General features: G+C 39.6%; 1 protein-coding gene and 1 long non-coding RNA gene across 5 annotated transcripts; one reads left to right on the top strand and one right to left on the bottom strand.

The window, feature by feature from the left end:
* Positions 1 to 23,424: 23,424 nt before the first annotated feature.
* On the bottom strand, positions 23,425 to 29,739 carry LOC143442419 (uncharacterized). 2 transcript variants are annotated; one of them, XR_013110614.1, is made up of 3 exons: positions 29,449 to 29,739; positions 29,253 to 29,349; positions 23,425 to 26,633 (listed from the first exon to the last, which is right to left on the bottom strand). It is a non-coding gene; the product is annotated as an uncharacterized LOC143442419 (long non-coding RNA). The 2 variants fall into 2 exon arrangements; XR_013110615.1 differs by having other exon boundaries at positions 29,612 to 29,739.
* Positions 29,740 to 45,087: 15,348 nt separating this feature from the next.
* On the top strand, positions 45,088 to 143,610 carry Dennd4c (DENN domain containing 4C). Of its 3 annotated transcripts, XM_034502196.2 has the most exons (34): positions 45,090 to 45,229; positions 51,023 to 51,094; positions 63,474 to 63,795; positions 66,566 to 66,818; positions 68,673 to 68,742; positions 70,595 to 70,764; positions 79,760 to 79,998; positions 82,317 to 82,383; positions 83,350 to 83,408; positions 84,790 to 84,934; positions 88,756 to 88,931; positions 91,570 to 91,670; positions 92,685 to 92,903; positions 96,424 to 96,569; positions 98,393 to 98,428; positions 98,516 to 98,646; positions 100,619 to 100,751; positions 104,115 to 104,321; positions 105,015 to 105,143; positions 106,099 to 106,243; positions 106,484 to 106,630; positions 111,866 to 111,985; positions 113,320 to 113,460; positions 118,188 to 119,350; positions 120,908 to 121,088; positions 121,859 to 121,968; positions 122,293 to 122,468; positions 130,100 to 130,282; positions 131,300 to 131,495; positions 133,406 to 133,651; positions 134,827 to 134,944; positions 138,636 to 138,777; positions 141,527 to 141,591; positions 142,261 to 143,610. In XM_034502196.2, exons 3-34 carry the CDS (start codon positions 63,491 to 63,493, stop codon positions 142,395 to 142,397), a joined length of 5,856 nt encoding a protein of 1,951 aa, XP_034358087.1. In that variant the 5' UTR covers positions 45,090 to 45,229; positions 51,023 to 51,094; positions 63,474 to 63,490; the 3' UTR covers positions 142,398 to 143,610. The 3 variants fall into 3 exon arrangements, with proteins under 3 accessions (XP_034358086.1, XP_076790809.1, XP_034358087.1); XM_034502195.2 differs by lacking the exon at positions 51,023 to 51,094 and having other exon boundaries at positions 45,088 to 45,229; XM_076934694.1 differs by lacking the exons at positions 51,023 to 51,094; positions 106,484 to 106,630 and having other exon boundaries at positions 45,088 to 45,229; positions 142,261 to 142,439.
* Positions 143,611 to 144,179: the final 569 nt, after the last annotated feature.

Raw genomic sequence — 144,179 nt, 5'->3', positions numbered from 1 at the left:
CTGCAGTTATAGCTCAATGGTGGAGAACTTGTTTAGATATGGAGGAAGGAGGATCAAGGAGTTCAAGGTTACTCTCTGCTACATAGTAAATTTGAGGATGGATCTTTGTGAGTTCCAGGCCAGCCTGGGCTACATGAGAGTACCTCAAAACTACAACAATAAAAATGACAGTACAGGCCAGGGATAGTGGTGTACACCTTTATTTCCAGCACTTGGGAAGTAGAGGTAGATGAATCCACATTAGTTTGAGGCTAGCCTGGTGTACACAGTGAGTTCCAGATCAGCCATGGCTACATAATAAGATGTTGTGTGTCCTCCCCCCCCCAAAAAAAAAACAACAAATAAAAGCAACAGCAAAATTTTACACAACTTCAAGTCACTATGGCTTTATCCTGGCGACTTTTTCATACTATCCTAGGAAAGAAGCAGCTCTAGCAAAATGTAGCCAGTTCTCAAACCAGTGAATTTTTACTTTCACCAAGAGTAAATAATAGGATTTAGAATGATGAGACTAAAGAATCCTTACATAATTATGTGCATATGTATGTATAATGTGTGTATGGACACCCATACCTTGTCTGCATGTGGGTAACAGAAGATAACTGTGGAATCTGTTTTTTTTTCCTACCCTTATGTAGGTTAAGAGAATTGAATTCAAGTCACCTGGCTCTTGTGTCAAGTGTCTGTTCCTAGGGAGCCATTTTAGTGATCCATGCTATCACTTTAAACCAAAATTTAACTGCTAATTAATTTAGTTAGGCATGGTGACACATATTCATCTTTAATTCCACTTGGGAGGCAGAGGCAGGTTGGTGGATGTCTTTGAGTTTGAGGCCAGCCTGGTCTCCACTGTGAATTTCAGGACATCCAGGACTATGTATAGAGACTGTCTCAAAACAAATAAACAAACAACAAAAATAATCCCCCCAAATAAACAAACATATATATATTGTATATATATGTTGCATATATATATATGTGTGTGTATCTCTCTCTCTCTCTATATATATATATATATATATATATATATATACATACACACACACATATATATATGCAGTTTTGTAAACTGCAAGTGGTGACAGTAAGTCTTTATCTCAGATACCTTATGTAAGAGATTTAAAAATATGGATTTATGTATTTACTGGGTAGTAATTTGTAAAACACTCATTTTCACCTCACCTCATTTCTCTAGAAACAAGATTTATATTTATTTACGTGTCATGTGTATACCTGTTTGGGTGCATGTATTGTACATGCATCTCTGGTGCCCTTGGAGGTCAGCAGAGATCCCTAGATGTGCAGATGTTTATGAGCCAGGTCCCCAACAAGAGCTGCAGTGCTCTTACCCACTGAGCCATTGCTGTAGCCCCCATCCCCACCTCACTTGCATACTTCTCAACTCCATATCGTTTCTAAGTCAGATGCATGTAAGCCAGTAGAAGACCAGCAGAGGGACAAGATAGCTCTGCATGGTGGTACACCCTGTAAGCCCAGAACTCAGAATACTAAGGCAGGAGGACCTTGCTTTTGAGGCCAGCCTGTGTTACATGACATCATGTCTAAAAAAAACAAAAACAAAATCAAATAACTCTGGAAAAACAAAAATGACTTCTCTAATAATACTTGTCACTATAAAATGCAATAAAGTTTATACTTATTAAAATATACTTAAGGGCCTGAGAAATGGCTCAGGGTTTGTGATCACTTGCTGCTCTCACAAAGAACACACCTTTGTCTCCCAGCACTTACGTGGTGTCTGATGGCAGGGAGTTGTACTTAGTACCTGTGTGTACATTCAAGCAGGCAGAACATCTATGCACAGGAATAGATATAAGCATATATAAATAAAATGTAACTAATGGAGAATAGGGTAGAATCTTTAACACATTAACACTATTAATTACACAATTCACTATAATAATTTATCAATATATAGTATAATTAATGAATGACTCATGAAGATATTGGCCAAACATCATTGGAGCTCTTTATTTATTTAAGTTTTATTTTGGTGTAAGATCACATATCATAGCCCAGGCTGGCCTAGAACTCATTATATAGTTCAGGCTAGTCTCCAATTCATGAAAATTCTCTACTTAGCTTCTTGAGTACTACGATTACCATTATATTTGGATGATGCTTTTTCCTTTTTTTTTTTTTTTTTTTTTTTTTTTTGTTGTTGTTGTTGTTTGAGACAGGGTTTCTCTGTGTATCCCTGGCTGTCCTGGAGACCAGGCTGGCCTTGAATCGAACTTAGAAATCCTTTCCTTTTTTTTTTTTAAAAAAGATGGTCTTACTACCATCTTAGCCAAGGCTACCCTGGAACTTACTGTGTAGCCAAAACTGGTTTCCAACTCATGATATTCTTGTCTCAGACTCTTGAACATGGGGGTTATCAGTATGTAGTACCACAAAAGCTAAGCTAATATTGTTTTTGAATAAAAACTCTCTTAGGACAAGCACAGACTAAGCTAAAACAAAAAGTCAGCTAATTATAAAACCCACATATCTTTATACCGTAAAGTGATTTTAGGTATCTGTGCTACATTGAGGGTTATTTTCCTGGCAACTTGGCACAAATTAGAATCACCTGAGTAGGGAGTCATGCCTCCAGAACTGTCCAGATTGCCTGGATTGACATGGAAAGCCACGCTGACGTTGGGCAGCACTTTCTGATAGCTGTCCAGATCAAAGGGGCATGGAAGGAGGAAGATCACTGGGCTTTCACTCCTTCAAGCTGACTCACCCTGTGGCTGCTGTTGATCCCTTGCTATTAAAACCATGGCTTCCAGATCTTTACCAATCCTACATCTGATAGAAGGCTAATATCCAAGGTATACAAAGAACTGAAGAAATTAGACTCTAGACTATCAAATAATCCTATTAAAAATGGGGTACAGAGCTGAACAAAGAATTCTCAACTGAGGAAGCTCGAATGGTTGAGAAGCACCTAAAGAAGTGCTCAACATCCCTAGTCATCAGGGAAATGCAAATGAAAACAACACTGAGATTCCACCTCACACCAGTCAGAATGGCTAAGATTGAAAACACAGGTGACAACAGATGCTGATGCTGGCGAGGATGTGGAGAAAGAGGAACATTCCTCCATTGTTGGTGAGATTGTAAGCTGATACAACCACTATGGAAGGCAGTCTGGCAGTTCCTCAGAAAACTGAACATAGTGTTACCTGAGGACCCAGCTATACCACTCCTGAGCATATACCCAAAAGATGTTTGAACATACAACAGGGACATGTGCTCCACTATGTTCATAGCAGCCTTATTTATAATAGCCAGAAGTTGGAAAGAACCCAGATGTCCTTCAACAGAGGAATGGATACAGAAAATGTGGTACATTTACACAATGGAGTACTACTCTGCTATTAAAAACAATGAGTTCATGTAATTCTTAGGCAAATGGATGGAGCTTGAGAATATCATCCTGAGTGAGGTAACTCAATCACAAAAGAACATACATGGTATGCACTCACAGATAAGTGGATATTAGCCCAAAAGCTCACAATACCTACAACACAGTGCATAGACCACATGAAACTCAAGAGGAGGAAGGAAGACTAAAGTGTGGGTGCTTTGGTCCTTTTTAGAAGGAGTATAAAAATACTCAACCAGAGCTCCCAGGGTCTAAACCTCCAGCCTGAGAACACAAAGGGAGGGACTCATGGCTCCACCTGTATAGGTAATTGAGGATGGCCTTGTTAGGCATCAGTGGAATATAACCCCTGTGTTAAAAAGTAAAAATTATGATTTGATAATAATAAAAAAAAAGAAAACATGGTTTCCAGGTTCCAGCGTGGCCTAGAACCAGTAGCTCTTTAGGAACCTTCCAAGATTTTGGCTCAGATTGGGACTGCTGAGGTTTCCAGCCTTGTGGACTGAGAAACTATTTGTGTCTCAGCCTGTCGGGTATTATTTTGCCATGTCCTGCATGGCGTTGGTGGGAACAGAATGACATGGCTCCTGCCCCTGAGACAGGGCCAGCAGGCATGGGCCTCCATGAGTGTCAATGGCTGCTGTGGGTGTAGGGCTTGTTTGTATAATAATGTACATATTTTACATTCCTCCTCCAAGGAAAGTCCTCTTTGTTAATGTTAATGACTTCATGATGTGAAGATAAAAGACTGGGCTTATGAGCTGCAGGAGATGAGCGATCCAGAGAATTTTTTAGACTAGCAAGAGAGAACTGCCTGGAGAACTGTCTCTAGCAGAACATAGAGAGAGAGCTGTCTGGAGAGCTCCGGGAAGAGCAGATCACAGAGAAAGCAACCTGAAAAGCTGTGTCACATACAACATATGTCGTCAGCCTGGACCCATAATTTGAGTCATTTGCTTCACCATTCCCAAACCCTTTCCTCAGAACTCCTCTACAAGCTGAGGCTGGTCCTTGGCATTATTTAGCTGTGGTTACTATTTTAACATATGCTGACCCAATAAATTCACATATATCTACGGATATATCACACACACACACACACACACACACACACACACACACACACACACCATTGGTTCTGTTCCTCTGCAGAGCTGACAGTGTTTTTTTTTAAAAAAATATTATTTTATATATTATTTTATGTGTGTGGATGTTTTGTCTGCTCATATGTCTGTACATGATGTGTATACCTGGTTCCTATGCATCCCGGAAGAAGGCACTGAATCCCCTGAGACTGGCATATCAGATATTTATGACCTGCCATGTAGGTGCTGGGAACTGAACCCAGGTCCACAGCCAGTGCTCAGAGCTGCTGAGCCACGTCTTCAGTCCCCAAACCATCTGTTCTCTGTGAAGCTGTTTGAAGAGAAGCTGTCAGACAGGACCAGGGGTATTGCTCAGGGTAGTTGACATGTTTAGCATCCTGGAGGTCCTGCATGCAGCAGCAGAGGTGGGGAGTTGAGATTTGCAACCTCAAGCCTCAGTGGAAGGTTTATTATTTTAGCAGGCTTTGAGGGTCTTTTTCCTTTCCTTTCCTTTCCTTTCCTTTCCTTTCCTTTCCTTTCCTTTCCTTTCCTTTCCTTTCTTTTTTGGTTTTTCAGGACAGGATTTCTCTGTGTAGTCCTGGTTGTCTTGGAACTCACCCTATAGACCAGACTGGCCTCAAACTCAGAGATCCACCTGCCTCTGCCTACATGTACAGGTTTGCAAACATGAGTGTGCTAGACTTGATGGCCAGCAAAGCCCAGAAATTTTCTAGTCTCTGTCTAGCCAGTATGGGGGGCAAGCAAGCATCGCTATGCCTAACATTTTTAAAGGTGTTCTTGGGGGTGAGAACTCAACTCTTCGTGTTCATGAGGCAAATACTTTACCCACGGAGCTGTTCTATATTATACTGTATATCTATCTACTGAGCCGTTCTATATTATACGGTATATCTACTGAGCCGTTCTATATTATACTGTATATCCAGGATCCCATTGCTCTTTAATATCAGCCTTGTGGGCCAGGGAGGTGGCTTAGTGGATAAAGGTGCTTGCTGCCATGCCTGACCACTCAAGCTTGACTTCCCAGGGTCCACACAGCAGAAGGAAAAACCTACTTCCCCAAAGCTGGCCTCTGACCTTCCCATGTGTTCAGGGACATACAACTGAGCTCAAGGCCCGTAATCCCATCACACAGGAGGCCTAGGCAGGCAAATCTCTGTGAGTTTGAAGTTATCCAGGCCTACATAGTGAGCTCTAGGCCAGCTAGGGCTGCATAAGACCCTGTCTCAAGAACAAAACAAAACAAAACAGATGTGGACTGAAAGATGGGTTAGCAACTAAGAACATGTACAGACAGGTCTTGCAGAGAACGAGCTATTGGTTCCCAGCATCTGCATCCAAAAGCTTGCAACCGCCTGCAACTGTGCTTCAGAGGGATTGAATCTGACCTCTGTGGACACCTACACTCACATGCACCCCACCACACACACACACACAATAAAAATAAAATATTTTGTTAAAGTGCACATATACAAGCATAATAAACAAATGCAATTAAAAAAAAATCTACCTTACTCTGTTTTTAAATCAATGCTACAAAGAGAATATTGCTGCCACACAGTTGGAGACAGGGGAGACATAAACACTGTGATCCTCTGTCCCCAGCACACTCTTTGTTTGCTTGCTTGCTTGGGAGCAGTGTTGTTTAGCATGCTCCTGTGTGTGTGCATGTGTACTTAATTGTGTATGTGTGTGGGTTTTTGGTTGTTTTGCTTTTTGGTTTTGTTGTTTTGTTTTTGAGACAGGATCTCATTCTGTAGCACAGGTTACCCTCCGTGACAATCCTTTTGACTCAGCCTCCCAAACGCTGGGATACCTGGTGGCTTAAAACTCTCTCTTTTGGATCTAGTTACTCATGCTTGCTTGTGAATGATGGCTTAGCTGAGTTTATTTTATTTTTATTATTTATTTATTTATTTATTTATTTATCTTTTTGCAGAACAGTGAGTTGAGCATGTGCAGACAGGTATCACAATGATTGCCTCTAAATCCCAGCACTCAGGAGGCAGAGGCAATCCAGATCTCTGCAAGTAGGAGGCCAGCCTGGTCTACATAGTCTACACAGCAACTAGAAACATTTCAGGACAGTTAGGACTAAACAGAGAGACCCTATCTCTAACAAACAAGAAAAACAAATTACATCAGGTATGGTGGTACATACCTGTAATCCAAGAACCTCAGAGGTTGAGGCAGGAGGATTACAAACTTAAAATCTTTCTGGGCTACAGAGTAAGACTCTTCTCACTAAAGAAAACATATTTTTTGTTTAAATCTAGAAATAAAGCAAAACCCCTCACAGTTTACTAAACCTTTTGTCTTTCCCTAGAGACATGCTATTCTATTTACATTTTTAAATGTAGGTAACCCTCATTTGGAAAACATGACCTAAATTTGGTAAAGAAAGCACAAAAACTGGGGCTATGCATAGTCTCCTTTGAAGTCTTAGAGAACAGTTAGACAACATTGACTGCACTATGAAAATAACCCACCCTCCAACCCCTTCATCCCCACCCATCAGTTGGAAGGAGTTGCTTCATTTTACAGTGTTGCCAGCTTCTCCCCCACCCCACCCCCAACTTTTTTTTTTTTTTTTTTTAATGTTTCTTCAGTGAGCCAGGCCCAGGCAGAATTTCCACAGCCCACTCTGGACATTTCTACACAGATGAAATTAGGTCAAAGAGAAAATCCAGAGCAGTCTGAGGGAGAAAAAAATTCCTGAGATGCACCATGCAGCTGGGTTGAGGAGGACAATATGTCCCTTGCTGTTTGCTCTGATGAAGGCTGGTGCATGTCACATGTACCTCAGGCCTTCCTGTTCTGGGCAGCTGACTTCTGAGTCACTGTGGCTTTGGGGAGCACCCTCAAACGTCAGGCTGCTTAACCACCATCTGACTCCTAGGTGAGGCCTTCTCACCAGGCTGGTTAGGAATGCAAGAGCAACTGGAGCGCCCCTGACTCTCGATGATTTTAAGAAAATCTTTGCTCTGTTTTTGATCATGGCTTCAAATTAACGACAGATAGGAAAACCAAGCTGGTAAGCGGGATTCCCATCTGGGAAGTGTGACCGGTGCCAGCTGTATTAGTCACCAACATCAGCTAAGGGTGGAGTGCACTAACAGGATAAAACATTAAACCAAAAGCAATACTTCCTTATAATGTCCCTTTTCCTAAGAAATCTTCAAAATGTGAACCTAGCATGCTTAATAAGCAAATCCTATATTTAGACACTTTGAAAGGCTATGTTCACTTTTCTCTCTCCTCTCTTCAGCTGTAGGAGAATGTTGCTGGCTATATACTTCTGTTTAAAAAAAAAATTCTTATTAAACAGGCTTCAATTGCAAAAAGGCCTCTAGAAACCTTAAAACTTTGAGAACTTTTAAACTAATGTAGTCATCAGTTTATTCCAATTAACAGAAAACAGCACTGAGATATAAATGTGTTGGAACTTAAGTCTGGGTTCTACCCTTGATTCCAGTGTATTAAGTACAATTCCAGTTGATTAAGTACATCTGCTTACATGATGTACTTAATGAAAAATTTTAACCGACAGAATATCGTTGGTTCAAACTGTAACTTAACGGCAGCACTGTCAGGGCCTGAGGAGACAGAGGCAGGAAAAGCATAGTAAAATTCAAGGCCAGGATGGACTACAGAGTGAGATCCTTTCTTAAAAACAATCATGTAGCCGGGCGGTGGTGGCGCACACCTTTAATCCCAGCACTTGGGAGGCAGAGGCAGGTGGATTTCTGAGTTTGAGGCCAGCCTGGTCTACAGAGTGAGTTCCAGGATAGCCAGGGCTATACAGAGAAACCCTGTCTCAAAAAAAAAAAAAGAAAAGAAAAAAAAAGAAACAAAAACAATCATGTAACTGATTGGTGTGATCAGCTTGCTATCCCCAAGCACAATTACAATGACTAATGGCTCTGAGTTTATTTTCACTTCTGCTGTGGGAAGTGTCGCTCTTCGCCCGACTTTATAGGTGCATATGAAACAACGTGCAGGAAGTGGAAGCTCACTGGTATGCTTGGTTTGGTCTTGGAATTTTTGTTTGTTTTGGTTTGGTTTGTTTGTTTGAGAGTCTTCCTGTAGAAGACCCTTGGATGGTTAGACACTTGCTATGTAGCCAGGCTGGTCTCAAACTCCAGGAAATCTTCCTGTTCCACTGCCAAATGCAAGAATTACAGGTCTGTGCTACCCCAACCAGCTAGTTTTTATTTCTTTCTTTTCTTTATTATTGTTTTGTTGTTACTATTTGCTTTTTTCCCCAAAGAGAGTGTTTTTTTAAATTTCATTCTGCTATTTAATGCATAATACTAAGGATAGGTAATACTTTTTAGAAATAAGTTAAATAGTATTTATTGACATACCTGAGTATATTCAGAAGTTTGAATAAGTAGAAATAATTAGATATAATTTTATTCTCTTTAAAAAGATTTTGTTTTTACTTTGTGTGGAGTGTTTGCTGGCATATATGAATGTATACCCCACGCATGCCTGGTGCCCAGGGATATCAGAAGAGGATGTTAGATATTCTGGAACTGGAGTTATGGCCAGTTGTGAGCTACCATGTGGTTGCTAGGAACCAAAGCCAGGTCCTCTACAAGACTAGTGTCTTAGTTAGGGTTTCTATTGCTATGAAGAGACACCATGACCATAGCAACTCTTATAAAGAAGGCTTTTAATTGGGGATGGCTTACAGTTCAGAGGTTTAGTCCATTATCATCATGGTGGGAATCAAGGTAGCATGTAGGCAGACATGGTGCTAGAGAGGTAGCTGAGAGTTCTATATGCTGATTGGCAGGCAGTAGAAGGACACTATGTGACACATGTGGCATAGCTTGAGCATGGGAGACCCCCAAAGCCCACCCTCAATGACACACTTCTTCCAATAAGGCCACACCTACTCCAACAAGGCCTCACCCTCTAATAGCACTACTCCCTATGGGCCTAAGGGGGCCAATTTTATTCAAATCACCACAATCAGCTAAGTGTTCTTAACCATTGAGGCATTTATACAGTCCCTAATATATAATTTTCATCCATCCATGCATTTGAAAAGAATCTTACCTAACCATAGGAAGCTATTTGCTGTCTAAATATGCTGTATCATCTTAAGTTTTTTTCTTGAACACCTGTCTCAAAAAGACAACAAAGAATAACAACAGCAACACAAAGAAAGACATAATAAAAAATGCTGGTGAGAATGTAGAGAAATGGGAAGACGTATCCATGGGTGGGAGTGTAAACTGGTTCAGCCACTTTGGAGATCAGTCTGGAGGCTACACGAAACAAACTACCTAATAATACAATTACCACACGAACCAGCTATATCACTACTGGCACATACCCAAAGGACTCCCAAGCCTAGTACAGACACATGCTTATCCATGTTTATTGCTACTTTATTCATAATAGTAGGAAAATGGAATCAGCCTTGACATCCATCAACAGATAAATGAATAAAGAAATGTGGAACATATACACAGTGAAAGTTTATCTACTCATAAAGAAAAAAATTCAGTAAAACGGGTGGAAATTAGAAAGCATTACACTATAGAAGACAACCTTGATTCAGAAAGGAAAATACTGAGTACCCTTTCCCATATGCAGATCCTAACCTCTAGCTGTAAGATATGTGTATTGAGGGCTGGAGAGATGGCTCAGTGGCTGTTCTTCCAGAGGTCCCAGGTTCAAGTCCTAGTATCCACAATAGTGGTTCACAATAGTTTGCAACTTTAATTCCAGGGGAATCCAGTAGTCTCTTCTGACCTACAGAGGTACTGCACATACATAGTGTACAGACATACATGCAGGCAAAACAACCATTCAAATAAAATAAAAAAGCAAATCTCAAAATTACTTTTAAAAAAAAAAATATGTGTGTCTAGGTGATAAGAGTGGGTGAAGGCCAGGAATCTTGAAATGGGGCATCCATTGGTGGAGAACATAGAGACTTTGAAGGGAAAGGGTGGTGAACACAGGGGAATAACACAGAAGGAAGAACAGAAGGGCCAAAGAGTATAGTAGAAAGAGAACTGGGGCAGGGATATAAAGGAAAGAGGCAAGAAGGCTCAACCAAAATGAAGTCATTCCCGGATGGGAGCCTATGACTTTGTAATCTACTTTTAAAGGTAACAATAAGGATTGAAGAGATATCTCAGTTTTGAAGAGCACTTGCTACTTTTGCAGAGGCCCTGGGTTAGATTCCCAGCACCCACATGGTGGCTCATGGCCATCTGTAACTCCAGTTCCAGGGAGTCCAATGTTCTCATCAGGCCAACTTGGACACAAAGTGTGCACCTGATGCATATACATACGCGCAGGCAAAATACCCATATAGAAAATAAATAATAATAAAGAGCGAGCTGGGAAGAGGACCGGTCAGAAAAGTAAACATGAGGATCTGAGTTTGAATCCACAGAAGCCATATTAAAATCCTGGTGTGGTTGAATACACTTAGTTCCAGGGGACTAAGAGGAAAGAAAAACCTAAGGGTTCGCTGGTCAGCCAGTCTAGCTAAACGGTCAGCCAAAGAGCCTGTCTCAAAGAATAAGGTGGCGAGAGATTGAAAAAGACACCGACTTTGTATCTAGCCTCTATATGCTAGGGCATGGGCACCTATACACACACATACAAACACATACATAAATACATAACACAAAACATACATCCACAAATACATACTTATACATAACACACAAAGTAAAAAAGAAAAAAGTAAAATATTCAATAAGCAAATAAGTTTGGTAAAACAGTCTGAGTAGAAGCAATGGTGAGATCTCTCCTTCACGTCCTCTTTATCAGTAAGATGGAACTCAGCGAACACGAAGCTACAGTTACCCAGGAAAGTATTGGGTAATAAATATGGTAATCACAGACAGGGTACTCACCAGCAAGCCAAAGAGACTCACTCCTTACACTCAAAAGGAGGTTTGTGGGTTAAATCAGTGATAGACATCATTCCTCTTAAGTCCTGGGTTCAGTTTGGTCCCCAGCACTAAGGGGAAGATAAAAATTAAGAAACAAAAATACAAAATTTGTTTCCCCATAAGCAGAGCACATGAATAGCCACAGCTATTACCAAATATGATTCATTTGGTCCAATTCCACGAGCCCAGGAAGATTATCCTATCTCTTCTTTAGTGTCAGGAGACCTAGAGTTATGTCCTGACTCTCTGCCTATAGTCATGATTTTATCCTGAAAACATAACAAGCCTTGGCTTTGTTTTGAAACCATAACAACAGAGACAGTGTGATCTTTGCAAAAACTCAGACTCCTGAGCTGAAAGAACCTTGAAGATAATTTTGTAACTAGTTTTGTTATTTATTTGGCACAAGTCTTTTTTTCTTTTTTGGTAAAGATTAATTTATTCTTATTTGTGTGTATGTGTGAATGTGTGCATGAGTTTATTGCAACACTATGTAAATGCCCGTGAAGGCCAGAGGGACTTGGATCCCTAAAAAGTCAGTTACAGACAGTGGTGAGCCATCTAATATGAATATTAAACCTAAGCTGGATCTTCTGAAAGAGCAAAGAGTGCTCTTGATCACTGAGCTATCTCTCCAGCCCTGTTTGGCAGAGCTATAACAGAAACCAAAAATATAAGAAAAATGAAAGCCAGGGACTAGAGAGATGATTAGAGTGTTAAGAGTACTTACGTCTCTTTCAGAAGACTTAGGCTGCATTTCCAGTATCCATAGCAGGTATCTCACAACCAAGGCTCCTGATCCAGGGTATCTGACCCATGTGGTGTGCAAAAACACATGCTGGCACACACATACATCTAATACATACATACATACATACATACATGCATACATGCATACATACAATTTTGTTTGATACAGGATTTCTCTGTGTAGCCCTGGTTGTCCTGGGATTTACTCTGTTGACTAAGACAGTCTCAAACTCAGAGACCCACTTCTCTTTGCCATCCAACTGCTGGGATTAAAGGTATGTATCACCAGGCAAAATGAATAAATCTTTAAAAAGAAGAAGAAGAAGAAGGAGGAGGAGGAGGAGGAGGAGGAGGAGGAGGAGGAGGAGGAGAGAGCAATGCAGATTCCCAGAAAGAAGGGCAGGTATTTGGCTTGTACGGTGTTCTCTCCCTTTTGCTGCAGTTCTCTGAGGAATGCTAAGGCTATATCGGTATTTCACTAACTTGTTCTGACCGTCTCAGTTCACAGAGTAGCCAAACTGAGACTTGGTGGAGCTGAGTCAGAGATCTGTAATCCAAGCTACTCAGGCAGAAGGATCTTGAGTTCCAATCTAGACTAGGTAATTTAGTAAAACTTCATCTTGTTGAGAGGTAGGCACTGGGAGGGAGGAAAGAGAAGAGAGACAGAGACGACGAAGAAAGAGAAGAAGAGAGAGGGGGTGGGCACCTGGTTGGACTTGTAGTTCTGTGATAGAGTGTTTGTTTGCACACCATGCATAGGACAGAGACCCTTAGAGATGGTTCAGCAGTTAAGAACACAGGCCGCTCTTCCAGAGTACCCAGGATTCAGACCCAGCATCTACATGGCAGCTTACAACCACTGTAACTCTATGCCTAGAGCACCCAATGCCAACTCTTCTGGCCTCCATGGGAACTAACCGTATGTGTGGTGCACTGACATACACGCAGGCAAAAACCCATATATGTAAAATAATAATAATAAAATAAAACAACAGCATAAAAGAAAGCTAATGGTTAATTCAGAAACCTTTATCAAATTTAAAGTTACAGTCTATTTGCTTGATGACTCAAGTGGCTAAGCAGGGCTCTCTGTTTCCCTTGCATTGTCTCATTTATTCTTGGCAAGACTCCTCTGAGGTATAGGTGATAATGAGATCAACTCAAGAGATTAAAAAATCGAGAAGATAAGTATATTGCTCAAGGTTGCACAATCACAATGTTGTCGTTTTGGTCTTCCGTTGCTTCATCAGTAACTGGATGAGGTCATTTTCTGAGGCAAATGCTAATGTGAATCTATAAAATTTTCTGGCCATAATTCCACGTTGTAAGACCAGTTCTTCTACCGTAACCATTTCTTTAGAGTCAGGCACATTCCTCTACAATGGTTCATTATGTGAGACATGCAAAGGAACATTTGAAAATGTAATCTTCAATTCACCAATCAAGCAAGGTTAATAGCCCATTTGAGGGTAGGCATGGTAGTGCACACCCTTAATCCCAGTACTCGGTGGAAGAGGCAGGCAGATCTTTAGGATTTCATGGTGAACCTGGTCTACTTAGTGAGTTCCAGCCCAGCCAGGGCTACCAAGTGAGACCCTGTCTCATGTCTCCAATAAACAAACAAACAAACAAACAAACAAACAAACAAACAAACTCACTTGAGAGCAAGTACTGCCAATGCCCCAGTGTTTATATAGTAAGCTGTATCACAGAGGATGGGAATTTACCTTCTAAGTTTGCTATTCTGGAATATGGTTGCTCTGAGCAGGTTGCATTGTGAGAAACTGTCCTTTGTATATCTGACTTAAATTGGAATTTAAGTTTTCATTTATAAACTGGACATTGTGGTGTTCATGTCTTTAATCTTAGCCCTTAGGAGGCAGAGACAGGCAATCTCTGTGAGTTCAAGGCCAGCACAGAGTTTCAGGACAGACAGAGCTACATAATAGAAACCCTGTCTCAAAAAAATCTTTTTTTCCATTTGCAAAAGTCAGTCTCTCTCTCTCTCTCTCTCTCTCTCTCTCTCTCTCTCTCTCTCTCTCTCTCTCTCTCTTATCCTGGAAAAGGAGAGTAAGTCTAGACTCTTAGCAACCAAAATCTTTTGTCTGTTTTTCAGGTCTAGATAGGGAACTTAGGAGGGCAGAAAGAAAAGGGCTTGGTTTTATTTTGTTTTCTCTTTTTCCACTGCATTTTGATGGTACCTCAAAGAATTGGTGTGGGTCTGTGTGATCAGAGAACAGTGAAGCAGGGGCTGGGACAGATCATTTAGGAGGAGGAACAACAAGCAAGACTCACCAAAGGACATGGAACTGAAGGACAGGCATGGCAGGACACACTGATAAAGCCAACGCTGGGCACATGGGCCCAAGGTGATCAGTTCAAGACCAGTCCTGGCTATATAAGAAGTTCAAGGCCTGTTCTACACATGTTCTGACTCAAAAACAAAAAATAAAAAAATAAACAAACACAGCAAAAAATGTAGTACCAACAGCAAGTAACTATTGTGACACCATGGCAGCCTTCTCCCTCCCTCCCTCCCCTTCTCCCTCCCTCCATCCATCCCTCCCTCACTTCTTTCTTCCTTCTTCCCTCTTCTTCCTCTTTTCCTTTTTAAAAACACAGGTCTTGCTAAGTTGTCTTGGCTGGCCTAGAACTCTCTATGTAGAGCCATCTGGGCCTCCAACTCACAGAGATCTACCTATCTCTGCCTCCTGAGTGTTGGATAAGAGGAATATGTTATCATATCTGGCTCAAAGTTTTTAAGTAAATGGACAACACATTTTCATTTTATTTATTTTGTGTGTGTGCGTGCATGTGCGCGCATTGGTGTTTTGCCTGCATGTATGTCTGTGTGACATACATGTCTGTCTGATGTTGGATCCTGGAACTGGAGTTACAGACAGTTTTAAGATGCCCTGTGGGTGCTGGGAATTGAACCCAGATCCTTTTGTAAAGTATCCAATCCTCTTAACCACTGAGTCATCCCTTCAACCCCTGAGCAACACATTTTCAATTAAAAAAGGGAAAGATTTTAGGTAGGTAACATACTGCATGTCTGTCATCTTAGCATGTAAAAGGGACATGCAGTGACAGGATAGCAATCTAGAGTTATCTTAGCAAAACAAGACCCTGATACAAATTGTTTATAATAAGCCTGGATTAAAAGGTAACATTTGGCATGAAAATTAAAACATAGGGCCCCAATGATCTTCCAGCTGCTGTGGTGGACTTTGAATAAGAACAGGGCTAGTAAGATGGTTCAGTGGGTAAAGGCTCAGCAGTTCCCAAAAAATTGGACATAGTTCAGACCAATTTGGATAAATTTTTGTTCTATATCGGGTGGTACCCATTCTCCCAAGCTTTGCTGGAGATGCTGAAACTATAAAAATGGCATGCCATCCAATAGTCTTTGGTCAAACGTTTTATATGATGGTAGTAACCTCGGATCAAAAGTATCAAAGATTCCTCCAAAACAATGACCTGATATTTGTTTGGGAATGGGGCTAACTCTGGCGTATCAGCGACTCGTCAGAGGATGCTGGAGGGTCCAGGACCTAGATGTGCCGTACCTGGCGGCGATAGGTACTCACACTCACGGAGTCTAAGGAAGTGATGTTCCTAGAGAAGGATAGGGGGAGAGAAGCAGTCCCCAAGTGGCTAGGACAGACCAGGGTCACAAGCTAGAAATTCAGCTCCTCCTGGGTTTTGGCACCATCTGATAAGTTATTTCTCCAACCCAGAAATAAGCCAAATCAAGCCAGATTAAAGGTAAAAGAAGGCACGTTTACTGGGAAACTGCTCTAGGGTGTATTCAGTGGCCAAAGACAGGGGCCAGGGAGAGGGAAAGAGAGAAAGGGTATGCAAGCAGAGAGAGAGGAGAGAAGGAAGAGGAGAGGGAGGGAGATTGGGAGGGAGGGAGGGAGGGAGGGAGGGAGAGAGAGAGAGAGAGAGAGAGAGAGAGAGAGAGAGAGAGAGAGACTAAAATGAAAATGTCTGGATTATATAGGGACAAACCTCTGGGGGAAAGGCAGCCCAGACCCTGGGATGGAAAGTTCAGGGTTGGGAGTAAGGTGTGCCAGGTAGGGACTGAGGGACGTTGAGAAAGTCTGGAGGCCAGGTCTGCCTTGGTATGTAAAATATATACCTGGGGCGGTGGGAGGTGTGTGGGGTGGGTAGTGGAGCTTGTCCTGGAGTCTGAAGGGAGTGTTTACTGCCAAGGTTGATGACCTAAGTTTGATCCCTTTATTTACATTGTAAAGAACAAAGGAGACTCTCAAAATTGTCATCTGACCTCCACACTTGCTATGGCATATGAGATTTGGGGGATGTAGCATGTGCACACACACACACACACACACACACACACACACACACACACACACACGTAATAAATGTGATAAAACTTTTAAATGCAAGCAATGTCTCTATAAAGATAATCAGTTCTTGAACTTTGGCCTCAGCAAGTATTAAACATAGAGATGATTATGCCTGACATCAAAGTAGCATGGCTCTTTAATCTTCCTCATTTTATTGTTTCAAGTAACACTTAGACTCAGAAGAGTTCTCTGGCTCTGTTGATTTGATTTCCTGAACACAAGGCTTGGTTTCTCACCTCTCTGTATACATGTCAACTTAAAAGACATTTTTCACTGAAAGAATGAAACTACAGTCACGTGGGGTGTGGTGACCTTTGCTTATGATCCCAGCATTGACTAGGTAGAGGTAGAGGGATCAGGATTTCCAGGTCATCCTCTGTTACTTGGAGTTGGAGGCCAGCCTGAGTCACTTGAGATCCTGTCTCATAAACAGTGGCAAACAAAATCCCCTGACATTAAAGGCCTGGAGTGTAGCGAGTGGCCAAGGGCATGCTGAGCATGTACAAAGACCTGGGTTCAACCCCAAGCATCACAAAACAAAGAAACCAGCCTTGCGGTTCTGATGTCCACTGACTTCTCCTACTTCCTGGGTTACCCCTTTCCCATTCCCATCTATCTTGTGCTCTAATATTATGGCTTTTTTGTTTTCTTTTTGGTAAGGTGAGTGAAGATTTATTAGGAGAAATGATGAAAACTCCCAAGACAGGAAAGGATTCCAAGGAGGAATACTTATGCAAGTTCTTTTTAAAAAGTATATGTGTGTATTTGTTTGAGACACACTCTCATGAAGCCCAGGCTGGCATTGAACTGAATGTGCAGAGGGTGATACAGAACTCCTAATCCTCCTGCCTCGGTGCTGCAATTCCTCCATGCTAGAATGCATCATCATGGCTGGTTTAATGCAGTAGACCAAACCTGGCACCTTATGCTTGCTAGACAAGCTAAATCGCCAGTCCCCTGTGGTAAGACAAATGTCTGGTTTCATTCTTTTGTGTGGACGTCTGCCTTTCCCCAACAGTTCTCCTTATCACTCACTATAAGTCTCTGATACACTGTACGCATCTTGGCAGCATGGCACCCATTTGCTTCATCCCCAGAACAATTAATATTTCTTCCTGTCCTCTTCCATACACCTGCCTAACTCACATGCTAAAACTATAATCAAGCAACACATTCATTATGTCTCTCTTGTTTTTTGTTGGTTGGCTTTTTAAAAATCTGGGTCTTTGCTCTGTAGTCCTTGGATGGTGTGGTACTCCATATGTAGCCCATGCTGGCTTCAAATTCATGGGAGTCCTCCTGCTTCATCCTCTCAGTTGCTAGTCACCAGCACAATTGGATATCTACTTAATCTTTGCTGTTCGTTTTAATTGGTTTTGGTTTTCAGAGACTTGGTTTCTATGCATTACCCTGGCTGTCCTGGACCACACTCTGGAGACCAAGCTGGCTTCAAACTCCAAGATCTGTCTGCCTCAGCTTCCCACCTGTTAGTTTTGACTTTTCTTTTTGTTTCTTGTGAGATAAAGTCTCACTGTGTAGCTCAGGCTGATCTGGAATTCACTATGTTTCTCTGAATGGTCTTGAACTCTTGGTGATGCTCCTGCCTCTGTATCTCCAATGCTGGGATTTCAGGCAAGACCTACCACAATCATTTACCTACTTGATTCTTATCATTGTTTACCTAAAACCAGTGTCACTGTGTAGTCGACATGGACCACACTCAGAAAGGAAAAGAAACTTTGACCAAGTTCCTGTTCTTGAGAACTTTGTGAGTTGATGCAGGACAACATTCAACACTACGGAGCGGTTTCTAAATGTTGTGTTATGATGTCTCCATCATAAACAACTGAACCAAAAGCCAAAAGCCAGGTCAGGAGTTCAAAATCACCCTTGGCTACATATCAAATTCAATACCCTGTCTCAAAAAATAAAAATAATAAATGGCAAAATAAATACATACATACCTAAATAAATAATAGGGGGCTGGAGAGATGGCTCAGTGGTTAAGAGCACTGTCTGCTCTTCCAGAGGTCCTGGGTTCAGGTTCCAGCATCAACATGGCAACTCATAGTTGTCTGTAAGACCAGCTCCAGGGGATCTGGTACCTTTACACAAACATACATGCAGGCAAAACACCAATGCACATAAAATAAAAATAAATAATTTTTTAAAAGTAAAAATCATGGTTTGGTTTGGTGGCTAATGCTTGTCTGTAATCTTAGCACTGAGGAAACAGAAGCGAAGCACTATAGTTTCTACACAGCAAGTTCTAGACCAGCCAGGGCTACATAAAAGAACTCTGCTTAAAGAAAAAAAAAAAAAGATAAAAAGAAAAGAAAGGAAAATGAGAAGATTGAGTATATAGATCCATGCTTGCCTAGATGCATGAAGCCCCTGGCTTGGTCCCCATAACTGAACAAATTGAGTGTAGTGTTGAGCACCTTGAGGGCAGCCTGGGCTACAGTGTGAGACTCTCTCCGGCCCACAAGTTGGTGTTCATTTCCAATGCCATGTCTGTGTAAAGTGGTACTACCTCTGGAAGAGTTTGGTGGTTCTCTCAGGTAAACGACAGATAGCCTAACACCGAGGTGCAAATCTGTTATCCTCTGGGTGGGGCCAGGAGGATTAGAAACAGCAAATTCAAGGGTAATCTTAGTGCAGTAGACCAGGACTTAAACTAAAGAAAGTGCAGAGTTAGTACCTAACTGCTGGTGGGAAGCACATTCCTAACCTCAGCACTTCACATAGGAAGCAAGAGGACTGAGAAGGGATAGCCTTGGCTATACACTGAGACCTCAATATTTTTTCTTTTTAGAGTACAGTTTAAAGGGCATGGATAACTCACCATTCCGGAATGGTCTCTTGTAATCTTTGGCAAGATTCAGAAACTCCCTGGACCAGTTTCTAATGTGTCAAATAAAGAGATTGAACTAAAACTCCTTGAACTTTAGTGCTGTCAAAAATCTACAAATCTAGGAGTCCTAATAGAACCTAAATAAAGGCTAAGCAACCAATGGCTTTGAAACTGTTTATCAGTCAGCCCAGAAGAAATTGGAACAAAGATCAAACAAGCCCTGGGCCCTAACTACTTTCCCCTGCCTACAAAACAAACAGCAAACTCTGGGAGAAAATGCAGAGTAGGCCAAGGTGTACATCAAAGTGAATGAGCTGCACAAAGGCCAGGTGACTCATGTAGCCTTCTTATCTCATAGAGAAACAACTGTAAATGGGCCATAAATACCGAGTGCCAAGTTAGAACCCAGAAGGAGAAGCAGCTCCCTGAGAAAGCTGCAGAGAAGCTTGTCACTGGGCACTCTGTGCTGAGGAGAAACGAACTGTACAGCTGGGATGGGGTGGGAGACGTGGAGCATAGCCCTCTTAGGCCAAGGTGTTTAGGTGAGGGGGAGGGCTACCCCAAATGAGGCAGGAGACATGAAGCCTTCACAGAGGAACACCCAAGGTGTTCAAAGGTGAGACACCTTCTCAGCTAAAGTCATTTTAATTTAGCAGGAGCAGTTCAGAGGACACAATCAGACTACTCAGTATAAAGGGGATTGGGAGTTTCTGAGCTCACCAGAAATGCAGACTCTCAGGTTCAACCTACATCTACTGAATAGAAATAAGCATATAGGGCCAACATGGGAAATCTGCATCTTTACAGGATCCTTGTAGTTCTCTGCAGCACAGCTTGAGTCTGGCTGGAATGCTAGCTTTACAGACTTTCAGACATCAATCCTGTGGGCTGAACCAGTGATGGACAAACCCCTAAGCTCTCAAGCCAGTACACATATAAGGTCCATCCCACAGTCTTAAAAAAGAGCCCAAAGGCAGGGTTACTGTGTAGCCTTGGCTGTCCTGGAACTCATTCTGTAGACCAAGCTGGTCTTGAACTCACAGAGATTTGCCCATTCTGCCTCCTGAATGCTGGGATTAAAATTGTGCCATCACACTCAAATCAACCCTTACAAATCATTTCATTTAAAAAAAAAAAAAAGATAACCTTATATGCAATCCCAGGAAAAGTCCATATAAGTATAAGTTGATTTTAATCAATCATGGTATGTTTTAAGCAGAGATAAATAAAGCCGGTTAAACCATGAAGATGTAAAAGCTCACATCTTCATATGCTAAGGCACATGCTAAACAAGTTCTCTACCAAATCTCCCCAATACAGAAGCTGAAGGCTTGCTGTGTGATGAATCTGTCTGTACCATTTACAAAGATTGGCTCTATCTCTATTTCATGCATACAGTTTATTACATATAATCCATACTTGATAAATACTCGGGGCCAGAGAATACTGGCTCAGTATGTTCAAGGCCCTGAGTTTCATCTTCAACACACACACACACACACACACACACACACACACACACACACACACACTGAATAAGTTGAATGAACGTTGGCACAACTGGCAGATTAAGTGTTTTCTTTCCTAGGTTTTTTTTTTTTTTTTTTTTTTTTTTTTGGTAAGTATCTAATATAGCTCAGAGTGGCCTCCAACTTGTTATATTGCAAGGCCTGGCCTTGAACTCCTGGTCTTCCTGTCTCCATCTCTTGAGTGCAAGGGATTACAGGCAAATACCATGAAGCCCAACTAGTATGTGAATGACACCATTTATTTGTTCGTTTTGAAACAGGGTCTTTTATGTAGTCTCTGGCTATCCTGTCCTGGAACTCACTATGCATTGAATTCAGAGAGCCTCCTGGCTCCGACTCCTGAGTGCTGGGATTAAAGGTGTGTGCCACCACACCAGGCTAAGAGTATCTTTCTTTAAAAACTGTCTCTTTCATTTCTACATTTACTTACTCATTTGATGTATGGGGAGGGGTGGGAACGTGCTCCTTTGTCAGAAGACAACTTTCTCTAGAGTTGGGTCCAGGGGATGGAACCCCATCAGGCTTGGCAGCAAGTACCTTTATACACTAAGCGATCCCAACAGCCCACTTTATTAGATAAAGACAGCAAAGCAGATACAATTGGTAAGGGTAACATACAACATTGGGAGCAACTTCTGAACAAAGACAACCTCAGGTTTGTTTTTCAAAATATTCCAGGTCTTAGTGTTCTACTGCTGTGAAGAGACACCATGACAATTCTTACAAAACAAAGCAGTTAATTGGGGCTTCCTAGAAGTTTCAGAGGTTTAATCCTTTATTACCATGGTGGGAAGCATGGGGACACCCAGGCAGTCCTGGTGCTGGAGAGGTAGCTGGGAGTTCTACATCCTTGAAACCTCAAAGCCCACCTGCAATGACATAGTTTTCAAATAGTGCCACTCCCTGGTGACTGACCAAGCATTCAAATCTATGAGCAACGGGGGCCATTCTTATTCAAACCACCACACCTGCCATATCCTGCATGGCTCCAGGGACTGGCCTGACTGACCAGAGGGGAAAGAAGAAAAAACAGTGGACAAAGAAAAACTGTGGTTGGCTGGACTTGGGTATCTGGTGGAGGACTGAAGCATCCTGGAAGCTCAACGTGTTTATTATATACACTTGAAAAGGAAGGGAGGCTATACATGTGAATGTATACATGTACATGTGAATCAAGGACGCTGGTTTACCTAATCTCATTAGGAATGGGGTTTGTAGGGAAGCAGTCTTCCTGCTGTAACCAGCTAGGGATGAGGGAGGAAAAGCTCTGATAGATATTTTCTGCACATGGCTTCTTACATGAAGCAGAGGAAGGCCTTGCCTTCTTCCTTCTGAACCTCTAAGAAGGTTATTCCACTCCCATGGGACCGAGGCTCTGTGGGGTACTTGCCACGTCTACAGCATACAATTCACTCAAGACTTCACACAATCCCTACAATCCCCAACGCAAATGTAGTAGACATTTAGCATATTATCTGGAGGGATGTGTAATCAAATAAATGGATGTGTAATAAGTATTTGACCACTTTTCTATGAACAAACTGAAAATGGTATAGACATTGGGTAGACTTAGAAGAGCCTGCCGTACTTTAATCCCTATGTTCTCATGGTCAGAGGATAAATTTATTAAACAGTGAAATGGAACATAGCTGGATGTGGTGGCACACACCTTAATCCCAGCATCCTCAGCACCCATGTGGCAGCTCACTATTATCTGTAACTCCAGCAGCTTCAGTGGGATCCAACACCTTTGGTCTCTTCAGGTACCTGAACACACATGCATATACACATATATCCACATAATTTTAAATCATAAAAATAGTTGGCTGTGGTGGTTTGCCATATATCCTTTAAAAAAAAACTTTATTTCATGTACATTAGTATTTTTCCTGCATCTATGCCTATGTAAGGGTATTAGGTCCCCTAGAATTGTCTTTATAGACAATTGTGAGCTGCCATGTAAGTGCTGAGAATTGAACCCAAGTCCTCTGGAAAAGTGGCCAGTGGTTTTAACTGGCTGAGCCATCTCTCTAGCCCAGTATACCATACATCTGTAATCCTAGCACTCAGAAGGCAGAAGCAGGAATATCTTTGTGAGTTCCAGGCCTGCCTGGTTTACATAGTGAGTGCTAGGCCAGCTAGGGCTATAGAGAGAAAACCTGTTTTAAATAACAGCAACCGGGCTGGGAGGATGACTCAGCAGTTAAGAGCACTTACTACTCTTGCAGAGGACCCAGTTCCAGGATATCTGACACCTTCTTCTAACCTCTGACCTCTGTGGTACCAGGCACAAATGTGGTTCATGTGAGTGTGTGTATGTTCGTTTTATATATATATATATATATATATATATATATATATATATATATATATATGGAAATCATATAAAATGAACAAACCTAAAATAATCTTAAAAATTAAAGGAAAGATATGAACCTAAACCAGCAAGAATTTCAGACATGGAGGCAGGCTTTCTTTAGGGTTAAGGCTGTCTCTATTTGCAATATAGGGAATTAAATTGATGATGCTAGATTCTCAGAAATTAAGAGGCTCAAACACCTCCACACCCACGATGAATAGTCATAACGTAACACACTCTAACAGGAACAAATTGGTATCCACAGTAACTGTTGAGCAGATTCATCCTAGCCAGCGTATTCCCACTGCTTGAACATTAACACACCCAGGGGGAAGCCTGTGTCTGGACTGACTGGAAGTGACAACATTGAGAAACCTTGGCTCCTCCCACTAAACTACTCCTGATCGGGACAGAACCGTTGAGGCAAGCGAGGAGCCTGCATATGAAGAACAAATTCGGGGATGAGTGGTAAGGAAAAGACAGGTCTCAGCTGGGGAATCCCATGAATCCTCGCTCAGCTCAGCAATGAGAACCAGTCTAGCAAGTTCTTTGTGTCTCTTTTCAGGGAAAGCCCATACAGATAACTCTTACACAATGATTAAGTTTTTTTTGTTGTTGTTGTTGTTTTTTTAATTTTTAAAAGCTTTTATTATTGCTCTGCATGTACAATGTGTCTGTTGGGGGCACACCTGTGCCCTAACACCTAACTTCTCCATCTCTCCAGTCCTGAACATTAAGTTTTGAGAGTAGGCTTATTGTTAAGTTGTTCAAGTTAGCACTTGCCTGGAGTTTAGAAGACAACTTTCAGGACTGGGTTATCTCCTACTGTGGGCTATGGGAAAATGAACCAGGCTGTCAGGCTTATGTGGCAAATGCCTTTAAGATGAAGCATCTTGCCAGCCTCACAGTGGCTTTTAGATTAAATATATTTGGGGTTTGTTGATAATGGTGGTAATTAAAAACAAATATTTGTCTTATTTTTATTTTACATGTGTGAGGACTTCACCTTCATATCTTCATACATCGTGTGTGTGTGTGTGTGTGTGTGTGTGTGTGTGTGTATACCTCCTGTGTGCCTTGTGCCTGTGTAGGCCAAAAGAGACCATCTGACCCCCTGAAATTGCAGTTATAGGAGCTAAGAGACTATGAGGTGCTAGGAACTGAACCTGCTAAATCATCTCTCCAGCTCTGAACTTTAGGTTTTTTGTTTTGTTTTGTTTTTGTGTTTGTTTTTTTCGAGACAGGGTTTCTCTGTGTAGCCCTGGCTGTCCTGGAGCTCACTCTGTAGACCAGGCTGGCCTCGAACTCAGAAATCCGCCTGCCTCTGCCTCCCAAGTGCTGGGATTAAAGGCGTGCGCCGCCACCGCCCGGCTGAACTTTAGGTTTTGAGAGCAGGGTTTTGTTAAGTTGCTCAGGTTAGCACTGAACTCTCAACTGTTACATCTGACCCTCATGAGCAACTGTGATTCCAAGAGAGCAGCACCCCATCTGCTCCAGATTCAGGACTCTATGTGAGGACATTTCATCTAGTAAAAGATCTTACCTATTTTATTTTATTTTATTTGTCAGCTTGCTTATTGTTTCAGTGGCACACAGTGAGCTTGTGGAAGTCACAGGACAAGTTGTGTGGGAGTTGCTTTTCCTCTTCCATTATGTGGGTCCCAGGACTCAAACTCAGGTCATCATGCTTGTTGGCAAATGCCATCACTTGCTTAGCCATTTAAATCTGGAGGGTCTACAGATCTTAAAAATGAGGCTTTTCTAACTGAGATGATATTTCTTCTATAGTTTTAAGCTCTAGATTTGAGCTTAGAAAGTGAGGGGTGATAGTGTTTGAACTTGGGCATTTTAGGATTTAGGATTTCAAATTCAGGATCTTATACTAGATACCAGCCCTGGAAGGAACAAAAGTAGAAAAACATGCCATAAGTAGGTCCTAAAATATGAGGAAACTAATAGATAAAACCAAAATCTAAACCTAGCTCACAAATCAGAAATACAGCAGGAAAAATAAAAAACTCAGATTCAGAATGCATAGGGAATATGGGAAGACAGATGTCAAATTGTGAAGTTTCCGTATGCTAAGAGAACGGAGAAATAAAAACAGCCACCATGTTCGTGGATCATGTGACAGGCTGGACCTGAGGTGAGGACACCTGATACCTCATTCATCTGATACCTGACTACATGGTGAGTTATGGGTTCAATCAACCTGTGTAAGTATTTAGCCAACAGTATTAAGTAAATAAATTAGCGCATCTTGTGACTATGTACACTGTTATATCCAAGAAGAATTTCTGAGAACTAATTTTTCGTTGTGAGGTTTGTAATTAGAAAACGTTATTTTGTGTAAAACTTAACAATAGGGCTGGTCACATAGCTCAGTTGGGAGAAGCACTTACTGAGAAGACATGACATCCTGAGTTTTATTCTAAAAGCCCATGGTGGGAGGAGAGAACCAACTTCCCAACATTGTTGTCCTTTGACCCCCACATAGCTCTGTGACCTACAAATGCTCCCCAACCAACACCCACCCAATAATAATAAACCTAAAAACTGGGGGTAAGACACCTAATGATAACGATTCAACTTTACAGGAGCCGCCTGGCCATTTCTTCTGAGCTTGGCAATTTTACTGATTTGACTTGGTCAAAGCTTTAGATTTTGAGTTCAGAGTTCTGATGATTCTGTATGCCTTTGAGTTTGTAAAGCGTGTTTTTTACCGTTAGCAGGGCTACATGGTTCAAACAGCTGGGCTTCAGGACTAAGCACTGATCAAGAACAAGGTTAAGACATTTGTACGTTCTTCTTTCTCTTTTGAAAATAAAGGGTGTGAGCTAGGCGACAAGGGGGGGGGGGCATGGAGGCGGATGTCCGAGTGTCTCCACCAGTCAAAGATAGGTTGGGTATTGGGTTACACTTCTGATTGTATGGGCATCTTGTTATTGAGCATCACCAAACTTATAAAGCCCTTGATTAACATTTAAAAAAATTGTATAAAAGCAAAAAGGAGGAGAGGAGATGGGATAGGGGTTTTCTAGGGAGGGGAAATGGGGAAAGGGGATTGCATCTGAAATTTAAATAAAATATCCAATAAAAAATAAATAAAATAAAAAGAAAAGAAAGGGTGATTGTTTGCCACCATGTTTATAAGTGTCTTAGTCAAGGTTCTATTACTGTGAAGAGACACTATGACCAAGGCAACTCTTATAAAGTAAAGCATTTGACTGGGGTTGGCTTACAGTGTCAGAGGTTTAGTCCATTATCATCATGGTGGGAAGCATGGCAGCACACAGGCAGACATGGTACTGGAGAAGGAGCTGGGAGCTCTACATCCTGAAAATAGGGAGAGAGACACTTGACCTCAAAGCCAACCCTCAGTGACACTTTTCCTTTAAAATGGCCACACCTCTCAATCTTTTTAAGTAGTGCCACTCCCTGATGACTAAGTATTCAAATATATGAACCTATTGGGGGCCTGTCTTAGAGCTTCTATTGCTGTGATATAACACCATGACCAAAAAGTAAGCTGGGGAGAAAAGGGTTTATACTTCCATATTGCTCTTCATCATCGAAGGAAGACAGAAAAGGAACTCAAACAGGGCAGGAACCTGAAGGCAGGAGCTGATGCTAAGGCTATGGAAGGTGCTGCACACTGGCTTGCTTCCGCAGGCTTGCTGAGCCTACTTTCTTATAGAACCTGGGGCCACCAGCTTAAGGATGGGAGGATGCACAATGGGCTGGGTCCTCCCCCATCAGTCACTAATTAAGAAAATGCTTTATAGCTGGATCCTATGTGGTAAGCTTTTTTTTCTCCTGTGGTGACATGGGTATAGGCCAGATTAGACCAGATTAAAAGTACACAGAGGCAAGTTTATTAGGAGGCAGCTCTGTGGTGGTCACAGGTGACCTCCACCTGTGAGGTCAGTGAAGTCATGAATCCAAGCTAAAGCAAGGGGGTTTTATAGAACTTAGGCGAGGAGTGATAACATGTCAGCTAGGAACTGGGATGGTGCCCATACGTGGTCAAAACCTGAGCCCCTGGGCCAGCACTCCTGGGTGGGTTGGTGGTAACTTAGATACAAGGAGTGGTGACATGCTAGCCCAGAGTTTTCTCCAAGCTGGTAAAAGGTTTTCTTTGTGTGGACAGGGTTGGGGGAAGGAAGACAGATGGTTTTCTAGTTTGTGCAGGGGATAAGCAGGGGTTCCAGCCTCACTATGGAGACATCTTCTCAGTTGAAGCTCCCTGTTTTCAGATAACTCTAGTTTGTGTACCACGTTGACATAAGCCTAGCCAGCACAACTGACCCCATGTCAGCTTGACACACAAACACACCATTAAGCCACGCCTTTTCTGTCTTATTCACCTCACATTAATAGCATAAATAACTTGAAAAGTCCCATTGTCTTTACAAACTCAAACACATTAAATTTTCCATCTCTAGTCTCTCTTAAAATCCAACATTTCGTTTAAACTTCAAAGTCTTTTTCAGCTGTGGGTTCCTATAAAATCAAAATTAACTTAAATACCTTCTTCAGAGGGAAGAACCAGGGCACAGTCACAATCTGAACCAACCCAAACCAAATTTCAATAGTATAAACAATTCAATGTCCATTTATCTTGTATGCACTCATGATCTTCTGGACTCCTTCTTCCAAAGGGTCTTTGAGGCTTTTTTCCAGCTCTGCCCTCTGCAGCACACACAGTTTGGCTTCTAGCCCATGGCTGGCTCCACTCCACTGCTGCTGCTGTTCTTGGTACTGGCATCCCATGGTACTGGCATCTCCAAAAGTGCTGAGGTCCTTTGCTGCTACTGGGTTGTACATTCACCAATAGCCTTTCATAGGCTCTCTTCCTAGTGTCAAGCCTCAACTTCTTTGCTTGATCCCTTCAGTCCTGGGCCTTCAACTGCCACTGAAATGCACCTTCACCAAAGGCCTCTCCTGGTCTCTTACAGTGCCAAGTCTCATCTGCTCTTCATCACCCCTTCATGCCTTCAAAACCAGTATCACCTGAGTGACTCTCACACATTACCAAGTCCAGCTGCCAATACAAGGTACATACGTGGCCACCTCTGGAACACAGCTTCTCTGTGCTCTCAGGAAACACTTCCTGGAAGATTTCACCTCAGTGATGTCGGTCTCTTCTTAATTACTGCTAATTTCTTATTTCCAGCTAACCAGAATCAGTTGTCCCAATAACATAAAGGTTTCTTTTAATGGTGCTGGTGGTCTCGTGTTAATCATGGCTGACTCTTCAGCTCTAGCTGACCAGAATCTCAATTCAAAATAGCAAATGGCCCTTGTCTTAGTTAGGGTTTTACTGCTATGAACAGACACCATGACCAAGGCAACTCTTATAAAGGACAACATTTAATTGGGGCTGGCTTACAGGTTCAGATGTTCAGTCCTTGATGAGGTTCAGTCATCAAGGTGGGAGCATGGCAGCATCCACGAAGTCATAGCTTGGAGGAGCTGAGAGTTCTACATCTTTATCCAAAGACAGACAGCAGAAGACTGGCTTCCAGGTAGCTAGGATGAGAGTCTTAAAGCCCATATTCACATTGACACACTTTCTTTAACAAGGTCACACCTACTCCAACAAGGCCACACCTCCTAATAGTGCCATTCCCTGGGCCAAGCATACTCAAACCACCACAGCCCTGATATGTTCTTTAAATTCCCCCTGAAAATTCATAAGCCAAGCCTCCGTTTTCTGCACTGCTCCCACAGAATATCCCACTGAGCTCTCAAAACTCAATTACTTCTCTAGCCCAGAATTCCAAATTCCTTCCATAATCCTTCTGAAAACATGGTCTGGTCTGTCATAGCAATTCCCCGCTATTCCCCACTTCATTGGTACCAACTCTTGTCTTAGGGTTTCTACTGCTGTGAAGAGACACCAAGACCATGGCAACCATTACAAATGAAAACATTTAATTGGGGCTGACTTACAGTTTGGAGGTTTAGTCCATTATTATCATGGCAGGAAGCATGGAGGCATACCACAGACATAGTGCTGGAGAAGGAGCTGAGAGTTCTACATCTGGATCTGCAAGCAGCAGGAAGAGAATGTCACACTAGGCTTGGCTTGAGCATTTAAGACTTCAAAGCCCAACCCCAGTGACACACTTCCTAATGGTGCCATTACCTATGAGACTATGGAGGCCGTTTTCATTCCAACCAAACACAGGGCCATTCTTATTCAAACAACCACATACAGTATTTATATCAGGCAGTATGTCTTAGTTAGGGTTTCTATTGCTGTGATAAAATATCATGATCAAAAACAACTTGGAGAGGAAAGGGTTTACTTCATCTCATAGTTTACAGTCCATCATCCAGGGAAGTCACGGAAGAACTTCAAGGCCTTCTTCTGGCCTCTACAGTCATCAGGCATGCATATGACGCACAAACATCTACGAAGGCAAAACAAAACAAGACAAAAAAACTTTACGCATTAAAAAATAAATCCCTTTGTTAACAGAAATACAATGAAGTTTTTCTCCATTTTAATAAGATTAGACTGTTTTCTTGTTATATACAATAACATCAAGAATTAATTTAGTTTTAATTGTTTCTTAGTTGACTCCCCAGTCAGCTACAGCCCTTATCAGTTTCTTCTGCCTGCTTTGTTCTTTTTCCATTTGGCATAAGAATAAAGAGATGGTAGGCATAAAAACACATCTCTGCTGACAGAGTACGCCCCACACACAAGACCTAGACTTTTCTTCTAGAGAAAGCAAATCTTCCTTGTCAACAAACATTGGGCCATCTCTGTCTGCTTTTTTTTTTTTTCTTTAGTCTATTTTTTATAAGCTTTTTTTTTAAAGCAGAGTCGGAACATATTGAAGGACATTTTGAATAAGGGTTTTAAGTATGAGGGTTAGGAAAGGCATTTAGGAAAAAAAAAAAAAATGACAAAACCAAAGACACCTGAGAACATGGATGTGGGCCCCAGGAGGGAGTCTCTCCATTTTTACTGACTTATTTTTGAGACAGGATCTTCATTGTAGTTCAGGTTGGCCAGGAACTAACTATGTAGCTCAAGGTGGCCTTGAACTTGTGGCAGCATTATTCAGCCTTGCAAGTGTAGGATTACAGCCCAACATACCAGGCTGATTCATTGCTCTTGTATTTTGCAGGTGGAGACTCACCTACTCAGCAGTCCAGACTGGCCTGGAAACTCACTATATCTCCCATTCTGGCTTTGAACGCAGATCCTGCGGACCCTGTTCCCCTAACTGAACCTTCCTTATCTGGTCTCAGTGGGAAAGGGTGTGCCTAGTTCTGCAGTGATTTGATGTGCCAGGGTGGTTGATACCCAGTGGGTGGGGTCTCCCCATTCGCAGAGGAGAAGGGGTGGAGAGGATGTGGAGAGAATCTGTGTGTGTGAGGGGAGAGAGGGGACCAAGAGGAGGCAGAGGGGCTACACTTGGGATATAAAGCAAATAATTTAATTAATAGAAACAAAAAACAAAACAAAACAAAAAACTCAGACCCCCCCAGGGTTAGTAGCAGGTGCTATTCAAGCTCACTCTGGTTTAAAACTACTTTTATTCACCTGATGTAATTGTTGTCTCCAGGCTTACCGACTCTGTTTGCAAACCTAGGCCTAGTCCTGGAAGCTTCTAGCCTTTTTGTACAATCTAATCCAAGCCTAGAATGTTTTCAGCCTGTGAGGCTTGCTGAATAAGCTCACCCCTTTCTAGTTCTTTCCATCTCTGGCTGGCTGATTCAACTCAGCTGGTCTGGCTCAAAACTCCTCTCCATGTTAACGTATTCATACTGGCTTCTTTTATTTCTGACTGCATTGGTCTGCTTGGCCTCAAACCAACTCTAGCAATCTCTTCTGATTTTCTGGCTCCTCAGTCTCCAGCTCATCCTGTCTTTACCTATATCTAGCCTTTTCTCTCTTTAGTCTGTCTCTGTAAAACTATTCTAGTAAGACTGCTTCTCTCCAATTCTCTTTCTGTCCCGCCCCTCAAGAAGCTTCTCTTTTTTCTCTGTTCTCATGAGAATTGGGCCTACTGTATTCTGTCAAATCTTTCTTATTCGTCACTTTGTCTACCACTCAATTAGACATCGCTTTCAAACATGGGTGCATCCTTCTACAAACTAACTTTATCTTTATTGTTTGGGAATAAAAGTGTGTACTAAGGGTGTATCTATATTCAGAAGGCTTAAGGTGTGTGCGAAGAGATGAGCCACACTACAACTAGAAACAGGTTTTTTTTTTCTTTTCTTCAATAAATAACACAATCTTGAGGGTTTGTAGTGTGATCAAATATCCCACAACACTCTAACCTTGAATTTCTGATCTTGCCTCCACCTTCCATGTGTTTGGATAATAGGCACATACTGTCATGTCTGACTTGGTGTTCAATTCTTGAGTTCATAATACATCTGGACATCAATCTTCCATCAGTTGAATGGCAGACAGATACTTTCTCCTTCTGTGGGTTTTCTCTTTACTGTGCCATGGTGGCTTGAATAGGTATGACGCCCCATAAATTCATGTCTTTGAATGCTTGGCCCACAAGGAATGACACTAATAGGAGGTGTGACCTCATTGGAGTAGGTGTGCTTTGTCGGAGGAACTGTGTCCCTATGGGGCCAGGCTTTGAGGTCTCTTATGCTCAAACTATGCCTGTTGTGGCTCACAGTCTCCTTCTGATGCCTGTGGATCAAGATATAGAACTCTCAGCTACTTCTCAGCACCATGCCTGCAGTCCACCATGCTTCCCACCATAGCAATAATGAACCAAACCTCTGAAAGCTGTAAGCCAGCTCGAATTAAAGGTTTCCTTTATCCGAGTTGCCTTGGTTATGTGATTCTTTACAGCAATGAAACCCTAAGACATGTGCTGCGGATTCTTCCTTTGCTGTATAGAAGTTCTTAATTTCATACACTGTAATTTGTGAACTCTTGCTATTAGGTCCTAAGCAATTGGAAATTGCTGTTTAGAAAAATCATATTCTATATCTTGAAGTGTTTTCCTGTAGTAGTTTCAAAATCCAAGTCTTCAAAAAAACATTACTCTACTTTATCCATCCGCATGATTTCTTTGCATCATAGTGCACTGGCGGATGTCTGAGGACAACTTTCAGGAGTTAGTTCTTCTACCTCATGGGCCCCAGGGGTTGGTTTTAAGTTGTTCTGCTCAGGAACTGATGATTTTACTCACTGAACTGTCTAGCTGGTCTTTGGGGAGCCGACGGAGTCCTGAGTGAATGTATCCCGTTGATGTGGGCACAACCACATCAAGGACCCCATGCTTCAGACCCAACAGAATGGCTCGGTCTTCCCCTGGTCTGAGTGTGGGAGTTGACCTTGTGTTTAGAAAGTATCAACCACAGCTTTCTCCTCCTGGATAATTGCAGCCTGAGATTGCACCCCTGTAGAGACCGACTACTAAGATCAGCCTCCGTATTCAGGGACATTGACTCACCTCCTTGTTCAGCTGAATACAACAAACTTGCTGAGTTTCTGGGGTGCTGGTGTGTCTCCATCAGAGTATCCCGACCCACCAGATCCCAGCTTTTTGTATATGTGTCTGTCAATTTTTCATTCCCTGCTCCCCTTCCACCTGCCCAAGTTAGACCAATCTGTAAGCCAAGCATGTCGTAGCACTGGTCCAAAAGTTTCAGGTCTTTGGTTCATTGATGTGTGTACAGGGTAAGATGTAGGGATATAGCTTCATTCTTCTACATGTAGATATCCAGTTTGTCCAGTACTACTAGCTCAAGAGGCTGCCTTTTCCCCAAATGTGAATCTGACCTGCCCCCACACCCCACTGTTGAGAATCAGATGGCTGCAGCTGTGTGTGGATTGCTTCCTGGGTCCTCTGTTCTATCAAACTGCTCTGCAAGATGGGTAGTTTATGGATAAGAAAACAGAGATTCAGCAACTTTGAGTAACTAGTCCAGTAATAACTAAAAAGTATTGAGATTCAAAAGCTTGTTCTATTTGTTCCATAAGTGCCAATTTTTGTTGTATTGGACTGTAGAAAATGTCAGTATGGATGAGCAAACCCTGGGGTATACAGATCAAGAGTTTAGGAGCATAGAGGGAATAGATTTAAAATGTCTGCAGAAACATGCCTTCTTTTAGTTTCTTAACTAATGCTACTTGTTAATACATCAAGAGAACATTTAAAATAGCAACTATACTTGGTGACTAAACTGAAATGCAATTTTCCTTTTGATGAGCTATAAAGGGAAAAAACCCTCTAATAATATCTAATAATATTTAATGTTGGTGGCAGCGAGAGTTAAAAAAAAACAATATGGAGTGGAAGATTAATACAACACTGAAGGTCGATAAGACAGCTCAGTCACGTGTTCTCTTTAGACCCTTGTTCCATCCTGATGGCTAAGCATATAAACGCTCACAGCCATGTTTAACGCTGTGGACCCAAGTCAAAGGAACTTTCTCTCTTTCTCTCTCTTGGACAGGGTTTCATTTAGAACAAGCTGGTCTTAAACTCAGTATGTGGCAAAGACTTGACTCAAGCTTATAATCCTCCTGTCTCAGCCTCCCTAGTTCTGGGGTTACAGGTATGAACCTCCATGTTGCTAAGAACTTTCTTCAATAGTGAAGAAACTGCATAGAAGAAATATGGACATAGACTCCGAGTGAACTGACAGACACTGGTACAGAGAGCCTCAGGAGGTGGCTGGTGCCACTACTCTCTGCTTGCCTCTGCTTTCTGAATGCCAGGATTCCAGACATGCACCAATCCAATTACTTATCTTTAATTAATTAATTTTGAGACAGAGTCTCAACATGTAGTCCTGGTGTAAAGTACTAGATTAGACAACAGAGGCAGTTAGACAATTGTCTCTGTAGTTCAAGAGAATTTGGAATTAGAGAAATGTATTTATTAGTGAACCAATCAAGCACAAAAATTAATACTATTGGGATAAACTCTCTCCATCAAAGGTGAAGAGGTTGATCCTAAAACAATAACAAAAGGTTAAAACGGGCCCTGAAAAAATAGCTCATTGGGTGAAACTGCTAATCACCAAGCCACATGACTGAGTTCCATCCCTGGGATCCATATGGTAGAATAAAAGAATTGACTAGGGTCATCAGGATGTGCTGCACCATTCTCCCTCTCCTCCCTCTCCCTCTCTCCCTCTCTCCCTCTCTCCTTCCCTCCCTCTCTCCCTCTCTCCCTCTCTCCCTCCCTCTCTCCCTCCCTCCTCCCTCCCTCCTCCCTCCTCCTTCCTCCCTCTCTCCCTCTCCTCTCACCCTCTCCCTGTCCCCTCTCTTTCTCCCTTCTCCCTCTCCCTCCCCTTTCCTTCTCCCCTCTCCCTCTCCCCTTCCTCTCTCCCTCTTCTCTCCCCCTCCCCTCACTCTTCCCTCCCTTTCCCCTCTTCCTTCTTCCATCTCCTCCCCCTCTCCCCTAAGGATGATCTTGAATTTCTGACCCTCCTCTGCCTTCTCCTAGAGATTCTGTGTACGGTTGACAAGCATTATACTTAACTCTATTTTTACTGTTTATCCCTATCCCCAACAGTTCTTTTTTTTTTCTATTGATTCACTATATTCTATTTAAAGTTTTTAAAAAGTTGACACAGGGGCTGGTGAGATGGCTCAGCATTTAAGAACACTGACTGGTCACAAGTTCAATTCCCAGCAACCACAAGGTGGCTCACAACCATCCATAATGAGATCTGATGCCCTCTTATGGGGTGTCTGAAGACAGCTACAGTGTACTTACATATAATAAATAAATAAAAACCTTTGGGTCAGAGGAAGCAGGGCAGAACAAATGAGAGAAGGGAAGGGGAAAATAATTGAGACAGGGTCTCACTATATAGACCAAGCTGGCCCCACAGTTACAGAGATCTGCCTACCTCTGCCTCTTGAGTGCTGGGATCAAAGCTGTGCACTACCAAGCACAGCAAGAAGCCTTTTTTAGAGAGACAATGAGATGTTTATACATGAAATGATAGGCTATTTGTTTCAAAATACCCAGGAAAGGGCAAAAAGTGAGTAAAGGCACACAGAAACTAAGATTAGCGTTAGTTAACTGATAAAGCTGGGCAAAGGATACAGAAGTTATTTTATTTATTTTTTGGCACTGGATGCAAAGCCCAGGGCCTTGAACATGCTACACAAGTCCTCGTCACTTCTAGCTCTAGAGAATTGCACTGTACTACTTGTACAATCGTAGTCCAGTCTAGACTCGTCATGAATTTTTGATCCTCTTGCCTCTGCCTCCAAAGTGCAGGGGTTTACAGCACATATGACTCTCCCTCTACTGTTTTTTAGATTTTAGTTTTACTTATGTCTGTATGTCTCTGTAGTGTATGCTGCATGTGTGCAGGTGCCCAGGGAGGACAGTAGAGGGCATGAGATCCCTGGGATCTGGAGTTACAGAAGTTTGTGAGCCACTCAATGTGGGTTCTAGAAATTGAACTCAGTCCTCTGCAATAGCCTCAAGTGCTCTTAACCATTGAGCCATCTCTCCAGCCCCTCCCTTTACTCTTTGCACACTATTCTGAGGATCATTTCCTTTCCTCCAATTCAAGCTGTATCTCATAAAACTTGCCTGAGAGGCCTCACCAAGGAGGCTGAATAGAGACTTCTAAGAAACCACCAGATTCTCACATGAGCCCATCCTGATAATGCAGGGACAGAGTGTATGCAGATAAGGTGTGAGAAGAGAGACGTGGAGCTTGCCAGCAGTCTGGGTCATAAGAGTAAATCAGACTGTTGGAGGTATAGCTCAGTGAAACATGTATGTACCTGGCATATGCACGACCTAGTTCTTCCTTCTTTTCAACACACATACAATGTCTGGCTTGGTGGTATGTCTATTATCCTAGTAATGGGAGAAAGATGCAGGAGGAGTTCAAAGCCATTTTTGACTTCATAGCAGGTCAATAGCCAGCTGTAATATATGCGTATTAGTCAGGATTCTCTAAGAGTTACAGAACTTATGGAAAAAAATATGTATGGAGAATGAATATATATATTATATATATGGAATTTATTATATATATAATATAATTATATATATATAATAAATATAATATATGGAATGTAATATAATAATATAATATGGAATTTATTATATATATATGGAATTTATTGGAATGACTTACAGACTGTAGTCCAAATAACCCAACAATAGGAATTCCAATGTGAATGGGAAATCCAAGCAATCTAGCAGTCCCATAAGACTGGGTGTTTCAGCTGATCTGTTGTATAAGTTGGAATCCTGATGAAGTAGGCTCCTACAGATGTGCTGGCCAATAAGTGCAAGCAGGTGAAGAAATCCTTCCTTCTTCCATTGTGCTTATATAGGCCTCCAGCAGAAGGTAGGACCCAGGTTAAAGGGGTGCCTCTAGATCTGGAGTAAAGGTGAGTAATGACCCAGATTAAGAGTGTGTGTTGGGCTGGAGAGATGGCTCAGCGGTTAAGAGCACCAACTGCTCTTCCAGAGGTCCTGAGCTCAATTCCCAGCAACCACATGGTGGCTCATAACCATCTGTAAAGGGATCTGATGACCTCTTCTGGTGTGTCTGAAGACAGGGATGGTGTGCTTACTTATTTATAAATAAAATATATCTTTAACTAAAAAAGAATGTGTGTCAAACCACCTCAAGGTCTAGATCAAAAGCCTGTGTTTTTCAGCTTCAAGATTTGGGTCACAGGTGTGCCCTCCATTTGTGGGTTGTAATTTACTCCAGGTATAGCAAGTTGACAACTAAGAATAGTCATCACAATATAGACCCTGTTTTAAACAGAGCAGTGAGAGAGAGCTAGACCTCCACCTTACAGGATTCCTACTTACTCCATTTTCCAAGTCAGTTTGGAGAAGTATTCTCTAAACATTCTCTTGAGCATCAAACTTAAGGTTTCATGAAATAATGAAAACACGTTTTTTTTTTTTTTTCCCATTAAAAAGAGTACGACAAGGAATTTTCGAGTACCAATGAAACCACTTCAACACTTTTTTTTTCCTGTTTTTTGTTTGTTTGTTTTTGTTTTTTGACATAGGATCTTTCTAGATCACCCTGGATGTCTTGGAACTCTGCGTAAACCAGCTGGTGTCAAAGTCACAGAGATCCACCTGCTTCTGTCTTCAACACTTTTTTAAAAATGTGTATATGTGTGCACATGTGTGTAGGTGCCCTCAGAAGCCAGAATACTATTCAATGTAAGAAGCACTACCATTAGTGAGCTCGGGCTCCCTTCCATGCACACGGAATTTGCTTAGTCAGCTACTGATGTGTGGCAGATTGCTCTCTGTCACACATTTTGTGGCTAGAAAAAAGAAAGAAAGAAAGAAAGAAAGAAAGAAAGAAAGAAAGAAAGAAAAAAGTTTGTTATCTCATGGTTTCTGTGACTAAAGACTTCTGGAGTGAAATATTTGGGGTTCATGCTCAGGAGCTATGGGGAAGATGCAGGAGGATGTGTTCACATGGTAGGTGACTTTCTTCTCAAGGCAAGCAACAATTCAAGAAGTTGAGTGTGCTGAGTTTTCTTCTTCTTTTTATTCTTTTTTTTTTTTTCCTGCCCTCAAACCTTTTGGCAATCCTCTTCCCTTTGCTTCCTGACTGCTTGGGGTTACAAGCATCAAGCATGTGTCACCATACCAAGCTTAAGTCAATTAATTAATTAGTGAATTAATTAATGCAACTGGTGATTTAAACCAGGGCCTTGTCTATGCTAGGCAAGTGTTCCTCCACTGAGCTACACCCTAATCCTTAGATTTTCAGAATAGTTTCAAATATTGCCTCTAGCCAGGGACCAAGTTTTTAACATTGACCTCTCATATTTAAGCTGTAACACAGAGAGACACACACCCAAAGAACAAGAGTTTTTCATGACTCCACATTCTTAAATCTCACTCCCATCCTTCCTGAAACAGGGCTCCATGAAGCTTGTTCCAAACTTGCTACGCAGACCAGGCTGCCATCAAATTTGCTGTAATCCTCCTGCCTCGGCTTCTGGAGGACTGCAATTATATATGCTGCACCACCTCACCTGGCACATCTCGTTGATTTTCAATGTATTATGTGTTAAAAGTCTGTCAAAGCCACATGTAGTGATCCCAGGGCTGGAAGGTAGAGACAGGAGGATTGCTGCAAGTTTGGGCTCAGCCTGATCTATATAATGAGTTCCAGAACACCCAAGACTAATTGGGAAGCAGAGGAAGAAGGATCAGTTCAAGGCCATCCCTAACTATAGAGAAAGTTGGAGGATAGATAACCTGGGCTACATAAAACCCTGTTTCAAGAAAACCCCCAAACAAACCTAATCTAGGTGGCAGGATGGCTCAGTGGACAACAGTAAGCGCCATCAAATTTGAGTTCAATCCCTAGAACCCATAAGGTGAAGAGAGAGAACTAACTGTGGAAGGTTGTTCTCTGACATCTAACCCTGATTCCCATAAAATAAATAGACAAATGTTAAAAACAACAACAAACCCCTTCAAATCCAAACAACAAAAAAAGATAACAAACAAACACACCTACAAACAAAGGTATGGCTGCAGCACTAGAAGCCCCATTGATCACTAGTATTAATTTGGTTGATGAGGTCCAAATTTCCCTCTTCCCTCACAGACGCCAAAGAATTCCTCCTGAAGCCACGCCCTAAACCTTGCTGGATTCTTGAGCTCTGTTTTTCTATCAAAAGTGTACAGAGTAATTTTGCTCTCCTGCTAAAACTTGCAAACAGGCTCTCAAGTTCCGCTTGTAGGAGACTATAGGGTCGTCAAACTAATCAAGCTTCCAAGACTCCAAACATAGCCACAGGAGATACTGCATCAACTCACAGCATTAGGCCTGCTCTGCTTTCTCTCCTCTCCTCCTAGTCTCATTCTTTTCCCCCACTTCCTCTCCCTTCCTTGAAGTGGAAACGTAAGGGTTCTTTGGAAATTAATTGTTTTGGATGGCGTTTTGCTTGGGCGAACATGTGAAGGAATGTTTAACTGGAGTGGGCACAGGAGAGAGGATGTCCTGCTAAAGCAAGCATGTGAAGGGACATGTGATGAGGGAGTCTTTGCTAACAACACACATGTATTGGTTCGCCTTACATTTTGTAGTTGAGCTGCATTTGTTGGCACTCTTAAGACTCTGGTTGATTGGCTGCACATTCTGAGGCAAGACATGTGGAGGACATGTGTGATATTTGGAGGGTATAAATAGGACCTGACAGAGTGACAGAAACAGAGCTAGGCTTGCTGGTACAGCTAGCTGTGCAACTAGTGTCTTCACTGATCTTCGTTTCCCTGAGAAAGGCACAGCTAAGCACTTTTTCTGGTGTTCCTGCTGGTCCCTCCTGCTGACTTGGGTTGAGGCTGAGGCCTGGTTGTCTCTGCTAGGTAGTGCCACCACTGCTGATTCATGTTTGCTATGTGACTCTACCAAACTGGACTGCTAGTGTACCCAGGAGATGTTTGTCAGTAGATTGAGCTGCCGCTGCCTGCTAACCTGTGAACTGAACTACTGATTTACAAACAACACAGATGGGAGAACCTTTCTAAACAGGTCCATCCCTTCAACCCCCTTGGATCCTTTCTTTCCCACAACCTCTGGTGGGTGGTGGACTAAAAAAGAAGTTAAAGTCTTTGAGAACCATCATTTAAAAATAAGGTTTGAAAAAAATTAAAGATACACCTCCTCTTCATTCTCTTTTCTGAGACAGGTTTGCATGAATCCAAGGCTGGCCTAAAACTAGACCTGTAGCCAAGGTTGACCTTGAATTTTTTTTTTTTTTTTTTTTTTTTTTGAGACAGGGTTTCTCTGTATAGCCCTGGCTGTCCTGGAACTCACTCGGTAGACCAGGCTGGCCTCAAACTCAGAAATCCGCCTACCTCTGCCTCCCAAGTGCTGAGATTAAAGGCGTGCGCTACCAACGCCCGGCTGACCTTGAATTTTTGATCCTTCTGCTTTTATCTCCAGAGCTGTAGGTGCCCCCATCCTGAGTGTGCCTTGTTTAAAAGAAAAAGAAAGCCAGTCAATATTTCTACCCTATACACAGAGGGAAGGAACTACCTAGAAGGCAGGACCTCTTGTAAAAAGGAAAGCCTGCTTATCACCTGCGTATCGTTTACCCAACAGGCCCATGGCCTCTGCATCAGCTCCTGCCTCCAGGTTCTTGCGCTGTTTGAGTTCCTGTTCTGGCTTCCCCAGTGATGAGTACAATGTAGCAATGTAAGCCAAATAAACCTTTTCCTCCCCAACTTGCTTTTTGGTCATGGCGTTTCATCACAGCAAAAGAAACCCTAAGATAATATTGCAAATTAGTAAAGTATTTTCATTGGGAAAATCATTTTACTCAGTGGATGAAGAAAAGTTAAGTGAGCAGTCCCCAGATGGAGAAAAAGGAAGTGAGTGAAGCATGGACTTATTTGTGTAAACCGTTCATCATTTTTTTTTCTTTTTCCATTTCACCCTCCATCCTTCCTTCTTCTCTGTTTTGGTTTTGTTTGTGGCACTGAGGAGTGGATCCAGTGCTAAACAATTCCTCTTTACCTCTGACTCTTCATCTTTTGTCCACCCTCATTAAATTTTGAGACCACTCTTCATGTTTTTCTATGATAGGTTTTGTGCACCTGGAAAGGAAAAGGTCCTATGAGCACACATGTGACCTTGTCCCCACAGGAGAATATCAGAAGATTTTGAAGAGAAGAGAGAGAACGAGGAAAATGACACCAGTAAGATGTAGCAGTGAAGATGGCCACCAAAACCTTCTGCCTATTTAGTTCTTTTGCCTTGCAAATCCAGAGGCCTCTACAATGATCATGATCACTCAGCCGGTGAGAGGTAGCTTCCAGTTAGAGTGTCACTTTCTTTTATTCCTGTGTACCCCACCCCTCCTCTTTTTGTGAAGCCAGGTCAACTTGGGACCTCATACATGCTAGGCAATTGAGCTATACCCTTATCCCTTATGTACATTTTTATTTATTTACTGACAGGGTCTCACTATGTAGCCTGGGCAGGCTTGGAACGCACAGGGATCTTACCTGCCTCTGCCTCCCATGTGGGATTAAGTGCATATGCCACCATGCCTGGCCTGTATGTATTCTTGTATCTGTAAATTTAAATACAACTCTGATGCTATAATGATCATAACAGTTATATGCTCACTGGAATCTCCAGTTCTCTTCCAGCTTTTTAGACAATTTTTTTTTGGTGAGGATTTATTCATTTTATGTTACATGTGTGTTTCTGATCATTTGTATGTACACTATGTTTATGCAGGTGATTACAGAGGCCAGAAGAGGGCATTGTGTCTCCCAGAACTGGAGTCTCAGGTTCTCTGTAAGAAGAGTAAGTGCTCTTAATTTTGGGCCCATGTGTTCAGCCCCTACTTAATTGAACATTAAATTTTGTCTTTATTCTTTAGAGTTTCATACATGTACACAATAAAAAATGGTCCTAGGTATCCCCACCAAAATATATGTATATTCTTTTAAGTCCAGTTAGTGCAGCCCATATTGCCATGGGCGAGAAACAATTGACTGGAACATGGGACTCTGGCAAGTGGCCTGATCCTCAAAAAAAGACTCTCCTTCTCTGAGCAACTATTAACTGCAACTAGTTCCTCAGTAAGGATAGACAAATAGTTCTATATTAAACATCAAAATGAACTCATTTATCCTGAATGTGCAAGAGTGATCAAGAATATGCAAAGTAAAGAACAACTGGCTCAGATGAAAAGTTAGATTTGTAAGTTCATTCTAAGAGATATTGGGAAGGAAATGGAGAGGAAAAAATTATGGTAAAACTTTAAGATGATGAAATCATTAAGAAAAATTGAGAAAAAAATTATAGATTTTCTCAAATCTTGTAATCTATCATATGGGAAAATTCCAATTTTCTTTCTTCCTTTCTTCTTTCTCTTTCAAGTAGGAAAAGGTTTTGGTATTTCTGTCTTTGTTAGGGTTACTATAGTGGTGATGAGACACCATGGCCAAAAGCAATTTGGGGAGGAAAGGGTTTATTTGGTTTACATTTCCACATCACTGTACATCACTGGAAGAAGTCGAAACAGGAACTCAAGAACATCTGGAACCTGGAGGCAGGAGCTGATGTAGAGGCCTTAAGGAATGGCTTGCTCCCCATGGTTTGCTCGGCCTGTGTCCTGGCTAGTTTAGTGTCAAATTTGACATAAGCTAGAGTCGTTGGAGAAGAGGGAGCCTCAGTTGAGAAAAGCTAGCATGCTGACTTTATTGCTTTTTCAGGGTCTCTTAGTTTTAACTTTTATTTACATGTATGGTTGTGTGCCTGTTGGTGAGTATGTACATGTACATATGGGTAACACTGAGGCCAGAAAAGGCTGTGTCTTAGGGTTTTACTGTTGTAATCAGACACCATGACTAAGGCAGCTCTCATAAGGACAACATTTAGCTGGGGCTGGCTTACAGGTTCAGAGGTTCAGTCCAGTGTCATCAAGGCAGGAGCATGGCAGCATCCACACAGTCATAGCTTGAAGGAGCTGAGAGTTCTACATCTTCATATGAAGGTCAATAGGAGAAGACTGGCTCCGATGTGATTAGGAGGAGGGTCTTAAAGCCACACCTACACTTCCTCCAACAAGGACACACCTCCAAATAGTGCCACTCCCTGGGCCAAGCATATTCAAAGTACCACAGGGTGTTAGATCCCCTCCTTCCCCGAAGCTGATTGTTGTGAACCTCAGGACAGGGTGCTGAGAATTTAATGCTGGTCTTCGAGAAGAGCAGCAAGTACACCGAAATACTAAGTCATCTCTCTAGCATCCACTCTTCAGATTTACAGGTACCAAAGAATGAGGTTGGGAAGAAAGGGAGGCCTTTTCAGTGCCTGAAGGCTAATAATATGCACCCATCAGAGCTAGAGAGCCAACCCAGGGTCTCACTCGAGCTAAATAAGCTCTCTCCCACTAAGTTAAACCCATAGCTCTGTTTAAATAGCTTGAAAGCATTAGTTTTTACATTGGTGAGGAAGTACAAGAAGTCCACCAGTTAGGTTTTTAAATATGAATATGTCCTGAACATTTCTGCTGACTGGACTGTTAGTGTTAGGATGCTTCCAGGGCCCCAGACCAACTCCTAACTATTGTTAATGGGACCATATTCATATCGCTAAGTGTTTCTTCTTGACTCAATTCTGACTGCTTATGTGGTTAGGAAAACAGCATCTGTTACAGAAGTCAAAAGCCCAAAAATTTCAAACCTGCAGTTACCTTCAGATATAAGTCAACAACCAGGCATGTATCAACCAGACTTAACATTGCACTTGTTAGCAAGAACAGTGAGCAAATAAAAGAATAATTCTCAGCAAAATGACCGTTATGTACACGAATGCTCACCAGTTATGCACAAATCTTTAAAATAATTTAATGAACTTTTTAACAGCGTACAAAGAAACAGGTTTCATTAAGACACACTCACACACATTAGTCATTGTTGTTCTACACGATCCCCGCCCCCATCTGATCAGTTTTAATTTCAATCAGCTGCAGGTCATTGGCCAATCTGTCTTTTGCCAGGAGAAAAACAAAAGTTGTAACTTATTTTAAGCTATTTTGTTCCTTGAAAAATTGATACCTTAAAAGAACTGTCACCAAATAGTGGCACAAGTCTTTAATTCCAGCAATGGAGACTGTTTAAGGCCAGCCTAGTCTACAAATAAGACTTGCATGAAATGCCAGGGCTAAATAGTGAGACCCTGAGCACCACCTCACCCTCTGCCAAACATACAAAACAAGAAAGAAATATTTTGCCAAAATTGTATTACAGTGAAGACTCTCCAACCCCATTCTTCCGTACCTGCAAAACTGAAAAAAAAAAAAAAAAATGGGTGCTGAAGAGATGAATCAGAATTTCAGAGTACTTACTGCTCTTCTTGAGGACCAGAGTTAAATCCTCAGCATCCTGTCCTGAGACTCATAACCATCAGCTTAAGAATATTTACCTCTAGAGTTACACGTCTGGCGTTATCAAAATTTGGACATAAGTAGAGAAAGCCAACGCAGCTAAGGCCTCTCCAGAGGTATTTGGATGGCTTAGAGAAGGGCAGCTTTCCAGTGTCACTCAGACTTCAGGGCCACACAGTTATGGGAGGGACTTCCAGCCTCTACTAAAGGGGAATTGTAAGTCTCACTTGGCTTTTTTTTTTTTTTTCTTTCATTGACCTTGAGCTATTCTACATCACTTTCTCAGTCTTTGAAAGCAGGAGCCTGGAGAGGCGGTAGTCACCTGCCACAGGCCACAGAAAACAAAACAAAACAAAACAAAACCCAACAACAAAACAAAAACGCAGAACTAACAGAAAGGCTGCAATTAGCGCCTGGAGAGCTGGAGGTTTCTCGCTTCGGGGTCTGGAAGGCCAGCGCCGGGATTCTAAGGAGCGCCCAGAGGTCGGCCAGAATTGGTCCCTCTGCCAGGAGGGCGCTCATGGGGCGGAGCACAAGCGCAGAGGCGTGGCCTGAGCGTGAGGCTTGGTTGGAGCCTGGGGGCGTGGGTCAACCTCTGGGCGGATCCCAACCACAGGGGCGTGGCTCTGGCGGGGCGGGTCAGACCTCGGACCCCACCCCCGCGTCCTTTCTACCGCCCCCGCAGAAGGAAAGGGAGAGGGACGGAGGGAGGGAAAGTGGTGTTCTGTGGAAAGGGGCGGAAGGAGGGGAAGGCAAAAAAGAAAAGGGAACAGAAACATGGCGGTCTGTGGCCGGGACAGTCTCGCCGCGGGCAGCGCCTAGACATCGGTCCTGCCGCAGCGCCCGCGGCCCGCGAGCCCTCCGTCGGCAGTTGCCCTCTTTGCAGGCTGTGCCCCTGGAAACCCGGCCGCGCGGAGGCGCAGGCGCAGAGGGGCCACCGGAGTCCCGGCCCTGCCAGCGGAGGGTGCCCAGGCCGCGTAGCCGGCGCTTTCTCGCCCCAGGAAGCTACGGTGTCGGACAGTCGCCGACTGGGCCGGCGCAGGTGAGTCCGCACCGCCGCCCTGCCTAATCCCTCCCGCGCCGCCAGGCCTCTCAGGTAGCGTGCGGTACCGCGCCCGGGGAAGGGAGCGGCCGGCTGGCCTAGTCGCCGAGCAGGCGGGAGGTCCCCAGAGCCTGCGGGCTGCGGTGCGGAGAGGCTGCGGCTGGAGGGCCTTGTGAAGATTGCCTCGGTGCAGGGACCGGGCCTGGCCTCTGCCGCCGGGGTGAGGCGGGAACCAGGCTTTCCGGCCCTGGCCCGGCCCGCGGGGTGCTGAGCGGTGGCGGCTGGAGTGGAGCGCAAGGATCCGCCGACGCTGCAGAGGTGGAGGTACTGGGGTGCAGGCAGGTGCCGCAGGTGAATCCAGGGCATTTCCTCCTCTGGCGGACCGTGGCTGATGTTTAGGGCTGCCTTGTTGGGGATAACTTATAGGAAGGCTCCATTCAGCTACGGAGTGACTAAACTCAAATAAAGCCAACTAATGAGTCCCTAGTGCTGATTCTTGTAAGAGCCGTAACTTTAAAGCATTGGAGATGCTGTCACGTCCTCCCCCTCCCCTTTTTTGTGATTCGTAGGCCATTTCCCTCCCGAAGAATGTGCTTGGAGAGAACGAATAAGGAATGACCCAGTTTTTAAAATGCTCCCCCCTCTCTCTTCCCCTCAAATTTCGTTGGTTTCACACGGGAAAATTTAGGGCAGTTATTGTAGTTACTTGAGCAAATGTGAGAGGTGTCATTCCCCGATACTGAAAGCTCAACTTTCTGTGCGATTGTGTCTAGAGAGGTCATGCTCTGTAGTCTGGGCAGTTGACGTACTGAGGCTATTTAATTGTCTGCAAACTCAAGTCCAGTTAACTCTAGAAATATGTCTTTCCGTCTATCTCCATGCTTCCAAGGAGAAGTAAGATAGGAAAGATCCTTAGGAGTAATTTCCTGTTACCAGGTTTTCAGTAAACTTTTGATTTGATTTGATAATCATATTTATATACTAAACTATTTCAGATCTAGAACTCATTATGTGACTTTTCTGTTAGAAAAGAATTGCAAAAGGAAACTTTTTTTTGGTATCAGTCATTATAACCATAAAAACCTGCTATGTTTTTTGGTCTGTTCTCAATATTAATGTTAAAAAGTTGGCAAACTGCCTTTTTGATGTAAGACTGGAAACTCAGAAATCTCAGACATAATCTTAGATTTGTGCTCATGAACATGACCTGCCTCTTACTGGATTGCTTTGAATTGTTTTTTAGTTAGTGGCAAAGGTTTTCTGCTACTCAGTCCACTCCTTTGACTATGTACTATTTATAAAGTAATGGATTGAGATTAAGGGGTCTAATCGTCTTTATTAACGGTTTTAGTGAAATGATCCCATGTCATTTGATTTTTGGCCAATAGTACCTTACTTGGAGTATAATTGTTTGTTTATTTGAATAATAGAAAAGATGTGTCAGAAATGTTGATGCTTTGTATTTTAATAATCTACTCCTGTGTAATTTGTAAATGAGTGCATTCTGTTGGGAATAGTTTTGTAGTGTAAACTTGAGCTTGTAGCTGAAGAAATTTGTGGAAAAGTTGTGGGTGGAGACTTCTTAAAAGCAAATGTTTTAAATCACAAGGAACTGCCATGTTGTGTAGGCTGTAACAATTCAGGATGGCAGATTTGGATGGTTATTTGGGCAGCAGATCTTTTTAAGGAAACACGTTAAGCATCTGTAGTAAATGGCACTTTGTAACTTATGAATGAAGGGTTTTGCATGGTAAATCATGACAAGGCACCTTTGCTCTTTTGTATATCTGCCAGTTAAGACTGAAGCATCTCGTATTTTCATTGGTGTTTCCTGCTAAGACAAATGCCAACTGCTGCTCAACTTTGAAAGTTGCGTTTGCCTTGTTCTTGAACCTTAAGTACAGGTTGTAAAGGGAAAAAGAAAGCAGCTGAGTCAGTGGCAAGTTGTCTCCCTCTTCCGACTGCTCTGATTTGAAAACAGAATGTCTGTTATAACTTGAATTTCTAGTAGAAAATGCTTGCAGAAAATTAGGACACAGGTTTTCATAATGCATGAATTAAAATGTTACCCTTTTTAGGACTGTGCAGCACAAGCCATGCCTTCTTTCAGATTGTCAGTTTTATAGGTTTATATCGATGGGATGCCTTGGTGGAATGGGAAGTTTCTTTAGCAGTTAAACTTTGGGAAGCCAGGTGTGGTGTTGGATACTTGGAATCCCCCAGCGCTTGCAAAGTGGAGGCAGGATGACTGTGTAGAAGTGAGGCCAGCCTTCCTACTCAGCATTCCAAAACAGCACCACAAGAGAGTTGAAAATCAGGGAGGAATGTTGTGTATGATGCTGAGTAAAAGAGGTCTTTCAGCATCATGTAAGGAATTCCAAATTTAGATACTTTATTATTTAAGATTTATAATAGTATTTGTGGGAAGAAGGCCTTGAATTTTCTATAATCCTGCTGCTTTTGCCTTAGTGTGGGACTAAAGGCATGCCTACTTTTTTAGGGGAGGGGGTGTCCTGCAAAGTCCTGGTATATAGTTTAGATAAGCCTGGAACTTGCTATGCTTGCTGTTGTCTTAAATGCTGGGAGAGGTAAAAGCCTAGGTAACCTTGAACTCACTAAACAGATGAGGATGACCCCTACTCCTAAGTGCAGGGCTTGCAGGGTGTGTGGTCTGCTCAGACTTTCATTTTACTTCCAATTGCTCTATATTTCTTTTTTCTTTTTCTTTTTCAAGCCCATTCATAGTGTTTGCTAAGAAAGCTGGGGAGATACTTTATCCTTTCAAATTGGATGACTTTTATCTTTCCCTGTTTTACTGCTGCTGCTTGGATTACTGTTGTGGAGGATAGGCAGTATAATTCTTATTCATAACTTCTGTATGTTACTATGATTTTTTAGGTTGATCTCAGAGCCTTATGAATAATGAACATTCTCTTGACCACTAAGTCATATCTTCAGCTTATATATGTAGTTTAGACATTTAGTGGCCCTGCACTAAAACTGGTAACAATAAATGGAATCAAATAGCTGGGCATGATGGCACATGCCTGTAATCCCAGTAGTTAGAAAGTGGCAACAGGAGGATCAAGATTAGCTTGAGCTTCAGAGTGAGGTTGAGGCCAGCCTGGCTAGTCAAGATCCTGTCTCAGAAAACAGAATAAGGGTTACTGAGACAGCTGCGCATGTAAGGCACTTGTTATACACCTAATGACCTGAATTTGATCCCTAAGCCCCACATGGTAGGAGCAAGGTGACTCCTGCAAGTTGTCTTTTGATATTCATACATGTGCTATATCATGTGCTTCACCTATATACACAAATAAATAAATGAACAATAAAAAATTAGACAAATGAAAACAAAACAAAAAAACCAAAGCCCCAGGAGCAGCAAAATATGGTTTTGGTGCATGCTTGTCATCCTAGTATTTGGGAGACTGAAGTGGGAGGATTATGAGTTCAAAGCCCATCTGGGCTATGTCTCAAAAAAAGCAGTAAGGAAAAGAAATACAACAACAAAGGGAGGGGAGTAGGTAAAAGGGGGGGGCAAAGCACAGAAAATACTTAAGAAACTATAATAGTAGATGTGTGCACTATTCATGTGTTCAAAGCCGTAGAATTAATACCACCAAGAGGGAGCCTGTATACTATAGAGACTCTAGATGATAACAGTGTGTGGACGTAGCAGATTCTCCAGTTAGTGACACAGCTAACACTCTGAAGGGGATATGTATAGTGGAGGTGGCTCTGCACTGGTGAGATTATATGGGAACTATAGTATGTATAGCTGGGCTAGTCATCACAGTCTGACCTTGGACTCCAGACCATCCTGCCTGCCACTGATTGTAGAGTGGTAGAATTACAGGTGTGTGCCACCATGCTGGCTCTTAATTGTTTTTTTTTTTTTTTTTTTTTTTTTTTTTTTTTTTTTTTTTTTTTTTTGTTGCTCTAGATTTCTCTCTGTTAGAGTTGCTTGTACATGATACCTGAAGAAGTTGAAGGAATAGATTAGATCTGAAGGATGTCATTCGGGGAACTCAACTTGGGTCTTTTGGAAAAGTGTCAAGTATTAACTGTTGAGCCATCTCTCCAGCCTCTTTCTGCCACTTGCCCTTTCTGCTTCCTAATGGTGAAGTTTGCCTTTCTTTTTGTCTTAAAAGCTTTATTTTTATTATTTTTGATTATGTATGTGTCTGTGTGTAGGTATGTTTATGTAAGTGTAGGTGCCTGCAGATGCCAAAAGAGTGTCTACCATCAAATTCATGTACCAGCTGTTCTCCTCTTTTCTGCTTCCCAAGTGATAGACTGTATGCCCAGTTGTGTTCTGAATATTCGTTGTTCTAATTCTTAACATTTTGGACAGGTCTTACCAATAAGCTTCTTTACTCATGGAGCTATCTCCTGATTCCCCTGTACTGTGCTTTAAAGTAGTGTTGCTCTAAGAAGTGGCTCAGCAGATAAGAATACTTGTTCTTTCAAAGGACCTGGGTTTGGTTCCCAACACCCACATGTAACCTCCATTTCCAGGAGATTTTCAGGTCTTCTGATTCTTCTGACCTTGACAAATACAGGGTTGCGTTTGGTACACATACATATATAGGGAGTAAGACCCAGACACATAAATAAATCTTTTTTTTTTTTAAAGTAATGAACAAAAATCGCCGTTTGGCTCCCTGTAAAACATTTTGTTCTTATTTGTTTATTGAATGAGATTTTGCTATGTGGCACGGATGAGCCTCAAACTCATGGCAGGTCTTTCTTTAGCCTCTTGAATGCCATGATTAGAAGTATGTATCACTAAACAAGCCCTACTTTCCTCTTGAATGAACAGACCTGAAAAGTTCTGTTTTGTTGAAAGAGTGAAAAGAGGGAGTTTATAAGCTCAAAACACAGATCTATCACAGTTAACTGATGTTGCTTGGGAATTGGCTAATGAAACAAAACAGAAGGTAGTTTTTTTGGGGGTGGGGGAGTGCTGTACATTGAATTTGGAGCCTTCTTTTACATGGTGATCATGTACATCAGCATTTACTTAGATTCCCAGCCCCTTCATAGATTTTAATATATAGAAAGGTGAATTATTCAGAGGGTAGTGAGATGGCTCAGAGGATAAGGTTGCCTGCTGCCAAGCCTGTCAACCTGAGTTTGATCCTGCCTGGTAGAAAGAGAAACTAGTTCCTGCAAAGTTGTCATCTGACTTCCTTGTTGATGCTCTGATGCCTGTGCTTCCCTTCCACATAAAATAGACAGATGTTACAGATGTGTTTAAAAACAGAATTATTCAGTAATTTAGCTTTTCCATGATCAAGGGATACCATGGTTGCACTGTAGACTATAACACAGTGGTAACCATAAGATATGTTGGAGGTATGTGGGGCTTTTCAGGTAAAAGACTTCGTTAACTGGCCTTAGGCTTTCTTCTTTCTTATAAAATAGTTATTGCATGCCAGTTCATTTTTTTTTTTTTCTAAAAGACTGTTCACCTATAATCTCAGCATTTTCTTTAATTTTTAAATTTTATGTGTATGGGTCTTTTGCCTGAATGTATATCCCATGGATTGGAGTTACAGATGATTGTGAGTTGCCATGTGGGTGCTGGGAATCAAACACAGGTCCTCTGGAAGAGAAGTTGGTGCTCTTAAACTGTTAAACCCAGAGTCCTCTCTCCAGCCTGTATGCTTTGCTTTTCTTCTTGAGACAGGGTCTCACTCTATGGGGTAGGCTGGCCTTAAACTTTTTTCTTAATTTATTTTAATTTAATTTAATTCTTTTTTTTTTTCCCCATGAATCACACAGGAAGAGGGAGAGACAGCGGGATTCGAACTCGGGAAGAAGGGCACGGCTGCCCTCTGGAGGCGGCCGCCCAAGGTGTGTGCCACTGCTGGCTTGCTTTAATTTAATTCTTAAATTAAAATTTTAAGAAAAACTTAATTCTTTTCTGCTTAGCCTTCATACCTGGCTTGAAGTGTGACTTTCAATTATTTGGAGAGTTCCTTTTCTCCCACAGACAGGTCTCTCACTGTGTAGCTCTGGCTAGCCTGGCCTTGAATTTACAACCTCTATCTCTGGTGTGCTGAGATTAAGGATAAGCCTGGCTCTTTTCTGTGTGTATGTTTTTCTTTTTCCATGTCACTATTTTAAAACTTTTTCATGTGCTTGTGTGTGTGTGTGATATTCATGTGTGAAGCACATGTATGTGTAGATGTGTATGCAGGCATGTGAGATGTGAGTGTGCAGATGGAGGGCTGAAGTTGATATCAGAATCTTCTTAATCTTTCTCCCACCGTTTTCTTTCAGGCAGGATCAAACTAAAAACTCACATACAGCTAGTCTCAAGCCCGCTTATTCTGGGATTCCCATCTCTGCCTTCAGAGGTGGAATTATAGGAATTTGCATGGGTGCTTGGGATTGAACACTTGCTTGTGGGGCAAGAACTGTAATCATTGGGCCATCTCTGACTTATTTAAAAATAAACATTTGTATGTATGTTTGCGTGTGTGGTTGCCATGGTACCTGTGTGATGGTTAGTCATAGGACAACTCGTAGGAATTGGTTTCTCCTACCATTTGAGGCCTGGAGACCCAGATTGTCAGATATAGTGGAAAGTGCCTTTATCTACTGAGCCATCTCACTGACCCATCTGTTTGATTTTTAAGACATGATCTTTCTATGTAGTCCAGATTAGCCTGGAACTCCATATTAGTCCAGGCCATTCTTAAGATCCTCCTGTCTTACTCGGCATTTTGAGTGCTGGAGTTCCAGGTATATCTTCTCTCACCAGACTAACGTTTTATAGCTGTATGGTTTCTAGTGGACTTTTGCTCAGCGTTCTTTAGGTGAAAAAGAAATTGTTGTGTTTTATAATAAAGACCAGGATATGTTTTAAGAGCACTGTATGGTGAGGTGGGAGGGGTGCCTTGCTGGGCCCATGCTGAGGCATCCCTTAAGTACCAGCCATAGATGGGAATAGAGTTTTTATAGTGGAAAAGAGTTTTTAGGGCATGGGAAGGGGAGTTGAAAAGGGAGTAGAGACAGAAAGCAGGGGCAGCCAGGAACACATGGAGAAGGAGGGGAGAGGAGAGAAGGAAAAGGGGTCAGGGAAAGAAGAGACTCTGAGAGAGAGAAGAGTCAGAATGAGGAGGGGTCTAAAAGCTCCTTTTATTGCAAGCCAGGCCTATCTGGCTGTTGCCAGATAACTGTTGGGCGGAGCCTAGACAGAATGCCAACATAAATAAAAAAAGGAAGGACGTGACTGCTCCTGGGTATAGAGGAGGAGAAAGTTTATTATAGATAAAAAGGAGAGTGTAGCCAGAGACAGGGACATCTGGGAGAGTACAGAGTGGGCATGACTCTGAGCCATGTGAGAAGGGGAAGGGGAAGGGAAGGAGGGAGAAGAGAGAGGAGAACCAGGTGCAGCAACCAGGAGGCTCAAAAGTGAAGGGGTAACCAAAATGGCTGGATTATATAGGAAAGGGCCACTGGAGGACCCAAGGCCCAGTCCAGTATCTGGACTGGAGTTGAAGGTAGGGGGCTAGGGTGTGCTAGCCCGGAAGATCCAGTGTTAGGAACTAAGGGATGCAGAGGGAACCTGGCAGCCAGATCCACTTTGATACGTTAAATAGGTTTGAAACCTAACACTTAGTCTCCTTAACTCTAGCTTGAATCTGAATAGGTGATTATAAAATGGTTATTTTCTGTCATTCCTTCTCCCCACCCATACCATTTGACATTCTATTGTAAAAAGTCTTCTGATCTTCATTTTGTAGGACCTGAATGGGCTCACATTTAGAAATTTTAGTGTATTATAATCTATTGCTAAATGTATTATAGTCTATTGCTTCCATTCTTTGTTTTGTTTTTGTATGCAGTTTACTCCTGAGTCGTGCCCCCAGTTTCTGCCACACATTTTGATTCAGAGATCATCCACAGTTTGAACTATGAGAGACTCATTAACTTAATACCTGTGATTACTGACAGGACCCCATTAATTTTTAAAGTGCCTTTTGTCCTTTGCATGTGGCATTCTGAGTGTACCTATCTTTTCCTTGATTCATTTCAGCCTTGTCATTTCTCTAAGGGACCCTGCCCCAGGGGTAGATTAGATACTGTAGGGGGTGGATTAGACACTGTTGGTTGTTTTTGGTGCTGCTTCTAGCATGTGGATTTTTTTGCTTGTTTGGTTGGTTGGTTTTTGATTTTTTTCAAGACAGGGTTTTTCTGTAGCTTTGTCATGGAACTCACTCTGACCAGGCTGTCTTTGACCTCAGAGATCCATCTCCCTCTGCCTCCCTAGTACTGGAATTAAAGGAATAAGCCACCACCTACTGGCTCTGGGTGTGTTTTTAAGCAACCAGAACTAGGAATGACACACATAACACAGTTTTAAAAAAATTTCTTATGTGTGTCTGCATTAGGGTATGTACATATGAATGCAGGTACCACAGAGGCCATGAAAAGGATGTTGGGTTTCCTGGAGATAGAGTTGTGAACCTCCTTGCATGGGTTCTGGGAATTGGACTCAGTTCTCTGGAAAAGCAGCAAGCACTTTTTTAATTTTAAAAGAGGAGAAGGGAAAAGAAGAAGGAGGGAGGGACAAGCACTCTTAGTCTGCTGAGCCTTCTCTAGTACAGTGGTTCTCAGTCTTCCTATTACTGCAGCCCTTTGATACAGTTCTCATGTTATGGTGACCCCAATCATAAAGTTATATTTGTTGCCCCTTCATAACTGTAATTTTACTACTATTATGAATCATAATGTAAATATCTGGTATGTGAGCCCCAAAGAGGTCGTGACCCCCAGGTTGAAAACTGCTCTAGTACCTGTTAATTGTTTTGAGACAGGATCTCATTTTCCCTAGTTGGCATCTACATCTCCAACTCTCCTCTCTTTTTCTCTCTCTCGTGCTGGGATCACAGGCATGTGCTGCCATCCCTGGCTCCTGTGGAACATCATCCTTTTGAACAGGGGCCTCCTGTCGATTAGCAATCCTTCTGCATTTCTCTAGAATCCCTGGCAGCCTGAGTCTGCTATTCATCTACTTCTGCTTCTATAGATTTGCTCTTCTGAGCATTTTACTGAAATAGAGGCATACTGCATGATTGTCTCTGGCTAGCTTATTCACTTAGTGGAGTGTTTTCAAGCATCATCTTTGTGGAAGAGTGTGCTGGTACTTTATTCCTTCTTATTGTTGAGCAGCACTTGATTGTGTAAATGAATATATGGTACCACATTTTGGACCTGTGGTACCAATCGATATTGGTACCAGTTGATGGACATGTAGACTGTTTTTATTACTGTTGTCAATACTGTCCATATGCAGATGTAATAAATTAATAAAACTTACATATATTTAAATTATTGGAGCAGGGATAGTGACTCATTTGTTAAAGTGTTTGCTGTGCAAGCAGGACTACTTGATTCCCAGCACCCACACTAAAAAGCCAGGTGTGGCATTGTGCACAGCACAATTCCAGCACTGAGAAGATAAGGAGACAGGAGGATGGATCCCTGGCATCTTGTTGGCCAGTCTACTGAATTGGTGAGCTCTAGGTTCAGTGATAAACCTTGACTCAAAAATAAGGCAGAAAAACACTTGAGAAAGACACCCAGGCTCTACCTCTGGCATCCACAGGCTTGTGTTCACATACTCATGGGCACTTCCTTTTCCCTCAATAAAAAATAAAGAAAATGAAATTATTTTAATTTTTTCTAGTGGTGCTGTAGATTGAACTCAGAACTTCTCCCAAGCTAGGAAAGTGATCTATCGCTGAGATATGTCCTCAACCTTAAAATTATAATTTTTGAATAATTTTAGATATAGAAAAGTTGAAAAGATGGTATGAATTTTTGTATTTTTCTCTTGATAACATTTTTTTTTGTCACTCTTTGGGTGTGGTAGCTCACAATTCAGCTCTCAGCACTGTTGAGGCAGAGGCAGGAGGATTGCCGTGGTTTCTATACTCACTGGGCCACATAGCGAGTGGCTAAGTGAGACCTTGTCTCAAAAACCAGATTTCTCCAAAATGAAACCTTTTGCATAATTGAAAATGAACATTTTGCAAAAATGAAACTATGTATAATTGTCCTACTAATGAGATTCATATCCATATGTACTTTGGTTTTACATGAATACATGTTTACTTATTATTCCTTAAAAATTTTAATGTTTCTATTGTCATATTATTTATATATAATAATGTGTTTAATTCCGACATCTTCATACATGTATGTAGTATAATTAATTCTATTTATCCCTTAGTCTCTCATTCTCCATCTCTTAACTAGCCCTGCATCTGCCCCATCTTCTTAGTGACCTAATGAGTTTAATATCGGAAACAGGTTATTTATAGGAACAACATTGAAGACAATGTTTCTCTTTCTCTAACAACTGTTAACTGTCTATAGTTCCCCATGGAGTGGGTGGGACCTTGTCACTCCTCATCCCTCCACACAGGATGTTGGTGGATTAGTCTTGTTCAGGAAATCACTTCTGCTGAGGCTTCACATCAGGTTTTACCTGGGTGATGGACTTTCGCATTCCATCCCAAACTTTATCTCTTACTTTCTTTTTACTCTCTCTCTCCTGCTATTCCTTGTGCCTTGGAGTGGGTGATGTCATAGCTGTTTATTAAATACCCAAACATTCAGCAGTTGCTTGATTTTAATTTGCTTGGATTTCTTGAGACAGAACTTGGCTGCTTAACCTAGGCTAGCCTGGAATTGAAAATCCTTTTGCCTCAGCTTCCTGAGTGCTGGAATTATAAGCTACCACACCTGGTTTAATATGCCTTTTAAGGGCATGAAATGGCCTTACTGTACATATGCTAAAGTTATACATTCACACTGTTGCTTTTGATTTTGTTCTAGTATACTGAATCTTGTCTTCACAGTCTCCAAATTTGTATTCCAAATTTACAGCAGGAGTTCTGACAAGTGTTCACTCATAAACATAGATACAGAATAATTTCAAGATTGTTACACCCATACCAGCATGAGAACCCTTCTAAGAAAACAAAACAAAGTAAGGGTCAAACTTTCTTTTTTTTTAGTTCTTTATGTTGAAGTACTCTGTTCAAATGCTACTGGGAGTCATTGATTTTTTAAACAATAAACTTTATTTTGTATATTAAAAAAACTTGCCAAAAATAAAACAAATACACACAGAGACACACAGACAGACACACACATACACATAAATCAAAATTAACCAGACCCAAAGTTGTTCTTTGTAAATTTCCCAAACGTGTTACACTATCAGTTTGATACGTAGGTGCATTGGCTTATGAACCTTAGTGGTAAAGCTAATGGCCTCCTTCTCTTCTCCTTTCTTCTTGCCTTCATGGGGTTTCCTGCAGGCCAGCTTGGCTCCAGAATTTCTCCATGAGGTTGGCCATGAACTCTTGATCTTTCTGCTGCAACCTCCTAAATTCTGGGATTACAAATATAGCCACTAAGCCCTGGTTGGCTTTTTGCCACCCCCACCTTTCTTTGAGATAAGGTCTCGCTAAGGGGTCCTGGCTAGTTTAGCTCACTGTGTACACCAGGCCAGCCTCAAGCCCCTGGTGAATCTTCTCTATTTGCCACCACACCTGGCCAGCTTGACTTTGCATAACATTCAAAAATGGAAGTTCTAGTTTTCCCAAGTGGATTAGGCAGATAGCAACTGGATTTACCCTATTAGCAGTGGCTGCCTGCATCCTCTACTTTCCAGGGCATGTTTATCCTGCCTGGCTTTCTCCTTTCTTTTTTCCTCCTTCCTTCTCTCCCCCCTCCCTTCCTCCTTCGCTCCCTCCCTCTCCTCAGTCTCTTGAGAAAGGACCTCAGTCAGTAGCCTTTGCTGACCTGGATGAAACTCAATATCTAGCCTAGGCCTGGAACTTGCTTTAATCCTCCTGTTTTAACGTTCTGTAGGCTGGCCTAAGTACTTTTAGGCATTTGTGTTTGCAGCCTCCTTTTACATTACTCTTGTGTGAGCCACAGACACAACAGCGGAGAATATCATGGTTCTGTTAACTGATTTTATTCAAAATGACTTCAGTTTTATAGTCTTTGACTTAAGTGGTATAGCTGATCTTGATAGAGCTGTCTAAAGGAAACCATTAACCCTCTCTTTTCCATTGTGTAAATGTAGCCAATAACTGATAAAATGGTACTTTCCTTGATTAAAATAATATCGTTCATTTTGCATGGTTTGGGAACATGCAGATAAATTTTGAAATTTTGATAACATTGAGAGGAAATGTGTGGATGATATTTTGTTGTGTAAGTTGAATAGTGTTCTGTCTACATTAATAAATTCCTTGGGCACCGGGCATTGTACCACATGCTTTTAACCCCAGCACTCGGGAGGGAGATGCTGTTAGACAATATAATGCCGTGGTAGGCGGGTGATGGTGGGCGGGGATACCTGACTTGCCTTGGGCCAAGGTGTCTTTCTGAGAAATTAGGCCATGTGACAGACCTGGCATAAGGGAAGTTTATTTAGGGGAAAGGAAAGGAGTGAGGATCTGAAGAAGGGGTAGAGCCAGATAAAATTCATCAGAGCCATGGGGGGCGGGGGAGGGCAGAGAAGGACAGAAAGAGAGGCCAGCTGGGAATACAAGGAGCGTGCCGGGTTGGGGGGGGGGGAGGAAGAGGAGGTACACTTTAAAAGAGCTTTGTTAAAGCTGAGCATGATGACTTATATCTGTAATCCCTTCAGCAGGAGGACTAATGAGAGTTTGGGCTACCCTGAGCTACAATAGCGAGTTCTAGCTATCGTGGGTTTCAGAGCAAGATCCTGTCTTTAAAAACAAACAGAAAGAAAAGCTTTTGCTAAACAGAATTGCTCAAGGTTTAGAGCAAAGAGAGTCATGGAACTCTATTTGTGGGACTGTAAATTGGCACAAACATGGAAATTAATTAGGGAGATTTCTCAAAAATTATATTAACAATAGAACCATTATGGTCTGGCAATCAAACGTCTAGTTATCTGACCAAAGTAAAATTTCTATCTTAAGGTGATACCTGTACCCCCAGGCTCATTTCAGTTTTATGAGGGCAGCAGGGTATAGAGATAACTTAGTGTCCTTAAGTAGATGCATGAATAAAAAATGTGAGGTAATTGCCGGGCAGTGGTGGCGCATGCCTTTAATCCTGCACTTGGGAGGCAGAGGCAGGTGGATTCCTGAGTTTGAGGCCAGCCTGGTCTACAGAGTGAGTTCCAGGACAGCCAGGGCTATACAGAGAAACCCTGTCTTGAAAAACCAAAAAAAAAAAAAAAAAAAAAAAAAAAAAAAAGTTAAAAAAAATGTGAGGTACACATACACAGAAAAAGAGTGGTCAGCCATAAAGTAGATGTAGTCTGAAGTGGTCATGGTAAAGAGAGTTAAATGTCTATCTAGTATGTGGGCATGTCAGAGGGGGAGGTAAAAGAATAAAAGGATTGCTGGGACTGAGTCCACTTCTCCACTACCCCCACTGGGGGAAAAGCAACATAAATAAGTACAGGACTGGAGAGATAGCTTTAGCAGTTAAGAACATTGGCTTTTCTTTCAGAGGACCTGGATTTGGTTCCCAGCACCCACATAAGTATCTCAAAACAGCCTGTAACTCCAGCTTCAGGGGAATTTAAAGAATCTAGCCTTTTAGGGTCTTTTAAGCTCATGCACACATACTCCTACACAGATACATATATTTTAAAAAATGATTTTTAGTTTTTATGTGTATGGAGGATATGCCTGCATGTATGTTTGTGTTTTACATGCATTCAGTGCCTTTAGAAGCCAGAAGAGAAACTAGGATCACTTGGGATTGGAATTAGACAGTTGTGAGCTGCCCTATATATGCTGGGAATTGAACCCAGGTCCTCTGTAAGAGCATCCAGCCCTCTTAATCCCTGAGCATCACCAAAGTCCCTAATACACATAATGTACAAATAAAAAATAAATCTTAAAAAAAGTAAGAGGGGCTGGAGAAATGGCTCAGCGGTTAAGAGCACTGACTGCTCTTCCAGAGGTCCTGAGTTCAATTCCCAGCAACCACATGGTGGCTCACAACCATCAGTAATGGGATCTGATGCCCTCTTCTGGTGTGTCTAAAGACAGCTACAGTGTACTCATATAAATAAAAATAAATAAATCTTAAAAAAAAAAAAAGTAAGAGAGACAGAGGCAAGTAGATCTCCAAGAGTTGAAGGTCAGTTTGGTCTGCTAGCAAGTTCTATGCTGGCCAGGGATACATAAGACTCTGTTTCAAAAAACAACAGCAACTAAACCCTTTTAACGTCTCATTATCCTCTCCTGTCTCTCTGCCTCCCCCCGCCCCCCCCATCCCCTTTGTTTACTGCTCTAGTTGGCCATGTACCTGGGAGCACAGGACTAAAAATGAGGCCAACTAAACACTAGTGCAATAGCCATCTTTATTCAGAGCATCAGGCAGTTTATCCTCTGAGGGTTAAGAAGAATCACAGAAGTAAGGTGTTGGATCACAAGGACAAGCCACACATGGCAAAAACATAGTTTTCCATAGAGGTATATGGATAACAGCAGCTGAAGCAAACTCTTTCTTATTTGCTGCCTGCCTGGTAGGAACATAAAACACATTCCAGGGACAATTCTCTCTTTTGAAGAAACTGAGCTCATAAGACTTTTGTGTTATTTTTTTGGAATTCTCACATGACTCCATTTTCAGACTGTGTTCCTTCTTCCAAATGAAAACCCCTTTTGTTTTTAAAAGAAATTGGTTTTAAAACCAGTATGTGTGTGTGTGTGTGTATAGCGTATATATTGCATATACATATACACACATATACGTATATATAAAAAAATAAAAACACGTGTATCAGTGCATGTATGTATATGCATCATGCGTGTGCCTGGTGCCTACAGAGGTCAGAAGAGGGTATCCGGTCCCCTGGAACTAGAATAGTTACACAGAGTTGTGAGTCACCATGTAGGTGCTAGAAACCAAACCTGGGTCTTCTAAAAGAACAGCAGGTGTTCTTAACCTCTAACTGCTTTCTTACCTTATTGCTCATTACTCTAACTGCTCTCTTACCTTATTGCTGTTGTCATCATGCTAACAGGAACACAGGGCTGCAGGTATCCTCTCAAGATAGAAATTTTATTCTGTTTAGATAACTAGAAATGGAATTTATTATTTTAATATGTTATATGATAGGTATTAAATACAAAATATGTGTGATTTAAGGAGATAAATAAGAAATAGATAGTACTTTGAAGAAATTCAATTATGCAAAATATTTGTCTTACAACCAGTTGGAAATAAAAAAAAAATGGATGACATATAGAAAGACCCACATGGTTAGAAATTAGCTAATGCATTTTTAAACAAAGTATGGGCTGGACAGTGGTGGCACATGACTTTAATCCCAGCACTCAGAGGCAGTGGTCAGTCTGGTCTACAAAATGAGTTTCAGGACAGCCAGGGTTACACAGAGAAACCCTGTCTCAAAACCAAAACAAACAAACAACAACAACAAAAAACCCAAAGTGTATGTCAGTTAGGGGTTCAAAAAGCAATTTAGAAGACATTTGGAATAGTCCAAAAATGAAAATAAAGCATAATATAATTTAAAATGCACCTAAACCAGTAGAGAAATGGAGTATTTATCATTAAACTACTCTATTAAAAAAGTTCTGTACTCTTATTCCCAGCAAGGTGTTTTAAATAAGATCAAAATATATTATGAACATTTATGAAAGTGCCATAATGAAACTCATTTTGTGTATAATATGTGCTAATAAAAAACTTGAAAATACAACAATAAAATGGATAAAGTGTACAACTCGTACTTAAAATGTACAAATCTTTGAGGGGCTAGGGGTTAAAACCCCTCATTCTTAACCGTGGGACTATTGACAGTTGATGGCTTCTGGTGGAGAGAGACTCAATTTTCTTTAAGGGTTGTGGAGACTGGTAGGGTAACCCAGGAAACCAACACACTGCAGTGCATGGCTTTACCTCCCTTAGTATATAGGCGCCACAAATTAGATTTAGTGTTTTTATTTCTTTAAAGCAAAATACCAATTGTGGAATGGAAAGGATGGTCTGGGTAGAGCTGGGAGGAGTCAACAACATCAGGGTTAAATATGACCAAAATGTATTATATGATTGTCTTAGAGTTTTATTGCTGTGAAAAGACACCAAGAACAAGGCAACTCTTACATTTAATTGGGGTTGGCTTACAGTTTCAGAGGTTTAGTTTATTATCATCATGGTGGGAAGCATGGCAGTGTGCAGGCAGACATGGTACTGGAAGAAGAGCTAAGAGTTCTACGTCTTCATCCGTAGGCATCAGAAGGGGACTATATACCACACTGGGTGTAGCTTGTGCATAGGAGACCTCAAAGCCCTCCCCCACAGTGACACATTCCTCCAACAATGATGCACACCTCCTAATAGTGCCATTTTCTATGGACCAAGCATTCAGACACATAAATCTGTGGGAGCCAGACCTATTCAAACTACCATAATGATATCCTGAATTGATTAAATCAAATATTATATTAAAAGACACAAGTCTATACACTTGGGAAAACATTGTCAAGTCAAGATAGTGAAAATATCCATCAATATTTTAAATTTCCTTCTACCTCATTATCTCTAATGTCTTCTACCAATGTAGTTACTAACGTTCATTCATTCATTCATTCATTCACTCATTCGACAGGGTTTCTCTGGGTACCCCCAGCTGGCCTCAAACTCAGATATCTGCCTGGCTCTACCCCTCCCAAAGTGTTAGAACTAAAGGCATAGACTACTATGCCTGGCTTTTTTTTTTTTTTTTTTTTTTTTTCTCCAATGTGAGTGCTCTGTTTATACACCTGTATGCTAGAAGAGGGCATCAGATCTCTTTATAGATGGTCATGAGACACCCTGTGGTTTCAAGAATTGAACTCAGGACCTCTGGAATAGCAGCCAGGGTTCTTAACTTCAGAACCACCCCATAAGTCCCCCGACCCTTCTCTTTTATGTATGTGTGTGTTTTGCCTACATGAATGTCTTTGCACTACATTTATGCAGTGCCTTTGAAGGCCAGAAGAAGGTGTCAGATCCCCTGGGACTAGAGTTACAGATGGTTTTAAGCCTCCCTGTGGGTGCTGGGAATGGAACCTGGGTCCTTTGGAAGAGCAGCTAGTGCTTTTAACTGCTAAGCCATCTCTCCAGCCCAGAGTGATTTTGTTTATTTTTATTATGTGTCTGAATGTTTTGTGTACATGTATGTATATGCCCCATGTATACATGGTACTCAAGAGGAGAAGGCATCAGATTCCCCAAAACTAGAGTTACAGACAGGTGTGAACTGACATATAGGTGCTAGGAATGGAACCCATCCTTTTTGGAAGAGCAGTGGCTGAACTATCTCTGCAACCAGTATTTAAAATTTATATGGTACTAGGCATAGCGGTGCATGCCTTTAATCCAAGCAATGGGGGAGGCAGATGCACATTGATCTCCGTGACTTTGAGGCCAGCTTGGTCTTCAGGGTCAGTTTTGTGCCAGCTGGGGCTACATAATAGACCTTGTCTCAAAATACACCCCCCCCACACACACACACAAATAAGAACAACAATACAAGTAGACTCATGCATTTTTTTGGGGGGAGGGGCACTGGTTGCTTCTATTCATAATAATTTCACATCGTTTTATTATTCATCCATAGTATCACCTAGATCAACATTGCATAAATCTTTACCAAATAGTAGTGTGTATATGTGCATATGTTCATGTATGACTGAATAGTTTTGTGTGTGTGTGTGTATGCCACATTGTGACTGTGAAGGTCAGAGGACAGATCGCAGGGGCACTAGCTCTCTCCCTTTGTGGGTTTCAGGTATCAGGCTAATGTCATTAGGCTTTTGAGGCAGATATTTTACCCTTTGAGCCACCTCAGTGGCCCCTTTTTTTCAGGTTTTGAAACAGGATCTCACTGTGTAGTGCTGGTCTCACACTCAAAATCCTCCTGCTTTATCTTTCCAAGTGCCGGGATTGCAGGTTGAGCCACTGTACTTGGCGGTTGATCTTAAAGGAAGAGCTGTAGGTACATGAAATGAGTATAGTTGTGTAGCAAGTGTTCTAGACTTTGTTGTAGCTAAAAGCTGACAAGATGATAAAATGCTTCTACAGAATAAAGTTTGATTACAAATTTGAGAAATGTGTAGCTGATTATTCCTAACTCAAGAATATCTTAATTTTGATCAGTATAAAGTATTTCCAATCAATGATACATTTTCTTCTCTTTTAGGAAATAGAATAGCCATCATGATAGAAGACAAAGGACCAAGAGTGACAGACTACTTCGTTGTGGCAGGTCTCACTGATACATCCACTCCTTTGGATCAAGAAATAAATCGTATAGATACTAATTCAATTGGCCCTAAAGCTCCAATCACAGACATTGCTGTTATTATCAAATCAGCTGGGGAAACTGTACCTGAAGGTTACACCTGTGTTGAAGCCACTCCATCAGCACTCCAAGCAAACCTGAATTATGGAAGTCTGAAAAGCCCAGAGCTTTTCCTGTGTTACAGGAGAGGGAGAGATAAACCACCCCTTACAGATATTGGGTATGATCACTCTCTTTTGCTATGGTAAAGGGAATTAAATTTATTTAAAGGTAAAAAAACATACCTAATAGAAATATGAAGTTTCTGATAGTTTTATTATTTTTTATTTCAAGATTAAGTTTAAAGATATATTGTATATCTATACATGCTCTTAATTAGATATAAAAACATGAGGAGTTATGATAATAGGCATTGTTTTTTTAAGAGATAATATGTGTTGAACGATGAATAACTAGAAATGTGAACATCTTTAAGAAAGGGCATTTCTTTTTAAAATATGTATTTAGATGCTAGTTGTGGCTCATGCCTGTATCTAAGCACTTGAGAGATTGAAGCAGGAAGATTAAAATGCTGAGGTCATCTTTGTCTGTATACCAGGTTCAAGACCAACCTAGGCTTCATGAGATCCTATCTCAAATATTGGGTTCAGGGGAAGTCTTTTCTTCTCTCTCCCTAGAGATGGGCCTACTTTGCTTAACATACAAGCTTCTGGGTTCAATTCCCAGGCTGCTTATTAAAAAAAAAAAAAAAAAAAAAAAAAAAAGCTGGATAGTAATGGTGCACTCAATATGCCCAGCACTCAGGAGGCAGAGGCAGATAGATCTCTGAGTTCCAGGCCAGCCTGGTCTACAGAGTGAGTGTCAGGACTGCCAAGGTTGTGTCGAAAAATCAAAACAACCAAGAAAACCAAAAAAACTTTTTTCAGTAGCTGTTGTGGGAGGCTAAGAGATGGCTTGGTAATTAAGAGCACTGGCTGCTGCTTTGGAAGACCTGAGTTCAATTTCCGTAACCCAAATTGCAACTCATAACTGTCTGTAAATCCATGGGATCTGACTCCCTCATGTAGACATAAATAAAAATAAATCATTTAAAAAAATAAGAGCAGTTGTAGTTTGTTAATTATTCATTAAGATTTCTTCTTTGTAACTGCTACAAATTTTAATTTCAGAAATTTATGTTGCTATTTTTCTTTGAAAATGATGTTATTTTTATAATCCCCTGATGATTTACTATGTGTGGATATTATGTTGAAAATGTCATGTTTATTGTAACTATTCCTATAAAAACTGATGATAGAGCCTGGTGGTCATGGAGGTACTCGACTGTGATCTTGGCAGGATCAGTACTGAAGGCTATCTGGCTGTATATCTAGTTTGATAGTTTGATAGATTACTTGAAAGCCTGTCTTAGAACCACCCCCATCCTAACACACACAGACACACACAGACACACACAAAGAATTGTGGTTTTGGCCACATTTGCATATCTTTTTTTTTAAATGTCTTGTTTACATTTCATTTTAAGCATTTTTTAAAAATAGTACTTACTTGGTTTCTGGAGACATGGTCTAGCTGCACAGCCTAGTCTGCTCTAGAGCTTTCAGTTCTGCCTAGCTGTCCTGAGCCCTGGCAAAAAGGAGTTTAGTTGAAAACATTATCTTGATACAGAAACTGCAAGGGTAACAGAGTTCTCATATGTCCTCCACCTAGCTTTTTTTTTTTTTTTTTTATTAATTTATATATTTTTAAATTTTTTACTTATTTTTAAAAATATTTATTTTATGTGTGAGGGCGTTTTGTGTTATGTATGTGTGTGCACCATGTGAGTCTCCTGGAAGAGCAGCTGTACTCTAACTACTGAGCCATTTCTCCAGCCCAACTTGGCTTAGGATTTTGAGACAAGGTCTCACTATGTCTGACTGACCTGGAACTCCTAGGTTTATTATGTAGAGATCTATTTGCCTCTTCCCCCTGAGTTCTGGGAGGAAAGGTGTGTACCACCACACCTGGCCCCCTTTATTTTCCTGAGGCAGTCTTAATTATACCCGAGGCAGTCTCATCATCATAAATGCAGGACATGATGTGCCACCATGTCCTGTTGTGTATACATTTAAAAATTGTATTATCTTATATGACTTGATTTTTTTTTCACATTTTGTATAGTTATTTTTAACTTACTGTTTTTGAAATTACATTTTAAAATGACTTTGTGTGCAAATATATGTGTGGGTACATGTGGAGTTCAGCCTACAGGAGTCATTTCTCTGTTTTCACCATGTGGGTCTCTGCAATCAGAGCTAAGGTTGGGCTTGGCAGTAAGTGCCTTGACCTACTGAGCCACCTCTCAAGCCAGAGAGGTTTGGGGTTTTCTTTCTTTCTTTGTTTTGATACAGGATTTCACTTTGTAGCCTAGGCTGAACTGGAGTTCCCTGTGTATCCAAGGTAGGCCTTGGACTTTGTTAGTCGAGTGCCTCAGTTGGGATACTTAGCACATTTTACTTCCTTGATAGTATTTGTTGAATGTATGGTTTTGCCGTTGATTGCTTTCTTTCCCTGTCTGGCCTGGAACTTGTGTAGACCAGGCTGACCTTGATCTTCATGCCTTTGTCTCCCTAGTAAGTGGAGCTCATTCTGTCTAAGGATTTTTAAAGATAAAAGCGTGACAAGAATTAGGAGGGATGTTTTTCTAAAACCACCTGACTACTCTGTAGAAGTTTTAGAACCTGACCTGAGGATGTCTGTAGTATTCCCATTCCTTTCTTAAGTGTTTGTCATTAAAAGTTGAATCGCTCAATCTAATTTTTGCTTCTTAAATCATATTTAAGCCTTTAGAAATTACTCCAGAGAAGTATAATTTCTAATAATTTTAGTTATGGTTTCTGGTTGAAGTTTGGAGAGCAACAGGAATGACTAAAGTTTTGTTTGCTCATTTCAAGAAGAAAACAGTATTAACTTAAAACCTTTCTCTCCCTTTCCTCCCTGCCGTACAGAGTGCTATATGAAGGGAAAGAAAGGCTTATTTCAGGATGTGAAGTGATCCAAGCCACGCCATATGGCCGCTGTGCCAATGTCAACAATAGTTCAACCACGTCTCAGAGAATCTTTATCACCTATCGAAGGGCTCCTCCTGTGCGGTCCCAGAATTCCTTGGCTGTAACTGATATCTGTGTGATTATAACCAGTAAAGGAGAGACCCCTCCTCATACCTTCTGCAAAGTTGATAAAAACTTAAACTGTGGCATGGTAAGAGCAGAGTTGCTTCCTTTTCAGAGTTTTGTTTGGAAATAAGCCAACAAGTTTAATACTGGGTCCATAGTATATTTTCATATTTTTATGATTCTTGTTTATATTTTTATGTCTCCAGTTTTTAAATTTAATAGGACTTGTGGAGCTGGGGATCAAGCCAGGGCCTGTGCATGCTAGACCAGCTCCCTTATTGTGGAGCACTATCTTTGTCTTTCTAATATGCATAAACCATGATTTTTAGTATTCTGACGACACAGAAAAAGTATAATTTCAGCTTGGGATTTTATGTATGTCTGTGTATTTTAATATTTCCTGTTATATCAATATAGAGATTTATTAACCTTTAGTTTTCAATAGTAGCTTTAATGACAGTTGCAGATAGATTGAGTGGGAACTCTCCTTACATTGTGGTTTTCCTTTTTGACAGAGCTAGTAAAAATCAGACATGACTATAATCCCATCACTGAGGTATGGGCAGAAGAGTCAGGAATTCAAAGCCAACCTTGGTGGAATAGAGCAATCCTTAGACGATCTGGGCTACAAAAGTCAGACCTGCCTTAAATAAGCACATGGAATTATAATTTTATAAGACTAATGCTTAGCATTGGGTTAGATTTATTGTGAAGATAGATGGTGATGCATACGTCCATAACTGTTAGTGGAGGTGATAACCTCATAGTCTCCTAGGGAATTCAGGCATTCCTGTGTTCATTTCTCTCTGTGTGGCTTTCTTTCAAGCACTCATAGACTCTGAATGATTACAAAACTATACACTTTTTAAAAAGTTACTCCCATCACCCCCTCCCCCAGGCGTGTGCATGTTGTCTTGCATGTGTGCACACATGGAGGGCAGAAGATCACTTTTGGGACTTGAGTATCTGTTTCCAGCATGTGGCTCCCGGAAGATTGAACTCAGGTGTCAGGCTTAACAGTGAGCACCTTTGGCCACTGAGCCATCATCCCACTGGCCTCATCAACTCTAAACTTTTTGAAACTGTTTGAAACTTTTCTAAACTTTAAAAAAAAAACCCAACAAAACCAAAAAAAAAAAAAAAAAAAAAAAAAAACCCAACTTGTTCTTTCCAGTGAGTGTTGTTAAACATATTTGTACGTTATTCCATATAGTCTGTAAATTGTGTTTTTATTTATTTATTTATTTTTGGGTGCTGGAATTGAACTCTACCACTGAGCTACATTTCTACCCTTATAAATGTAGGTTTTAGTTTAAGAATATTTATTATTGTTGTTGTTGAGTCAGAGTCTCATGTCTGCTATCCCAGGCTGGTCTGGAAATGGCTATAAAGGTAAAGAAAACCTTGAACTTCCAGTCTCCTGTCTCTACCTCCCTAGTGCCAAGATAACATGTATGCACCACCAAGCCCAATTTTATGTGGCACTGGGGAATCAGACTCAGGGCTTCACACATATTAGACAGGCATTTATTATTAACTAAGACACCCAGCTCTCCCCCGAACCCAGGGTTTCTCTGTGTGGTCCTCTCGCTAACATGGAACTTGCTCTGTAGACCAGACTGGCCTCAAAACTCACAGGCATCCTCTTGCCTCTGCCTCCAGAGTGCTGGGATTAAAGGCATGCACCACCATTGCTCTTTTTGTTTGTTTTTAAAGACAGGATCTTTGTATTTTGTAACCCAGGGTAGCCTCATTTACTACCCTCTGCCTCCTCATCCTGAATGTTGGGGTTACTGGCAGGTATTAACTCTCCTGACTCACTACGAGTTATAAATGATTTGTGTGGCTAAATATCAAAATCTCTAAAGGACATTAAAGATCATCAGTTCTGCCCTTTCACTTTTGGTTAGTTTTTTGAAAACTTATTTATCTTTTACAGTGGGGTTCCAATGTGTTTCTATGTTACAAGAAGTCTGTGCCTGCTTCAAATGCAATAGCATATAAGGCTGGTAAGTGAACTGAAGATCTGTCTCAATTGAACAAACTAGTGAATGCTTATTACATTGGGCTAGCTAGAAGAGACAAAATGTGTTTTGTTATATACTTTGTCGAATTGATTTATTTATTAATTATGTATAATTTTAGCATGTAAATATTGAAGTTTTCTTATTATATGCTGTAACATTTACTAATACCACCCTCTATATGTTGTTAAATTTAAACTTTTGTCCAAGAAAGCATTTGAGGCATAAACCTCCAAGCTTTTGGTCTATACTAATAGATTTAATAACTCAGTGAAAATTGCTTACTCTTTGGTCTTTGTATGGGCAATCATAAAGATGTCAAACTGCGTCTTTACTTGTTACATTTCCTTCTCTTATCTTTGTGTGTCTGATTTGAAAGCACATGTTACTTGCCATGAAAGGTGGACTTGCTTCCTTTCTCTCTTGTTGCAAAGAATCAGCTATGTGGAGGAGAGGAGGGCCTGAGAAACTTTTCTGCCATGAAGTTTTTGGGAAATCTATCGCCACATTCTAACAGAACACTAAAGTGTCAAGGGCTGTAAAGATTTAAGTGTGACTTCTTCATCCCACTGGTATGGTGGGATAAAATCTGAAAATACAGGTATGCTCCAGTTGTAAATAGCAGATACTGGAATGCTTCTTTATGAAAAGAAGCAATGTCAATTACTTTTTGCTTATGCAGTTTTTTGGGATGAAATTTATTTTAGGAAAGTTAGGCAAACCCATATCTGAAAACTCTTGTCCTCATAACATCATTTAAACTAATGAATTAAACCATTTACTTTACACAAAACAAAAGCAACAATTACTAGGAAATTCAGAATTATTTTAGAATATGATATTATTGTAATGTGTCTATAATACATGATTACCTTGAAGTCTTTTCTTTGAAAGGGAGATAGTACCAATAGACAATGCTCAAATTTAAAATATTTACAGAAAGTTTGCAAAGTGTTGAGAATCTGTATTTTACACAGAGAATAGAGTTTTAGAGACTGAACTTTGAAGTTTTTAGCTTGGAAGTAGGCTGTATATTGGTGACATTGGAGGCTAATTAATTGATGGTGTGCAGCTCCTGTGTCTGAGGGCTCTGTTGGAGCTCTGGGGCTGCTTGCTCCCTGCCCTCTTTCCTAGGAGTCACAGACTTTCCTCATGTTGAATGCCTTTTACACCATAGGTCTCAGCACTGTCTTACATTTAAGAAATACCATTTATCTCTTCTCTGAATTTTCCCCAAAGGCTAATTGAAGTAATTAGTAAATTTGCCTTTATCTTTCTTATCATTCTTTACAAGGTATTGACATATTTAGGTAAAAAAAAAATCTGTTGATTGTGGATCAGATTGGCTGAATTCGTTATTAGTATCTTTTTTTTTTTTTTTTTTTTTTTTTTTTTTTTGAGATAGGGTTTCTCCATCTAATAGAGCCCAGGCTGTCCTGGAATATTCTTAATACATTTTATGTTGTTATTATAAGTTCAAGGATAACATATAAAGGATAGATTGGCTTATCTTAATTTTTGTTATAGAAAAAATTAATTTAAAAATTTTATACAAGCCGGGCGGTGGTAACGCACGCCTTTAATCCCAGCACTTGGGAGGCAGAGGCAGGTGGATTTCTGAGTTCGAGGCCAGCCTGGTCTACAGAGTGAGTTTTAGGACAGCCAGGGCTACACAGAGAAACCCTGTCTCGAAAAACAAAACAAAACAACAAAAAAAATTTATACAAATATTTCTAAGAAATTTGATATTACAATGTATTATTAAGTATGTATCATGAATAATTTATATAAAAGTGATTTTTTTTAAAAAAAAAGAAATGTTATCCTTTTTTGAAAGGTTTGATTTTTCGATATCCAGAAGAAGACTATGAGTCTTTTCCGCTCTCAGAATCCGTGCCTCTCTTCTGCCTTCCTATGGGAGCCACTATCGAATGCTGGGATCCTCAAACCAAATACCCACTTCCTGTTTTCTCAACATTTGTCCTAACAGGTTCTTCAGCTGAAAAGGTATATTTTGTGTCTTATTGATTAAACTTGTTTTGTCCATATTTTAATGCTGTAAAATGGTTCATATATTTTTTTTTGAATGTTAGCATTGTGTGGATAAAAGATATTACTATAATTCCCAATGTAAAAGTCAAAAATAACCAGTCCCAAAGAATGCACAACCCAGTGAATTTCTACACAGATAGAATTAGCAGACTTTAAGTCGGGTTGATTTTAGTATATGATTTTTTTTTTATTTGCAAGCTTTTTTAAAATAATAAAGTTTATAAAATTTTTAAAAAATGACATGAAAACTGTTATTGGGAGGCAGAGAGGAAGGTTCAAAGAGATCTGTGAGTTTGAGGTCAGCCTGGTCTACAAAGCGAGTTCTATGATAGCCAGAGGTACATAGAGAGATTCTGTCTCAAAACAAACAAACAAAATTAGTAGACAGAAGAAAACAGATGACTAGAAATAAGGAATATAATTTGTAAAAATAAAAAGTAAGTGCAATTAAAATTAATTGACTTTGATTTTTGTTTTTTGAGATAGTGTCTCACTATGAAGTTTAGACTGACCTCATTTATATGAATCTTCTTGCCTTGGCTTCTTGCGTTGAATTATAGGCATGTTCTACCATGCCTAGCTTTCAGCAAATGGTTTCAACAACACACATATCAATACCCAAAGGCTGAATTGATGAAGAGGACGTAGACTTTCTAAAATGTAGCACTGAAAATGGTAGAACATGAAATTCAAAAATACAGCAGATATGGCTCGGCATGGTAGTATATACCTTTAATTCCAGCACTTGGGAGGCAGGTAGATCTCTGAGTTTGAGGCCAGTCAGGTCTACACAGCAATTCTGTCCCAGCAGGGGACAATGGGACCCTGTATTAAACAAACAAAAAAGCAGATAACAAACAAAAATATAACTTATAGAGTTAGAAGGTTCAATAAATGAATTCCAAAAGAGTAGATTAGCAAAGATTACATTTTTGTAATCTAAGCACAGTTTCTCATGCTTGTGTGGCAAGTGTTTCATTCACTGAGCCATCCTTCTAGTGTCTTTTGACTTTTGAAAATAGTGGCTTATGTTGTCTGTCTAGATAGTGATGTTACGAAGTCATCTAGACATAGGAATTGATTTCTGGAACGAGGTCAGACAAAAATAAAGATTGGTGTTCTGTTAGTGAGATGGTTGTAGTTCAAACCATTAGAGAATGAAATTTTCTCAATAGAATTAGCCGGAAAATGGCAGTATTTAAATGATGAACAGAATTGGATCTATAGTGGGAAAGAAGTTAGCAGAATAAAGTGTTTACTTTCATACCAGAGAAGTCAAGATTTTGAAGATAGGACTGTCAGTTTTAATTTTGTTATAGAGAGGAAAAGGAGGTAAGTACTGAAAGTATTTTTGTTAGATCACTATTGGTAATCTTGATGAGAATTGTTTTAGTGGCTTGAGGTGAAAATAGTCAACCTAACATAGAGCATGGCTATTAGCCTGCCACAGGCGCTTCACTGGGAGACTGAGGAATAGCACATAGTTCAGGCCACATAGGGACCTATAACTTCAGATAACTGGAGAAAAAGGGAGAATAAAGAGTTTAGATGTGACAGACAACCAGGTAGGGATTAGATCATGTGAAAGTCAGCTGTACTTCAGTGATCTAGCCTTGAGTTGTATTACCATCACCAGACAAGCAGCCAAATCACATGCTAAACTCAGATTCTACCTTAGGCTTCATTTTAAGGACTGAAAAGTATAAATCTCTTGGAGGGCTGGCCAGAAAGGTAAAGGCACATGCCCCACAAGCCTGGTCATCTGACTTTGGTCCCTGGGAATCACTAAAAAGAGAACTAATTCCACAGATTGGCCCTCTGATCTTCACACTGAAAACATGCGCTGCACACACACACACATTCGTATTCCTTCTCTCTAATAATAAAATTTTAAAGAAATATTTTACAAGAAACCATTGGGAAAAGTCTTCATGCATGCCCTTGAATTTGCTAATATGACACCAAAAGGTCAAAACAGAAAAGAAATGGCTAAATTAGATGTTAACAAAATGAAAGGCTTTGATCTGTTCAAGAGTATTTGAGTGGTGTACACCTTTGGCACTTTGACAAGGAGCCTGAGCCTCTTACGTTTGAAGCCAACCAGGATTACATGAGACTGCCTCAAAACAAACTAACCAAAAGCCCCAACATTTTAAGAGTGGGAAAGAAATCACAACTGACAAGAAGGGAGAAAATATTTGTAAAATATGTATCTTAAAAGGCTTTTATTTTTTTCTGATGGGGATTTAACTCAGGGACCTCTTTGCAGGCAAAGTATTCTGTTTATACCCCTAGCTCATAAGTTTATGTTCAAAGTATATAAACACACTAACAGCAAAGTCTTGACCATCCCAATTCAAAAATGGGTCAAAGGACTGCGTCTAAGTTTGCTTTCTGTTGTGATAAACACCATGGCCTAAAGCAACTTTAGGATAAAATAGTTTATTTCATCCTACGCTTCCAAGTCATAGTCTATCATTGAGGGAAGTCAGGGCAGGAATTGAACCAGGAGAGACTATGGATGAAAATGGTTTACTGTCTCTTTCTCCAGCTCATTTTCAGCTAATTTATAGAACAGATCAGGCTCACCATTTTAGAAATGGTACTGCCCACAGCGGTTAGGGCCCTGAGACATCAATGTGCACTTAGGAAAATGCCTCACAGTTATGGCCACAGACCATTGTGGAAGAAGTAGTTCTTTAATTGAGGTTCCAAACCTCTTTTCAGTTGTGTCAAGTTGACAACTAAGATTAAGCATCACAGGCTTACAGTTCTGTTGCTGTGAAAAGATACTATAACCAAGGTAACTCTCATAAAACATTTGATTGGGGCTGGCTTTCACTTTCAAAGGTTGTTCATAGCATCATGGTGGGGAGCATTTGGCATGCTGGCAGACATGATGCTAGAGAAGTAGCTTAGAGTTCCACATCCCAACTCATGGGCTGCAGGAAGAGAGAGGGACATTGGCTCAAATCTGTGAGCCTATAGGGTCGTTCTTATTCAAAGCACCATGCAAACTTAAATAGACATTTCTCCAAAGAGACATAAATGGCCAGTAAGCTTGTGAGAGATTCTCAGCTTCCTGTAATTTGGAGATGCAAGTGACCAGACGAGTTCTGAGGCTGAGGCAGGTTTAATTTTTTTTTCAGTCTCCTTTTATACCATTTTAATTACATGCAAGTATTAAAGTCAGTTCTTAGGTTGAGGAACTAGTAATACAGTAGATGCAAATAGTCAAGGAACAAGCAAGGCAATAAACAAAATTCTGTGAACACTCCGATGATCACTGTTTCTAAGGGCTTATCAGGATGATCAACATATCTGAGCCAACTTCCCTGTCCCTAGCCCAAAGTTATTTTCGTGTCTGAAGCCTACTTCTTTGTTCTAGCCTAAAATTTAGATTCCTGCCTGAAATTACTTCTTTGTTCTAGCCTAATGTCAGATTCCTGCCAAGCGGCCCCAAAAACTCTCTGCCTCTCCCCCTTTTTATTTCATAAACAAGACTGAGCCTGTCTTAGGTCATTTTGACAAGAATGCCTTCCTTCCTTCCCCATCATGGAATATGCATTATCAAAAGCAATGCATTTCTGTCTTATGTTGGTAAGGCTTTGTGCAGAATCTTACCTGTCCTTGGCTTGCCAGCCTGTTAAATTAATAACTCTGTCTAGGGGTCCATTTTCAGGTTCAAGCCATCTACTTTGGCAGCCAACATGTTAATTTTGTTAAAGACAAGTTTTATTACAATGGGCAGGAATAAAAATATTCCTAGGACAAAAGGACTAGCCTGATCAAGCTATATATACCATTCTTGAAGCTTGACCAATTCGGAAATACTGATGTCAGGCCATGGATAATTTTATCAGTAGTATTTGTGGGATCAAAGCTCAGCAGAGCAACATTCTTTAAATTCATAATTTCAGTGTGCAAAGCTAAAACATCCAGAGAGGTGTTAGAATTATGCCAAATACCCTGCAAGTGTCTTTGAACTTTTTCCCAATTATAATATTGTAAATTTTAGAAGTAACACAAATCTATTGGTAATTGGCATGGCACTCAAGACGGCTCCTTACATTTAGACCCTGAACCTCCTCTTTAATAATTTGAATAGTATCATAAAGAGCATCGATTCATTGTTCCAAACCGCTATCTAAATCCTCTTAAATCCTCAGAATATTAGTAACATTTTTTTGCTAGATGAATAACAAAAAAACATAGCTGTCTTAACTTCTTGTGTCAAAGTAATTGCAGAAGGAGTGGTGCTAGCTATTAATGCAATTAAAGCTGCTATACCAGCAATAATCAATTCCACTACCCTCTTGCTTCTACTTAAAACCTGACTCACTTCTTCCAGTACTTACAAGCTTTTTTCAGAATACCAAGGTTCTGAAATACAGGCAATAAAACAAAAGCTGGTTGATAGACCTCCATAACAGACATGCCAGGTTACAACACTAACACAATTAGAAAGTGTACAATCAATACAGCTTTATTAAATACTTTAGAAGAAACAAAAGTAATTTTAACATGACCAATTAATAAAAGATTGGGAGCTTTAACACATGCACTAACACTTGTTTGAAGTCCAGATCCTGTCCCAATGTTATCTATAGTCAGTGTAACTTCATAGAGAGCTGCAGCTAACTTCCAGATATGCCGTTGGAAATGGTCTGCTTCTGATTGCCAAAGGCCTATAGACATCTCCTTTTGCCCAATGTTTGATTGATTCTCTGCCCAATCAATAATTCACATTTTATTGGAAACATTAAATTATACTGGAGGTTGAATAAAACATTCTTTCCATCTGATAACTTTTGTTAAATGCCTGTCCCACGTTCTCTGTGGGTACAGATCCACTGTCATAGCTCATGAGGATCGGGGCAAATTCCTTATAGTGTTTGGGCATGCCTATCTCTATGCTTTGAGTGACGGTTTGTGAAACTTTTTTTCTTCCAAGTTTGGGGAAACACTGAAACACACCCATCATTTGTACTATTCTTCACAAAGAAAACAGGAGTCCCATCACCAAACACATTGAAAGTCACAGTCTTATTATAAATTGACTCCCCTCTCCAGGGATCCAAGAAGTTGAGTATTATTACTGGTCACGAGAATCTCCAGTCTAGACCACACTGCTGGATGTATCAGTGGTGGGTCAGGAACATAGGCCCAGTGGACTTCACCATGTGCAGGAATTGTCATCATCAGTAGGACAATCAGCAGGAAGGTGGGGTTGTTCCATTTGTTACATCAGCCTTTCTGGCAACCACTGTGCCCTGTTTTCTTCCTGTGAAAAAGCACAAACATGACCTCATCCCCATATGAGTACAGGGTCAGGTCCATGCCATTGGCCTGTCATAGGATCCTTCCATTTCACTGAAGCATATGTAGTGGAAGTGTGAGAATGCCACAGGCTCTTAGCTGCTGAATGTCCCTGAACATCCAAATTTTAAAAATTTAGAATAAAAAGAGCATGATTTAAATAGTTTTGTGGTGTACTGGGGTATAACTCCCCCTTTTTTATTTTATGAAGATACTGTTTTAAAGTTTCATGAGCCTGTTCCACAATACCTTGTTCTTGAGGATTATAAGGAATCCCAGCAATACGGGTAATATTGAATTGCCAACAGAAAGTCTCAAATGCTCAACTGCAATAGCCAGTTTCAATATCTGTTTTAATCTGTTTGGGAACACCCAGTATAGAAAAACAACACAGGCAATAACTACGAATGTTTTTAGTTGCTTCTCCTGTTAAAGCAGTTGCAACTAGAAAGCCTGAAAAGATGTCAATCATCACATGTACATATTTTCTAAAACCTTAAATGAGTACCATCCATTTGCCATAATTGATTAGGTGCGAGTTCTTGAGGACTAACACCATTATATGGTGTAGGAAGAAACTGAGGACATTCAGGACAAGTCTTTACAATTTGACTTGTATATTCTCTAGAAATACCAAATTGTTGTCTCAAACTATTACTATTTTGATGATGTAAAGAACGAGATTGTTTGGTTAATTGTTCTTGTAAGGCCTATAATCTGCCTGGAATACAAATCTGCTGTGGCATTGCCCTAAGGGGTTCAAACAATCCAGTATGGGTTCTTAAATGTCCTATAAAATTAAGGAACAGTACGTTCTCTTAAATTGATTTGTAGTTTCATAAGTAGTTGCAAAATTTGAGAATTAGCGGTATTAAAAAAGGAACAATTTCAAGCAATTGCAAACCATAAGCTATATACTGGTTATATCAGTATACAAATTGAAAGCTTGATTTTTCAACATTTCAAAAACAGTCACTACAGCATGTAGTTCAATTACTTGTACTCAAGTGGGGAGAAACTCAAGAGAATAAACCTGTGATCCAATCACATATGCTGCTTTCCCATTAGATGATCCATCTGTAAATACAGCAAGCACATTTTCTGTGGACTGCATGCATACATTTACAGGAAATACTTGCATGCATAGAGGCAAATTGTAACAACTTGTCTTTTTGATAATGATTGTCAATTTTGCCTAAAAAATTCACCATCTGACCAGGCCAGTTCTGAGGCTGAGGCAGGTTTATTTTTTCTCAATCTGCTTTTATACCATTTTAATTACATGTAAGTAAGTATTAAGGTCAGTTCTAGGTTGAAGAACTAGCAATGCAATAGATACAAATAGTCAAGGAACAAGCAAGACAATAAACACAAATAGTCAAAGAACAAGTAAGACAATAAAGTCCCATGATTACTCCTATGATCACTGTTTCTAAGGGCTTATAGGGATGACCAAAATATCTGTGCCTACTTCCCTGTCCTAGCCCAAAGTCATTTTCATGCCTGAAGCCTACTTCTTTGTTCTAGCCTAAGATTTAGATTCCTGCCTGAAATTACTTCCCTGTTTTAGCCTAAAATTAAATTCCTGCCTAAACTTACTTCCTTGTCATGGCCCAATGTCAGATTCCTGCCTGAAGCCCATTTCCTTGTCCTTGGCCAGTGTCAGATTCCTGCCAAGTTCTCCACATGCAAAGTTACGGGAAAGTAGCATTTCACATCTATTAGGTTGGCTGTTGTAAGAGCAAAAAATCAGAAAGTCGGTGTTACTGAGAATATAGAGAAAGTGGAACCTTGAACCCTGCTTGTATGAACAACAGATTGGAAGCTCTTTCAGAAGGAAAACGGAATTAATTACTTGTTGAATTTGTTCTATTCTGAAGACTGTACCTAGAGAACATGGGACTCATTGAACCTAGGGATTCAGAAAGAACCTGGATGCCAGTACAGTATTATCACAGCACAAGTGTCCACTGAAGAGCGAAAGGAAAGTGGAATTTGATTTATATATAGTATAGAATATTACTCAGCCTTAATAAAATTCAACTACATGCTGTAACATGAATGAATTTTGAAAACATGCTAAGAAAAATAAGACACAAAAAGAATAAACACTGCTTCTAACTACAGTAGGTACTATTAGAATAGGCAATTTTATTGAGACAGAAAGTAGAGTAGAAACTACGAAAAGTTTGGATTAGGAGTGGGAGAAATGGGAAGTTATTGTTTAAGCGGTACAGAGCTTCTCTTTAGCGATCAAAAAAAGATTTTGAAAGTGGATAACAGTGATGGTTATACACGATTATAAAAATTAATGTCACTGAGTTGTATTCTGTTATAACAGTGGTTAGTATGTCCAGAGATGAGCAACACTTGCCTTTAACCCCAGTACTCAGATGGCAGAAACGTGAATCTCTGTGAGTTTCAGACAAGTCAGGGTTATGTATCGTAAGAGAAAAAGAAAATTAATGTTGGCAGAAGAGATGGCTCAGTGCTTAATTTCTTGTCATGCAGGTATGAGGACCCATGTTTGAATCCATAGAGCCCACATAAAGTCAGATATGGTAGTACATACCAGTAACCTCAGTGTTCCAGTGGCAACATGGGAAGCAGGAACAGGAGAATCCCAGAAGCTTGTTCGACCACTTAGCTGGCCATATATAATGGTAAACAGCAGAGATCCTGTGTCACGGTGGAAAGTGAGGGTTGATATATGTGCCATGGCACATGTACCTTCACATGTAGCTACGTTTAAAAAATGACAAATGTGACCAACTGTATGTTTCTGTATATTCAGTGTTCTGAAAAATGACATACAAGCAAGTACAAGTTGAGTGAGGTCCTTAGAGGACTCTTTCTAGGTATTGGGTAAAAATACACAGAGTGGTTAAAAGTGACAAGTCAAAACAAGGTTGCCTTTTTAAAAAAAATGCATGTGTGAGTGTAGGCATACACGTGTTGCATATGCTTGTAGAGGTCAGAGGGCAACTTTGAGGAGTCTGTTCCTATTATGGAATCTGGCAGTTTGGACTCAGGGTGTCAGGCTTACAAGGTTAAGTTATGCCTGCTAAGCCACCCCACCTGCATAAAAGGTTGCCCTTTCTTCTTTTTCTAATTTTTTCTTTGCTGTTCTGTTCTGCTATTTTATGAGCACTGAATATACAGAAACATACAGTTGGTCACATTTGTCATTTTTTAAACATAGCTACATGTGAAGGTACATGTGCCATGGCACATATATCAACCCTCACTTTCCACCGTAACACAGGATCTCTGCTGTTTACCATTATATATTTTCTCCTCTTTCTTTCTTTTTGTAGATAATATATGCTTAAAATATTTAATCATACTCTGTGGGAGGATCTAGATGGATTTGGATCAAAATCTGGTTGAGTTTGGGTTGAAATATCTGGTTGAGATATTTCATTTTATTTATCTATTTAGTATGTAGTCCCAGAATATATTTGCTTAAAAAACAGCATTGTGCATGACTATCTACGGGTAGAGTGGTTGCCTAAGGTGCTTGGGGTTTGGGGTTTAATTTTCAGCATGAAATATAAAAAGTGAAAAATGTAGAGAAAAAGATGAATTTTCAAAAACAATTTCAAATCTTACAACAGTTCTTTGACTGTAGGTATATGGAGCTGCCATCCAGTTTTATGAACCTTACTCTCGAGAACTTCTAACAGAGAAACAACTTACACAGCTGGGCCTGTTGACCCCCGTGGAGAGAAAAGTGGTCTCCAAACCCATCAATTCAAACAAGTGCATTTGTTTGCTTTCACACTGGCCTTTTTTTGAAGCTTTTAAGAAATTTCTTATGTTTATCTACAAAGTTTCTGTGTCTGGACCACATCCTCTTCCCATTGAAAAGTATGTATGATGATGAGGAGTCTTGTCTCTGGAAATCAGATGTGTAATGCTCATATAACTTAGCAGCAGAGTTGAAGAGGAGGAGAGTCATAGTCACCTTATTTTAGCTTGTTCCCTTCTCCACCTAAATTGTTGAAATTAGGAACTTGAAGTTGGAGTTGGTAAGCATGGCCTTATGATTGGTTTAAGAATTCTGGTGAGGAGCTAACTTGCATAGATGTGTGCGTTCTTCCTATTCGTTCTTCAGAAATCAAGATAACAAATGTATACTTGGGCTTTGTGTAAGTAGCCAATGCAAGATCTAGGTATAATGAATGTTCATCTCTAAACTAATGGGGAAGTTAGAAAGGTAAATTAACTGATTTTAAATGTGTCATTTTAGCACGAGGCAGAATGCTTTACAATTTTCTTTGTCATGGAAATGGTTTATAAGAAAGGAAGATAGATGTGGAGCTATGAGGACTGGGTTTTTTTTTAGGGGGTGGGAGGGGTGTTTTGTTTTCAGACAGGGTTCTCCTTGTAGCTCAGACTGGCTGCAAACTCCTAGGCCTCGTAGTTTCTGAGTTCAGGGACTTTATAGCTATGCATGGTTCATTTACTTTTTGAGGCCAAGAGGGATGGTTCAGCAGGGAAGAGTACTTGTTCTTGCAGAAGACTTGGGTTGGATTTACAGCACCCTTACGTCAGCTCCCAAGTGACTCATAACTCTAGTTCTGGAATAGCTAAGACACTCTTCTGACCTCCACATGTTGTGTACAGACATACATAGAAACAAAACACTCAGACACATAAAATTAGTGAATGAAATAAATGAATAAATAAAAACTTACTATATACGTGCATTTATCTATGCGCACACGTGTATATACCACCAAGGCACACAAAGAGAGGTCAGAAGGTAACTGAGTGTTAGTTCTCTACTTCCACCATTGGGCTCTGGAAGGAGGATCAAACTCAGGTTGTCAGGCTTGGTAGCAGACACTTTTACCTACTGCGCCATCTCTCTAGCCCATGTTTTTTGTTTATTATTGTATCTAATAAAGACTTTAGTAACAAACCAAGAAAGGTTAAGAACATCAAACATCACAAAATCAAAATTTAGTATAAAAGTAGGATTTCTATTTTTTTTCCAGAATGCAAGTTAGTGGTTTATTTTTTTACATGTAATTTTTGGTTGTCAGATTAATTACACTGAGGTGAAATTTAACAATTGATATTACGTAATTGGCGTAAGCAAGCTTACAGACAATTGACAACCTGTGATTTCTACAGCAGACTCAGAGATCAATGATATGATCATTGTTCGTCTCTTAAGGTAAATTCTACATTCTGTCTCTCCCAAGAGCATAGACCTCTGGAGAAACTTGAAAAACATTGTTTGTAAGTAGAGAAATAGCATTTACGTGTTCAAAGTTCAAGTAATAAATCTAGGATTAAATTTCTTACTTATATTTCCTTACATTGGCATTGATAAGCAGGGCTATAAAAATAACTCTGGTTTGTTTTTACTTTTAAGACAGGGTTTCTCTGTGTAGCCCTAGCTGCCCTGGAATTTACTCTGTAGACCATGCTGGCCTTGAACTCAGAGATCTGCCTGCCTTTGCCTTCTGAGTGCTGGGATTAAAGGCATATACCTCCACTGCCTGGCAGAAATAGCTTTTTTAAAAAAAGATTATTTTTATTTGTGTGTGTTTGTGTTTATACATATGTACACCACAAATATATGATTGCCCACGGAGGCCCGAGGACGGGGGCTAGAGTTACACAAATATATGCTTGCCCACGGAGGCCCGAGGATGGGGGCTAGAGTTACACAAGTATATGATTGCCCACGGAGGCCCGAGGATGGGGGCTAGAGTTACACAAGTATATGATTGCCCACGGAGGCCCGAGGACGGGGGCTAGAGTTACAGGTTGCTGTGAGCCACTATGAACTTAACTAAGGCTTACTGCAAGAGTGTAGTTATTCTTAGCTGCTTCTGTATTTTATTAGAGCTACTTTTAGATTATTGTTTTCCTGATGAAAATAATGGATTTTGTTTGTTTTATTAGACAAGGTCTTACTTTGTAGTGCAGGCTGGCCTAGAACTCACTAGGAAGCCTAGGCTAGTTTTCAATATGTAGTAATCCTCCTGCCTCAACTTTGTAAGTACCAGAATAATAAGAATCTACGAGTATGCTTTGCAAAAGTGTATTCTTTAGCCTAGTTTTAAATAAATGATTTTTCTATTGGGATGATATATAGTGGAATGAAAGGCTTGCTAAGATCTGAGATACATTTAAGAAAAGTAACTATGGTATTTTACAATCTTTTCTAGGCACATTTCACATTTTATGCAAAATATCCCTTTTCCTTCACCACAAAGACCAAGAATCCTCGTACAGGTAATGAAAAAGGAGTCTATTCATGTCAGCTTGTGCTAAGTTCTTTGAGTTTGAGATGAAGCAGTATGTGTGTTTCAAGTTGTGATTATTCTTTATTGAGCATTCTTTTCTAGTCATTTTTTAGACCCCAGGTAAATAGAACTGGAGTAAACATAACCTATGGTTATACGTATTGTTTTTCATTGGTCCATATGTGCCCTTTCCATAGCTAAATTTAATAATTAAACCCATAACATAAAGTTATGTTATGGCTATGTCCTTAGTTTCTAAGTAACTGATAATATTTAGTATTTTAATATTTAAATGCTGAGTATTTAAAATTTATTTGGGAGGAGCGAAATTAATACAGCTTTTAACAGTACTTTCAGACTGTACTAAAGAACCTGCTTCTTTCTCAGGCCTATGTAGTGACAGGCCTAGGTAGGTGCACAACTTGAATGTATTTCAGTTCAGCAAGTATTTATTTGTACTAGACAATTACTAAATGCTTAACTAAGTTTCTTCAATGAATAAATTTGAGGTTCATACAAAAATTATTCCAAAATTTTAAATAATGGCATTTAACTTCCTAACTGGGTCAAAACTCAGTCATCAATTTAAGAAAAGCTGATTAAGTTGGGCAGTGGTGCAAGCCTTTAATCCCAGCACTTGGGAGGCAGAGGCAGGTGGATTTCTGAGTTCGAGGCCAGCCTGGTCTACAGAGTGAGTTCCAGGATAGCCAGGGCTATACAGAGAAACCCTGTCTGGAAAAAAAAAAAAAAAAAAAAACAAAAAACAAAAACCAAAAAAAAAACAAAAACAAACAAAAAGAAAAGCTGATTAAAAAAAAAAACCTCTGAGTATTTACAGTTATCATTTATATCTCAGTGAACTTAAAATTATATGCCTTTCTGCATATTAAGCCCTTTATCTAAATATTGAGACTATAAAGTTGCTTTGGCTAATTTGTCTTTTTGTTTGTTTAAGCTATCAGTCCACGATGCATTAATATTATCACAACCAGTGTCCACACCTTTACCATTAAGGTAATGATGGTTTGCTTATTTGTTTGTTTGTTTGTGGCTAGAATTCAGGACGTTATATATGTTGGGCCTTAGGAGCCACACCCTCATCCCATTTTATAATATTTAAAATGTTATTTTTTATTTGCTTGGAACAAAATGCTTTAAAATATTTTACTAAGCTAAGCATGGTGGTACAAGCTTGTAATCCTAGGATCTTGGAAGACTGAGGCAGAAGGATTACAGGTTTAAGGCCAGCATGGGCAACTTAATGAGATCCTGTCTTAGAATAAAAAGCTACAGGTACATGTAGTAGCTCTGTGATAGAGCACTTGTTTAATTTACACGGGTCAGTATATTTTAGAGGCAGGATGATACTAGGTAAGAATAGGGTATCACTTAGTATTGCCATTCTTGATACATGGGTGGGTGGTGTGGCTAGCTTAATATGGAGGCACTTTGAGACAACTGCAAGTCTGGGGAAATGATTCAGTAGGTGAAGCATTTGCCCTGCAAGTTTGAGGATCTGAATTTTGGTTCACAGAACCCATGTATGTAGAAAGCATGTATGGGTTGTACATGTCTGTAGTTCCAACAGTGGACAGACAGGTGACAAAAGACAAGTGAACCTTAGAAATCACTGGCCAGCCAGGTAGCCTACTTGGTTAAATTCTAGGCCAAGGATAGACTCTTTTATAAACAAAAGATGGCAGGTGCCAAAGACCAACATCTGAAGCTGTCTTCTGACAACCACATGCATGTCCATATACTTCATGCACAGGCGTTCTACAAAATCCACAATTATAAGATCTAATACAGGAAATGCTTCTTTCTCATCTCTACTTCCCATATTCAGTTTGTAAGTCAGTATTCATGGTGAGCTGATGTTAACCTCCTATATACATACCCCTTTGCTGCTTTTCTTCTGCATCACTAATCCATCTACTCTCTGGACTATTTCATTAATAGCCTCTTGATTGAAACTTTTACTCTTAGACCTTCAGTTCTTTATCTACCTGCAGCCAGTGCATCCTCTTATGAATATGAGTTTACTTGAGTCATTTCTCTTTACCGTAATCTCTTGTTACTTTCACATGCTCCCTTATTTTGAAGCTCTTAGATTATGACATTAGCTTTTTCCTGCTTCAGGGTTTTTACATAATGCTGTCTCCCAGACACATTACATCCCTTCCTCTGTTCCTTTGAACTCAGCTCAAATGTCTGAGCTTCAGAAAAATCTTTCTTAATAATGTTTATTTGAATCACACCATATACTACATTAAATTAGTTGCATTCTGCTAAGTTATAAATTGAAATTAACATTAGATTCTTAACCTGTTTAATAACTAAATCCTGATATGTTTTAGTAAAGTAGGTCCCAATCTTTTCTTTCTCTATTCTCTAGTGGAGCCAACTTTAGTTCCTTACTGATGAATCTGGGTCCTGAGAATTGTGCAACCTTGCTGCTGCTGGTTTTACTTGAGAGTAAGATTCTGCTGCATTCTCTCAGGCCAGCTGTACTGACTGGGGTAGCCGAAGCCGTTGTTGCTGTAAGTATCATTTCCTCTTAGAACAGAATTACTACTGGAGCATTTTTACTCTTCTTCAAAGAAGGCAACTTTGCAAATTCCAGCCCAGTCAGTTTGATATAAATGTAATTTGAGTATATGAAGAAAACAAAAGTTGGAGGGAAAAAATGTCAGTTTCTAATTTTTAATATTTTTAGTGTTCTGAGAGTACTCATTATATAACAGTAAACCTTGTAAGTGGGGCCTGGTAGTTTCTACCTGTAGTCTTGTGTTTCCTGGGGTGACACAAACAAGGGTCTTGTCATCCTAATAGAGAACCACGGACAGACTAAAGTGATGAATCTCCCGAAGTCCAAATTGGAAACCAGTCGTTTTATTGAGGTGACTCACAAGAGTGTAGATGAGCAGTTACACAGAGGAGTGGGGACAACTCAAACGTAGCTGCATCATGGAGATGCTGCCTGTAGCCTAAATGACTCATGGCTGCTGGAACCCTAGCGGTCTCTGTGGGCCTTGCAGGCATCTCAATAGGTCAGAGTCTGTCAGATATTGAGCTGGTGCAGTTACTTACTGTTCTTAGGACCTAGGAGAGGGGCCTTATGAATCTAAGTCAAGTTTCCCAGACTTGTTAGTTTAATCTCTTGAGTCTCTGCTTTTTCAAGAAGAAATGTTTCATTTTGAAGAAAGTTGTTACACACTATCATAGCACTTGGGAGGCTGAAGCAGAAACATGCTTGTGTGTGTGTGTGTGTGTGTGTGTATCAAAATCTTGCCTCACAAAAATATTAAAAACTGAAACACTAATGAAAATTTAGTTGATTTTAAGTTATGCAAATTAATTATGTGGTTAATTTTTCATATTAACTTTTAACTATTATCTCTTCATATATATATATGGCTTTATTGTGAATAGGATAATATAAAAATGATTCGCTCTTGGGGAAATCACAAATTGTATTTAAAACACTGTAATGCCTTTTTGCTACACTTAGAAATCAGATCATAGTGAATTTTTTGTAGCTGTATGCATGTGTGTGTGCACACAAATATACACATGTGCACATGTGCATGCATATGCCTCTGCATTCATGAAATACCAGACTTGCTCTGTGAGTGCTGGGATCTGAACCTCTGCTTTCATGATTCTGCAGCAAGAATCTGTAACTGCAGCAAGTGTTCTCTAACTGTTAAGTAATCTCTTTAGCCTTTGTTTATTTTACTATCTATTTAGTGTGTGTGTGTGTGTGTGTGTGTGTGTGTGTGTGTGTGTGTGTATGTGTGAGTGTGTGTGTTTGTATGTAGATGGATGGATGGATGGATGGATGGGTGGATGGATGGATGGGTGGGTGGATGGATGGATGGATGGATGGGTGGGTGGGTGGGTGGATGGATGGATGGGTGGGTGGATGGATGAATACATGAGTGCAAGTGCCTGTGGAGGGCAGAAGAGAGCATTGGCTCTCCTGGAGATGGAGTTATAGGTGGTTGTGAGCCATTAGATGTGGGTTCCTGGAACCAAATTCAGGTCTTGTTCAAGAGCAATACTCACTCTTGAATGCCAAGCCATTTCTCCCATCTCTGGTTTTTTCTTTTTTTCTTTTTCTTTTCCTTCCTTCCTTCCTTCCTTCCTTTCTTTTTTCTTTCTTTTTTCCTTTCTTTCTTTCTTTTTTTTTAAAGACAGGCTCACATTTATCTAAAGTTCACCTGGAACTTACTTATCAGGTTGGTGGTGTGAACTTTCACAGTTCTCCTGCCTTAACTGCTAGTGTGGGAATTAGAGGTGAGAGCTGCCATGCCCAGTCACCCTGCTTCCTTGGTGCATTTCTGGAACACTTTTGTTCATGTTTCAGGTAGTGGTCTCTTTGTAGTGAGGCTCACATTGCTTGTACTAGTGCAACCTGCTCTGAACTCTGTTTATGGGTCTTTTTCCCCCATAGTATTATTCACTTTCTAATAGGATATATACTTTTTATATCTTCTGTTTATTGTATACCTACCTCTTCCTGTCAGACTGGGTGTCAACAGACTGGGCAAGTCTGGCCTGCCAGTCTGCCAGAAGTGTATGACTAATAGTTTTATTGGAACATAGGCTACTTATTGACTTATTACTTGTTACTGTTTTCTTGTACAGTAGCAGAATTAAGTAGTTGTTACAAAGTATTTGAGGCCTAAAATATTCTGCATTTTACAGAAAAAAGACTAAAATTCTAAACTCTGAAGATAGGAGGCATGGTCTGTTTTATTGATACTGTAATCTCATTGTTTAAGAGTGCTTGGCACTTAACAAGTGCTTGTGTTTCTATTAGTACATAATTCTTGAATACAGAAATGCCAGTCTTGAATAATAGTCTGTAATGCCTAGCAGAGGTAGGCCTATAGATATTTCTTTAGAGTTGGTGATGATGAGCAAGGGTGAACATTGAACCAGACCTTAGAGCAATAGGTCATCACTGATTATAGTTGTGGCTAATTGTTATTGAGCATTCAGATTCAGAGGCAGGTCAGTGTCTACATAGTGAGTTTGAAGCCACCCATACTATTTAATGTTCCATCTCATATAAAAGTATGCTTTTTGAATGAGGCTTTGTAGTAACTACAATACAATTGGTTGGGAAGGTAACTGTATATGAATCAAAACAATATTTTAAGTTTTTTTCTTAGATTTATTTATTTGTTTTATGTGTTTATGTCTATGTATATATGGGCTAGTGCCCTTGGAGGCCAGAGGAAGGATCTCCTAGACCAGATCTAGGAGACCAGATCTCCTAGAGCTGGAGAAAGTTGTGAGCCATTCAGTGTGAATTCTAGGAACTGAACCCAGGTCCTCTGGAAGAGTAGTCACTGCTCTTAACCACTGAGCCATCTCTCCAGCCCCTTAGTATATTTTTTTCAATCTATTAGAAACTGCTCTTAAAAATAGAAACAGAACCAAAAAACAAACAAACAAAAGTCTAAGTACACATACACTAAGATGTCAATTTGTAAATTAAAACTTCCATTAAATTTTTTTTTGGTGTGTGTGTGTGTGTGTGTGTGTGTGTGTGTGTGTGTGTGCTAGAGACAAACTTCTGATGTCATTCTTCTCTGGTGCATTCGACTTTTTTTTGAGACTGATTGTCTCATTGGCTATGTTGGATCGCTAGCAAGCCACAGAGATCTGCCTGCATCTGCCTCCCCATTGCTGGGATTGGAAGAGTCCATCATACCTGGCTTTTTGTTTACTTGTTTGAGATTCCCAGAGAATGTTTAGTATCAACTATATTGTGAAGAGGTCAAGCTTCACTGAAGTGGAATTCTTCTAAATGTTTATTTGAAGTGTAGAAAATGTTTTGTTGAGATCTTTAAGTGATTATGTTTTAATTATTATATTTTATTTTTTAGTGTGGTGCTTGAGATAGAACCCCAGGTTCCTAAAACACTCTAAGCAAACACTATTCCTAATCACAGTCCCACACTAGTTTGTTTCTCCCACTGCCCACAGTCTCTCTGCACTTAGATTTTGGCCATAGTTCATAAGTGAGTAAAGTGTCCAAGTTTATAAAAATGTAGGGTTGTTTTATTATTTGGGGGGCAGTTTCATCTTTTTGCTTTGATTATCTATAAAGTATATATGAGATTTGTGTAAAGAATTAACCTGCAAAGAGCTGTTAGTGTGCCGTAATCATCAGTATTCTTGAAAATGTTAATCCAATAGTATTTGTAGTCACTTAACTTTGGAATGAAACTTAAGTTGAAAAAAATAGATTTCATTGCTTTTCAATGGTCCCTTTCAGTAATAGTTAATTGTATAGTTGTCATTGCAAATTCAAATTTGGTTAATTTTTAAAAAACTTTTCCCCTAGATGATCTTTCCATTTCAGTGGCAGTGCCCATATATCCCCCTTTGTCCTCTTTCATTGGCTGGAGTGCTTAGTGCACCTTTACCATTTATAGTTGGAGTGGACTCAAGGTACTTTGATCTTCATGACCCACCACAAGATGTTGTTTGCATTGACTTGGATACGAACACGTTATATGTGTAAGTGATTCATCTTCTATTATCTCCCATGTATAGTTTCCACCATATATAATTGAAGCTATTTAGAAGCATTTAGAAATAAGTTGGATTGGCAGGAAATGTGTAGATAAAGAAATTGGAGATGCTACTGGTAGTGGTGGCACATGCCTTTAATCCTGGCACTAGGGAGGCAGAAGCAGGCTGATCTCTGTGTTCAAGGCCAGCCTGGTCTACAGAGCAAGGTTCCAGGACAGCCAGGGTTGCTTAGAGAAACTCTGAATTAAAAACCCATCCCCTCCACCCCCAAAAAATGGGATCTGGGAGTATAGCTCAGTTGGTAGACGGCTTGCTTAGCATTCTTGAAGCCTTGGGTTCCAGTTCCAGCACTGAATAGACACTATACTGGCATATGCACTCGGGGAACAGAGGTGGCAGGATCAGATATTCATGGACCGTCTACATAGTAATTTAAAGGCAGCCTATACTACATGAGACCCTCTCTCTCCAGGCCCTTGTGGTCACTGCAGGGCATTTTTTTGGGAAGATACCTCTGTATGTGGACTGACAGAATAGTTGTATGAAAGGAAGAAAACATTGCTTAGAAAATAATACTGAAGCTAGTGTGTAGCTTATGCTTATAAACCTAGTGCTTGGAAGGCTAAAAAAGATCACCATGAATTAGACATCATCCTGGGCTACCTAGGGGGATCCAGGTCAGCTTTAGCTACAGAGTGAGACATTGCCTCAAACAACCCCACAAAAATTTAAAATTAAAATAATACTGAAGTGGATATACTGTATTTTGAAACTGTATAGCTACAGTGGTTCATTATTGTGTATATCTAGATTTATAGATAACTTGGAAGTAATGAGTCACTTCATGAATTCGGTTAGCTCTACCCCCTTCCCTCATTTCCTACATTTTTTTCCTTGTTCTCCTGGGAATTGAACCCAAGGTCTGCTGTGAGTTAGGCCTAATCTCTACCACTCAGCCTCGTAGCCAGATCTGAAATTTTTGTTTGTGAAAGTCTCATATATCACAGACTGGCCCTGAGTTTGAGCTAGCTGTGATAGCCAAGGATGATCTTGAGTTGATCTTCCTGCCTCTCCCTAATGTTGGCATTACAGGTATGTATCATACACCAACCAAGTCCAACATCCTTTCTTTTATGGCAACAAAAACAAGTGTTTTATAGTTGATGGTTCCCCTTGGATTAGACAGACTGTGGCATGTGAATGTATGCCAGTTCCTAGTCATTTGATACATTATCATTGTCATTTTGTAGAGAAGAAATTTGAGTGACAGAATTCCAAAGTAATTATTTTTCAAAGTCAGATAGATAGTAAATGTTAGAGCCAGATTCCAAATTGATGATAATTCATATAAGGGATGACAGTATTCATTTGGGGATTTAAAAGGTAGCACTAAAATAGATACTATGCAACTACATCAAGTGAGATTACATGATCAGAGTTAAATGTTACATGCCATCAATTTTAAACACATGAAAGTTTCAAAGTTGATTTGACATCTTATTTACTTTCTTAATTATAAGAAAAATCTTACTATGTGTTCTTGGCTGTCCTGGAACTTATAGACCAGGCTGTCCTTAAACTTGGGGTGTTCTTTCTGCCTTTGCTTCCTAAGTCATAGATATTCATGCTCAACTAGTGTGAATCTTTTAACAGTACCTGTAACATGGGAATGTTATAGCCCTTTTAGTCAGTTCTTTTTGCAGGGAGGATACCATATTTGCTTCTGTGCTGGTGGCATTATCAGTCAGGTCGTATTTGAAGTTAATTTCTACTTGGAGTTCTTTGGACCATGTTGGTAAATTTCGTTGGACTGTAGTAATTGAAGGAAGGAATCCCTTCTTCCCAGTTGAAATCTAAGTGGAGCCAATGTTACTGAGTTTTAGTTTGGTTTTCATTCAACTTGGTTGTGACCAAAACAGGGTCCTGTTAATTAATCCTTAGGTCAGATGGGGCTTTGGCATTTCTCTAGGTTTCTAATCACTGAAGACTGAAGACTAAGCTATAACATTAAAAGAAAGCCTGGTACATGCTGACTTGTAGAAGAACATTTTTCAAAGCCATTGTCTCTGCTCTATTTTATATTTCTGGATTATAAAATTTTGAAAATTCTAACCATTTTTTAGCTTTTATTTTATCTGTGTCTTCAGGTTTTTTTTTTAAATGCTTTTATAGACATAGATTATATTAAATAATGTTGTGTGTGATTTCTTTTTACACCTCTGTGAGAAATCCAATGAACTAGATGTGCTTTGGTTCTTTGTTAAATTCTGTCCAGTTCTTTGTTTGGGCATATAGTATTTTAGAGTTCTGCCAATAGGTTAACATTTCGGTTCAGTTAATTTAACTCTTAACTCTTAAATCATTATAGTGTTTAAGTGTAATTTGTAAAGTCAGACTCCAAGTCAGTATTGGACGACTTACTGCTTTGGTGAAGGCTGTTAGAGACAGTCACAGTGTCTAAGGTCTATTGACAAGGAAAGAGAAGCATCGTAAAGCACCTCCCATTCCGTGTGTCAGTGTTAGTCTTGAGTGCATGAAAAATGTCCCTTTTAACTTTTGACAGGAGAATTTTGTTTAGTACAAATGAATTATATAGCAGATTTTCTTAACTCTGATTTAATAGAGCTGATGAGAAAAAGAACATAAACTGGAAGCAGCTTCCCAAAAAGCCATGCAAGAGTCTGCTTGGCACCCTGAGGAGACTGTATTTCCAGCTCTGCTCAGGTGAGTGTGAGGAGGGGTTGGGGTACTTGCTACAAACACAAATGGGAATTGTCTCTTGCTCTGTCTTTTTCTCTCATCCTTTCTTTTTAGTATTTTATTTCTAATAATGTTTGAGTGTGTGTGTGTGTGTGTGCACACTTATGGGTGTGTGTGTGCGCGTGTGTATGTGTTAGATACCTGTGGAGCCCAAAAAGGAGCGTCAGATCCCAAGGAGCTGTAAGCTGCCCAGTGTGGGTGGGTGGTCAGTCTTATCCAAGAACAGGATGGATTCTTAACCGCTGACCCATCTCTCCAGCCCCTTTTTATGTTTTGAGACACTGTCTTTGCTACATAGCTCAAGTTGACCTAGAATTTGTGATCCTTTTGTTTCTGCCTCTCCCCTTTAAAAGTGTTTTAAAAGTGAGCACAAGAGAAGATAATTAAAATAAAAGTAATTGTTAATTAAACATATTTTGTTCTAGTTATTTTATATCAGACCTAAACAATGTGTGGTTAGTTATTTTTTGTTTTTTAACATATTCTTTGTACCCTGTCCTCTTTGCTACCCTTTGTCCTGAGAGCTAAAGATGACTTCAAACTCCTGATCCTTTTGTCCCTACCTCTCAAATGTTGGGGTTGCAGGTGTTAGTCCAAGGCCAGTTTGTGTAATGCTGGGGGTTGAACCCAGGGATGGGGAAGCTCATCATCTGAGCTACAACCCGAGTCCGATTTTTTGTTTTGTTAGTTTTGGGTTTTTTGTTTGTTTGTTTGTTTAGAATTTTTGAGATTAGAACTTGTGTTTGTCCTGGGGCTGGTTCCACCCTGCTATGTAGCTGAGTAACTCCAGCACTTAGGGAGGCTGAGACAACAAGATGGTGAAAGAGAAACCAGCCTGGGTTGCATGGCTAAAATATCTCAAGGGAGAGTGAGAGAGGGGCTGGGGAGTAGACTTTATTTTGACTATTTTTTTATCTTATATTTAATATATAAATGTTATATATTAATACCTTGTTTTGCTTTTACTTCCTTTGTCAGTTCATCGAAAACCTCAGGAAAGTTCAGCAATTGAGATGACTCCAATTGAAGCAGATTTCTCTTGGCAAAAAAAGATGACACAATTGGAGATGGAAATTCAAGAGACATTTTTGCGATTTATGGCATCTGTTTTAAAAGGGTACAGGTCATATCTCAGACCAATCACAGAAGCTCCTTCCAATAAAGCCACAGCTGCGGATTCATTGTTTGATCGACAGGGTGAGTGTCAGTGAGATCACAGTTGCCTTCATTAAAGTCAAAGGTATTTTTATTTAGGGTTGCTATGTAGATTCATTTATTACACCCATAGAAGTTCATATTCAAATGTAAGGAATTTCCATTTTCTGTAATCTCTATTGATATAACTTTCTATTTTTATACCCCAGCATTTTTTCATGAAAAATGTGAAACTGACTGTGTTTAACTTGAAGAGTCCAGTGTGTTGTGTACAATCCCATAGATCAGTTATTTCAAGAAGACACATCTGGGACTTGCTGGGGGTTTTGGCAGTTTTTCTTTCTTCAGTTTTGTCATTTGTGCCTCAACAATTATTTTACAGACTGAAACCACCAGTTTTTATGACATGGTCTGAAGTTTTATGTAAATAGTACAACATTTGTTCTAGAGAATGAAGGCATTAGACAACAAAGTAGTGTAAATACTAAGTCCAGTGTTGATTCCCTGCGAGGGCTAACTTGGTAAAGAGGTTTTTCCTGAAGACATACAAAGTGAAGAGTGGATAGGAATTTGATAGTGGCTTTGGCTTAACTTTTATGCAAACAAAACACATATGCAGTCCCTCACATGGCTGTCCTCGTTTTGTTTGCCTCGTCCATTCCATTCACTCCATTTCATTTAGTGTACAGTGTAAACAGGCCATCATTTCTTCAGTAACTGTTGTTACCATTAGACTTTCCTAGATTTATGTATATGACCTGCTATATCATTGTGGTGTTCAACATTTCATCTCCTATTTCTTGGAAACTTGATTGTATCAAGAGCTACTCTGCCTAGTAGAAGTACCATGTAGCTACACACGGAGTTTTAAATTTGTAGTAGCCATGTAAAAATTTAACGACTAAGAAAAAATAATTGTAACTGTATTTCCTCTAACATGTTTGAAACAGCATCATTTCAACATACAATCAAAAAAAATTTTTTTTTTAAGATTTATTTATTTTGCCAGGCAGTGTGGCGCACGCCTTTAGTCCCAGCACTTGGGAGGCAGAGGCAGGCAGATTTCTGAGTTCGAGGTCAGCCTGGTCTACAGAGTGAGTTCCAGGACAGCCAAGGCTACACAGAGAAACCCTGTCTCTAAACACACAAAAAAAGAAGATTTATTTATTTTATGTATGTGAGTATACTTTAGCTGTCTTCAGACACACCAGAAGAGGGTATTGGATCCCATTATAGATGGTTGTGAGCCACCATGTGGTTGCTGGGAATTGAACTCAGAACCTCTAGAAGAGCAGTGAGTTGATTCATCTCTCCAGCCCCCCAATCAAACATTTTTAGTTATTAAATGCAGTAACCTAACATTCCTTATGTTTATATTGTCTATAAAATGCAGTATGTATTGTGTAACTTACAGTTTAGTTCCATTAGTTGCACTTAAGATGGTGTGTTACCACCCATGGTTACTGAAATAAACAGTACAGGTCTGGAAGCCTGATTACTAAAGATTTAAGTTCAGTAGCTTTGGCACATAAAAGGACCCTGCCCATTCTCTCTCCTTCCTTTTTCTCATGGTTTCTCCTTTCCTTCTATTTCCTTTCTTCCTCTCTCTCCCTCTCCTTCCCTTCTCACCTCCTCCTGCTCTCCTCACTTTCTGTTATAATTTACTCCTATTTTATTTAATAATTCACCTGTTGATCAAGAGGGTGGAAGTGAATGAGTAATACAGCATGCCCAATGCCCTAAAAAAAAAAAAAAAAAAAAAGGAAGACAGAGAAAAGGCAGCCCTAAAAACCATATTTTAAATGGTGTTAGAGTACAGAGGACTATTTGAGATAGTTAAAATTTCAGTCTTTAAGAATTCAAGAGACAGAAGGAGAAAAATCTCTTGAGTTCAAGCCTGGTTTATATAGAAAGCTCTAGGCCAGCTAGTGCTGCATAGTGAGACTGTCTCAAAATTAAAGAGAAAACCTGTGTTTGGTTTTCAGAACCCAATGTTGAACAGCTCAAAACTGCCTTTAACTTCAGTTACAGGGGAACTGTGTCTTCTAATGGCCTCCTAGGATGCCTGCACACATGCGCGAGCGCGTGCGCAGTCTCTCTCTCTCTCTCTCTCTCTCTCTCTCTCTCTCTCTCTCTCTCTCTCTCACACACACACACACACACACACACAGAGAGAGAGAGAGAGAGAGAGAGAGAGAGAGGTGTGAGTACTTCCTCACCTTCTTTGTCTGCTTCCTTCACCAAAATGAAAAACAAGCAAAAAGGACTGGTAGTAATAATTCAACTTTATAGAAGCAAACCAAACAGAGAGATTGATCTGAGAGTGATATGGAAATTAAAGATTAGTATTATATTGAAAACCAGTGAGGAGCATATGATGAGTATGCCTCTGTGAAGACTCATTGAGAACCGTGGACTTGAAAGCCCTGAGTCTTTCTTGGTTTGTACGTGTTAGTTACCTTTTAATCACTGTGACAGCATGCCTGAGGAAAACAGCCTTTGATAAGGCAGAACTTTCATGGAAAAGCATGGCTAAGGAAAACTGTGCACCTCTTGACAATCAGGAAACATAGGGAGAGACAGGGCTCTTGGGGCAAGATAGTCCCTTTCTAAAACTGCCCCTATTCATCCCTTCCTCCTGTGGACTTTCCTGCTAATTCCTCCTTTAGTTTGAACTAAATGGGTTAAACCATTGGTGAATGATCTGGTCATTTCTCACTAGTGCCCTCAGCTGTGGACATGAGCCACTTTGTGTGACACCTCATAGCCAAACCACAACAGTGAAGAATGGTAGGAATGAGGAACTGATGTGCAGTCACTGAAGGAGGCCCCTGGCCTCAGTGAAACAGTGGAGTACTAGTCAAGTGCTTAACTTGAACCACACAGAAATCTTCGACATGTGCAGGAATGATGGTCTGATAGCAGAGGAAGAAAACTGACCTGTGTAATATATATCCACCAAAAAAAAAAAAAAAGGAACTGGTTAGGCTGGGCAGTGGTGGTGCACACCTTTAATCCCAGCACTTGGGAGGCAGAGGCAGAGGCAGGTGGATTTCTGAGTTTGAGACCAGCCTGGTCTACAGAGTGAGTTCCAGGACAGCCAGGGCTACACAGAGAAAAACAAACGTTTTTTTGTTTGTCTCAAAAAACAAACAAAGAAACAAACAAATATATTCATCATTGGCTTAAGAGAAAAATTCTTGTTTGTTTTGTTTTTTTGAGACAAGGTTTCTCTGTGTAGACCTGGCTGTCTAGGAGCTTGTTATGTAGACCATGCTAGACCTGAACCTAGAACTCAGAGATCCTTGTCTCTGCTTCTGAGTGCTGAGATTCAAGGCATGCAGCACTATGCCCAGCCAGAGAAGAATTCCTGTCTTGCTCAGGACATAGGGCTATGAAGAGATTTGGTATCGAGTTTTCATAGTTAGACAGAACTTCACATGATTGTTAGAAATTCCCATAATTGTGGATTTGCATGAAGGGAATATAATATATATGAAAATAATGTTTGATATGACATTAGTTCCTTTTAAAAAATTTATTATGATTTTGTTTTCTTCAGGTTTTTTGAAAAGTCGGGATCGTGCCTATACAAAATTCTATACTCTTTTATCCAAAACACAAATTTTTATTCGCTTCATTGAAGAATGCAGTTTTGTAAGTGATAAAGATACTGGATTGGCATTTTTTGATGATTGCATTGAGAAGGTAATATTTTGTTTTATATGCCAACTTTAAGAAAAAACACACTGGTTTAACCTCTATAATAATTGTGTGTGTGTGTATGTGTGTGTGTGAGAGAGAAAGAGAGAGAGAGAGAGAGAGAGAGAGAGAGAGAGAGAGAGAGCGCTAGCGCAGGAGGGATGTTAGGAGGGGAGGATGGGAGGGAGGGAGAAAGAAGGGGGATATCTTTCCTCTGTGGTATCTACTTGCTTCTATTACTTGATTTGTTTTTCTCTCTGAGCCTGTTAAATGTTAAAAATGGTCCTTTACCTTTCTAAGTCTTACTGTTTGTTGTTGTTGGTGTGGTTTAATCTAAATAAACAAGATATGATTACTTTTATTATTTAAAAGCTATGTATTTATGGGTAGTGGTCTGCTATGTCTTCTTACTTTAGTGTCTTTCAGAATACTTTGGTAATATCTGTAAGACTTTTTTTGTTATTGTTCAAGGTTTCTTTTGAGCCAGAGTCTTATGTGGCCCAAGCTGGCTTTTAATTTGCTACTTAACTAAGGATGATTTGAACTCCACCTTCCAGGTGCTGTAATTTTAGGCATGTGTCACCCCTTCTCCAACCCCCACACTATATCACTTTTTTTTTTAACTTTTGATAGGATCTTGATATGTTACTGTGGCTAGCCTGGAATTTGCTGTGTAGACTAAGATTAGTCTGGCCTGGACTTGAATTGTACCTCTGCTCCCAAATACTGGAGTGATTAGAGCATGTACCCCTATGCCTAGCCCTTGACTTTCAACAGTGAGGAATTAAATTCATATGTCTTTCTAATTTTTAAAAGGTTTCACATTTTTTCTAAATATATCTAGAAGCCACTTTTTCTTTTCTCAAATCATATTATATAAGATTTGAAATTATATCCATGAATGGTTGAGTATTAGGTTTTAATTTTATTGACCTTCATTAATGCATATGCCTTAGAAACAATGCTTGATTAAAATTTATGGAACAACTAATCAAAGTCAAGTATGATAACATGCCTGTGATCCCTCTGTTTGAGAGGCTAAAGCAGAAAGATAGGAAGTTCAGGGCCAGCCTAGACGTTACAGCAAGTTCTAGGCCAGTTGTGGCTACACAGTAAGACCTGTCTCAAAGAGAGACAGAGGAAGGAAAGAAAACTAGTGAAAAGAAATAACCTTTTGTCCTAATTGTCACAGATAAATATGCTTTGATGTAAACATGGAAAACCTAATTTTTTATACCTGGTATTTTAAAAAAAAGTTTCTTTTTGTGTATGTGAGGTGCATGCACACATGTGTGGTGATGGATGTGTACAGAGGCCGGAGGAGGGTGTTGAGTGTCGTGCTGTGCCATTCTCCACCATGTTCTTTTGAGATAGGGTCTCTCACTGAACCTGGTGCTGGGCTGGTTTTCAGCAAGTTCCAACAGTCTTCCTGTCTTTGCCAACCTCTTCCCAATTGTACTGGGCTTACAGGCACATGCAGTTGCCCTGCTTTTTATGTGGGTGCTGAGATCGAACTCAGATCTTTCAGTTTGTCTATTGAGTGCTCTTAATCACTGAGCCATTTCTTCAGCCTTAAATTGTTGTTTCCCCTCCCCTCCCCTCCCCTCCCCTCCCCTCCCCTCCCCTCCCCTCCCCTCCCCTCCCCTTCCCTCCCCTCCCCTCCCTTCTCCCTTCTCCCTCTTCCCTCCTCCCCCTCTTCCTCTTCTTCCTCCTCCTCCTTTTCCTCCTCCTTCAAGTTTTTTCTTTTTAAAATCAGGATTTAAAATTTTTTAAAAATTACTCAACTCAATACAGGTTCTCACTTAGAATTTCTCTTTTTCTCTTCTTAGTTGTTTCCAGATAAAGGTGTAGAGAAAACAGACAAGGTATGACTTTTTTCTTAGGCTTAAATGTTGCCTTTCAGAATTAGATTTTACTTATATGCACATTAATTGGAGAACACTTATTTCCAGGTTGATTTGGATTCAGCAGAAGACACCAAATTGATAGAGCTAGATGATTCACAGAAAAGTGAACACACTGTATTTATAACGCCACCTGAGCCACCTCCTGATGATGGAAATAATTTGTCACCTCAGTACAGGTAGAATGAATTTTTTAAAGAGCTACTTGGGCATAGTTTAGATAGTTTGTTTCAGTTTTTGCCATGATTAAGATATACATATGTTTGTAATATGTGTAGGTAATTTTCAGTGTGAATTTAGTGACCTGAGATAAATATTCTGTGAAGTTACTCCCAGGTGTTACTGTTTAAGGGCAAATGGCCTTACGGAGGTCAGACAGTAATATTTACGTAGGTGTTACTATAGTTTAATCTGCAGAATTTTATTTCTTAAAAAAAAAGTTTTGGGTTTTGGGATTTTTTTGTTGTTTTGTTTTGAGATTCCCTACTAACTTTAGGAGTTTTAATCCTGTGGAATTCTTCCGTTAGTGAGATAGAGAAAATGTGAAAGTAGAGCAATCAGTCTATTTAAAAACACCTAGCATGTAGGATTTAGATGAAAATCTTTTCAGAATTACAATAAATATGTTTTCCTTTTTATAATTGTCATGATACATAGTTTAATAAACTTAAATGAAATAAGAAATGTAACACACAATTTTAGTACTAATTTTAGATTTATTAATAACTTAAAGTATGTGCATATATTGTGTAGAGAAGTTCATCTTAAACATTTTCTTTGTAACTTGTGTTTACCTTTAATGGTTAGAACATTCTTTCATACCATTGAACATTTTCATGGCTTATAATTTTAGTGACCACATTGTATGCAGTTACTATAATTTATTTACCTTGTTTCTTGTGGATTTGTTCATAGTTCTTTGTATCTTTACATACACACACACACACACACACACACACACACACACACGAACAATAATTCTTTAAGAAAAAGTCAAGGACCTTTGTAAAGAGACTACTCTCAGCAGGACTAAGTGAGACTGGAGTTATAATGCAATTGAGTGTCTTAAATGCTAGTTCGATTTCATGCTGTATAATTATTTTTACTTTGCTTAACTTGTGTGGTTGAGACTTTGAATATTGACATATAAAGCACAATCAAGGGAAGGCAAGCTTTTTACAGAGAAAATTTGTCAGAATAAATGAGTAGTAGACAGTTTCCAAGGAGAAAGTCAACCATAGGGGGAAAAAAATCAGCTTTTCTAGCATTTACAAAACGCACACTCAGCTGTTGGACCTGAGTTTCCTGTTGGAGGTGAGCTGTGCTCTAAGTGTGTGTTAGGATACCCATGTTGGAAGCCATCTGCTTTGATTAGAATGTCCAGTTTATTTGAGAAACACTAGTTTAGCTTAGTATTTTAAGAAATTAGGCAAAAGTATTTACAAAGATACACACATAAATACAGTTAATTGATGGTATTCTGAAGAAACTGAGTAATATCCAGAAGTATAAAGAACTTGTTAAATCATAATACATTTCTAAAATAAAGACTTCATTTTTTTCTTTTAAATACTGATATAAACTAATGTCTTAAAGAAAAAGTTGATTATTAACTATACTGATATTTTAAATATATTTATCCTTGAACATACAGATTTTTTTTTTGTATCTTTTTTTTTTTTTTTTTTTTTTTTTTTTTTTTTTTTTTTTTGGTTTTTTTCGAGACAGGGTTTCTCTGTGTAGCCCTGGCTGTCCTGGAACTCACTCTGTAGACCAAGCTGGCCTCAAACTCAGAAGTCTGGCTACCTCTGCCTCCCAAGTGCTGCGATGCACTTAAAGGCATGCACCACCACTGCCCGGCGAACATACAGATTTTATTAAAAGAGTTATGAATTCTTCTATAAGACAGACATCAGGGACTTTTTTTTTTAACTGGTTGAAAATAACAAATAGCTGGGACAAGCTAGAGTTCCTGACAGATCATTCTGTAGTACTAGCTATGTTTTCTCATACTTTGAAACAAATTGTAAGGAGTTTTAAAGAATATTATAGGATAATATTTGAGGTTTAGAAATTTTTACCTAAATGCCGAATAGTTGAAGAATTTGATAGATTGTAAACCAGTAGTTCTATTTTTGCTTTCTATTTTAGTTACACATACTTTCCAAGATTGGATCTTAAGCTTTTTGACAGCCCACAGGAACTGAAACTGTGCTTCAATAGACATCCTCCTGGGAGTAGCATTACAAACAGCCCTGCCCTCATGGCTAAAAGAACTAAACAGGTCAGATATTCTTTATATAACCCATGTTCATTAAAAGTGTAAAATATATATGTATAGAATCCTTAGCAGCTATTTGAAGGCCTGCTATGGTTGTCATGTGTGTAAGGGTATTTCTTGTACCTAACTTGATATTAAAGCTGAAGTTTAAAGCACCCATTTATATTTAAGGGAAGTCTTGGGAACCAAACAAATCTTAACTTTTCTGGATGTGTGGTGGCACACTTAATCCCAGCACTCAGGAAACAAAGACAGGAAGATTTCTGTGTTTGAGACACCCTGGCCTATATAGTGAATTCCAGGCCAGCCAGTGCTACCTAGTGAGACCCTGCCTCAAAAATTAAAAGAAATAAAATAAAAAGTATGTAATTTAGCAGGGTAGTGACAGTGTATACCTTTAATCTCAGTACTTGAGAGGCAGGGGTAGGTGGATCTCTGAGTTTGAGATTATATATATATATATATATATATATATATATATGTGTGTGTGTGTGTGTGTGTGTGTGTGTGTGTGTGTGTATGTGTGTATGTATACAACTTTATTGTGATAAGATTAATGTACCACATAATTTACCCACTTAGAGTATTTATATAATTCAGTAGCTTGTCTTCCACTCTGGTATTTTTAATACATTCTCAGGATTGTGCAACCATCACCTCAGTTAATTTTAGAGATGAAAACTCTAGAAGAAAAATGCATCTTTTTTTTTTTAAAAGCTTTATAGTCTTTTTCCTATAACCCTCTGCAACCATTAATCTGTTTTCTGTCCCCACAGGTGCATTATTCTAGTCATTTCATAGAAATAGGATAATGTAGTATTATTATTTTGTGATTATCTTTTTTAGCTTAGCATAGTCTTTTTAAGATCTGTCCATCCTCTAGCATGCATTAATACTTAATCTTGACTGAGTGGCATTCACATAGCAGGTTATCTGTTCATAGCCACACAACAATTCTTATTTTTGGCTACTGTAAATAATGTTGGTATAAGCATTTGTGTGCAGTTGCCAAGTAGATGAATGTTTTCATGTCTTTCTAGTATATCTAGGAATAGAGCTGTTATATTTATTATATGGTAATTCTGTGTTTCTGTTTCTGAGGAAGTGCTAAGCTGTTGTTCAGAATGGCTACATTGTTTTACATTTCTATTAACACTGTTTAAGGTTTCTGATATTACAATATCCTTTTCACTTATTATCTGCCTTTTTAAAATTACTGCCATCTGATGAATATGAAGTGATAGATACGTCACTGTAGCTTTGATTTGTATTTTCTTGTGTCTTATATACAAAACAGAATTACAAATACTACATCAAAGGAAGTTAACTCAGGACAGCCTTGATATCTTACATTACTGCAGCATTTAATTTAGGAAGAAAGGAGTGTAAGCTATGCTGAGATGCATTAAAATAACATCCTTTATACACTGATATTTGGAGGTTCTTTAGAATAAAGTGAAATTGTGGCAATTCTTCTGCTTCGGCCTCCTGGGTATTTAGATTGCAGTTGTAAGCCACATTGTCTAGCCTTGGACCAGTTATTTTTAAAGACTTACTTAATGAGAAAATCTATGTAAACAATAAATTCAGAAGGGAGAATTAAGTGAAAATCTTGGCAAAAAATAACTTAGGGCATCTTAATTGTTAGTAGAAGAATGAGAAAATACTTCTTTAAGATTAGAGGCAGCCTGGAGAAAGAGAGGTAAGTACCTGATGTGCAAGCCTGGTGACTTGAACTCATCCCCAGAGCTCATCTAAATGTGGAAGGAATGATGCCACAAAGTTGTTCTCTGACCCCTGCACATGACCCTTGGATATGTTGCAGGATATGCAGCAGATTCAGTGTTTTTCAGAGTTGATACTTTGCCATTTTGCATAACTATATAGTACAAAATAGCAAAAGTATGTTTAGGACCAGTCCAGAAGTTACTAGAAATTCCATCCTAATCTTAAACCAAAAAAGTCAGTTAATAATTAAAAAAAAAAAAAAAAAACCTCAAGTCAGCAGCCCATACAACATTTTTTTAAAGTAAAACATTGTGATACAACACAGTCCAAATGTAAAACTAGATATAGTTCAGTAAGATGCTCAATCTACAAGTATATGGACCTGAGTTCTGGCCTCAGAATCTACATAGTGCCCAGTGAGGTGGTGAACATTTGTAATCTCAGTACTGAGGAGGCAAAGACTCAAGAGGATCCCTTGGGCTTGCTAGTCAGCCAGCCTTATCTAACCAGAGAAGGAAAGGCCAACTCAAGAGCCTACCAAAAACAAAACAAAAAAACCCAGGGTGGATAAACACATGAGAGACACCTGAGATTGACCTCTGGTCTCCACATATCTATGCACACATACAAATATGAACACGTGTCACCAAAAAATCCTTTTTTTGATGTTTACATACTGAGGAATAGGGATAGGGAAATCTTAAGCCTGATTTCTCTTCTACAAGTAAGCCATTGTGTAAGAGCAAGGAACTACACTTGTTGTAAAAACACTGGGTTCCTAACATTCATTTGTATTGAATAACAGTAAAGGCATTTTCGGCAGTGTCTCTTGGCATTTGTGATGTGATTGGGTGTCCAGTGCAAGTGTGTGGTGGACATAGTGAGTACTCACACACCTGGAATCTTTACACGTCAGATTTTGAATTATTCTTTGGCCATTGTATACTTGGAACAGATGCAGAGATCCATGGCCAAACACTAGGTGGAGCCAGGGGAACCCCACAGAAGAGGGAGAGGAAGGATTGGGGGAGCCCGAGGAATAGAAGATACCAGGAGAACGTGGCCCACAGAACCAACTAAACAGGACTTATAGGGGCCCACAGAGACTGAAGCAACAGTCAGGGATCCTGTATTGGTTTGAGCTAGGTCCAGGTTCCCTGCATAAACCTTATGGTCGGATAGCTTAGTGTTCTTGAGGGACTCCTTCTGGGTTGCCTTCTCCAGCGTTGATAGGAGGTTTTGTGTCGTCTTGTTGTAACTTGTTAATGAGTCTTATTTGGTGAATATCCCTGGGAGACCTGCTGTTTTGTTTGTTTGTTTGTTTGTTTGTTTTATGGAAATAGAGGAGGAGTGGATCTTAAAGACAGGGGAGATGGGGGAGGGGCTGAGAGGAGTAAAATGAGGGGAAACTGCAGTTAGGGTGTAATGTATGAGAAAAGAATAAAAGAAAAAGAAGTAACTGTACTAACAAAAAAAGAAGAAGCTGGGCTATAAGCCAAAGTTCTTGGAACCATGTGACACAAAATTAAGACTGTAAAATTCTTCATTTTTAAAGTCTGAATTTACATTAAAAAATTTTTTATTTCTTCATTTACTTTAATGGATTGTAATGAATACAGTGATATTATTTCTTTATAGGAGATAAAAGCAGCTCATAAGTTGGCGAAGAGATGTTATACAAATCCACCACAATGGGCCAAGTATCTATTCAGCCATTGTTACAGTTTGTGGTTTATTTGTCTCCCAGCCTATGTTAGAGTTTCTCACCCTAAGGTCCGAGCACTCCAGCAGGCACATGATGTGCTTGTTAAGATGAGGAAGACAGATGTGGATCCACTTGATGAGGCAAGTACAAGACACAGATTTTTTTGCAGCTGTTGTTGTTGTTGCAGTGCAGTGAATGAATCCAGGATATATGCAGTGGATATATCCCTAGCCCATGCTGATGCATATTTTATAATTTTAAGTGTTTGGATCTTGGTGACTCATGATTATAACCCTAGCACTTTTCGAGGCTGAGATAGATTGCCCCATGTTTTAGGCTAGCATACCCTGACCCTACAGAGCAACAGCCTGTCTTAAACAGAATAAAACAAAATAAAGTAAAAAACAAAAAGGAAACTAGGAAAGTTAATGAAGCTCTTAGCTAAGTATACTGATTAGGGTGAAAGGTATTTTAATCATGTTTGATTTTAGAAATAAATTTCTTTTCACATTACAGTATCTTACATTATGGAAAACAATGATTTTCCTTATATAGATTTATTTTCTTAAACAGATGAGACATGTGCATAAAATAATACTGTTGATTATTTCTGTTAGGTTGAATAGGGTTTATTGTTATATTTTATTTGTTTTCTTAGAGTATTTTGTGACTCACTCTAATCTGGAAGTCACTATGTGTAGCCTTGAATTCCTGATCCTCCTGCCTCTGCCTCCTCCTAACTACCCTGGTTAAGTAGAGTCTTTTTTAAATCTCTGTAAGTCTCAAGTAAACTAGTGCGCTAAGGACTAATGCTTTGTTGTTCTTCTTGTTAGGTGTGCTATCGAGTAGTAATGCAGCTTTGTGGACTTTGGGTTCATCCTGTTTTAGCAGTGAGAGTCTTATTCGAAATGAAAACTGCTAGAATAAAACCAAATGCTATTACATACGGCTATTATAATAAGGTGAGTTGGGTTCACGGTAGGCAGGGCAGCATATTTGTTAAAAATTTTTATTATTTGTTAAACTTAAGTTAAAAGGAGGTTGTTCTCCTATCTTCATTGACAGAATTGTATAGAATATACAAAACATGTTTTGAAATGTGTATATATTTTGGAATTCCTTCGTCAAGCTAATCAGCATATTCATTTACTAATTTTTGTGATGAGAACACATAATCTTACCAATTCTAAAAATAAATATGTTGTTATTAACTATAGTTGCCCTGTTGAACAATAGCTCTCTTACATTTATTCCTCCTGTCTAACTGTAGACCAACAGCTCTTTACTGCTCCCTGCTACCTGCCCCTGTCTATGTGAATACTACTTTAGTTCATTCACCTCTTGAATGCTATGTGAAAGGCAAGATAATGTGATCTACTTGTTCTACCTACCATAATGTCTTCAAGGTTCCCTGTATTATTTTGGCAAGGTTTTTTGATTGTTTGTTTGTTTGTTTGTTTGTTTGTTTTGTTTTGTTTTGTTTAAGCTATTTCATTGTGTATATATGCCACATTCTCTGTATCCATTCATGAATATTTATGTTGGTCCTTTCTCAACTGTTGTGAATGATGCTGTAGTGAACTCGGGAGCACAGATGCCTGGGTGAAATAGTGATTTCACTCTCTGTGGATAGGTATTCAGTAGTTTTTAGCTTTTAAGGACCTTTCATATTGTTTTCCATGTGAGTTTACTAATTTATACTCCTATCAGTGGTGCAAAGTCCTTTTTTTCTCCACATATTTGTCATATATTTCTTTTTTAACTTAAAGTTTTTATTTAAAATTTGTGTGATGGTCAGAAGACAATTTTTGGTTCTTTAGCTTAGGGTTCTGGGTTATTAGGGATGTACAGAGAGTTTTTTTACCCACTGTAGTAGCCCCTGGCTACTAAATAACTTTTATTTTTTTAAACCTTCAGGTAGTTTTGGAGAGCCCATGGCCCAGCAGTACTCGCAGCGGCATATTCTTATGGACGAAAGTACGGAATGTCATACATGGTTTGGCCCAGTTTAGGCAACCACTTAAAAAGACTGGGCAAAAATCACAGGTCTTTTCAATATCAGGTAATATATGTGATTGGAAAGATGTTTTAAACCATAGGTTTATAGACAAAGTTTTAATTATATGAAATAGACAAATTAATTCTGTTTGATATTGTTATTTAAAAGTAAAGATAGATTACCTTATGTTTTTTTCACAGAAATCTACAAATTGTTATGTAATTATAAATTAACTGGGCCATTCATGTTTAGTTTCAGAAATATCATACATGAATTATTGAACTACACTGTCCTTCTCTTTAGCTCCTCAGAATGCTGCATGTGGAAGTGATGGGGACACAGTGAGCCATGGTAGTGTGGATAGTTCTAACGATGCTAACAATGGGGAGCACACAGTCTTCGTCAAAGACTTAATCAGCCTTGATTCCATTGATAATCACTCTAGCACAGGTACTAAAATAGGTATTTTACTAACCTTTTCAGTCACCACCACTTAAATGTTTCTTTTTCAAAAAAATTTACATTGCCTTAATTTTCATAAAGGGAGTTCTCTGAAAGTAGTGTATATCACTGAGAGGATTGTGCTTCTGCACTTCTCTTTACTTCCTGTAGTGTGAAATTAACTTTGGGGTGCAGTGCACAGTGTGCTAGCATGGTATGTCTTTATATTTGTTCATCTTCAATTTATGAACATGTCTGAGACAGATGTTAGGTTATGACCTAGTGAACTTGAACATTACTGACATAATTTATAAATTCTTTTTTCATTAAGTTGAAAATTTAACTTAGAAGTTTCAAATCATGAATACCTACAAAGGAAAGAAAATAAGTCATTTTTAAAAAGGATGTTTCCGTTTAAGACATCTGATTGTAAAAGCTGCTTATATGTATGTAGCCACAGACACAACCTGTGTCTTGAAGTCAGAGCAACTGTATTGAAAGCCCACTGGCAGGTGTATGTACCTCACATCTGCCCTGTGTGTTGTCTGGTTGGTTGCTGGTACCCAAGCTTCCTTTAAAGAGCTCACAGTCTAGTTCCTGTGCTTCCTCTGATGAACTTGTCTCAATGACTGAAGTTTCCTTTTCTCTGCTCTTTGTTGCTCTGCTTTTTACTCTGTGCTGTTTCTTGGTGCTGCATTTGTCCTGGGCTGTCAAGGTGTGGGGCAAACAGACTTTTGTGAACTGAAGCTATGGATACACGTGTGCTTTAATTCTACCTTTGAATGTTAACCACTTCAGGTAATTTCCCATTTATTAGGTTAAAATTTGCTGACATTCAAGGGTGGGGGCAAGATACTTGGTTGTATTTTAAGTGTTGTATTTTTAAGGAACAATTTTCAGTTTCTTGGCATTTTTTCTTTAGGTAAAAATAATTGTATATAGGTTCTCAAAGATTTTCATGTGAAAACTTATGAGCAGTTTACAAACATTTATTATTTTATTTAGAAATAAAGTATATTTTTCTGCAATTACAATTTTAAGATTTGTTTGTAGTATCATTGCATGAAATGGTATGTATCATGGGTATGAAAGAATCTAATTGTTGAGGTACTCACTGCTTTCCAGAAGTCTGCTTTATCTTTTGTGCCTAAAACTGCCTTGCTACAATTACAGGAGTATATGTAAATCACTAAGACAACATGAGCCTGTAGTTTGCCATCGTGTAGTAATTATAATTAGCCTTTTAAACCAACTATTTGTTACTTTAGAAACTTTTGTGGGACTTTTATTTAGTTTTATGTGTATGGTTCTTTTGCCTATATGTTATGTCTGTACATCATGTGCATGTATGTTGAGGAGGTCAGAAGAGGACGTTTATATCCCCTGGGACTGGAAGTCCACTGAGCTACCATGTGGGTGCTGGGTCCTCCGCAAGAGCAGGAAGTACTCCTAACCAACTGCTGACCCTCTCTCCTGACTCAGGACTTCTGTTTTAAACTACTTTATTTGCTTCCTCTGTTGATTTTTCTTGCTATGTTTTTTATATTAAATTTTTGTTTTGGTATTTTATTATATTATTGTATTGTATTGTATTTTATTATTTGGACAAAATAATGTTTCTTATCATAGTTTCATATGAATATATAAAGTCATATAAAAATTAGCTTTATTTTTAAAAGTTAAGTAATTTTGATATAAACTTAGTTTATGAGTGATACTGATAACAAGAGATACATTCTCATCTTTCTTCCTGAGTCTTGAAGTTTTTAAACTTATCTTATAAATGTAATTTAATATTTTACTATTCTAATAATTGGTGTAACAATTTCAGTAGTTAGGATGGCACTTTTGAGACCTTTTTATAGGTTTTTGGCTTTGTTGTTTTAACTTTATTTTATATATTTAGGGTTTCTACATGTTTGTCTGCATATCAAATGTATGCCTGGTGCCCTCAGAGGCCTACAGATGGCATCAAATCCCCTGAGACTGGTTGGTTGTGAGAGGTCGTGTGGGTACTCGGTCCTCTGGAAGAACAGTTAGTGCTCTTTCCTGCCAAGCTGACTCAACAGCTCCCCTGAATTTCTGACTGTTAAACAGTAGATACTAAATCCCAGTGATCTTGTGTCCTTAGAGTTTTTAGTGGAGCTGTGACATTTGGGGTCTTTGGTCTAGTGCTGACTGTGCTCATTTTCTTTATCTTGTGAAATATTCCCACTTGGTGCCTAATATAGAGATCCTTCTCAGGGACTCCCGGATTAATTACCTTACCTCTTTTTTAGTCTTCTGTGTTCAATTCATGGCACCATATTTTACCATCTGACTTTCTGAGGAAGCCAACCAAAAGAACAAAACCAAAAAACTTTATTTGGTCTGGGCAGGATGTGGGGGCAGGGTTAGGGTTGAAGGTATGGGAATGAGCAGGGTTCCATGACACTAGTGGAGGTCAGCAGACAATTGTGTGAGTCGGTTCTGTCCTTCTACCAAGTGAATCCCAGGGTTGTCAAATTTGGGAGCATAAGGCATTCATTATCTGCTGAGCCATTTTGTCAGCTTTGAACTTAGTGATTGTAAATAGTAGTGATTAAGGAATCTAATAACTCAGTTGTCCTTACTCACCTTTAACCTGATTCAGAGTTCTTCAGGGTTTATTCATTTATTTACTTATTTATTGAGAGCACTCTGGCTGGTTTGGAACTGAAAGAAATCTCTGTCTTTGCCTCTTGAGTGCTGGGATTAAAGACTCATCAGCATTTCTTTCTTACGACTTTAGCCTTATTGGGAGATTCAACTTGTTTTATAGAATGTTCTTAAATTTGTGTTTGTATGTTTTCTTGCAGTTAGCTTAGGTTCTGTGTACTACATATGTGATGTATCCTTCCCAGATTGTTATATATTGTAAGTAGTGTTAATTTTAGCACTTGATATCAGTGTGGTCTGGTTTCTCTGTATGTAAATCTCTTGCCTCTTCTAGATCATAAGCTATCTTTAGGGGGCCTGGGGAAGCTATGAGACCGTGTAGTGATACCCCGTTTTTCATCACACTTTTAAGAATTAGCATCCATTGATAAAGCTTGCCTGAACGGATCTTCCTTGTAGTGGGCACACAGTGGTGATTTCACTGCTTTCACAATGACATTCTAATATAGCCAGGAAGTTCTTTTCTCTTCTCTGATAAAGTATGAGTTTATAGGTTGCTGTATTAGTCAGTAGATTATAATGTATTAGTCTTTACCCATTCTCAGATTACCTCAGTGTGGACCTAGTGGATACTCCTTTAAACTTGGTTATTAATAATAATAATAAACTTGGTTATTAATACCTTTTAGATGTGTGGCTGTGGTTCTTTTTTGGGGCCAAACCCCAGTGGCCTTACCTTTGTGCATTTCCTCCCTGAGCTTAGGAACAAGTTGGATTTTGTTTTGTTTTGTTTTGTTTTTCTCTCCCAACAACCCCAGGGTTCATTTAAGACTAGATTTTAGAAGTCCAAGTGTGAGTCTTGGCCTGCCCACTGCTACACCAAGGTGTTTGTGGCCCTGCTTTTAGATTTTTAACAAACAGGATGAGAAACTAATTATATGTAGTATTGTAGAAATACCTCTAGTTCCAAATCAACTCCATGGGATTCTTTTTTTTTAAACCTTTCTTTAGTCTTTTTTTTTTTTTTTTTTTTTTTCTAATTGGGAGTGTGGTAGAATGCTTGCCTAACACACACATGTTCTTACTTAGTATCATGCACTTACCAGTATCATGCACACAAAACCTCCTATGTTTTTCTATAGTAAAATCCTTGTCTCCTGATACCAGTACAAGTAGTTGTTTTCTCAGTGTGAATAAAGCAGGGCTGGGGGGCGGGGACTGGATGTGATAAAGATATGTTGCTTACAAGTATGAATTTGCCAAAGAATAAATTTTAAAATGTCTAATATTTTTCAAATTCACTTTACCCCCACCCCCACCTACCCATAGGAAACAAACCTACTTACCTTTTATAGATTTGACATTCACTTCCATGTATAGAATGTAGATGGACTCCAAGTAATTTTTAAAGCTTAAACTCAGAGTTGGGTATGGTAACACACAGAGAGACCCAGTGTTTGAGAGGTTGGGGCAGGAGGATCAGGAGTTCAAGCAAGGTTAGTTCCATATTGAATTTAAGGCTAACCTGGACTACATAAGACATTGTTGCAAAAGAAACAAAGTTCATACAAGGGATGGCATGATGGCTCACTGGGTGAAGAGATACGTGTTGCTAAGTCTTATGATCTGAGTTCAATGTTTGGGACCATGTGGTAGAAAAAAATCAATTTCCCAATCCGTGTCCTCTGATCTCCACCTATGTATGTGAAAGAAATGTAATTTTAAATGTTCAGTTCAAAACTTACATAATTACCTTTACCCTTCTTTGCCCTTATTGACTTATGTTGTTTCATGTATAGTGTTTGTGGCTGGCCCGACCTATTTCTATATGCATCAGTTTTAGCGAACACCCTAATTTTGTTGACTTAATTTTTTGAATATGTAAAAATGTATCAAAAATAAAACAACACAGTAAACTATACTTTAGGAAGTTTCCTCCTTTTTCAAATCTCTTTCTCTACCCTTTGTAGGTAAACTATTCTTATTATTTTCTTTGTTTTTTTTGTTTTGTTTTGGTTTGGGTTTTGGTTTTTTTTCGAGACAGGGTTTCTCTGTGTAGTCCTGGCTGTCCTGGAACTCACTCTGTAGACCAGGCTGGCCTGGCCTTGAACTCAGAAATCCACCTGCCTCTGCCTCCCAAGTGCTGGGATTAAAGGCGTGCACCACCACCACCCGGCTTCTTATTAATTTTCTAACAATAAAAGTCTTATTGTTGTTCCTGCATTTTTTTTTTTTTTTTTTTTTTTTTTTTTTTTTTTTTTTTCAAAAGTAGCAGGTACGTGTTTCAGTCCCTTTGTGTTCTTACCAAAAATTAAAAAAAACAAAGACGGCAATGTGCTATAGACTCCTCATAAGAGGCTCAAAAATGCTTTGCCCAAATTACCTTTAACTTTTAGGTAAGGAGGTTAGGGTTTGGTGCTTTCAGAGGTAGAGCAGCCTCCAGCCTGTTCTGCTCTCCTCATCTTTGCTTATCACTGTTTTTGGAATGTGTCTTGTGAGAGTTAATTTTTTTTTTATTGTATAGTTTTGATTGTATAGATCTGTTTTCTGTTTGTAACTGTATTTTAAACATATAAAAGTATTTACAAGCATGCATCTTTTAAACAGGCGGTCAGTCAGACCAGGGCTATGGGTCCAAGGATGAGCTCATCAAAGAGGATGCAGACATTCATGCACCTGAAGAGCACATGCCACAAGAACTGACAACCACAGAACTGCACATTGAAGGTGAGTGCTGATGTTTGTGGGCTATGTGTACAAGAAGGTTCAGATTGTTTTATGTAGTGACTATAGCAATAATTCTCAGGAATTTAAGGCCTGTTTTATATATTGACTGTAATAATAGTCTTTATGGATGAAATTTTAGTGACATTAGAAAGTTCATAGACCATCTTTTATTTTGTAAAAAAAAAAAAAAAAAAAAAAAAAAAAGTGCCATCCATTGGCAAAGTTATATGGATAATTTTTTGACAAAACTAGGACTAAACTTTGTCCTGTTTTGATCTAGAACTCTAGTTTCTCCTTACTCTGTCTTTAGAGTCCTGGGACAACAGGCATATGCGAGTCACCAAGCCTGCTACCAATAAGACCAAATCTGTCAAATTGATACTTCAATTGTTAATTGTTTAATTGTTCTTCTCACCTCCCAACTCTGAACCTAAGGATGATTCCTGGGGTCATAGAAGGCAAACAGTTTACATCTCCAGGCCCTGAGGTTCCTTTAATTTTTAAAAGGGTTTTTTATTCGAACGAATGTTTTTTGGGTGTTTCTAAGTACATAGTTTGCATGGTAGGTTAAAAATAAATATAAATGGTTTCCTGTTTTTTTACAGGACTCATTGAGGTAGAGGGCATTTGTTGTAATCCTTTTATGGATCTGTAAGGAGTATTTAGTTTATAGTAATGGATTTTTTCCTGTTCTCTTACTCAAATGTTTATTTTCCTTGATTGTAATACTTACCTTATGCTCTAGAGTTATAAATAAGCTATTTGACAATGGGAGAAATAGAATTCAAGGCCAAAAGTTTAATTGACTCACTAAGAAATGCTCACTCCTTCCGAGTTTGAAGCCAGCCTGGTCTACAGAGTGAGTTCCAGGACAGCCAGGGCTACACAGAGAAACCCTTTCTCGGGAAAAAACAAACAAACAAACAACCTCACTCCAGATTGTTGAATGCTGGAATAAAACACTGTTAGTCAGGGCTGGAAAGATGGCTCAGAAGTTGAGAGTACTGGCTGCTCTTCCAGAGGTCCTGAGTTCAATTCCCAACAACCACTTCGTGGCTCACAGTCATCTGTAACAAGATCTGGTGCCTTCTTCTGGCCTGTAGGCATACATGCAGACAGAACTCTGTATACATAATAAATAAATCTAAGAAGAAAACCGCTTAGTCAATATTCTTGGCATTTATGACATACAGTAAACCAGCTACAGTAAGTCAATGAGTAATCATACATATACCTTTACCTGATGAAAGACTATATCCATATGTAAAAATCTCTGCTTTCTGGTCATTATTGTTAAAAGTTATAATGATAACATCCAAATATTTTTCTTTCAGAGGAGTGTGATATATCTGCCATTGTCTCAAAACAACCGACTCCTGAACCTCAGAGTCCTACTGAGCCTCCCGCATGGGGCAGCAGTATTGTGAAAGTCCCATCTGGCTTATTTGACACCAACAATAGGACAAGTAGTACTGGTGAGTAAATGACCTCTGCCTCCTTTGGGGACACTCTGACCTACATGTAGTCAAGCTGACCTTGAGCTCAGCATTTTCTCCACCATGCTCAGTTAGAGTATCTTTAATATTATCTCTCTTGACTTATTACGATGAACATGCTAGGAAGCCATGATTTGAGTCTGAATTCTATAAGTAGGCTAAAGTAAAATTAAAAGTTTGTAACTGAAAGGATCAGTTTGAGAGCCTTGCATAGTGGCACATACCAAAAAAAAAAAAAAAAAAGTAATATGGAGTAATTAAAAGCAGATGTGTAAGTTATATGAGAATACTGTATCATTTTATGTAGGGAATTGAGTGTTGGTGTGTTTTAGGAGTCACCTGATAAAACTTTCTGAAGGATGGGTATGAGGTTCGTCGTTAACTTGGTGTGCTTTTCTTGCTATAGTACCTTATCTATTTGGTCATTCCTTTTCATGATAGATAATGGGGTCTCCTGTGCTTGTCAGGAACAGAGGCAGTGATGATAAGACCTCAACACTGAGGAGGCAGAGGCAGGTGGATCTCTGAGTTTGAGGCCAGCGTGGTCTACATAGTACAGCCAGGACTATACAGATGTCATTTGAAATGTCTCAAATGAATGAATGAATGAACAATTGAACAAACAAACAAACAAGTGGGATTGAGGCTAAGACAGAGTCTTCGTTTAGAGCCCAGGCTGGCCTTGAACTTGCAGTGATCCTTTAGCATTCACCTCTGCCCAGTGATTACAGACATGCAGCACTACCATGTCTGACTTGAGAGAATGTATCTTGATCTTAGAAGATTTGTTCAATAAAGAAAGGAAGAGGCGATAATGGGGCTTTTGGTATTGCGTTAGTCAATTTTATTTTAAATTGAAAATAAGGTGTACAAATAAGCTGGGACTACAATGAGAGCCTAAATGATCACAAAGACCTGTTTCTTACATAGTGAGAAAGGTGTCTGGGGCTGGAGAGATGGCTCAGTGGTTAAGAGCACTGACTGCTCTTCCAGAGGTCCTGAGTTCAATTCCCAGTAACCACATGGAGGCTCACAACCATCTACAGATGGGATCTGATGCGATCTGGTGTGTCTGAAGACAGCTACCATGTACTCATAAAATAAATAAATAATTCTTTTAGAGAGAGAGAGAGAGAGAGAGAGAGAGAGAGAGAGAGAGAAAGATGTCAAAGCAAGCATAACTATAGAGTGGAAATAGATTACCTGAATTCCCCAAAAGCCTTTTTAAAAGTTGTCTCTCAGAGGGTCTGGGAGATGGCTCAGTGGATAAAAGCCCTAACTGTCAAGTGTGGCAACCTGAGTTCAATCCCTGAGACCCACTTGGTGGAAGAGGAGACCTGACTCCTACAAGTTTTCCTTTTATGAGTGTGTCCCCGACCATACACAGCAAAAATAAATGCTTAAAATGTTTTTATTTTAAAAAAAACAAAAACATTCTTTTTTTGAATGTTACAAAGAACAAATTGAGTATAAGTTTTTTTTTAAATAAGTTTTTTACAAATATATAAAACACACAGTCAATAATTAGATCAGTTTGAAAGTTTAAAAATATATTGTATGAAAGGCAACTTTTTCTTTCAAAGCTTCTAGATCATTATACTCTTAAAAGCAAGCAAACAAAACAGAAACAAAAAACAAACTAAAGCTAACATAGTGGCACACATCCTTTAATCTCAGCACTTGGCAGGCAGATCTCTGATTTTAGGGTCAGCCTGGTCTACATAATGTGTTCCAGGATAGACAGAGCCTACCTAGGTAAGACCCTGTCTTGAAACATCATCCTATCACCCTTTCCACCCCCCCAAATAAGAACACCAACCAGTTGTGATAGTGCACACTTTTAAAACCAGCACCTAGGAGACAGAGGCAGGTGGATATCTGTGAGTTCAAGATAGGGCAAGATTACATAATGAAACCCTATCCTCCCACACACCCCCAAGAAAATGCAGGTAAAGGTGCTTGCTGCCAACACTTCAACTTCTGGGTACATGTTGTGGATGGAGAGAGCCAGCTCCTGCAGGCTGTCTTCTGATACCACATGTGCACTGTGGCTGGCACATGGAAATGCATATATGAGCTACCATGCACTCCAGTAAATAAAGTAGGAAGAAAAGCAACAAAATCAGATGGGAATAGATGATATTTTAGTTGAGCAGCTATGAGCGAATAGACTCCAGATTGCAGCTTGTATATGATAACAGAAATCTCCAAGACTGGAGTTGCCATGTACCCAGTGAGTCTCTTCCTGTGCTTGGCTTATAAAGACCTGGGTGTGGTAGTACATGTTTGTAATCCTAAAACTGGGAGACAGGTAGGATGAGAGATAAAACACAGGTCTCTGGATTGTTCTTCATAAGGACCTTAATCCATTCATAAGAGTACTACCGTTATGCCCTAATTATCTCCTGTATTCGGATTTTAGACTTAAGTCTTTATTTTTCCAGGTTTTAGGTTTGGGTTTTTTGTTTGTTTGTTTTTGCTTTTGGTTTGTTTGTTTGTTTGTTTGAGATAGTTGCACTGTGTAGCTAGCTTAGGACTCCTTATATAGTTCAGACTAACCTTGAACTCAAGATCCTCCTGCTTTGCTTCCACGGTGTTAAATTTTTAAACTGTATTTCATTTATTATTATTGAGTGGGTTGAATGTGCCATAGTGGAGAACAACTTTGTGGGGTTGATTCTCTCCTTCACCTTTGTAATAGGATTTGAGGATCACACTTAGGTTGGCAGACTTTGTGTGGCAAGTGCTTCCACCTGCTAAGCCATCTCAACAGCCCTCTGGGTATTAGAGACAGAGCCTTGAACTTGCTGTGTATCACAGAAGATATACTGGAATTCCTGATCTCCTGCCTCAGCCACCTATGTGCTGGTCGCTAAGTTTAAAGTCTAAAATTACAGACATACAACCGTGTTGGACCTAAATGTTAAATTGTAGTAACATAGAGCTGGAGAGATGCTCTGCCATTTAGAGCACTGACTACAGATGTAGGACATCTCTTTGGACATCCTGAGGTACCAGGCACACACGTTGTACAGACATACATATCATGCATATAAAACACCCATATGCATAAGATAAGTTTGTTTATATGTGTGTATATATATGTATATACACACATATATATACATATAAACATACACTTATGTACATATATGTGCATATATACTAAATATACATACAGTTCATTTAAATAGAGGCATGGAAACAAATTGTATGGTAACAAAGAGTTAAAAAAAAAAACTTGCTTTCTGGAGATACGGCTCAGTGGCTAAGAATATTTGCTTTTCTTGCAGAGAGAACCTGGTTTTAATTTCTAGCACCTATGTGGTGTGGCTTAAAACTGTAATTCCTCAATCATCCGGAACTTCAGTTCCCAGAGATCTGAGACCCTCTTATGGCCTCCATGGGTAGTGCATACATATTTTGCACTTAAATAGACATAGGCAGAATTTTAATTCATACTCATAAAATGAACGTAACCAAGTTTTTGATTAAAACAAAAAGAAAGAAAGAAAAAAAGAAGGAAGGAAGGAAGGAAGGAAGGAAGGAAGGAAGGAAGGAAGGAAGGAAGGAAGGACAGACAGACCAGCAGGGCTGTGGTGGTGCATGAGTTTAACTCCAGTACTCAGGAAGAAGAGAAAGATGGATCTCTGAGTTCGAGACCAGCCTGGTCTATAGAGTTTAAGACAGCTAGGGCCACATAGTGAAACCCTGTCTCAAGAAACAAAAACAACTTGAAAAACCAGAAAAAAAAAAAAAAAAAAAAAAAAAAAAAGAAAGAAAGAAAGAAACAAACAAACAAAAACAAACAAAAAGACCACTTGTTTTCCTAAAGCAATTGTTGCGTCTTCAGACTTTCCACATGTTTTTGTTTACCTGATCTAACGGTTCAGTCTGTTTTAGTTGCCATTGTTTTTATAGCACCTTATATAGTTAATAACTAGCATTCATATATTTGTTTAAAGATCAAATATAAAATTCATTTAAAATTTCATCAGCTACCTAGGATTTTTCTATTTTATTTTTTAACTTTGAAGCAGTTTTTTTTTTTTACTTTGGTATAGTAATGCTTTGGCTGTAACAAATGTGTGCTTTCTCCATAATTACCAACTGTTTTGAGTAGAGTAGTTCTCCACCCCACCCCTCCATGTGCGGAGTTATCAAACCCAAATATTTTTTTCTTTACTTTTTTTTTTTTTTTTTTTAATGTTGAGTAAGTGCTTTACCACTTAGCTATAGCCCCAGCTCCCTGGCAAGTGTTTGAAGAACACTTTGGATATATGAAAGTTAAATTAGAAAAAAAAAATTTTTTTTGAGTCTGCTATTTAACTCAGAGTATTTTTCCTAAATTGACTCTTAAAATATAAGAAGCATAGTTATATGTTTGTTGACAAAGGTACGCAGTGCAGGCATATTCAGCATGGACTTCATGCTGTGTTTTCATATGCATGATATACACAAGAGGAGGAGGGTAGGTGTTACCTGTAAGAGGCAGGCCTGGATAGACTTGGGCTGTACTTTTTCTGCATACACTTTATGTAGCTTCTAGATGAAAACCAGGCATGTTAATTGCTATACCCCTTGGGAGATGCTGCTTCTATACCCTCCAGATTCTCTGTAGTCTTGCTCTCAGCATGATCAGAATAATCACTTTGCTACTTTGGAAAATAGTGATGTTTCACTTTACTGTATTGCTCCCCCTTCAGGTAATACTTCAAATGTGCTATTTTCTACTCAAGCTCCAGTGGAGGATGCAGTCTTTGGTGAGGTTACTGATTTCAAGAAGAATGGTGATAGAGGAGAAAAAAGACAGAAGCATTTCGCAGAGAGGAGCTGTAGCTTTAGTTCTGAAAGTCGAGCGGGGATGCTGCTGAAGAAGAGAAGTTTGGATCTGAATTCGAGTGAAATGGCCATCATGATGGGAGCGGATGCCAAGATCCTCACAGCAGCACTCACGTGTCCGAAGACTTCTCCACTTCATGTCTCCAGAACTCATAGCTTTGAGAACATTAACTGTCATCAAGCTGACAGTAGGACCCGTGTGTCGGAAGGCACCTGGGATTCTGAGCACAGATCATCTCCTGTGCTAGAGATGCTGGAGGAAAGCCAGGAGTTCCTGGAACCTGTGGTTGGTGATAGTGTGGCAGAGACTGCAGTAGAGATGACATGTAACAGTCTACAAAGTAACTGTAACAGTAACCAGTCCACAGACACAAAAGCAGGATCCCAAGACACAGTAAATAAGAGGAGCAGTTCATACACTGCTGGGAAAGCCATTGAGAGGGAAGATGTTGAAACTGGACTAGATCCTTTGTCTCTTTTAGCCACTGAATGTGTAGAAAAAACTTCTGATTCCGAAGATAAGTTATTTTCTCCAGTAATTTCACGTAATCTGGCTGATGAAATTGAAAGTTACATGAACCTAAAAAGTCCTCTAGGCAGTAAATCTTCTAGTATGGAATTGCATGGAGAGGGGAACCAAGAGCCTGGCTCTCCTGCTGTGTTTGCTCACCCTTTAAAAAGGAGATCCAGTCTACCTTCAGACCATGGTCCACCAGCACAAGACAGTACTGAGATTGAGAAGAGCTCCCCTGCAGTGTCCAGGTCTAAAACTTTGACTGGGCGTTTCAAGCCACAAACTTCGTACCGCGCTTACAAAGACCGGTCCACTTCCTTATCAGCATTAGTGCGTTCTTCACCAAACAGCTCTCTGGGTTCAGTAGTAAATTCTCTGTCGGGGCTAAAGTTGGACAATATACTCTCAGGGCCCAAGATAGATGTCCTAAAATCTGGTATGAAACAAGCAGCAACAGTAGCCAGTAAGATGTGGGTAGCTGTAGCATCTGCCTACAGCTACTCAGATGACGAGGTAAGAATATTGTACTGTGTAGTCTGTCTGATGTAGGAGTGCTTGTAGTGCTTTAATGTATATGTATATGTTTGTGTTTATATAATCTAGAAGTTTCTGCTAAGGGTAGTTTTATATTTTAAAAACTTTATACATGTTCTGTTTTATAAAGTGACTTAAAATAAATGATGTAAAAATACATTTTCAGAATTGCCAGGCATGGTGGCACTCACCTATAATCCCAGCACTTGGGAGGTAAAGGCATGAAGATCAGGAGCTCAAAGTTATCTTTCTCTGTGTAGTAAGTTTGAGGCCAGTCTGGACTACATGAAATCCTGTCTTACAAAGGAAAAATAGGAGGCTAGAGAGATGGCCCAGTGGTTAAGGGCACTGGCTGCCCTTCCAAAGGACCTGGGTTCAATTTCTGGTACCGCATGACTGCTCACAACTGTTACTCCAGTTCCAGAGGATCTTATACCATCTTCTGACATGTACTGTACACAGATAGTACAGATATATATCCCATGCACATAAAATAAAAAAGTAAATTTAAATTAAAATGAACAAATAAAAATAACATTAGAATAACTGTATAATTCTATAAATATGTCTAAATTAAAACTTTTGAAAGCACTGATAGTGTTTGAAATTATAACAACATCATTGTTATATATATGCATAGCATTTTATTTTCTCCTCTGGGGTTTTAGAGCTGGGAAGATAACTGCAGACCATGCAGACTTGAGGCTTATTCTCTTCCTTCCTCAGCCTCTTCAATGTTGGTTTTGCTTGTGTTTACCACCCCACTTTCCATGGGCAGTTTCATTTTTACATAGCTTTTTGCCTGTGTTTGCCGCCTTACTATACTTGAAATCTCCCTGTAGCTTACTTGAAATCTCCCTGTAGCTTAAAATGTTGTGAGTAGACTAAATCATTAGATTTTTTCTTTTTGTGAAAATACAAATAGAAGCCGGGCGGTGGTGGTGCATGCCTTTAATCCCAGCACTTGGGAGGCAGAGGCAGGCGGATTTCTGAGTTCGAGGACAGCCAGGGCTACACAAAGAAACCCTGTCTGGAAAAAACAACCAAAAAAAAGATAATATGGTTCCAGATTGCTAAAGCTATCAGGTGTAAAGTCAGCCAAAATAAAAATGACACAGAAAGTAAAGAAGCTGGAAAATAACTGGATAAGTAAGGCTTATTGAAGGAAAGCTTCTAGGAAAAGTACTAGTTAAATAAAAAGTACAGAATTATGACAACAAACTGACTTTTGTCTATGTGGTACTAAGGCCTTTGCACATGCTAGGCCTTTATATTTAAAGAGCTTTACAAGATAAATCCACACAACACAGAATAACTTTAAAAGTGTTCATCTGAGGCCCATCCAGGTATGTCACTTCTTGAGTGTCTTAGACTGGAAATTTTATCAGTCAGTGAGATAACTTGACAGTTTTGAAAAGACATAGGGGTTATTTGCTTTAAGATACAAAGTTTCAATGTGAAAGGAGTAAAGTGAAACCATTTCTGTTGCAGAAGATAATACTTACATATGTGCGGTTTTATTCTTTTTAATTATAGGAAGAAACTAGTAAAGATTATAGTTTCCCAGCTGGCCTAGAAGATCATCATATACTGGGGGAGAGTCTGTCCCCTAATACAAGTATCTCAGGGCTGGTTCCCAGTGAACTTACCCAGAGTAACACAAGCCTTGGCAGTAGCAGTAGCAGTGGTGACATTGGAAAATTGCAGTGTCCAGCAGGTATGGGGAAAGCTTGTTCATTTGCCTTTTGTTTTTGCTTGTTTTTCACTTATTTGTGGTGCTGAAGATTGAATTAGAGCCTGTGCATATGGGCAACAGTGCTAACACTTAGCTATGCTCTAACCCAGTTTCACCCCCACATATCTATTTTACTCTGATTTTGTGATATCCAAGTATTATTACCATGTATTGTCAACCGAACCAGTTAGGGAATCAATCCCCCTCCCCTCTATTCCCGCCCCCATTCCTCCCTTCCTCCTCTGAAACTGAATTTGTGGATTGGGCCCTTGGGAGTATGTATTTTTTTTTTAGCTTGTTCTCTGGGTAAATCAGTGATTGAAATAGATTTTAAGAACCTCTAGGAAATACAACTGTAGTTTCAAGACAGAGAGAATTATTACCTCTATTATTAAAGACTCTATCTACTTTTATTTCTGATCACCCCCCCCCCTTCAAGTTCTCCTTTTCCCACTTCCAAGTACTGGTAGTACAGATACACACCTGCAATCATCACACCTGCAATCATCTACGTTGTTAGTGGGAAAAGTTGAGAAAATCATTTAATAAACATTTATTTATCCTCTACTTAAATTTATTAATTTTATTAATTTTATCAGTTTATATTTATATGCACCCACATTTATATAGTAAATATTTATTTATAAATACCAGATTTCATGGTACTTACCTCCTTAATATTTCAGCGTGTATTTCTAGAGCATTGAGAACACTCTCCTACATTATGTATTTTATTTCTTACTTGTCTTTAGGTGAAGTTCCATTTTCAAGAAATATCAAAGGGCAGGACTTTGAAAAATCAGACCATTTTTCTTCTCAGAATACCAGTATGTCTAGCATCTATCAAAATTGTGCGATGGAGGTAAAGATTCTATAGTTCTTGTACCTGTGGTAAAGTGGCTGTAGACATATTCTTATCTCATATTTTTTGGTTTTTCGAGACAGGGTTTCTCTGTGTCCTGGCTGTCCTGGAACCATAATAGCTCTTAATAGGTTTCAATGGGATCTATGTGGATAGTCAGAGGAGTGCTTAATATCTTTGAGGCAATAGACTAGTAGTTTGTAACATAAGAAAGCTGTTAACTCTAGTTGAAACCAATAAAATTGTAATTTTTTCCCCAGTAGAATAGACCACTGAGATTTATTTCCACCATAGAGACTCAGTGTCTTCCTACTTTCCCTTTAGGTTTTGATGTCGAGTTGCTCACAGTGTAGAGTTTGTGAAGCTTTGGTTTATGATGAAGAAATCATGGCTGGATGGACAGCAAATGATTCAAATTTGAATACAACCTGCCCATTCTGTAAAAGCAACTTCTTGCCTCTTCTCAATGTAGAATTTAAAGACCTGAGAGGCTCTGCCAGGTTAGTATTGTGCAAGCTCCCTAAGGAGGTAAGTGCCCTGAAGACAAGGCTCTTCAGGAAAGGTACAGCCCATAGGAGACTGTAAGGGTGTCCTCTCCTTTCTCTCTAGACTACTTTTCTGCTCTGCTTAATATATGAATGCCAGAAGCAGATTCTTGAAATTAAACTCTGTTTATAGCTGATTCAAAACTAGTGTTTTAGTGTTATTTCAGCACTTCCTGGGCTGGGGAGATGTCTTGGTTTTGAAAGTGCTTCCTGAGCAAACATGAGAGCCTGAGTTTGGATCCTGAGCACCCAGGGAAAAGCTGAGCACCCATCTGAAATGCCAGCACTGGGGAGGTGAAGACAGCTCGGTCTCTGAAGCTCACTGGCTAGCTAGCCTAGCTAAAATCAGTGAGTTCCAGGTTCAGTGAGACACTGTGTTTAAAAACAAACAAGAACAAAATACAGTGAAGCCAGGTCTGGCACCTTTACTCAGAAATCAGAGGCAGGCAGATATCTGTGAGTTTAAGGCAACCTGGGCTATTTAAGTAGAGTCTTGAAAATAAAAACAAAACTAAACAGTGGAAAGTGATTGAAGTAGACACAGGACATTGGCCTCTGACTTCCACATCCTATATACATACTCATGTATGCACATGTGTATGTGCATACAACCACACAAACATATATGCACACAAAACTTCTGCCTTAGGGACTTAAATTAAATCTTCATGTCTTGTTGCCGCTATCTGATACAGTGAGATAAAAACATCCTAAGTAATAGAAACGCCACAAATTAGAGGCATGGCTATGGCTCGATAGTAGATCTCTTGGCCTGGCATGCATAAGGTCCTAGCCCTGGAAACAAAAGAAATGAGACTAATTAGTCTGCTCAATTGAAAGTTGGTAAAATAGGTAAGTAATTGAGAAATGTGCTGACCTAATCAATGACATTAATATTTTATTTGCTTTGTTGTTTCGTTTTGATTGTTGAGAATCAAACCCAGCACTTCATGTATGTAATATAAGCATGTACTCTGAGCTACATTCTTAGCTCTCTTAGGGATTTTTGTTGTTGCTGCTATTTGTTTAATCTTCAATTAAAGTGTTTTTTTAATTTTTTATTTTTTTATTTTATTTATTTATTTATTTTTTGGTTTTTCGAGACAGGGTTTCTCTGTGTAGCCCTGGCTGTCCTGGAACTCACTCTGTAGACCAGGCTGGCCTCAAACTCAGAAATCCGCCTGCCTCTGCCTCCCAAGTGCTGGGACTAAAGGCGTGCGCCACCACCGCCCAGCTTTAATTTTTTATTTATTAATATTATTACATGTGAGTGAGTGTGGTTACAGATACATGTGTGCCACTGATGCATATGTAGAGGTCAGAGAACAACTTACACCTTCTCCCTTGTTGAGGCAAGGTCCTTCATGTTTTCCCTACTTCCACCTCCCATCTTGCTTTAGGAGTGGATTACACATGTGTCTTTATGTGAGTTCCTGGAGTCAAACTCAGATTGTTTAGACTTGTACAGCTAGCACTTTTACCCACTGAGGCATCTTCCTGGCCCTGATGCATGTTCTTTAATCCAGTCTGTAAAGTCTGTCTCAATTGGTGAATTAAGGTCGTCGGCACTCAAGGTTATATTTAGTGAGGGCTTATTGCTCTTTATGGTTGTGTTTGTTCTGGTTGCTTGGTGAGTTGGTAATTCTTTCACTCTTGGTAGTGTTGGATGTTCACTGGTTTTCTGTGTTGGACATGATTTATTCCTCCCCTGTTCTCTTATTTATGGACTGTGTACTGTCCTGCATTCTTGTGTGTGAAACTGTCTTCCTTCACTATGTTAAGAATTTTCTGCACTGCTGGCTTAAATGTCATGGATTGTCTTGACTTGTGTTTGTCTTGAGATACTCTTTTTTTATGATTAGTTTATTTTTATGTGTATGAAAATTTGGTTACATGTATTTCTGTGTGCCACCTGTGTATCTAGTGCCCTCCAGGGCTGGAAGACCCCCTGAAACTGGAGTTATGGTTGTTCATGCTGGTTGTGGATGCTATGTATCAAACCTGGGTCTACTGGAGGAGCATCTAATGCTCTTAACTGCTAAGCCAGCTCTGTCTTGAAATAAATAGTCTTACTTCTCCATGTTGTTTTTAGTTTTGTTCTTGTTTAGTTGGTAAGTTTGGGACTGGGAAAAGAATTCTTGCTTGACAAGTACTTAACTTCCAAGATTTGTAATAAATTATTCCATGTTTTTCTGGCTTTTAGGGGTGCTAATGACAAGTCTGATGTTATTCTGACGTTTCTCAGTTAGTTTTTTTTTTTTTTTTTTTTTTTTTTTTTTTACAGCTTTTAGTATTGTTACTTTGTTTTGTGTGTTAAGATTTTGTCTGTCTATTTCTCTCTCTTTCTCTCTCTCTTTCTCTCTCTCTCTCTCTCTGTCTCTCTGTCTCTCTGTCTGTCTGTCTCTCTCTCTCTCTCTCTGTGTGTGTGTGTGTGTGCGTGAGTGCGTGCGTGCGTGCGTCTGTCTGTCTGTCTGTGTGCATGCAGGGCAAAAGAGGGTGTCGAATCCCGTGGTGCTAGAATTACAGACAGTTGTGAACTTCCCCATGTGAGACCTAGGAACCAAACTATTGTTTTCATGAGTAAGAGGTGACATCTCTCCAGCACCCTGATTTGTGTTTTAACATCACTATGATATGTGTGGAAAAGTATGTCTGGTCATATGTGTAATTGCATGTCTATTATTTTTTCTGGGTTTTGGAAATTCTCAGCTATGATTTCATTGAATATCTGGTCTAAGTCCTTAGGTTTTATCCAGCTCTTTTTATTTTATGAATTCTTAAGTTCAGTCTCTTATGTGTACCCAACATTTTGGAAGTTTTGTTCATTAGTTTTTGTCTTTCTCTATATATGTATTGTCTCAACTTTGTCCTCTTTTCCTGATTTTTTCTCCTGCTTAGAGTTGTCTGATGATGCCTTCTGTTGTGGTGCTTGATTTATTCTTTCATGTTTAATATTTGTGTCTGATTTATTTTTAATGTCTGTGCTTCCTTGCTGAATTTTCCTTTATATATTTTACTTTTTTTCTCTCAGGGCAATCATTCTCTTGTCCTTTGGTAACTCCTCTTGTCGGATGTAAGAGCTTTTCCAAAAAAGATATAAGAACATAACATATCAGTTGAACACCTAAAATACGAAAGTGTTCATACTAAAGAGGAGAAAAAATTAAAGAATGTGTATAAAAATAGAGAACAAAAATGGGTATTAAAATATTCAAATACGCCGGGCAGTGGTGGCACACGCCTTTAATCCCAGCACTTGGGAGGCAGAGGCAGGCAGATTTCTGAGTTTGAGGCCAGCCTGGTCTACAGAGTGAGTTCCAGGACAGCCAGGACTACATAGAAAAACCTTGTCTCGAAAAACAAACAAACAAACAAACAAACAATATTCAAATACAAATGAGCAGTAAACTGAAGTGGGTATTATGCTCAATATACTGAAAGAGGGAGTACATTCTCATTCAGTGTTTCTTCCACCCACCCATTTTTTACCAAGTCACAACCTTCCTGTGATCCATGTAGCTCCTCCCTGCTAATGGTGGGGTGTACAATGCTGAGGATCAGCCAGCTTCAGACTACCTTGCCAGACTTATATATTCACAGATGTGCCTTGGGGTCTGCTGCTTCCCTCATGTTTGTCTATTTGTTTGTTTTAGGTTTTTTTTCTGGAGATATGACTCGGTGAAGCTTCAAAGGTTGAGATCAGATCCTGCAAAATTCTGGCCTGCTGTGTTTGGGAAGGAGAATAGGATGGGATTGTGGGTTTTAGGAATCTCTCAGTTTCAAACTCCTGGGGACCATTTGGCCTCTGGTTTGGGTTCCCAGCAGAGTGCTTGGCTCCTGGTGCTTTCCTCTGTGGAAGCCCAATGCAAAGCTGCTGCTGAACTGGGCTAGCTGCACAGTTCTGTCACCACTGAGTTCCTTTTAACAAGAAACCTAGCTTCCTTTCTCCCTTCCTTGTCTAATACTGAGGCAGCCATCTTAACTCATCTCTTGTTTTTTTCTAATGAGCTTTTCGTTTTGCAGATCTGATTTGATTATTCTTTTGCCCCTGTCTTGCAACTTGAAAATCTGAACATTTTTCTGACCACTTAGACTTTTTTCTGGAGCTGAGGACCAAACCCAGGGCCTTGCTAGGCAAGCATTCTACCACTGAGCTAAATTCCCAACCCCACCACTTAGACTTCTTTACGGGCTACTTTTAACATAGCAGCGGGTTTTCACCTGGATCAAGTGATCTCAGAAGAGATGGAGAAAAGTGAGAAGTTGTAACCTAACTTGGACGTGATATCCCGTCACTTCTACTGTGTTCATATTTATCTACTCAGATTAGGTACAGTGGGAAAAGAACTACTCAGGAGTGGTAAAACTAAGAAGCAGCAGCTGGGCAGGTATGGGAGTAGGGGTATCTTGAGGCCATCTACCATGGATATGTGGGCCATACAAAGACCATCAACTCTCATAAATATTCACATGCTGTATACACTTCAAATTCATCAAATGATGGGCAGCTTGTTTGGTGTTTTCACATGTTTCCTTTTGGTTCTGATTTGGTGTGTATTTTGCTAAAGATAGTTCAAACAAACAAACAAACCCAAAGTAGAATCTACATTTGACCCCTTTCGGCCTCCATGGTGTGGTAGCTTGCTGAGAGCTGGTGTCCTTTTCGTAACTATGTATACATCTGTATTAGGATCTGCAGTTGCTGAAGGACAAGATGAAGCAAGAACGGTGTCAGCTACAAGCCTGGCTGCTTCCCTGGGCTAAGAAAGGTGAAAGGTCAGCATATTGGCGTGAGCCAGTGTTGCCTGGCTCACAATGAGCTCCTGAGGATAAATGGTGGAATAATAGTTTTGCTATTGACTACTTGAGGAGAAATTAGTATTCATGGTATGATATAATAGTGCATTCATTTTGTACCTATATATCTTTTATACCTTTGGAGTTTTCTTTTTAAAGTTGTTCCCCATTCTTAGGTAAGATTTTGTTCATCTCCTTCATCTTCATCTCCTGGTTTTGTTGTCATTTGCAGTGGAAGGGATTGAAGCCAGGGCTTTGCGCACGCTGGGCCGGTCGGCCTTTTTACCTCTCCTCTAGCAGTTAGATCCTTACCTAGGGCCCTCCTTTATGGATGATGGTAGAAATCTGGCTTTTGTTTTCTCTAAGCCATTTATCCCAAAGTCTTCTAGGTTTTCTGTCCTTTACTCATGAATCTGTGGTACTGGCTTTATCATGTGGCTGTTTGAGTATTCTTGTTTATTTTGTGGATACATCATTACTTTTAGTACTGGACCTTTATGTAGCTTGTAGGTAAAGGATGTTTCTTATAAATATTGTTTATAGTTATTTTTTTCCTGTAGACTTTTAGGCCAGCTTGGAATTCCCTTTAAAAGCGTACTGTCTCCATTAAGATAGCTGTAGAGTTAACTGAAGAAAAACAACTTTTTCAATGTTTTTGTCTTACCTGTTAGCATAATTTATTTCTCCTTATTTTCACAGAGCTTTGAAACAATGTTCTTATACTTTTATGTTGAGTTAAACATTTCATTTTTAAGCTATAGTTTTAGGGCTCTTTTATACTTACCAAATGTGTGTAATGGAACACTATTGATTTTTTTTCCTCCCTGTGTACCATTATTGAAAATTTCAGATTTGAAAAAAAAGTTTAAAGATTTGGGAGGGAAGGATAATGCGGAAGGCATGTTCTATTCCTGACACACACCCTGTGCCACTGTAAAGATTCTTTTAACAGTAAATCCCCAAATGTCCACCTCATATCCTCCAATGATACTCTAATGTACCTACTTTTATTATCATCTATCTCTCCATATGTTTATTAATCTCTTACACCTTTATTCATTTAAAAGTAAAAGCCAGGTATGGTAGCTGAATTGAAGTCTGCGGCAAAAGGGTTGCTGCAACTTTGAGATGAGTCTAGGCTAGAGTGAGTCTCTGTCTTAACAAAAATAAAAGGGCTGATAATGGTGTATGGTAAAGCACCTGCTACCGTGCCTTATGGATCACATATAAAACATGCATACATGCATTAATAATCAGTGAAATTAAAATGTTTGAATTAAATAAATACAAGGTAAATGTGTTAATGTACTTAGTTTAAAGAAGAGATGTCATTAACTATAGTTCAGCATTACACACAGTAAAATAGGCAAATGTAAAATATATCATTTGAAGAATAAATGTATACATTAGTGGAATTCAAACACATATCAAGAGGAGAAGGTTATCATTACCTCAGATAATAATGTCCTTTGCATGGCCCTATTGTCACCCAGTCCTACCCAGAGAAAGAAGGAAAGAGAAGATGAAAATAATAAAAACACAACATGGAGGTCTATAAACATGTCATTATGAGCAATTAAAGATTAGCATAGATTAACAACTGAGATTATAGGTATGTAGCACAGCGCCCAGCAAGGTCAACCTAAAACATACTGCTGGAGCCAGCCTTCAAGCCTGCCTGCCTCCCTGCCTGGTCCTGAGTTTTGTTTGGGAGTAGTTGAGATGGGATCTTGTTAGGTAGCACAAGTAGAATTTGAACTCAAGGTCTTCCTGCCTCAGCCTCTAGTTTCTCAGATTACAGGCTTGTGCTAGCATGTCTCTACTAAATTTTATTTTAAAAGGCTTTTTATATTTATTTTATATGTGCGAGTATTTTGTTGTTTGCACATATGTATATGCACTGTGTTTCTGCTCGGTGCCTGGGGAGCATTGGAATATCCCTGGACCTGGAGTTTTATGGATAGTTGTAAGGCACCATGTGGGTTCTGGGAAGCAAACTCAGGTCCTCTACAGAGCAGCAAGTGCTCCTAAGTGCCGAGCCATCGCTCCAGCCGCCATAATTTTTTTTTTTTTTAATCATGGAATGTTTTGTTTTCCTTTTTCATTGTTTTCTTTCATAGTGTCAGCAGTCAGCACTGCTGCCTCTTAGTTGCAGATCTTAGGGTGGGAAGTGGGAGGAGAGCAGAAGTGTGCGTCTGAGGAGGGAACATGTCCCTGGGGATCCCCAGCTAATGCTGTTTTACTATAAAACAGTGATTCTAAATACGATCATTTGAGGACATGGGGATTTAAACTGAGAAAATTGGTCACACATGTCTTTAATCCCAGTACTTGGGAGGCAGAGGCACTTGGTGTCAGAGATCCGAGATTGGGGGCCAACAAAGGCTAAACAGTAAGACCCTGCTTTAAAATATATATTGTAAGCCTGGTGCTGGTGGCTCACATCTTTAAAGCAGAGGTATAGATCTCTGAATTGGAGGCCAGCCTGGTCTACAGAGTGAGTTCAAGAATAGCCAGGGCTACACAAAGAAACCTTGTCTCAAAATAAAAAATAAAAATAAAATAAAACATAATGGATATGAGTGTGTGTTTGTATATGTGTGGAAACATGAGTGTGTTTATAGGTCACAGGCCGACTTTCTCCAGAGTTGGTTCTCTTCTTCCACTGTGGGTTCCAGGGTTCCAGCTCAGGCCCTCAGCCTTGCATGGCAAGCCTGCTTACTCACTGAGTTAACCTAGACTTGGAATTTTTTTTTAAGCCTTTTTCCCCCTTTCTGTTCCTTACTTAGCTTTTTCTTGAAACCAAGTACGTCTGGTGACAGTTTACAAAGTGGAAGCATTCCATCAGCAAACGAGCACTCTGAACACAAGCCTGTGTCCAGTTCAGCAGAACCTGACTTGATCAGCTTTATGGATTTCTCGAAACACAGTGAGACCATAACAGAAGAAGCGAGTTATACAGTTGAATCAAGGTATTGAAGGATGCACAGAGTTCACTGTAAGAAATGCAGTATTCCTGTGAGCATTCTGCATCTAAAGACAGCCTGGTTGAACTTGATGGTGCATGGCTGAATGAGGAAGGTTATAAATTAAAGGCCAGTCTGTCCCATCCTTGCCCCCTGCCAGTGTAAATCATATCCTGTCTCTGTTTTTAGTTAGATCATAGCCTGGTAGAACTTAAAAGCCTCTCAGCAAATCTGTATTTACTTACATGGACAAGTACTTCTTTGAGATTGTGTTTAATAAAGATGACGTAATGTTTAAATAAAACAACTGAGTAGGCAGTTTTTTAATACCATGTCCTCGCATACCCATCACCATCTGACCAGGGTTAGCAGAATGCTTGGGGAATGTTTGATGTTTCCATGGAGAGAAAGATGGTAGAGAGTGAGGCCTCAGGAGGCAAGTGCTCCACCACTGAGCCACACCTCCACCTTCACATGTAAGTGTTTGGTTTTGTTTTTTGTTGTTGTTTTTTGTTTGTTTGTTTTGTTTTGTTTTGGGGGGGGGTTTGTTTTGGTTTGGTTTTGGTTTTTCTGTGTAGCTCTGGCTGTCCTGGAACTCACTCTGTAGACCAGGCTGGGCTCCAACTCAGAAATCTGCCTCCCAAGTGCTGGGATTAGAGGCGTGCACCACCACTGCCTTTTGTTTTTTTTTTTTTGTTTGTTTTTTTTTGTTTTGTTTTTTTGTTTTTTGTTTGTTTGGTTGGTTTTTTTCGAGACAGGGTTTCTCTGTGTAGCCCTGGCTGTCCTGGAACTCACTCTGTAGACCAGGCTGGCCTTGAACACAGAAATCCACCTGCCTCTGCCTCCCAAGTGCCAGGATTAAAGGCATGCACCACCACTGCCCTGTGCCCCATATTTAATTCTTAACAGATGCCAGTTCTTCTCAGGGGATTCAGAATATTTAAATTCACTGTAGAAAATACTGTACCTCTCTAGAATTTAGATTGTTTTTCATGACTAACATTGTTTCATTTTTTTTTTTAGTGATGAAATAAAGAAAACCAGTGTTGATGTCCAGAGTGTGAAAATTTCATCTGTGCCTAACAGTTTATCTAAACGAAATGTATCTTTGACTCGAAGTCATAGTGTTGGAGGTCCTCTGCAAAATATTGACTTCTCCCAGCGACCATTTCATGGCATCTCAACAGTCAGTCTTCCAAATAGTCTGCAGGAAGATGTGGTATGTGTTGTTGTAACCATACTGTGTGCTTTTGTAATATAGCTTGGAGCACCTCACAGTTTTCATGGTAGCATGTAAAAAGTGATAGGTACAATTTTTTGGTGGCACTTGAGGCCGAGACAAGAGGATTAAATTCATCTTTGTGGTACACAGTGAATTTTAAGCCTGGCAGAACTATCATGCTGGAGAGATGGCTCAGCCATTAAAATGCTGCACAAGCATGAAAACTCTGGGGTTCAGATCTTCTGCGCCAGTGTAAAAAGCCACGTAGAATGGGCCATGTGTTATAATGCAAACACTGTAGATGGAGACAGGAAGATTACTAGACTTGCTAGTCAGTCAGTCAGGTTGAATTGTTGAGCTCCAGGTTCATTGCAAGACTTTGCCTTAAAAAATAAGGTAGAGAATATTGAAGGAGACACCCAGTGTCACGTGCTGCACATATTCAAACACATAGGAATATAGAAATTTGCCAGGTATGATGGAACATGCCTGTTCCAAAAGATCCATAAAGAAACTGAAAGATTTTCAAACGGAAAATGTACCTGTGTGTGTATGTGTGTTTTGGCTTTTTGAGACATGATCTTGCACTGTAGCTCTGACTGCCCTGGAACTTGGTATATAAATGAGACTAGTTTCAAACTTGTGGGAATCCTCATGCCTCTGTCTCCCAAGTGCTGGGATTACAGGCATGTGCCACCATACCTGGCTTAAATTTTAGTATTGAAATTTTCAAAAATGTACAAAGTCTCACGTATAGGCTAGGTTGGCCTCAAATTCACAGAGATTCTCCTGCCTCTGCCTTCCAAGTAGTGTGTACTTCCATACCCAGCTTATTAAGTCTCCTGACCCAATAGCTACCTTAGTAATTTTCAGTTTATGGCTATTTTTTTGTTATTACTTTATAAAAATTCTTATTAACTTTTCTATACCTAGATTATTTTGAAAGCAATTTCAAGCAATGTCTATGCTACATATAACTATTTAAGCAGGTATCTGTAAATGAAGACTTTAACAGATATAGTCACAACATTATACCCTCAACTAGGGGATCATCAGGATATTCAGTCTTTGTTCAGAGTTTTAATCATGAAAATTGTGTCAAAAGTGTGTCTGGGGCAGAATGTGGTCTTAGGCATCAAGGTAAAGTATAGTCACGCCTTGCTTGGTTGGAACTCAGAGGTTTCCACAGTCCTGATTTGGTTGTTTACAACCTTACAAATTGGCATTTGAATCGAGAAATGTGATTTGCTTCAGGGTTTGTTTTGTTTTAATTTTATTCTAAATTTAACTCTTTTAATTTTAAATTTAATTCTAAAATTAACTTTTAGAAAAAAAACCTGGAAATAAAAAACATTAGACATCAAAATTAACCAGACCCAAAGTCTATACATCTTTTATGCATCTGGAATAGCTACTTTGAGGTTGTGAGCCTTCATGTTGGATTTTACACTTTCACTTTTTTTTGGTTTGTTTTGTTTGTTTGTTTTGGTTAAAACATGAATTTAAAATTTAAATTAAAATTTTTATTTATTTATTTATTTATTTATTTGCCTTTTAAAGACATCTTTCTTTATAGCTGACCTTGAATTCAATATGTAGATCACTTTGGCCTCACACTTGGAACAGCTCTGTCTCTGCCAGCCACAAAGAAAACAAAAGAATTATTCCATCTTTTAGCATTGTAAGAGTCTATTGAAATATAGATTATCAATTTTCTCCTATAATGATTTAGCTTAAGTATAATCTAGTGGCTTTCACTTTTCACTGCTTTGGTTCATTAGCATTTTTACTACATATAATAGCCCCAAAATAACAAATATTAACAGGATAGAGAAGTATAGTCTCACTGCAGAGTACTGGCAAGCAGATAGAGTTAGATAATGTCCACTTTTTTTCTATTTTTAAAGGACCATCTAGGCAAGCGGCCCAATCCTCCTCCTGTGTCTGTGCCCTATGTGAGTCCTCTAGTGCTTCGAAAGGCACTTGAATCTTTGCTAGAAAATGAAGGTGATGAGGTCATTCATACATCTTCATTCATCAATCAACATCCAATCATTTTCTGGAACCTGGTTTGGTATTTCAGACGTTTGGACCTTCCTAGCAACTTGCCAGGACTTATTCTCACCTCTAAGCATTGTAATGAAGGTGTGCAGGTGAGTCCTTCTGCACTGCTACTGCACTGCTGCAGTGGGGTAGGCTGAACCTCAAGCTACTGAACATAGATAGCAGGAGCTTTACAGAGGAGGAGCTCAAGCTTTGCATGGGATGGCAGTGTTTGGGCTCTGAGAGTCTTCTGGTTTTGTTTTGTTTTTCTTAGCTGTGCTTGCGCCCTCTATTTTTAAGGTTTTCTGGTCTAAGATGACTGACTTCTGTCTTCAGGCTATCACAGTCAAATCCCAGCCAGCAGTGAGGAGAAAATTGAGAGGTAGCCAAGAGAGGGTCTTCTGTCTTAGAGCCCATGGAGTCATACATAGTGTTTCTACATGTTCGTCAATATGGCCTGGATTGAGATTGCTCTGTCTAGCAGTGCTGGTGGCTAGAAAAGGAAGGTTTTATCATTAGCTATCCTATTTTCTCACAGCTATCTTATTGGAAAATAGCTAGCTATCTTATAGGAAATATTTTATTCATAATTTTCAGATAATATAATTAAAAATTAGGGAAGTATTTGTGTAAGGTAAATTTTTAATTAGTAATTACACTAAGATCACTCCAGCTGCCTGCCTCCCGAAGCCCATGCTGAGGTCACTCACTGCACACAAGGAGCTGCCGGCATGCTTCTATTTTATAATACTAAACTTTGGTAGACACCAAGCCCCTGGTTGACTTGTTTATTTTAACAAGTAATGAGAAAAAAAAGGTACCTCATAAAAATAACAGACTTGGCTGTAATAATGATTACATCATTGTGCCTTTGTACTGTTTACCAAATTATCCATCCAGTCTTTTTGGTTTGGTTTGGTTTGGTTTGGTTTTTTCTGAGACAGGGTTTCTCTGTATAGTCTTGGCTGTCCTGGAACTCATTTTGTAGACCAGGCTGGCCTGGAACTCAGAAATCCGCTTCCTTCTGCCTCCCAAGTGCTGAGATTAAAGGCATGCACCACCATCACCCAGCCCATCCAGTCTTTTAATGTCAGAAAAACAAAACATATGTGCCAGAAAATAACAAGACAGTTTGTCATCAGGCATTAATAAAAATTAAAACTTTTGCTCAGAATTTCAAGTCTATAATTTAAAAAAAAAAAAACCACTTAAGTTTTCTTATTACTGGTAACATTTTATTTGGTAACATTTTATTTGGAAAACTAATTTTATTAATCTCTTTTAGCTTCCTCTGTCATCTTTGTCCCAGGACAGCAAACTGGTGTATATACAGCTGCTGTGGGATAATATCAACCTTCATCAGGAACCAGGAGAACCTCTGTATGTCTCTTGGAGGAACTTGAGTAAGTAAAAGAGAAGTGAAGAGACAGCAGGGTTGGGCTTGGCAGGACGTTCCTTAAACTCAGGAATTCCAGAGGCAGAAGCAAGTGGATCTCTGTGAGCTGTAAGCCAGCCAGGACTCACTACATGCTGAGATGCTGTCTTTAAAAAAGATAAAACAGTGCCTTTAATCCCAGCACTCTGGAGGCAGAGGCAAGTTCTAGGCCAGCCTAGTCTACAGAGCAAGTTCCAGGATAGCCAGTGCTACACAGAGAAATTCTTTCTCAAAAAAGCAAATGAATGAGTGAATGAACAAACAAACAAATGAAGACAAAACTGTATTGGCAGGGTGATTCAACAGGTAAGCTCTTGCGATCAAGCCTGGTCATCTTAGTTCAGTCTAGAGACCCACAGGGTGGATGACTCACAAAAGTTGACCCCTGACCTCCAAATATATATGGTCCCCACACATACATGTGTACATACATAGATTAGACAATCAATCAATCAGTGACCTTTATGCTACCTTTTTGGCTTTAAATCTTCTTTCTCAGATGTGTATATAGACTGCTTGTTTTCACTTCAGTTTCATGTGTGTGTGTGTCTGTGTGTCTGTGTGTGTGTGTGTCTGTCTGTCTGTCTGTCTGTCTGGGTGTGTGTTACTTTTTCCCTATAGGTGGCATTTTAAGTAAAATAATGTCTTGGAGGATTATTTTGATAGTCATGTCTGTTTCCGTTCTAAATGTCTCTTGTGCTATTTCCCTACATTTTAGGAAGTACTCAGCAAGGACTTTGTTCTGTTGGGCCATCTTGATAGCTTTCTTTACCTACCTACCTGTCCACCCACCCACCCACCCACTCATCCTTTATTGTTGTCTGAATATAACATTTTTTCAGCCTGTCCCCTATTCCATATTCTTGATATTCTTTCTTCTATCGGATCCTTCTCTGCTGACAGGATGTTTTCTTTTATGTTTGTCATCTGACCAAGTTCATCTATATTGTTGCTAATTTTGTTTTGGTTTTTTATCTTAATTTCTCATCCATGTTAACAACTTTTTCATCTATATTGCTGAGGTTTTTTTTTTTTAAATCTATGTCTTAGAATTATTTTCTGCTTTTTTTGTTTGTTTTATTTTGTTTTTGAGACATGGCTTTTTTCTGTATGGCTATCCTGGAATTTGCTCTGTAAATAGGCTGGCCTCATATTCACAGAGATGTGACTACCACTGTCTGGCTCATCTATTTATTTGTGTTCTCTTTGAAAACATTGATCCTTTTCAGAAATAAACTTTTTGATTTTCTTTATCCAGCATTTTACCATTCTAGTGTATCCGAATTTGGTCATTGAGAATTTAAGGTCTTTTGGAGGATTCATAGTACTTTGGGAACCTTTTGTTTGTTTTGTTGTATGGTGTTTCTGTTGTCTTTATTTGGGGACAGCTTTTTGCTCCATATCCCAGGCTGGCTTTGACTTGTGTCTTCCTAGATCCCTTTGAGTCAGACTTTGTAGTGGTGGGATAACCTGTCTTTGCCATCTTTTCCTGTGTCACATGTATGCATGCATGTATGAACACACATATACAAATAAGAAACTTTTAAGGATGAACTGCGTGGTTTAGTGATTGTAGCTCAGTAAAGGTGATATTTTTAAAAATGGAGGGGCTAGAGTGACGTGTAAGAGTGCTTGCTGCTCAATTCTGGAGTTCAGCACCCACATCAAGTGGGTTGTCAATGCAGCTCATAACCACCTGTGCTCGGTTCCAGGGGATCAGACACCCTCTTTTGGGTACAAGGGCACCTGTACACATACGTACATATACACATACACATAAACACATGCATAATAAATTTTTTAAATTTGAGGATTTAGGGGAATGGTAGAATACTTTCCTAACACAAGAAGGCCTTGTATTGGGGCTAGAGAGATGACCAGTGGTTAAGAACATTGACTGCTTTTCCAGAGGTCCTGAGTTCAATTCCCAGCAACCACATGGTGGTTCAAAACCATCTGTAATGGGATCTGATACCCTCTTCTGGTGTGTCTGAATACAGCTATAGTATACTCATATACATAAAATGAATAAATTGAAAAAAAGAAAGGAAGGAGAAGAAGAAGAGGAGAAGCAGGAAGAAGAGGAAGAAGAAGCAGCAGCAGCTGTGTATTAAATCCCTAGCACAGAAATTCCTTAGCTATGTATGGTGGTGTATATGCCTATAATTCGAGCATTCAGAAAGCTGAGGCAGGAAGATAAATCACAAGTTCAAGGTCAGCCTAGACATTGCTAATTTCTGGTCAATTTGGACTACATAGCTAGATCCTATCTCAAAAAGGGTGAATGAATGAATGAATTGAAATGGTGGTGTTGCATATTTGTACTGTTTGCTGATGTCACTGTTGGAATAAAGATTACGTTTGAGATTAACCAGTAGGAAGGAGCTAGTGATGATAGAGAGCTGTGCTGTTAGTTTGGTTGAAAATGAGGAGTTACTAGTTTAGTTGGCAGCTATGTTGTTTGAGAAATACATTATTTTATAATAAGTACTAGACATGAGGGTAGGCTAGGTGAGGACCTACTGGATCATATTCCCATCTCATGCTAATAGTGGGTCAAAGTGTATAGTCCTGAAATTGTTTGTATCAAAGCATCCTTTTCTTCCAGCCTAAGCACACACTTTGTACATTTATGCATGCTTAATGCTCACATATGATTCAACTCTGCTCCATCACACTGTTGTAAATGTAAGATTAAGCTCTCCAATACTTAATATGGAAAGTACAGTGGCATAAACAGGTAAAGAGTTCTTTCTCATGGTTATATTTTAGAAATTATATCTTTTAAGCACATACAGTTTTTCCCTTTTTGGGGGGGAGGGGTTTTTTGGGGACGGGGTTGAGACAGGATTTCTCTGTCTTGCTCTAGTTTTCCTGGAACTGGTTCTGTAAATCAGGCTAGCCTCAACACAGAGATCCACCTGCCTCTGCCTCCCAAGTGCTGGGATTAAAGCCACCACCCAACCTATGATTTGTATTTTCCTTTTTTTTTTTTTTTTTTTTTTTGGTTTTTTTTTTTTTTTTTTTTTGGTTTTTTGGTTTTTTGGTTTTTTGAGACAGAGTTTCTCTGTATAGCCCTGGCTGTCCTGGAACTCACTCTGTAGACCAGGCTGGCCTTGAACACAGAAATCCGCCTGCCTCTGCCTCCCAAGTAATGGGACTAAAGGCATGCGCCACCACCACCCAGCCCCTGATTTGTATTTTCTAATAAAACTTTAACTATGAATTGGATAGTTTCCAAGCAGTTCCTTTTTTTTATCAGGGTTCTGATTCCTTCTGGTATATTCACTTCTATGATAGTAAAAGTTGCCCCTTGGTCCCACTATAGTTTCTGGAATTTAGTATCACACCTCAGCCTCTGGGAAGAAACTGTAAATTGGAAAAAAGGGAAGAAGGTTATCCTATTTTAAAAGAACAAAGAGTGGCTGGGCAGTGGTGGCGCACGCCTTTAATCCCAGCACTTGGGAGGCAGAAGCAGGCAAATTTCTGAGTTCGAGACCAGCCATGGCTACACAGAAAAACCCTGTCTCGAAAAACAAACAAACAAAAAAAGAACAAAGAGCATGTGGGAGGTGACATTGCATAGACGATGAGAAGTGACACAGCTCTGGAAACTTGTTATTGCTTGGAAAACTTACTCTCTATGTATCGTTCTTTAGATTCTGAGAAAAAACTGTCAGCCGAGCAGCAGGCAGCCAGCGCGTTAGTCGAGACTATCAGGCAGAGTATTCAGCAGAATGATGTTCTTAAGCCCATCAACCTGCTTTCCCAGCAAATGAAGCCAGACACGAAAAGACAGAGGTAATGATTTCACTATCTTTTACTTGATTCCACTTGATTTAACATTTTATAATATATGTTCTTTTTTAACGTTTTATTGATTTTTTTGTGAATTTTACATCATAGCCCAATCCCATTCATCTCCCTGTCCTTTCTACTTGCCTTCCACACTTGCAACCTCCCTGCCAGAAGGAAAAAAAAAAGAATCTCATTGTAGAAGCTGTACTGTGTGACAATGTATCTCTACAGTATGTGTCACACAGTATACTCTTTTGTCCACATTTCTCTACTTGCAAATGATCATTACAGTGAGTAATTGGTCTGGTTCCAGGCCTCTTGCTCCTGCTACTCTATCAGTGCTAAATCCTCACCAGGACTCCATTTAGATATCTTGTTGTTGCCCTGTGTCATAGAGGTCCTACAGCTTTGGATCTGCAGGACTGGCCCTTTCATGTGCTTCTGCAGTTCATAGGTGGGCCAACCCAAAGTCCTAGATTTGGACCTGGGTGGTAGCTGAGATGATCAGTTGGCTAGCTCTCCAGCACCCACACCACTGGGGCAAGCTCCCCAGCACTGTCCTGGCAAGTTCTCCCAAGGCAACAGCCAACAAGTGGCAGAGCCAGAGAGCTGGCTCTCATGCTCTTGGGGCTGGCTTGCCCGCCCAGGTCGGCAGGGCCAGCTCTCCTGCCTGCTGTAGGTGGCAAAGAATGAAGGGGGTGACGTATCCTCATCACTGCATGGCCTACAAGTATCAGGACCAGCTTTCCCTTGCTTACACACTTGGGTCCCACTCACCTGCAACCTCCACAACCAGGGCCAACTTTTATTAATTATGAAAGCTTTTCCTTAGCTTGGCCTTGTTCCCAATTCGCTCTTATACTTACATTGAACCCATTTATACTAATCTATGTTCTACTACATAGCTGGTTACCTCTTGAGTACCAAGACTTGCTTCTGAGTTTGGCTAGTGAATCTCTCACCTTATTTTTTTCCCAGAGTTCCTATTTCCTCCCCAAAATACCACCTATCCTTTTCTCCCTTGCTGGAAGCCATCATCTCCTTATTAAATCAATCAGAAGGGGTTGGAGATGTTTACAAAACACTGAGATAGATAGATGATGTTTCCTTCATATACAGTGCACAAGAGATTATCCCAACAGGCACCAGGAAGGGGTTCTCTTGGGCTTGTTTTGCCTGTCCGGGCCATATTAGCATGTATGTTATATGTAGTACCTCTGATCATAAAAGGAATAAGTGCTATTCAAATATATGCATTTATATCTTATCACAAATATACAATGAGCCAAAGAGTATAGGTTAAATCTTAGTAAGGTAAGTCACAGATAATGAAGGAATATGGTATATATTTTGGAAATGTTTCCTTTCTTCACTGAAGTCTATTAATCTCTAAATTTTGATATATATATACCATCCTGTGATGACAACACAGTTTTTTCTTGTTGAATTAAAAAAAAAATATGAGATTAGAAGTAGAATTGGTTTAGGAAAGAGATAAAAATAATGAAGAACTCAGATGTGAGTCTCTTCCTGATCCTTTTGTACATATTCTCATCTTGACTAAATGAATTTTACTCTGCAAGCTTTGGAAAGGAGCATAAGTATACCAAGCATTATGAACTTTCCCAGAGTCTATTCTTTTTTCTTTTTTGGAGATAAGGTCTCCCAGTGTAGTCTTGACTGGTCTGGAACACAGTATGTAGACCAGGTTATCCTTGAACTCACAGAGATGTACCTGCATCTGCCTCCAAAGTGCTGAGATCAATGGTATGTGCCACCACACACCAATTCCCAGAGTTCTTTTTAGAGCTTTTGTAGCCCCTGTGATGATGACCCCAGAAGTGATAGAACAAGAATTCACACTGACACCTGATGATGTACTTTAGCATCTGTTGAAGTTGAGATGATTTTTGAAGTCTCAGGAGTAACTTGCACCTGTAGTTTGCATGGTAAAAAGGGTTTGAATGTCATTTTACTGTTTCTGAAACTTCTAGAGGAAGCTCCCTATGAGACATAATTAGAATTTGCATTGCTTCCTAATTTCTTTATTTTTGATACAGGCTGGACTTGAACTCCTTATCACCCTCTCTCTGTCACTCAAGTGCTGGGAATATAGGCATGTGCCACCAAAACAGTAAATTCATTTTGCAAGTCCACCTCATCCTTATTTTTTGTTTGTCTTGGTAGATAAGGGTTAGACTTTGGCCCTTGTGAATGGTGGACAAACACAGTGCCACTGTGTCTCAGCCCTAGAGCAATAGTACTGGTGTTCAAACCCAGAGAAGGCCTGTGCATGTTCAGCCAGGGCTGTGTGATAGAACCACACTGCCCAACCCTCTTAACTTTTTTTAAAATTTTAAAATTTGAATTAGAGGCTCACAGGATACTTTTTATAATATAAAGTTTAGTGTACCATTCAACTAGTTTCCTCAAAGACACCTCATATGCCTGAGGCGTCACATGGAAGCAGGAGATAATTACATAGCTATAGCTAAGTATCGTGTTAAATGTATTTTCACTGTGCACTGCCAGGTATACTGGTTCATATCTGTGGTCTCAGCACTTAGACAACACAGAAAGATAGCCAAGAGTTTAAGGGCAGTTTTAACCACACAGTAAGTTCCAGGCCACCCTGGACTAGAGTGACCCTCTGTTTTGAAGAAACCCCCAAATAAACATTCTATCTGTATGCATTTTGTTGTTGCTGACTACTTCAGAACCTTTCTTTTTCTTCTTCTTTTTTTTTAAATAGGAGTTTATACAGAGAAATCCTTTTCTTATCATTAGTGTCTCTTGGGAGAGAAAACATTGATATTGGTAAGTTAATTAATGGAGGATCAATAAAAATTTTAGTTTTATTTTTGAAGTTAAAGGTTTTTTTGTGTGTTTTTTGGTTTTTAAATGGAACTGGTGGGAGTGTTAAATCACGTGCCTAGCATACAAGGACCTGGGTTCATTTATCAGCATAAAAAAGGAAAGAAAATGTGGCTGATATTAGTAGTTGACTTTAAAAAGATTGCAGTGTGATTGGGCAGCCTTCTATACCTGCTGTCATGTCACGCCATGCCTTCTGTGCCATTGTGGACTGTTCTACCGGAACAGTAAGCTAAAATAAAATGTTTCTTTAAAAAGAAAAGCAAAACAGATTACTGCTTTTAGCTAGGCCCAGTGCACATGCCTGTATTTTCATCACCTGGGGGCTAAGATTGGAGGACCACAAGTTGGAGGGCAGTGTGTTGGGCGGGGCTTTATTCAATAAGACTGTCAGCAGGTGAGATGGCTTACTGAAGTTCCATCCCCAGAACCCACCCACATGGAACTAGAGAACTGAGTCCTCTGATTGTTCTCTGATCTCCACTCTACCCTAAAAATGTCTATCTAAATAAGCAATATAATATGTGTCACATGACTCAGTATAATTTTTTAAAGTATATAGCTTTTGTTTCACTAACAAATTACAATTGCATTTTTGAAAATGTCTTTCAGAGGCTTTTGACAATGAATATGGACTCGCATACAGAAGTCTGTCTTCTGAGATTCTTGAAAAGTTACAGAAAATCGATGCACCACCCAGTGTCAGTGTGGAGTGGTGCAGGAAGTGTTTTGGAGCACCTCTCATTTAAATAAGATTCACTCAAACTTTGATAGAGTACTGGGGAAATAGATCCTGTCTGGAAATTTAACGTGGTGAAAGCTGAAATGAAGTAACTCTGGGGATGAAATGCAAATGAACTGTAATTCATACTGAATCATCTCAGAATGTAAAACAGCACTCAGTTCCCTGAGGTTTACTGATGGTGAAGACTCCTGACCTATTTCCCTGCCTCTGCTGAAAATCAACACAACTATTTTTGCGTCTCACAGTATGTGTAAAAGAAATAATGAAATTTTCATCTTTCTAGATAATTTGCTTTTATTGAAGTTGTCCAGCTAAGAAATGGCAAATTAAATTTGCCTAATCAAAAGACATGAAATAGTTCAATAATAACTGTGTATGATTGTATGTGTGAGGCTATGTAGTCAGTATGTGTATAGGTGTCTATTTATTAAAATACTGAGGTTGCATGTTGCAGCAGTTTTCTGAAGGAGGCCTCATTGCCCAGTCGGTGACTACTACACTTGTTTGTAGTCAGCAGTTCCAAAAACATCTAAGTCTTTCTTAACAACTGCCTTCCCTATGATTTAAACTCTTATATCTTTGCCTTGTAAATTATGTAATATCTTGCTTAATAGGTTATATCTTAGATATCCAGGTGCTCCTTTCCATATTCTTCCAATACTAAGTTAATCTGCAATGTTTTTATTGGAATCCAAGAGGTAAAATGAAATTAATCTTTGTAACCTAACAAAATTATCCAGAACATGCTTTTAAAATACTAATGTATAGTCTTTGACCCCAAAATCTTTATTTAGGCAGGCCACTTGTTGGTATTGATTACTTTTTTATAATCCAGGTTTCATGGGAGGCAGAGGCAGGAGGATCTCAAGTTCAAGGCCAGCCTGAACAGCCCTGTCTCAAGAACTTGAAAGGAGATCTGGGAATATTGCTCAATGGTAGAGCACTTAGCTAACATACATGAGGCTCTAGGTTCAGTTCCTAGTACCATAAAATAAGTAAGTAAGTAAATAAATAGATAAAACCTGTGGGATGGAGAATTTGCACTGCACATAAAAGTTTTATTCTTGTACAATATTTTGATTTATATGCTTGTGAATAAACGTGTGTATTTGTAAATACTGGTTTTTTAGGTGGAATCAATTAAGTCTAAAAACTTTAAAGCGTACTCAGTTCATTGCCAGGTTCAAGAAAATCATGATCTCCCATGCCCCGCCCACCTTGACATAAACTGTGCTTTCTGTTTAAAGCATCCACTTAAGAACAACAAATTTGCCTTAGCTGTCTGTGTAGTTTAGAAAACCAGTGGCTATGTGTACACTTACAGTAACAGTGCAGATGACTAAGCCGGTTGACAAACTTACCTCAACATGGTACATTTCAACGTGGTGGGCATTTTTTTTTTAAATTATGTACCAACATTTCAATATTAAAGGTTGTTAATCTGACTTTGCAGAATTCTAGTCTGAATTTGAGTGTTAAAAAGTTTTATCAGAAATTTTGTAAAGGCTTTCTTACATTCAAATTGGATCTTTTACAGTTTCAAATATATATATATATATTTTTTTACAGCCTATACCTTAACATTTATTGACCCAACAAATTTTGAAATTATCTTACATATATAAAATTTAAGTTGAATAAAAAGAAAAATCTCAAATTCGGTGTCTGTTGAATTTCTAAAGCTGCTGCAATCTCTAGGATTGACTATTCTATTTCTGTTTGGGGATTTTTATTTTTTTTTTTTTTTTTTTTTTCTGGTCTATGTAACTTGACTTGCTAGTTGTTG

The sequence above is a fragment of the Arvicanthis niloticus genome, chromosome 5, assembly GCF_011762505.2.
Source record: "Arvicanthis niloticus isolate mArvNil1 chromosome 5, mArvNil1.pat.X, whole genome shotgun sequence".
NCBI lineage: Eukaryota > Metazoa > Chordata > Mammalia > Rodentia > Muridae > Arvicanthis > Arvicanthis niloticus.
The sequence above is the reverse complement of the archived record's forward strand: the minus strand, read 5'-3'. Positions and strand labels throughout refer to the sequence as shown.

What these genes read in the sequence shown, in the direction of transcription:
- Dennd4c (XM_034502195.2), top strand. Translation starts at nt 63,491, where the DNA reads ATGATAGAAGACAAAGGACCAAGAGTGACAGACTACTTCGTTGTGGCA. An exon ending in GACCAAGAATCCTCGTACAG is followed by an intron (nt 82,384 to 83,349) that starts GTAATGAAAAAG and finishes TGTTTGTTTAAG; the next exon opens with CTATCAGTCCACGATGCATT. An exon ending in AGTTATACAGTTGAATCAAG is followed by an intron (nt 130,283 to 131,299) that starts GTATTGAAGGAT and finishes TTTTTTTTTTAG; the next exon opens with TGATGAAATAAAGAAAACCA.